This window comes from Oncorhynchus mykiss, chromosome 21, assembly GCF_013265735.2.
Source record: "Oncorhynchus mykiss isolate Arlee chromosome 21, USDA_OmykA_1.1, whole genome shotgun sequence".
Taxonomy (NCBI): Eukaryota; Metazoa; Chordata; class Actinopteri; order Salmoniformes; family Salmonidae; genus Oncorhynchus; species Oncorhynchus mykiss.
Genome location: NC_048585.1, coordinates 53,248,058 through 53,392,236, shown reverse-complemented (window position 1 = coordinate 53,392,236; position 144,179 = coordinate 53,248,058). Strand labels below are relative to the sequence as shown.

The 144,179-nt window shown below is 44.4% G+C and overlaps 5 protein-coding genes and 1 long non-coding RNA gene across 18 annotated transcripts in view; 1 reads left to right on the top strand and 5 right to left on the bottom strand.

The window, feature by feature from the left end:
- The window catches only part of LOC110500888 (E3 ubiquitin-protein ligase pellino homolog 1-like), a 35,619-nt gene extending 13,519 nt beyond the window's left edge, over positions 1-22,100 (top strand). The window contains exons 2-8 of one of the 8 annotated variants that reach the window (XM_036958176.1): positions 5,009-5,037; positions 7,895-8,083; positions 9,057-9,186; positions 9,390-9,500; positions 17,490-17,795; positions 20,694-20,903; positions 21,285-22,099. In XM_036958176.1, the coding sequence (XP_036814071.1) occupies positions 5,030-5,037; positions 7,895-8,083; positions 9,057-9,186; positions 9,390-9,500; positions 17,490-17,795; positions 20,694-20,903; positions 21,285-21,887 (1,557 nt within the window). In that variant the 5' untranslated portion in view covers positions 5,009-5,029 and the 3' untranslated portion in view covers positions 21,888-22,099. Of the gene's footprint in view, positions 1-5,008; positions 5,038-7,894; positions 8,084-9,056; positions 9,187-9,389; positions 9,501-17,489; positions 17,796-20,693; positions 20,904-21,284 lie in introns of all 8 variants that reach the window. The other 7 variants (XM_036958177.1, XM_036958179.1, XM_036958178.1 and 4 more) reach the window with 7 other exon arrangements.
- A 3,023-nt stretch (positions 22,101-25,123) lies between these two features.
- rab1ba (zRAB1B, member RAS oncogene family a) lies at positions 25,124-43,724 on the bottom strand. Its single transcript, XM_036958175.1, has 6 exons — positions 43,390-43,724; positions 38,115-38,187; positions 37,895-37,990; positions 30,820-30,915; positions 30,462-30,593; positions 25,124-29,046 (listed from the first exon to the last, which is right to left on the bottom strand). Exons 1-6 carry the CDS (start codon positions 43,401-43,403, stop codon positions 28,852-28,854), a joined length of 606 nt encoding a protein of 201 aa, XP_036814070.1. The 5' UTR covers positions 43,404-43,724; the 3' UTR covers positions 25,124-28,851.
- An 812-nt stretch (positions 43,725-44,536) lies between these two features.
- Positions 44,537-56,321, bottom strand: si:ch73-40a2.1 (tyrosine-protein kinase receptor TYRO3). 2 transcript variants are annotated; one of them, XM_036958173.1, is made up of 15 exons: positions 55,942-56,321; positions 55,468-55,532; positions 54,535-55,183; positions 54,182-54,337; positions 53,562-53,897; positions 52,919-53,090; positions 52,229-52,320; positions 51,946-52,065; positions 51,746-51,826; positions 51,071-51,163; positions 50,814-50,929; positions 50,590-50,699; positions 49,284-49,443; positions 48,932-49,065; positions 44,537-45,350 (listed from the first exon to the last, which is right to left on the bottom strand). In XM_036958173.1, the coding sequence occupies exons 1-15, from the start codon at positions 56,021-56,023 to the stop codon at positions 45,026-45,028; spliced, it is 2,691 nt and encodes an 896-aa protein (XP_036814068.1). In that variant the 5' UTR covers positions 56,024-56,321; the 3' UTR covers positions 44,537-45,025. The 2 variants fall into 2 exon arrangements, with proteins under 2 accessions (XP_036814068.1, XP_036814069.1); XM_036958174.1 differs by lacking the exon at positions 55,468-55,532 and having other exon boundaries at positions 55,942-56,314.
- A 5,261-nt stretch (positions 56,322-61,582) lies between these two features.
- LOC110500887 (EH domain-binding protein 1-like protein 1) lies at positions 61,583-123,724 on the bottom strand. 5 transcript variants are annotated; one of them, XM_036958168.1, is made up of 26 exons: positions 123,168-123,724; positions 103,471-103,528; positions 102,589-102,684; positions 102,419-102,472; positions 101,973-102,154; positions 100,509-100,657; positions 99,630-99,689; positions 89,098-89,157; positions 86,795-86,951; positions 82,020-82,277; positions 78,889-81,317; positions 78,728-78,794; positions 78,219-78,407; positions 77,333-77,842; positions 74,267-76,786; positions 73,916-74,006; positions 73,526-73,692; positions 73,321-73,369; positions 72,667-73,188; positions 72,437-72,494; positions 71,264-71,301; positions 71,021-71,132; positions 70,813-70,912; positions 70,391-70,464; positions 64,708-64,822; positions 61,583-64,373 (listed from the first exon to the last, which is right to left on the bottom strand). In XM_036958168.1, the coding sequence occupies exons 1-26, from the start codon at positions 123,269-123,271 to the stop codon at positions 64,277-64,279; spliced, it is 8,316 nt and encodes a 2,771-aa protein (XP_036814063.1). In that variant the 5' UTR covers positions 123,272-123,724; the 3' UTR covers positions 61,583-64,276. The 5 variants fall into 5 exon arrangements, with proteins under 5 accessions (XP_036814063.1, XP_036814064.1, XP_036814065.1 ...); XM_036958169.1 differs by having other exon boundaries at positions 64,177-64,373; positions 72,437-72,488; XM_036958170.1 differs by having other exon boundaries at positions 64,177-64,373; positions 78,219-78,395.
- An 11,852-nt stretch (positions 123,725-135,576) lies between these two features.
- LOC110500722 lies at positions 135,577-140,824 on the bottom strand. The gene is made up of 5 exons (XR_002470151.2): positions 139,995-140,824; positions 139,734-139,861; positions 137,625-137,699; positions 136,469-136,576; positions 135,577-136,261 (listed from the first exon to the last, which is right to left on the bottom strand). It is a non-coding gene; the product is annotated as an uncharacterized LOC110500722 (long non-coding RNA).
- Positions 140,825-141,578: 754 nt separating this feature from the next.
- Positions 141,579-143,563, bottom strand: cth1 (cysteine three histidine 1). Its single transcript, XM_021578245.2, has 2 exons — positions 143,268-143,563; positions 141,579-142,868 (listed from the first exon to the last, which is right to left on the bottom strand). The coding sequence occupies exons 1-2, from the start codon at positions 143,274-143,276 to the stop codon at positions 141,936-141,938; spliced, it is 942 nt and encodes a 313-aa protein (XP_021433920.1). The 5' UTR covers positions 143,277-143,563; the 3' UTR covers positions 141,579-141,935.
- Positions 143,564-144,179: the final 616 nt, after the last annotated feature.

Genomic DNA, 144,179 nt, shown 5'->3' with positions numbered 1-144,179 from the left:
TCAGAACCTGTTCTTGCATTGAAATCTCCACAAAGAAGCACTTTACCCTGCGCCTGAAATGTAATGATTTCTGTCTGGAGATTGTCAAAAAACTGATCATCATAATATGATGAATCTGAAGGAGGAGCATAAGCTGCACATATGTATACATCATTGTCACAATAGATTGTACCTTTGTTAAGTTTTAGCCAAATGTGAGTGGTACCTTTTTTCATTTCATTCAGTGCTAAGTCCTGCTTATGCCAAATGATGATTCCACCTGAGTCTCGGCCCCGTTTAACATTTTTATGTTTGATTGATGGTAGTAAACTTTCTCTATAGCCTGAGGGACACTGAGTATCTATGTCTCCACGACACCATGTTTCCAGTAGGATTATGATGTCCTGTCCCTTGATGTTTTTAATCAATTCTGGATTAGTTGTTTTATAACCAAAATGTGAAGAGTATAGGCCCTGGATATTCCAAGAGCTGATAGTTAATGATCTCATTTATAATAAGTGATATTCACTGGTTTGAGTAAAGTACATCGAAAAAAACAAAAAAAATAAAATACTATATATACATATATATATATACATACATATATATATACATATATACATATATATATATACATACATATACATATACATATATACATACACATACACATACACATACACATACATATATATACATACACACACACACACACACACACACACACACACACACACACATACACACACACACACATACATATATGCATATATATATATACATACACATACACATATATATATATATACATATATATATATATATATACACATATATATATATATATATATATATATATATACACACACACATGCACATACACATATACACACATACATACATACATACACACACACGAGCACACACACACACACACACACACACACACCATTACATATAATAATTATTATAATACCGGTGTCAATACATTTAGGAATATTTGTAAACAAATTAATAAGAATGGAATAAGATTGCACTGTACTTATTTTATGTGCAATCTGCAACCCTGTGTGTTTGTGTGTGTGTGTGTGTGTGTGTGCGTGCCCGTGTGTGAATTAAAGGGACTGTCTAGCTCAGTAGTCTGCATATTAGTTGCAGTAGTTGGCGCACCTCTCCTATCTCTGATTGTTCTAGGGGTCTTCTGCCAGAGGTTACCTCAGCATATGTAGGCTGACGATCTAATTGATACATGGTGTGGACTGCATCATGTGGTCTACTTCCCTGAAGGGCAGTGTTCTGACCGACCCTGGAGTAGTGGTCAGAGCTGTGTTGTGATGGGCTGGGTCTAGTAGAGCTGTGTTGTGATGGGACAGGTCTAGTAGAGCTGTGTTGTGATGGGCCGGGTCTAGTAGAGCTGTGTTGTGATGGGCCGGGTCTAGTAGAGCTGTGTTGTGATGGGCCGGGTCTAGTAGAGCTGTGTTGTGATGGGCCGGGTCTAATAGAGCTTTGTTGTGATGGGCCAGGTCTAGTAGAGCTGTGTTGTGATGGGCCAGGTCTAGTAGAGCTGTGTTGGGATGGGCCGGGTCTAGTAGAGCTGTGTTGTGAAGGGCCGGGTCTAGTAGAGCTGTGTTGTGATGGGCCAGGTCTAGTAGAGCTGTGCTGTGTTGGGCCTGGTCTAGTAGAGCTGTGCTGTAATAAGCCATGTCTGGCTCTTTTCTCCTCGGGATGGTGGAGGTACTGTTGTTTCAGAAGGTGGGGCGGGGGACCTTTGTTGCTGGGGTGATGGGTGTGTGGGTCCCTGCCAAGTGTTGCATCTTTTAGGTCCTTGGCAAAGGTTCTGATACTGTCCTGATCAAGATGTATATTATCATATAAGTGTTGACATGTCAGAGTGGGGTGGTGAGCCGTTCTGACGTTGAGCAGTGAGGCACAGTCCACAGTGATCTGTTGATTTATTTTGTCGATCAACTTTTCTGGGAAGTCTTTTCTTGGTAGGAGGGTGGACACAACTATATTGGTTGTTGGGAACATAGCCTGTGCCCGTTCTGCCACTCTTCTCACTGCCCCAGATACATTTTCACCTTTGGCATGAAGGTCGTTTGTGCCAGTGTGGATGATGATGTTGTCAGGGGTGTCAATCCTGGTCTGACTGAGTAGCTGCATTGCACTCTCAGTTGTAGGACACCAGAATTTATACACCTGGTGTCTAGGGAATAATCTTTCCTGGACTAAGAACTTCCCATTTGAATCAATTAGAATTGCAGTTGTGGGTGATTGTCTGGGTGGAGCAGACTGGGAGGCTGGTATTCTGACCTGGGCTGGAGTAGACTGGGAGGCTGGTAGGTTAACCTGGGCTGGAGCAGACTGGGAGGCTGGTATTCTGACCTGGGCTGGAGCAGACTGGGAGGCTGGTAGGTTGACCTGGGCTGGAGCAGACTGGGAGGCTGGTAGGTTAACCTGGGCTGGAGCAGACTGGGAGGCTGGTATTCTGACCTGGGCTGGAGCAGACTGGGAGGCTGGTAGGTTGATCTGGGCTGGAGCAGACTGAGAGGCTGTTAGGTTGACCTGGGCTGGAGCAGACTGGTAGGCTGGTGCAGTGTCATCCGGCTGTCTAGTGGAGGCCATGCTGGTCTCAGGTTCTGCTTGTGTTGTACCAAGCTGGTGGACATGTTCTCTAGATGCAGAGGACACAATGACTCTCTGCCGGTTGAGGGTGTCAATGTACCTCTCTTTTTGTTCGAGCTCCTTTCTTGTTGTGCTCAGATGGTCTCTGAGGTCATCATTTGTCTGACTCAGCTTGTCCATTCTGCTTTCTAATTTAGCTATGGATGCTCTGCTCTCCTCCCTGAACTGTTTCATCTCTTCTTTGAGTTTCTGGACAGTGTCCTCCTCTTGAAGCTTGTTCTCTCTGAGTTCTATGACCTCTGCTTCGACTAGAGAGAGGGTGTTGTGGAAACGTTGCGTAGCAGGTGTTCTTATTGAAATTGTCATGTCCTTGACTCTGTCTGCTGCAGGTGAGGTAGGTAAAGGGACGTTGAGGGCTTCCTGCTGGGTCACAGAGACCATTGGGGTCTGCTTTTCTCCATCTCCCTCCTTGACTTTTTCCTCATTTTCTGAGATGATGTCAGCGTCTTCTTTTAGGGTAGCAAACCTATTCTCAAAAGCCTGGAGGCTTGAATCATTGCCTTGTATCAATACAGTTCCATTATTATATAAGTTTACTGTTTGATATGTGTTGCTCTGGTCAGCTTCTTCAAAAATGCTGATCTGACATCCTTGGCTGATGCCCCTCTTTTTTGAGAAAGGGAAATGGTTGCAAATAACCTTTTTCCATATGTTCCCTCGATTGGTATTAAAAATTAAATTTGCTCTTGTTTTGTAACTGGTAAGATCTGCAAACAGGCATTCATGGTTCTGTCCCATCAACAAACCTTTGAAACTTTTCTTAGCTTTCTCTGTTTGGATGTCTGGTGGGTAAACAATTTCCATAGCAACGCTGGTGATGTTGGCTACAATGTTGCAATAGAAGTGCTGTTTCTTGTATAATGCTCTCTTGTTTCTTCAGAGGACTGTTTCACTTTGTTGTCCTTTTTTCTTTTCCTTTTTCTTCTGTCCTTATTTTGTCCTTATTTTGTCTTCCTTTCTTCTGTTAACTAGATATTTTTTTGTTATTCTTTGTAAGCTAGCTAGCTTCTTCCAGGAGAGTCCTTAGCAACTGCTTAGCAACATGTAAACAATTCAGCTAACAATTCAGCTAGCTAAGATAACTGTATAATTTTATGAAAAATAGTTACTTTTTTCAAAATCCTGTCTTTTTGGTTTGTTGCTTCTATTGTCTTCTATTGAGTCTTGCAGTTTTCTTTTGATTTTTTCGATGTACTTCACTCTAAAAAACCATTTAAATCTCAATATATACAGGAGCTCATTTTTCAGCAGCTGCTCAATTTGGAACTCCGGAACTTTTTCTCTCTCTGACATTTCTCTCTCTCTCTCTCTCTCCACCCCCAGGTTGTGGCGTTGGCTTGATTAGAAAGTGCATGGCAGAGAACAAGCAATCCATCACCCTGCCAAACCCCTGCACCCGCATGCATGCATACACATACACTCTCTTCCTCACACACACACACGCACGCACGCACATACACACACACACACACACACACACACACACACACACACACACACACACACACACACACACACACACACACACACACACACACACACACACACACACACACACACACACACACACACACACACACACACACACACACACTGTAAGCCATAGCCCCTCCCTCAATCCCACCCTCTGTCGGCCTGTCTAGTACCTGTCTAGTACACATCAGGACAAGGCTTTATGTCTGTCTGTCTGTCTGTCTGTCTGTCTGTCTGTCTGTCTAGTACACATCAGGACAAGGATGTATGTCTGTCTGTCTGTCTGTCTTGTACACATCAGGACAAGGATTTATGTCTGTCTGTCTTGTAAACATCAGGACAAGGATGTATGTCTGTCTGTCTGTCTGTCTTGTACACATCAGGACAAGGATTTATGTCTGTCTGTCTTGTAAAAATCAGGACAAGGATGTATGTCTGTCTGTCTTGTACACATCAGGACAAGGATTTATGTCTGTCTGTCTTGTACACATCAGGACAAGGATGTATGTCTGTCTGTCTTGTACACATTAGGACAAGGATTTATGTCTGTCTGTCTTGTACACATTAGGACAAGGATTTATGTCTGTCTGTCTTGTAAACATCAGGACAAGGATGTATGTCTGTCTGTCTGTCTTGTACACATCAGGACAAGGATTTATGTCTGTCTGTCTTGTAAAAATCAGGACAAGGATGTATGTCTGTCTGTCTGTCTGCCACCATGCTTTTTCCTTTTCTGTCTTGTCACACTGCTTTTCTTTGTTTCTCTCCCCTCTTTCTCTCTATAACCCCTAACCCTCTTTCTCTGTCTCTCTCTCTCTCTCTCTCTCTACTTCTACCTCCCCCTTGTCCATTCTACCATTCCATCTCCCAGCCATAGCAATAGAGAGCCGTAATGAAATGGTGACCGGCTGACTAAATCTGCGTCATCCTGTCATCTGATTACGAGGGGATATTCTCCCCGCTGGCTTCCGATTAGACGTGTTTATACTGAATAAAGTCTGATGTTCACATCATGACGCAATTGACAACTCGTCGGTATAGCTGTAGCTCCCATGCTCTTTGTCTGGTCTGGCCATTCATTTAGAGGGATGAAAGCACAAACTCAAGGTTATCTAGGATATCAGTCACATAGAAATAGAATAGAAATGGACAGTTCTAGTAAATCGAATTCTATGATCAGACGTGTGCTGCTGGGAGAAGATAACATATTGGAGAGTTGGAATTCCAGTATGTTTATAACCCCCAACTCTATGTTCATTTGATTGTGGACATATACCATCTACATGGTCCATAAATAGGGAACAAGGCATTAGTCTATAAGGCTGGCTGTATGATGTCACTGGCTTCATTGGGTTTGTGGTTAAGGTGGTCTCGCCCACTGCTGATGAATAATAGAGTTGTTATATTAAACATTGGCATGGAATTTGTGTTTGTCTCATTGCCAACACAGATAGCAATGGAGAGGTTTGTTTTTACTTGTGTAGCGACATTTGCACATGTCAAAGGATCTACATGTAAATGAATATTGTGAGTCGTTTACTAAACACATGCACACCCACTGTTTAGGATATCATTTCTTCCCCTCTGTTCATGATTCATAAAATATGATGCTTGTTACTGTAAAGCGCCACAAACATTTTTGACCCTGTGGTATTATACAATTGCATTAGGCTATCATAAAAATATATTTTTAGTCCAATTCATTTAATGCCAAGTGCTTGTTTTAATTTGACAGGGCCCCCAATCGAACCGTTGAAGTGCCACGGGCAGCCAGACACCCATAAACCTTTAGTAAGAAATGAAAACCAATAATGTTGAACCGGGTTCACCCTTGGATGGGACCCGGTGCCCAGGGATAGGTTGAAACTCTCACAGGGCTCGTTAAAAATCTCGGACATGACAGAACATTGATTGATGGTTATCTGGTTGCTAACTTTAAAAGCTCTAGGAAACACAAGTTTATTTAGAACAATGGTAAGGATATGTCAGACAGATACACAATGCGGTACAAACTGAGGCTGTTGATTTAGTCGTTTGTTTAGCTGCCTGTGTGGAAATGCTAGGCCCAAATCCAGTCCCATTAGTTTTGCCTGTCGTGGACTCACACAATTAAACTGTAATGTAAATGCATCAAGTCAGCAAAGAAGAGACAGTACTTCTGTTCAGTCACATAATGCAGAATTACAATTCAGGCGACCTAGTATAGCAACAACATCAGGATGACTGTCTGAGTCTGATCACAAATGCAGCATCTACGATGAGGGCCGCATAACATAGATTAAGCCTATTGGTTAGCTTTTAGGTGCAGGGGGCTTGAGCCAGTAATTAACCAACACAAAAGGATGCCAAGAGGAAGTGAGTTGTTTTCCTGACTTAACAAGCTGTCATGCTGAGAGGCTCCTTTGCATTAGGACTAACTGACATCCCCCCTCATGCCAGTAATTTGAAATTATTAGAGACCTTTCATGACATTGTCCCATTCAAAGGACACCTGACAGGTGGATGAGGGAGGGAGGGAAGACCCTGTTTGATACTGTGATGATACATCAGTGATGGTCTACAGTTGTATCATTCTCACTTCACTGATTGTCTTGCTTCTCTCTCTCTCTCTCCACTTCTCTCTCTCTTCCCCCTTCTCTCTTCCCCTTCTCTCTCTCTCCATTTCTCTCTCTCTCCCCCCTTCTCTCTCTCTTCCCCCTTCTCTCTCTCCCCATCTCTCTCTCCCCCTTCTCTCTCCCCTTCTCTCTCTCCCCCTTCTCTCTCTCTCCCTTCTCTCTCTCCCTCTTCTCTCTCTCTCCCCTTCACTCTCCACTTCTCTCTCTCCCCCTTCTCTCTCTTCCACCTTCTCTCTCCCCCTTCTCTCTCTCCACTTTTCTCTCTCTCCCCCTTCTCTCTCTCCACCTTCTCTCTCTGTCCCTTCCCTCTCTCTCCACTTCTCTCTCTCTCCCCCTTCTCTCTCGCTCCCCCTTCTCTCTCTCCCCCTTCTCTCTCTCCCTCTTCTCTCTCTCTCCCCTTCTCTCTCCACTTCTCTCTCTCCCCCTTCTCTTTCTGACCCTTCCCTCTCTCTCCACTTCTCTCTCTCTCCCCCTTCTCTCTCTCCCCCTTCTCTCTCTGCCCCTTCCCTCTCTCTCCACTTCTCTCTCTCTCCCCCTTCTCTCTCTCTCCCTTCTCTCTCTCCACTTCTCTCTCTTCCCCCTTCTCTCTCCCCCTTCTCTCTCTCTCCCTTCTCTCTCTCCCCCTTCTCTCTTTCCCCCCTTTCTCTCTCTCCCCCTTCTCTGTCTCCCCCTTCTCTCTCGCTCCCACTTCTCTCTCTCCCCCTTCTCTCTCTGCCCCTTTCCTCTCTCTCCACTTCTCTCTCTCTCCCCCTTCTCTCCCTGCCCCTTCCCTCTCTCTCCACTTCTCTCTCTCTCCCCCTTCTCTCTCTCTCCCCTTCTCTCTCTACACTTCTCTATCTCTTCCCCCTCTCTCTCCCCCTTCTCTCTCTCTCCCTTCTCTCTCTCCCCTTTCTCTCTTTCCCCCTTCTCTCTCTCCCCCTTCTCTCTCTCCCCCTTCTCTCTATGCCCCTTCCCTCTCTCTCCACTTCTCTCTCTCCCCCTTCTCTCTCTCCCCCTTCTCTCTCTTCCCCCTTCTCTCTCCCCCTTCTATTTCTCTCCCCTTCTCTCTCTCCTCCTTCTCTCTCCCCTTCTCTCTCCCCGTTCTCTCTCTCCCCCCTTCTCTCTCGCCTCACTTCTCTCTCTCCCCCTTCTCCCTCTCCCAGCTGTGAGCCCACGTTGTGGCCGGTGGGCATGGTTTTGGAGGGTAGCTCAGAGGCCCTGTGTCCCCCACCCTCTCTGGAGCTGCGCCCGTCCTGCAACAAGAGCCCCCCGGGTTCATGTTCCACGCCCCACGACGGACTCTTCACCGGGGATAAGGAGCCCATCAAGTATGGGGAGCTCATGGTTCTAGGGTGGGTTATCTACCTGTCCCTCTGATGTGTGTGGTGGAGATGTGTGGTGGTGAAGGTTGTGATTGTGACTGCATGTGTGTACGTGTGTGGCTGTGACGTTGTGTGTGTGTGTGTGTGTATGTGTGTGTGTTTGCTCATGTGTCTTCATTAGTGGTTGATATGTACAACAGTTGGTCCATTTGCCATACCATTCATCCCATTCCAGACTGTTTGACAAACAGCATGCCCTAAGAAAGCGTATTTTATATGGCGTTTCAAGTCTGAGTGGTTGTGTGTACAATAGACTTGTGTGTACCTTAAAACATGGTTTGAAAACACTATTCATCCTACCTACTTTACAAAGATGTCAATAAAATACGGAGCCATGGGGCAGAATAGGAAAATGAAGACATTTTGTGATCCCTATCCAATCATGACATAGACAGCTAATAGAATTTACCCAGACTAACCTAAATTAGGAATATTCCCTTTAGAACCCAAGGATTATGGATTGGGGATTCAGTACATTTGGTCCAGGTTTAAAGGGATAATTCGCGCCAAAACTAAACCCACTGGCCAAAAACTGGTTGAATCAACATTGTTTTCACGTCAATTCAACAACCCAAAAATCTATGTGATGATGTTCACCCAATTTTTAAACTAAATCCAATGACGTGGTCGTTGTTTTGGTTGATTTCACGTATAATTCACATTAGTTGACAACTCAACCAGATGTAAATCAACACTAAAAGTTGAAAATGACGTCTGTGCCCAGTGAGAAGACTGTCACATGTTTTAATACCTCAGCAGTAGTCTAGAGTCTACTTCTCATTTCACATCACTTGTTGTGTAGATCCCATTATATCTAACAGGATAGAACTGCAAGCCTCAATCTCAACTGAATGGAATATAGGCACCATCTCATCAAAGTGTATATTTTGTCCATGTTGAATATTGGATACGTGTTTTCTATAATGACCCATACTGTACTCAGGCACAATGGTTCCTTGGCCAATGGGGACAAGGGACGGAGGAGAAGTCGCCTGGCCCTCTACAAGAGACCCAAAGCCAACGGGGTCAAACCTGATGTCATCCACAATGTCTCTACCCCTCTGGTGTCAAAGGTGAGAGGTCACATTATAATTATACAGTCTTCCACGGTATTAAACACTGTCTATAAAATGTTTACTGCAGGAATGAGTTGTACATATAAAGGACTATGTTTATTAACTCTTACCATGTGTGGTACTAAAACATTTCCAAACAGGAATGCCCTTTCCTAAGTAGCTGGCTATATGACCTGGTTCCTGTGTATGTGTGTGTTCTGCATCGACAGGCTCTCAGCAACAAAAGCCAGCACAGCATCTCCTACACCTTGTCCAGGAGTCACTCGGTCATTGTAGAATACACCCATGACAGCAACACAGATATGTTTCAGGTGAGTCATCTTTAACATGACATGCCAACTCAGCCAGAGCCCCAACGCTTCCGCAAAACAAGGACCTAGAAACTCACAACAGAGTATGAGACACCCTATTCCCTATGTGTTGCCATTTGGGATCAACACAGTCACAGCCTTTATTGCATACTCCCCTGTTCTTGCCTTCAAGCTAGCCTGGTCCTAGTTCAGTTTGTACTTTATAGCATAACAACGGCCGTAGGAGTTGGCTGTACGGCACAAACTGATCTGGGACCAGTCTACCTACACACTCACTGTGAGCAGATGTCACAGTTCATGGAAAATGCCATTTGTTGGCAGATGCCATAGGGATTGTTAGAAATGCAGAGTCAGGAGAAGACTGTGGTGGTGTCTGCTCCTCTCCTGTCCTCCCCTCCTTTCTCTCCCCTCTCCTCTCCTGTCCTCCCCTCCTTTCTCTCCCCTCTCCTCTCCTGTCCTCCCCTCCTTTCTCTCTCCTCTCCTCCCATCCGCTATCTATCTCTCATCCCTGTGATGAATGTGGAGTCCCAACTCCTGCAGACTGAATTGATTCGAGAGGCTGCAGGCTGCAGGGCTGGAATGCTCCAAGGCTGCAGTGAGCCCATCTGTTCCTCTGTCAGCTCTCTCTCCAACCAGGGGCTGTGATGAGGCTGACATTTTATCTCCTGGCAGGGCTGGAATGCTCCAAGGCTGCAGTGAGCCCATCTGTTCCTCTGTCAGCTATCTCTCCAACCAGGGGCTGTGATGAGGCTGACATATTATCTCCTGGCAGGGCTGGAATGCCCCAAGGCTGCAGTGAGCCCATCTGTTCCTCTGTCAGCTCTCTCTCCAACCAGGGGCTGTGATAAGGCTGACATTTTATCTCCTGGCAGGGCTGGAATGCTCCAAGGCTGCAGTGAGCCCATCTGTTCCTCTGTCAGCTATCTCTCCAACCAGGGGCTGTGATGAGGCTGACATATTATCTCCTGGCAGGGCTGGAATGCCCCAAGGCTGCAGTGAGCCCATCTGTTCCTCTGTCAGCTCTCTCTCCAACCAGGGGCTGTGATGAGGCTGACATTTTATCTCCTGGCAGGGCTGGAATGCTCCAAGGCTGCAGTGAGCCCATCTGTTCTTCTGTCAGCTCTCTCTCCAACCAGGGGCTGTGATGAGGCTGACATTTTATCTCCTGGCAGGGCTGGAATGCTCCAAGGCTGCAGTGAGCCCATCTGTTCCTCTGTCAGCTCTCTCTCCAACCAGGGGCTGTGATGAGGCTGACATTTTATCTCCTGGCAGCCTGGCAGGGAGCTGATAGGAAATTGAACTTTTTGAAGAGAAATTGGGCTTGGGACAGGCTTGTTTAATGAAATGTTGTGGGCATTTGTCCACTGTGCCCCAGACAATATGTGGGATTGAAATGGAATTGGGTCTTTGTACCTCCCTCCTCCCTAATGACATATTTCCACTCATATACATTTTATTCTATTCATGACCCTACTCCTCCCTACACCTCCCTACACCTCCCTACACCACCCTACTCCTCCCTACTCCTCCCTACACCTCCCTACTCCTCCCTAATCACCCTACTCCACCCTACTCCTCCATACACCACCCTACTCCTCCCTACTCCTCCCTACTCCTCCCTACACCACCCTACTCCTCCCTACTCCACCCTACTCCTCCCTACTCCTCCCTAACCACCCTACTCCTCCCTACACCTCCCTACTCCTGTCTACTCCACCCTACTCCTCCCTACACCTCCCTACTCCACCCTACTCCACCCTACTCCTCCCTACACCACCCTACTCCTCCCTACTCCTCCCTACACCACCCTACTCCTCCCTACGCCTCCCTAATCACCCTGCTCCACCCTACACCTCCCTACTCCTCTCTACTCCTCCCTAACCACCCTACTCCTCCCTACACCTCCCTACTCCTGTCTACTCCACCCTACTCCTCCCTACACCTCCCTACTCCACCCTACTCCACCCTACTCCTCCCTACACCACCCTACTCCTCCCTACTCCTCCCTACACCACCCTACTCCTCCCTACGCCTCCCTACACCACCCTACTCCTCCCTACACCTCCCTACTCCACCCTACTCCTCCCTACACCACCCTACTCCTCCCTACTCCTCCCTACACCACCCTACTCCTCCCTACACCTCCCTACTCCTCCCTACACCACCCTACTCCTCCCTACACCACCCTACTCCTCCCTACGCCTCCCTACACCACCCTACTCCTCCCTACACCTCCCTACTCCTCCCTACACCACCCTACTCCTCCCTACACCACCCTAACCACCCTACTCCTCCCTACTCCACCCTACTCCTCCCTACTCCTCCCTACTCCTCCCTACTCCACCCTACTCCACCCTACTCCTCCCTACACCACCCTACTCCTCCCTACTCCTCCCTACTCCTCCCTACACCACCCTACTCCTCCCTACTCCACCCTACTCCTCCCTACTCCTCCCTACACCACCCTACTCCTCCCTACTCCTCCCTACACCACCCTACTCCTCCCTACGCCTCCCTAATCACCCTGCTCCACCCTACACCTCCCTACTCCTCTCTACTCCTCCCTAACCACCCTATTCCTCCCTACACCTCCCTACTCCTGTCTACTCCACCCTACTCCTCCCTACACCTCCCTACTCCACCCTACTCCACCCTACTCCTCCCTACACCACCCTACTCCTCCCTACTCCTCCCTACACCACCCTACTCCTCCCTACGCCTCCCTACACCACCCTACTCCTCCCTACACCTCCCTACTCCACCCTACTCCTCCCTACACCACCCTACTCCTCCCTACTCCTCTCTACTCCTCCCTAACCACCCTACTCCTCCCTACACCTCCCTACTCCTGTCTACTCCACCCTACTCCTGTCTACTCCACCCTACTCCACCCTACTCCACCCTACTCCACCCTACTCCTCCCTACACCACCCTAACCACCCTACTCCTCCCTACTCCACCCTACTCCTCCCTACTCCTCCCTACTCCTCCCTACTCCACCCTACTCCACCCTACTCCTCCCTACACCACCCTACTCCTCCCTACTCCTCCCTACTCCTCCCTACACCACCCTACTCCTCCCTACTCCACCCTACGCCTCCCTACACCACCCTACTCCTCCCTACACCTCCCTACTCCTCCCTACTCCACCCTACTCCTCCCTACTCCTCCCTACTCCACCCTACTCCTCCCTACACCACCCTACTCCTCCCTACTCCTCCCTACACCACCCTACTCCTCCCTACTCCACCCTACTCCTCCCTACTCCTCCCTACACCACCCTACTCCTCCCTACTCCTCCCTACACCACCCTACTCCTCCCTACACCACCCTACTCCTCCCTACTCCTCCCTACTCCACCCTACTCCTCCCTACACCACCCTACTCCTCCCTACTCCTCCCTACTCCTCCCTACACCACCCTACTCCTCCCTACTCCACCCTACGCCTCCCTACACCACCCTACTCCTCCCTACACCTCCCTACTCCTCCCTACTCCACCCTACTCCACCCTACTCCTCCCTACACCACCCTACTCCTCCCTACTCCTCCCTACTCCTCCCTACACCACCCTACTCCTCCCTACTCCACCCTACTCCTCCCTACTCCTCCCTACACCACCCTACTCCTCCCTACTCCTCCCTACACCACCCTACTCCTCCCTACGCCTCCCTACACCACCCTACTCCTCCCTACACCACCCTACTCCTCCCTACGCCTCCCTACACCACCCTACTCCTCCCTACACCTCCCTACTCCTCCCTACACCACCCTACTCCTCCCTACACCACCCTACTCCTCCCTACTCCTCCCTACACCACCCTACTCCTCCCTACACCTCCCTACTCCTCCCTACTCCTCCCTATACCACCCTACTCCTCCCTACTCCTCCCTACACCTCCCTACTCCTCCCTACTCCTCCCTATACCACCCTACTCCTCCCTACTCCTCCCTACACCTCCCTACTCCTCCCTACTCCTCCCTATACCACCCTACTCCACCCTACTCCTCCCTACTCCTCCCTAACCACCCTACTCCTCCCTACTCCACCCTACTCCTCCCTACTCCTCCCTACTCCTCCCTACTCCACCCTACTCCTCCATACACCACCCTACTCCTCCCTACTCCTCCCTACTCCTCCCTACACCACCCTACTCCTCCCTACTCCACCCTACTCCTCCCTACTCCTCCCTACACCACCCTACTCCTCCCTACTCCACCCTACTCCTCCCTACTCCTCCCTACTCCTCCCTAACCACCCTACTCCTCCCTACTCCACCCTACTCCACCCTACTCCTCCCTACTCCTCCCTACACCACCCTACTCCTCCCTACTCCACCCTACTCCTCCCTACTCCTCCCTAACCACCCTACTCCTCCCTACTCCACCCTACTCCACCCTACTCCACCCTACTCCTCCCTACTCCTCCCTGCACCACCCTACTCCTCCCTACTCCTCCCTACTCCTCCCTACTCCTCCCTACACCACCCTACTCCTCCCTACTCCTCCCTACTCCTCCCTACTCCTCCCTAACCACCCTACTCCTCCCTACTCCTCCCTACTCCTCCCTAACCACCCTACTCCTCCCTACTCCACCCTACTCCTCCCTACTCCACCCTACTCCACACTACTCCAACCTATTCCACCCTACTCCACACTACTCCAACCTATTCCACCCTACTCCTCCCTACTCCATCTTACTCCACCCTGCTACACCCTACTCCACACTTCTCCACCCTACTCCACTCTACTCCACCCTACTCCAACCTATTCCACCCTACTCCACACTACTCCACCCTGCTACATCCTGCTACACACTACTGTCACACTACTCCACACTACTACACACTACTCCACTCTACTCCACTCTACTCCACACTGCTCCACACTGCTCCACTCTGCTCCACACTGCTCCACTCTGCTGCACCCTACTCCACTCCACCCTACTCCACACTGCTCCACCCTACTCCACCCTACTCCACTCCACCCTACTCCACAATACTCCACACTACTACACACTGCTCCACTCTGCTGCACCCTACTCCACTCCACCCTACTCCTCCCTACTCCTCCCTACTCCACCCTACTCCACCCTACTCCTCCCTACACCACCCTACTCCTCCCTACTCCTCCCTACTCCTCCCTACACCACCCTACTCCTCCCTACTCCACCCTACTCCTCCCTACTCCTCCCTACACCACCCTACTCCTCCCTACTCCTCCCTACACCACCCTACTCCTCCCTACGCCTCCCTACACCACCCTACTCCTCCCTACACCACCCTACACCACCCTACTCCTCCCTACACCTCCCTACTCCTCCCTACTCCTCCCTACACCACCCTACTCCTCCCTACTCCTCCCTACACCACCCTACTCCTCCCTACACCTCCCTACTCCTCCCTACTCCTCCCTATACCACCCTACTCCTCCCTACTCCTCCCTACACCTCCCTACTCCTCCCTACTCCTCCCTATACCACCCTACTCCTCCCTACTCCTCCCTACACCTCCCTACTCCTCCCTACTCCTCCCTATACCACCCTACTCCACCCTACTCCTCCCTACTCCTCCCTAACCACCCTACTCCTCCCTACTCCACCCTACTCCTCCCTACTCCTCCCTACTCCTCCCTACTCCACCCTACTCCACCCTACTCCTCCATACACCACCCTACTCCTCCCTACTCCTCCCTACTCCTCCCTACACCACCCTACTCCTCCCTACTCCACCCTACTCCTCCCTACTCCTCCCTACACCACCCTACTCCTCCCTACTCCACCCTACTCCTCCCTACTCCTCCCTACTCCTCCCTAACCACCCTACTCCTCCCTACTCCACCCTACTCCACCCTACTCCTCCCTACTCCTCCCTACACCACCCTACTCCTCCCTACTCCACCCTACTCCTCCCTACTCCTCCCTAACCACCCTACTCCTCCCTACTCCACCCTACTCCACCCTACTCCACCCTACTCCTCCCTACTCCTCCCTACACCACCCTACTCCTCCCTACTCCTCCCTACTCCTCCCTACTCCTCCCTACACCACCCTACTCCTCCCTACTCCTCCCTACTCCTCCCTACTCCTCCCTAACCACCCTACTCCTCCCTACTCCTCCCTACTCCTCCCTAACCACCCTACTCCTCCCTACTCCACCCTACTCCTCCCTACTCCACCCTACTCCACACTACTCCAACCTATTCCACCCTACTCCACACTACTCCAACCTATTCCACCCTACTCCTCCCTACTCCATCTTACTCCACCCTGCTACACCCTACTCCACACTTCTCCACCCTACTCCACTCTACTCCACCCTACTCCAACCTATTCCACCCTACTCCACACTACTCCACCCTGCTACATCCTGCTACACACTACTGTCACACTACTCCACACTACTACACACTACTCCACTCTACTCCACTCTACTCCACACTGCTCCACACTGCTCCACTCTGCTCCACACTGCTCCACTCTGCTGCACCCTACTCCACTCCACCCTACTCCACACTGCTCCACCCTACTCCACCCTACTCCACTCCACCCTACTCCACAATACTCCACACTACTACACACTGCTCCACTCTGCTGCACCCTACTCCACTCCACCCTACTCCACACTACTCCACACTACTACACACTACTCCACTCTACTCCACTCTACTCAACACTGCTCCACTCTACTCAACACTGCTCCACTCTACTCCACACTGCTCCACACTGCTCCACTCTGCTCCACACTGCTCCACTCTGCTCCACCCTACTCCACCCTACTCCAACATACTCCACACTACTTCACACTACTCCACCCTACTCCACCCTACTCCACACTACTCCACCCTGCCCCACCCTGCTACATCCTGCTACACACTACTCCACCCTACTCCACCCTACTCCAACATACTCCACACTACTCCACACTACTCCACCCTACTCCACCCTACTCCACACCACTCCACCCTGCTCCACCCTGTACATTCCTGCTACACACTACTCCACCCTACTCCACACTGCTCCACACTGCTCCACTCTGCTCCACACTGCTCCACTCTACTCCACACTACTCCACACTACTCCACTCTGCTCCACACTGCTCCACTCTACTCCACACTACTCCACTCTACTCCTCACTACTCCACACTACTCCACACTACTCCACCCTACTCCACACCACTCCACCCTGCTCCACCCTGTACATTCCTGCTACACACTACTCCACTCTACTCCACCCTACTCCACTCTACTCCACTCTACTCCACACTGCTCCACTCTACTCCACACTACTCCACTCTACTCCTCACTTCTCCACTCTACTCCACACTACTCCACTCTACTCCTCACTTCTCCACTCTACTCCACCCTACTCTACACTGCTCCACTCTACTCCACTCTGCTCCACACTACTCCACTCTACTCCACCCTACTCCACTCTACTCCACTCTACTCCACTCTACTCCACACTACTCCACTCTACTCCACCCTACTCCACTCTACTCCACTCTACTCCACACTGCTCCACTCTACTCCACCCTACTCCACTCTACTCCACACTCCTCCACTCTACTCCACTCTACTCCACACTGCTCTACACCACTCCACTCTACTCCACTCTACTACACACTACTCCACCCTGCTCCACTCTACTCAACACTGCTCCACTCTACTCCACACTACTCCACTCTACTTCACTCTACTCCACACTGCTCTACACTACTCCACTCTACTTCACTCTACTCCACTCTGCTCTACACTACTCCACTCTATTCTGCTGTACTTTATTGTATAATTCTATCTCCTATGTTTTATCTCCTATGTTCTATCACTTATGTTCTATCACTTATGTTCTATCGCCTATGTTCTATCACTTATGTTCTATCATTTATGTTCTATTGCCTATGTTCTATCACTTATGTTCTATCACTTATGTTCTATCTCCTATGTTCTATCACTTATGTTCTATCTCCTATGTTCTATCTCCCTCGACAGATCGGGCGTTCTACAGAGAACATGATTGACTTTGTGGTGACGGACACGGCAGGCAGCAGCACCAGTGGTGGTGGGGGGCAGGGCCAGGGGGCGGGGCCAGGGTGCTTGGCCAGGGGGCAGGGCCAGGGTGCGGTGGGCGAGGGGGGCGGAGGAGGAGGGCAGTCGGTCCAGAGCACAATATCCCGCTATGCGTGCCGTATCATGTGCGAACGCAGCGCCCCGTACACGGCCCGCATCTACGCCGCCGGCTTCGACTCCTCCAAAAATATCTTCCTGGGGGTGAGTCATCGCGGTGACGACTACAGTGTGAGTGACAGCATGGGCGACATCACACCCCGTTGATGTCATCGTTATGTGTGATATACTGTGGAGACGAATCAGGGCGGAAGTGGTGGTGTGGTGTGGAGGAGTTGTAAGTGGCGGTGTGAATCGTCACCCTGTGATCTGCTTCTTGGGAATGTTTTGTCGAGGTATACATTCATACACAGCCTTCTGTACTGGACAAACCCATTAGCACTCTGTTGTCCCCATCCTAAACACAAACACCTCTGGTCTCCACAGGAGGTTGGTGGCACCTTAATTGGGGAGTATGGGAACGTGGTAATGGTTGAAGTGGAATTGTATCAAATGCACCATTCCATTCACTCCGTTCCAGTCATTATTATGAGCTGTTCTCACAGCAGCCTCCACTGACATTGTAACGATGTGCGCTGAGAGTCGGGAAGCAAGTACAGGGAGTGAGTATTTTAAATGCAACATAATACAAAACAGGAAACACTAACAGCACACAGACATGAAACAGAAACAATAAGGCCTGGGGAAGGAACCAAAGGGAGTGACATATATAGGGAACCAATCAGGGAAGTGATGGAGTCCAGGTGAGTCTGATGACGCACAGGTGCGCGTAACAATGGTGATTGGCGTGCGCCATAACGAGCGGCCTGGTGACCTAGAGACCGGAGAGGGAGCACACGTAGCAAACACACATACACACTCCTCTGGTGTTGGGCATATTTTTCGCCTTAGTGCTTAGGGCTTCTCACGGTTGGCCCAGCTCCCAGCCACAGAAACAGCCCGCGCCTGCACTTTGTTTAAAGATCAACAGTACTATCAACGGTAATTATCAATAAACACACGTCCCGGGATGGCCAAGCCGCATTTGTTTTGTCAGGCTCTAAGGGCCACAACTCTTTTAATGGATTGGATTTATGACAGCATTGTTGGATGCTATACACACACACACACACACACACACACACACACACACACACACACACACACACACACACACACACACACACACACACACACACACACACACACAAACTGCAGGGAAATGGGAATTGTGGGAATCAATTAGCTGTGATTAAATTGATATGAATGCATGTTATGTGTGTGTGCAAACACTTGTGTCTGTCTATGTGTGTGTGTGAGTGTGAGTTTGCTGAAAACCGCTCCAATCAGCAAACACAACAATCGACTGGCACAAAATCACAGTGCAGTGGTCCAGTGTCATGAAGTGGGGGTTGCTTGCTTACTCATTGACAAAATAAGCTTTTGATCCATTCCTGGCAGAGACACTCAGTTCTCCCCCTCCCCTCTCCTCTCGCCCATACCATGGAATGAGCTATTGAAGGGGTTCTGCAAGATTAATTTGTAAACGGAGAGACAGAGAGTTGGCAAGGGGAGAGACAGGGAGGCCAGTGGGGGGAGGGAGGAAAAGAGAGAGGGAGGGAAGGAGGGCATTGTCATTGTGGAAGACATTGGAGGCAGGAGTCCAGCAGTACTCATCAGTACTCCCCAGCCCCAGAGTCATAGTCAGACACACTGTACTGCCACTGACCTCCACTAGCACTTGATTATGAGGGGCAGGAAGGGCGGCCATATTGGATTGGATTAAGGAAGGAGGTAATGTTTTTTTAAAAGTTTGTCCTGGGGATGAATACTGCATCCTGTGCCAACAGTGACCAATGACAGGATAGTTAATACACCAAATGCAGTTATTAATTATGATACATGCAGTTGTGATACATTATATGTGTTTTAGTGAATATAACACAAGAAGGTATTGTTTATTCTGAAAATGGTTTAACTGACTACAGCCAGAGAAGCGAGAGGGAAAGCTGAGTCCAAAATCTTTTTATTTTTTTAAATATATTTTTTGCTCACCAAGCGAGGAATTTGAGAGCGTGTCGAATTTGGTTGAGAAAAAATATATGGCATATTTGCTACTTGTGGCTTATTTGATCAAATGTAAGTTTCATAGTGGTTAGGTTTGTGCCCATTGTGCCTGTTGTTCACACCCGTATCTGCCCTTTCATTGGCTAGAATGGTCCCACCTGATCTTGCCTCCTGCCCTGCCTTCCAGCTAACACAAAATGATGACGTTGATGACAATTATAGTGTGACGTCACACTTTGTGACACTAAAAAGTCAACCCACAAGGACAATGTTACCAAGTCATGACATAATTGTGACATAACATCCAGATGACTAACCTAACCCAACTATAGAGACTATAATAACTCATCTCAGCTTCGTAGCATGTCGTCGGTGCACGGCTATGCTAAACATACAGCTAGAGAACTGGATAATAGCTGAAGAGCTGCTAGCTGCTGTCAATGAAACGCAGGCTGAATAACCTCCTCTATACTATAACTGGCACACACAATGTCCTTGGCAGAAAGCGGGGTCAGGCAGGCGGCTTGGCACACTGCTAGTGTGGAGGTGGAGAGAGAGGGATGGAAAGAGAGAGGGGGGATTTGTAAAGAAATATAAGGACGATTTACTGTAAAGCTTATACAATATTACTGGTTGAATGGCTTGCAGTCGTGACTGCTTTGAATTATATGTTCACTGACAGAATATCAGAGAACACAGAGAATATCAGAGAACACAGAGAATATCAGAGAACACAGCCGCTGGAAGGATTGAATGCCCTGCAATGTTTGTGTGTGTGTGCATCTCAGTATAGCAGTCTTACTCTGTGCTAAATATAGAAGTACAAAAAAGCAATGTTAGCTGTTTTTTTCTCCCCCTCTTTCTCTATTTGCCCCAGCCCCTCTCTCTCTTTCTTTTTTCCTCTTCCACTCTCTTTCTCGCTCTACCTCCCTCCCCTCTTGATCTCTCTATCTGCCTCTATCATCACTATCCCTTACCTTGGCTCTTTGTCTGTCTCTTTGTGTGCGGGGGTGGGTCTCTCAGGAGCGGGCTGCCAAGTGGCGGACGTCGGATGGCTTGATGGACGGCCTGACCACCAATGGCGTGCTGGTGATGCACCCGGCGGGGGAGTTTGTGTCTGAGCCGGCGCCGGGCGTGTGGCGGGAGATCTCGGTGTGTGGGAACGTCTTTGCCCTGCGGGAGACACGCTCGGCCCAGCAGAGGGGAACATTGGTGAGAGGGGGGTCATCAGTGGTAAGGGGGGGGGGAATAAAGCCTCAAACCTGTCTGATTATCGGGACTACTGGAATCAATTGATTAGACTCTTGATGTTATGTGAATCATTTGATTAGATTTTTGATAGTATGTGAATCATTTGATTAGACTGTTGATGGTATGTGAATCATTTGATTAGACTGTTGATGGTATGTGAATCATGGCTTTAATGTCTATGGGATGATCACAGTGCCATCAAGTGGTTGTTGGGAAGAGAAATACAATTCCAAACACCGAAAAAGGAAACAACATATGCAAATAGTTATGGGTTTGTCAGTTACAGTATTTTCTGGGCTTGTTTACTAATCCTACCCCTATCCCTCCTCACTCTCCCTTCCTCCCCCCTCCCCTCCTCCCCAGGTGGAGAACGAGTCCAACACCCTGCAGGACGGCTCTCTGATCGACCTGTGCGGCGCCACCCTTCTGTGGCGCACCCCGTCGGGCCTGCGCCGCACCCCCACCCTCAAGCAGCTGGAGACCCTCCGCCAGGAGCTGAATGCCGCACGGCCCCAGTGCCCCGTGGGTTTCAACACCCTTGCCTTCCCAAGCCTGGCCCGGCGAGAGATTGTGGACAAGAAGCAGCCCTGGGTCTATGTCAACTGTGGTCACGTCCACGGCTACCACAACTGGGGCTACCGGAAAGACAAGGGCCATAACGTGGGCCCTGGAGGGACGGCTCCGGCGAGCACCGGGGAAAGGGAGTGCCCCATGTGCCGGCGCGTGGGCCCCTACGTGCCCCTGTGGTTGGGCTGTGAGGGCGGGCTGTACCTGGACGCGGGCCCCCCGACCCACGCCTTCTGCCCCTGTGGCCACGTGTGTTCGGAAAAGACAGTGGCGGGCTGGAGCCAGATCCCGCTGCCGCACGGCACACACGCCTTCCACGCCGCATGCCCCTTCTGTGGCACCTGGCTGACAGGCGAGCACGGGCACATCAAACTCATCTTTCAGGGGCCCGTCGACTAAGCCTGCCCCTGGGGGGTGAGATAGAGGGCAGGGTGGAGGGAGGGTGGACTATGGAAAAGTCTAAAAGGAAACATGAAGGGATAATCATTGGAAAGACTGTTGAAATGAAGATGAACTGAACTGAAGAGGTAAACGTGATGGAAGCAGATGAAGCATAAATGGTATTTAAGTTGTATTTGGGGAATATGTAAATAAAATGTGTTGAAATGAAAACGTGACAAGTGTTTGGTGATTTTTGGATTACTTATTGTAGATAAAAGGCGTGAATAGGTTCATCATCAGATTAATTTAACTGGTGAACTGGCTATGGTTTCATTGCCTGACCACTCATCCTGAATCGTGTGGAAAATAAACACTAGCGGGTATGGGAATTGGCAGGAGCGGTGTGGATGGGTCGTCGGACTACTAGTTTTAGTCAATCCAGATGAATCAGATCTAATGATGAAACCATCCATTGTGTATGATGGTGTTTACAGGTCTATAAACAAGAGTTTTTTGAGCACTTGGTTCCTCATTGACTCAATGTTAGAGCTAGATCTGCTACATGTTTCTATCCTGGTGATTGACTCATTAAATCGGATTCATCAGGATGGGTCTGAAGCACCATGAGGGCTGACTTCCTACCAGGCCATTAGCCAATCAACAGCATCCTAAACAGCTAATTGATGACACAAGTGGTTATCATCCTCCACTTGAGGAAACCCATTCAGTGAGGTTTGATTTCAACCTACAGAACCTCCCTCTCTCTCTGTCTGTTCGGTCTCCCACTGAGTAGTGTCTGGTACCCTGCCCCCTGTCTGCGGCGTCACCACACTATAAATAACTCACTCAAGGTCAGCAGCGCCCTGCCACAACGACAGGAGGGAGGGAGGGAGAGATGAAGGAAGGACAATGGGTCAGTTTAGTCATGAGAGATTCCACATAGGTCAGGGTCCTGGAGAGCTGATCTTGGTTCAGATCCCCCCCCCCCCTGCCCATGTAATCTTATTTACTGTGATCTAAAATGCACTCAGCAGTCCAGACACTTTATGAATACAGGCCCTGTTCAATGACCGTATCACACTCTCAGATCAGTGCATATATAGCCTGACCGCTACTTAAGGATACGTGTCTATACCATTGTCTGGCAGATGACTGAAAATAATGATGTATTTGGCATGTATCACAAAACCTCATTGAATTCAAAATCCAAATATGAATTTCAGTACACACATGACTGCAATTCTTCATTGTGGTGACTTTCAGATTGCCATGCTAAAAGTAGCTTCATTGTTTAATATGTAATCCAAAAAGTGCTAGAATGGAATTAGCTGGTATGTTTTTTTGCTGAGAGGGTCTTCCTACAGCAATGAGCAGTCTGCAGCAGCAGTCCTAAGACTATATTAGAGTACTTTATATTAGAGCTGTCATTTCCCTGCCCACAGCATACTCTTTCTCCCAAGCAATACTCATTGTGAATGATTCTATTTGAAGCAGCTCCATACTGAACACATTACTTCCCTCTCATGCAGAGTAAAAGAGTACACCATTAGATGAGCAGCTGTCTGGGCCTTCTTCACTCTCAACATTTGTTTATGTGTGTGTGTGTGTGTGTCAAATCAAGGACAAAGTAGAGCTGATAGGCAGGCTGCCAGGCAGATACAGGATCTGTTCCTGCCCTCCGGTGGTGATTCAGGGAAGAAAGTGACCTCTTGCGGCACCTCCAGCAGAGTACCCTCCTGCAGACACACACACGGTTGACATTGACTTGTACGTATAAACACAGACCTTCATATAGCTGACAACACTGGTGTACTGATACACATTACATGGGAGGAGGGGAATGAGGGACAGTTTACCCATGTTGACATTGATCTTTTGTATTCATTTTATTATATATATTTATATTTATAATATGTACATAAAAAAAACATCATGATCAAACTCAGCAGTGAGACAGAGAGCACCAAAGTAGACAAGCGAAAAAGTGAAAAAAAGTGAGGATCAGGAGGGGACCTGCATGGCGCTCGTTATTAAAGAACCCGTGTTCCATTATTAAGCCATGGGAGAGCCACAAAGAAGTGTGCAAATTACACAGAAAAAACAAAAACAAATAAAAGATTTGAGCAGTTCCATCATTATCATATTCATGAGTACGAGCCCAAACAAAGCCAGCCGCTAACTCCACCCCCACGTGTTGTCCCACCCTCATTTCCCAAACCCCTCCCTCATATCCATCGATGGACCGAACACAATATTACCACAGTATATTTTCAATTAATATATTAAAATCAGTAGAATATCAAGAATTCTTGGTAGGAAAAGCACATTCAGAACCAATCAAAAAGGGCTGTTATAGCATGAAATGTCCAATTTAGCAAGTCTGTGTGACCGAGTCTCTCTGTGGAGAGTTGCAAACAATCGTTTCATTCACAGAAGGACTTGTGAGATTTGAGAGAAAAGCCTACCTGTGCTCAGGGAGCAGGAATGTCACGCACACAGACCTTCCCGTCCCCGTCCCCGTCCCCGACCCTGACCCCACACACTACTGTTCCCTCCCTTGCTACCAGCGATTACTTAGGCCTACCAGATCCTCAAATTCATCATACCAAACTGAATGAGCATGAAATGAGAGCTGGCACACAATCCAGTCTGGTTGAGTCTTGCATCGCAGGCTTGGCCAAACCACATCTGTAAAAGGCTCTACCAAAAAGACAACACCTTAACGTTAGTGCTAAGACGACTGCTGTATCTACTACCCTAAAGAATCACATCTACAAACAGATACTTTCTGTTAAACCTGCTCTCAGCCCTCGCATCGCTCTTCTAGACATTAATGCTATAGACTGGTTGGTAGCCGTGTTCTGCAGACAGTAAGCGTTCACTAACTCGTCAGTACACATTGGACATCAGTTTTTAGAGGCTGCAACTTTACGTTACTACATGGAGCTCTGAGCCGGGAGGCCGAGGCTGTGGGAGGCCGAGGCTGTGCCACCTTAACTCCAACTACCTGTCGAAGACCGACCGGGAAAGTCCAAGCCAGTTTCCGTTTTATCGATGAGTCGTAGGAGCAATTCAGAGAACATTGTTGTAATATATTGATTGGCTTAAAGAGGCCGATGGGAGTTCATATCCGGTCTGCATGCCAAAACCAGTCAGTCCATGCTACCCCTGAATGTTCAAGCACAGTCAAACTCACTCCGACCCAATGAACCAGAATCTAGGACTTATTCAAAGACCGTAACGTGACCATGATGACCGTAACGTGACCATGACATAACATGCTCAAACCCAATGGAATGCTCAACGCCAAACTGAACCAGGCTCAATGACCATATAACATGACCGTACAACACGCTTACATAGTTGTCGTTAAGAGTACGACCATTCTAGTCTGCTCTTCTCATAGTAATAAAGACATACAGGTCGAAGGTTAGAACAGTTACACTGCCTACTGCACCATGTCAGACTGGCAACACCAAGGGCTAACCAAGAGGACAAGATGGACGTGTCAAGGGCTAACCAAGAGGACAAGATGGACGTGTCAAGGGCTAACCAAGAGGACAAAATGGACGTGTCAAGGGCTAACCAAGAGGACGTGTCAAGGGCTAACCAAGAGGACAAGATGGACGTGTCAAGGGCTAACCAAGAGGACAAAATGGACGTGTCAAGGGCTAACCAAGAGGACGTGTCAAGGGCTAACCAAGAGGACAAGATGGACGTGTCAAGGGCTAACCAAGAGGACAAGATGGACGTGTCAAGGGCTAACCAAGAGGACGTGTCAAGGGCTAACCAAGAGGACGTGTCAAGGGCTAACCAAGAGGACAAGATGGACGTGTCAAGGGCTAACCAAGAGGACAAGATGGACGTGTCAAGGGCTAACCAAGAGGACGTGTCAAGGGCTAACCAAGAGGACGTGTCAAGGGCTAACCAAGAGGACGTGTCAAGGGCTAACCAAGAGGACGTGTCAAGGGCTAACCAAGAGGACAAGATGGACGTGTCAAGGGCTAACCAAGAGGACAAGATGGACGTGTCAAGGGCTAACCAAGAGGACGTGTCAAGGGCTAACCAAGAGGACGTGTCAAGGGCTAACCAAGAGGACGTGTCAAGGGCTAACCAAGAGGACGTGTCAAGGGCTAACCAAGAGGACGTGTCAAGGGCTAACCAAGAGGACGTGTCAAGGGCTAACCAAGAGGACGTGTCAAGGGCTAACCAAGAGGACAAGATGGACGTGTCAAGGGCTAACCAAGAGGACAAGATGGACGTGTCAAGGGCTAACCAAGAGGACGTGTCAAGGGCTAACCAAGAGGACAAGATGGACGTGTCAAGGGCTAACCAAGAGGACAAGATGGACGTGTCAAGGGCTAACCAAGAGGACGTGTCAAGGGCTAACCAAGAGGACGTGTCAAGGGCTAACCAAGAGGACGTGTCAAGGGCTAACCAAGAGGACAAGATGGACGTGTCCATTCCACAACAGGCTCACTGTAGTGCTGTAACGAGTCTGTGGGTCCAGTCCTGGCTAACAGTACGTCACTGCAATTTCAACCATTTTCCTAAAGTCCCGTTGTAAACCATGACTACTTCTACAGAAAAATGGATTGAAAACTGAGGTTGTAATAACGAACAAAAGGCCAATATTCTCTGTTGTCAAGAACACAAACGCTTAGAGGCCATATTAGTAGTATTAGCCGTACTGTAGTGCATTACATTAATCCAAAACTAGCGCTGGTTAAGGTCAGGGGTTGGTTAAGGTCAGGGGTTGGAGGGTTTTCTCCACTTTCCTGCTAGGTTCCATAGTTCCATAGGAATGCCTGAGAAATCACACACAGCCATGAGAACCATGAGGACAGACTGGGAAGGGAACGGCGCAGGGCAGGTTCCTGTAGAAGGGGGACTCAGTCAGGGCAGGTTCCTGTAGAAGGGGAACTCAGTCAGGACAGCCAGGCCCATTAACACACATTCTGATCAGCCAAACACACGCCATGTCTTAAGCTATATAGAGGCTACTGGAACTAGCTAGCAGTTGACAATGATGAAGATTGAAGAACACCATTCACGCACTGATCTAAAGAGAGGGGTAATGAGTTGGCTACGCTTCATAATGACCACACTAACTGACATGAAACCATGACAACCATAAAATAAATGCACTGTGGGACACGTGATGACAAATGGTGGATGGCAACACGGTCTGAGAAGTGGGCCATGGCCAAGGCATAAAGAACCTGTGGGGTGACATATTACAGAGGTTATGCACGCGGTCCGTATCCTTCAGTCCAGTGAGGCACAGGAGGGAACAGTAGCTTTCAGAGACAACTCCCCAACTCCCCCGACCAAACATCCCAACCCCCCGACCAAACAACATCCCAACCCACCCGACCAAACATCCCAACCCACCCGATAAAGAAAGTTGGACAACATTTCAAGCAATTTTTACAAGCTTTTTCGATTAGAAAAAAACTACAGAAAATACAAATATCAAATAATAAAATCATTGTAATAACAATAAAATAATATGAACCAATAATCTATGAATATGAAGAGAGAATATTGCAAATTTCTTGTTTCATATGTCCTGTTAATTAGTTGAATATCGCTTGCCCAAGCCCCGACATACTAATCTAGTACTACGTCATGCCCCGTTCTGTGTGTGTGTGTACACTGTCTGTTTATGTTGAAGAACCACCTTGGGCATACTGTAATATAGAGTCCTGACAACTTAAAAGACATACAAACATGACTTAAGCAGATCTCTAATATTTCTGTGTTTTTTTTGTTTGGTCTTTTTTTACATGTGAAATCCTAACAAGGAGTGATGTGAGCTAACTAACACCATACAGTATATTAAAGCACTCGAAAAAAACAAGAGTCTCTCTCACTCCATCCTCCCGTCTGCATGTAGAGGGATGAAGGGAAGGAGTGATTCCAAGTTCAACCAAAAGTTCTCCTGTTCTGTGTCGAATCAACCTAAAGCTCAGGCTCTACGTGGAGTCAGAGCGATCCTTCCCAGCACCCTCTTCTCCACACAGACAAAGTGTATGTCTCTCCCCTCTCTGCTGATGCCTTCCTTCAGAGTCCGGTCTATTCATTATATTTCTAAGATACCCGTATCCTAGATACCCGTATCCTCATCGATTAATATATTGGATGACTCAGTTGTTAGGACGCTGGTAGTGGTGCAGTCTGCCCCAACGCCAATTCAGTTCATACAATGGATGATGGATGGATGGATACATGGGTATAAATAGTGCATTAGTGTTACTATTGCATGTGGAACGTAGACCGTAGGCTAGATTGAAAACGTCACTCACTTGACACCTATAAACAGACTTAAGATGGTGACACGTAGTCATGACTACAAGGCACCCCAGCAGTCTGAGATAAAACAGGTCCAATACATAAATTACAGATTACTGTAGCACTCTAAACTGAATTTGCTATAGGACTTCCATTGGATAGCAATGACAGACATAGCCTAAAGGAAAGAGAACCTCACCTGTGACGACTTCCTGTGGGAGAATCACTCCGCCCCCTGTTGTCTGTCTGTCTGTGTGTGTGCGTGTGTGTGCGTGTGTGTATGTGTGTGTGTGTGTATGTGTGTGTGTAAACAGGAGAGGGAGAGAGATAAGCGCTCGCCGGAATCTAAAACCTAATCTTCTATCACCCAGTACTCCTCTAAGTCAATACCAATCTTTTCGCATATCTGTTTACGTTCCTGACTCATCGCTTGGAAAAAAAGAAAAAAAAGTTCTCAACCTAAACCCCACCTAACTTTTCTCTTTACTTTTTTGTGGGGAGATATGGTCTTAAAGTCAGTCCCCAGTTCTCACCCCTCAACTCCTCCCCTCCCTATCCAACCACCCATCCCGCGGCAAGAGTAAGAGAACGGGAGATGGGAGGGAGGCTGAGGGATTAAGAGGTGGAGGAAGTGAAGCCCAGAGCAGGGAGGGTGAAGAAGAGGAAAGCATCCAGAACAGAGTCCAGTTTAACAGCACCCCCCTCCAGACTGCCTGACAGGGGTGCTGTCGATCTTCAGGTTGGGCTTGTCCCCTCCAGCTGTGGCCCCGGGGCCCATCCTCTTCTTGATCTCAGCAGCCATGGTCATGAAGGCCTGCTCCACGTTGGTGGCGTTCTTGGCACTTGTTTCCAGGAAGGGGATGGCCAGGGAGTCAGCAAATTCCTGCAGGCGGCAAATAGGGACAGAATAGATAGGGGTCAAACGTAGGTATTTTATGTATGTGTGTGTGTGCGTGTGTGTGTGCGTACGTAACCTCTGCAAAAAAATAAACGTCCTCGCACAATCAACTGCGTTTATTTCCAGCAAACTTAACATGTGTAAATATGTGTATGAACATAACAAGATTCAACAACTGAGACATAAACTGAACAAGTTCCATAGACATGTGACTAACAGAAATTGAATAATGTGTCCCTGAACAAGGGGGGGGGGGGGGGGGGGGGGGTCAAAATGAAAAGTAACAGTGTGGCCACCAGCTGCATTAAGTACTGCAGTACATCTCCTCCTCATGGACTGCACCAGATGTGCCAGTTCTTGCTGTGAGATGTTACCCCACTCTTCCACCAAGGCACCTGCAAGTTCCCAACATTTCTGGGGGGAATGGTCCTTTCCCTCACCCTCCGATCCAACAGGTCCCAGACGTGCTCAATGGGATTGAGATCCGGGCTCTTCACTGGCCATGACAGAACAGTGACATTCCTGTCTTGCGGGAAATCACTCACAGAACGAGCAGTATGGCTGGTGGCATTGTCATGCTGGAGGGTCATGTCAGGATGAGCCTGCAGGAAGGGTACCACATGAGGGAGGAGGATGTCTTCCCTGTAACGCACAGCATTGAGATTGCCTGCAATGACAACAAGCTTAGTCCGATGATGCTGTGACACACCTCCCCAGACCATGACGGACCCTCCACCTCCAAACCGATCCCGCTCCTGAGTACAGGCCTCAGTGTAACGCTCATTCCTTCGACGATAAATGCGAATCCGACCATCACCCCCGGTGAGACAAAACCGCGACTCGTCAGTGAAGAGCACTTTTTGCCAGTCCTGTCTGGTCCAGCGACGGTGGGTTTGTGCCCATAGGCAACGTTGTTGTCGGTGATGTCTGGTGAGGACCTGCCTTACAGCAGGCCTACAAGCCCTCAGTCCAGCCTCTCTCAGCCTGTTGTATTGTTCATTAAAAAGCTGTATAACGGTTCAAAAATGTTGGTATTGTACACGTTAAATTGTCAAAAAGTACTGGCAGTATGGTGCGTAATTTTGTCTGTGAGTTTAATATGCACTAGTGGTGGGGAAATTATTTATACAGTTGCATATCACAATATTATATCTATGCTTTTGACTCAAAGTATCTTTAAAAAAAATCTGACCAATGAAAAAAAAAAGTTAAATGATCTAATATTATGCATTCGATCCCCTCAGGTATTACCACATTAAGGATGATATAGATTTAGAGAGATATTGAGCGCTCAAAACAAAGAAATTCAATAATTGATTTGTGTAGCCTGAAATCTCCTAAACACTATACATAGGGAGTGCATTTCATCTGGGATTGTAGGTGTTGTATGGTAGCTGTACCTTGGCTGTTGTGTAGTCCACTACTTTCTTGGTGGTGAGGTCACACTTGTTCCCCACCAGCAGCTTGTTGACGTTCTCGCTGGCGTAGCGATCGATCTCCTGCAGCCACTGCTTCACATTGTTGTACGACTCCTACAGAGCAGGACGGAGACACACAAGACAAAGCGTGAGATTAGTGACAGTGAATGGCTGCCTATCCTACAGGCATGTGAGAAACAGGTAGAGGGCTAATATGTCCATGCAAAAGACAACATTGTAGTATGTCAAAAGGACTTGGGAAGTACAGCATTTGATTAAGAATAGTTCAAACCCAGTAGGACTATGTCTAGCACAGATCGCCTCCGAACTAATGACCCACCTGATCTGTGACATCATAGACCACGATGATGCCGTGGGCGCCCCTGTAGTAACTGGAGGTGATGGTGCGGAACCTCTCCTGACCAGCAGTGTCCCACTGAGAGAGGGAGGGAGTGGAGAACGACAAAAGTGACATGGAGGGGAGAGAGAGGTGTTGAATGCCAACAAACAAAACAGACCAGGTTCATTTAAATGACTAAAAAACACACACTTGCCTGTCGTCACCCAAGTTCACATCATTCCTGTCCTGAAAGCATCTGGATTAGCACTAGGTATGTATGGTCAATAGAAAATCACACTAACATCTATAGTGCACCTCCTTGGATCTAAAGAGGCATGTTAGGAACAGAACGGGGTCCCTGTTGTTTAGCCTTAGGGTGAGTCGTTAAACTACAGAGCAAACACAGGAGGTAAAGCTAAGCAACATAACTAGGTTACTGAACCGTTTATCAAATCTAGTCAAGAAATGGTGTTGGAATAAAGGCGCGGGGAGTGGCGGTGGTGTTGGGAGTGGGCAGTGGTGGTGGGGGTGTTGGGAGTGGGCAGTGGTGGTGGGAGTGGGGAGTGGCGGTGGGAGTGGGGAGTGGCGGTGGTGTTGGGAGTGGGCAGTGGTGGTGGTGGTGTTGGGAGTGGGCAGTGGTGGTGGGAGTGGGGAGTGGCGGTGGGAGTGGGGAGTGGCGGTGGTGTTGGGAGTGGGCAGTGGTGGTGGGGGTGTTGGGAGTGGGCAGTGGTGGTGGGAGTGGGGAGTGGCGGTGGGAGTGGGGAGTGGCGGTGGTGTTGGGAGTGGGCAGTGGTGGTGGTGGTGTTGGGAGTGGGCAGTGGTGGTGGGGAGTGGTGGTGGTGTTGGGAGTGGGCAGTGGTGGTGGTGTTGGGAGTGGGCAGTGGTGGTGGTGTTGGGAGTAGGCAGTGGTGGTGGTGTTGGGAGTGGGCAGTGGTGGTGGTGTTGGGAGTGGGCAGTGGTGGTGGTGTTGGGAGTGGGCAGTGGTGGTGGTGTTGGGAGTGGGCAGTGGTGGTGGGAGTGGGGAGTGGGCAGTGGTGGTGGGAGTGGGGAGTGGGCAGTGGTGGTGGGAGTGGGCAGTGGTGGTGGTGTTGGGAGTGGGCAGTGGTGGTGGTGTTGGGAGTGGGCAGTGGTGGTGGTGTTGGGAGTGGGCAGTGGTGGTGGTGTTGGGAGTGGGCAGTGGTGGTGGTGTTGGGAGTAGGCAGTGGTGGTGGTGGTGGGAGTGGGGAGTGGTGGTGGTGGTGGGAGTGGGGAGTGGTGGTGGTGTTGGGAGTGGGCAGTGGTGGTGGTGTTGGGAGTGGGCAGTGGTGGTGGTGTTGGGAGTGGGCAGTGGTGGTGGTGGTGGGAGTGGGGAGTGGTGGTGGTGGGTGTGGGCAGTGGTGGTGGTGTTGGGAGTGGCAGTAATGGTGGTGTTGTTTTAATAAAATCAACGATACTTGTCTGATGCTTTAAGCTCACTGTTTGATGAAATACGACACAAATTACTCAAGAGGGAGCCAGAGATACAGATAACCAGAAGGAAAAAAAACCTAACCTGTCCCGACCATCCTCTTCCCGCTCCTACTGGCTTTCCCAGATTCTGTCATTACTCTCCGGAAGTTGCCGGTAAAAGGCTACACAAAGAGTCTGCAAACTGTCTCATGTGGAACGTCCATTTATCTTACCATTTCTACCAATCTGCACGCCCGTTATGGTTTTCATATGCATATAGTTTCATTTCATTTATAATAATGTCTTCATATCTCAAAATCATTGTCATGTGGTTAATCAAAATTATATCCAAACCTAAATGAAAATGATAAACATAAGTTACTTCTATTGCCAAATATGTAAAACTAGCCTATGAAGCAAACAAATAAACCCATTGCAGGTAGAAAATATCCTGATTAAAATAAATATGATATAAATCACATGGGCTAAAAATGGCCTGTCTGCAATGAACTTAAAACATTGTATCAACTATAAACTTGGGTCAGAACGGAAGCTCCTTGCAACATTGTCTAAAATATTCTGGGCCTTTACCGTGCCAGTGAGCTCGGGACAGACACACAGCTGTAGGCTACTTCGCACCTCTCTGATTCAGAGGGGTTAAATGTGGAAGACACATTTCAGTTGAACAACTGACTAGGTATCCCCCTTTCCCTTGTTTGCGCTTGGGATAAGAAGTAATCACGTAGGCCTATTGAATGAGGAACTATTGTAATTCTCAATGGATGTTAAAAACAGACTGTGTTTTGCTTGCTGTTAGAGGTGAAGAAAACATTACTTTGAGAAGCTCCACAGGTCATTAGCGGTGGTGCATTAAGCCAATCAGAAATACTATCAGATCCCCAAATGGGCACATTTATATGCCTACATTTGCGAGCATGCACGGTAGCCTATTGGCCAGCTTCTATGCGTAATCAGGAGCGCGTCCTTACTCAACATGGACAGGAGCGCTCCAAACAACAGACAATGACTAAATTGACAAAACTCGTAAATGGAATGAAATAATCCAAAAACAAGTTTCTCACAAATGTAGCATAGGTTGTGTGCTCTGTAAATAACATGTCCACTCCTCAATGAGAACGGTAAAAGACTAGAATAATAATATATTGAATGCATTAACAGACATTACCGTAACCAAACAAACATTGTAGATTAGAAATGAAAGGAATTAACAGTAAATGTACTACTGGTGATACTGTATGTAATGGGGAATTGATAGATACTAGCAATTAAACACAAACGATTCACACAATGAAGTTAAGAAACAATGAATGTGCACAAATTTGCGGGAGAGAGCGCATTCTGGAGAGATGTGCATAGCGCAGCCACACTCCCCTTCTTGAACTGTGCCTCCGCAGTGGATTAGTTCACTGAGATGGGTGCAAATAAGACAGGTGTGCCATAACAAATATATACAGTGGATTAGTTCACTGAGATGGGTGCAAATAAGACAGGTGTGCCATAACAAATATATACAGTGGATTAGTTCACTGAGATGGGTGCAAATAAGACAGGTGTGCCATAACAAAATATATACAGTGGATTAGTTCACTGAGATGGGTGCAAATAAGACAGGTGTGCCATAACAAAATATATACAGTGGATTAGTTCACTGAGATGGGTGCAAATAAGACAGGTGTGCCATAACAAAATATATACAGTGGATTAGTTCACTGAGATGGGTGCAAATAAGACAGGTGTGCCATAACAAAATATATACAGTGGATTAGTTCACTGAGATGGGTGCAAATAAGACAGGTGTGCCATAACAAATATATACAGTGGATTAGTTCACTGAGATGGGTGCAAATAAGACAGGTGTGCCATAACAAAATATATACAGTGGATTAGTTCACTGAGATGGGTGCAAATAAGACAGGTGTGCCATAACAAAATATATACAGTGGATTAGTTCACTGAGATGGGTGCAAATAAGACAGGTGTGCCATAACAAATATATACAGTGGATTAGTTCACTGAGATGGGTGCAAATAAGACAGGTGTGCCATAACAAAATATATACAGTGGATTAGTTCACTGAGATGGGTGCAAATAAGACAGGTGTGCCATAACAAAATATATACAGTGGATTAGTTCACTGAGATGGGTGCAAATAAGACAGGTGTGCCATAACAAATATATACAGTGGATTAGTTCACTGAGATGGGTGCAAATAAGACAGGTGTGCCATAACAAATATATACATTTGCAGCTGCTCGACACAACAAAAAATCTTGAACCAGACGAATAATTGGGGTCAGTGGTGGTAGTCACACTGTTGGTAGTGGTGGTGCGGTGATGTTGGTAGTAGAGGTCGACCGATTAATCGGAATGGCCGATTTAATTAGGGACGATTTCAAGTTTTCATAACAATCAGAAATCTGTATTTTTGGGTGCCGATTTTTTTTATACCTTTATTTAATTAGGCAAGTCAGTTAAGAACACATTCTTATTTTCAATGACGGCCTAGGAACGGTGGGTTAACAGCCTTTTTCAGGGGCAGAACGACAGATTTTCACCTTGTCAGCTCAGGGGATCTAATCTTGCAACCTTACAGTTAACTAGTCCAACGCTCTAACCACCTGCCTCTCATTGCACTCCACGAGGAGACTGCCTGTAACGAGAATGCAGTAAGAAGCCAAGGTAAGTTGCTAGCTAGCATTAAACTTATCTTATAAAAAACAATCAATCAATCATAATCACTAGTTGATGGTTGATGAGATTACTAGTTTATCTAGCGTGTCCTGTGTTGCATGTAATCGATGCAACGCTGGGGGATGATTTAACAAAAGCGCGTTTGCGAAAAAAGCACAATCGTTGGACGACTGTACCTAACCATAAATACCAATGCCTTTCTTAAAATCAATACACAGAAGTATATATTTTTAAACCTGCATATTTAGCTAAAAGAAATCCAGGTTAGCAGGCAATATTAACCAGGTGAAATTGTGTCATTTCTCTTGCGTTCATTGCACGCAGAGTCAGTGTATATGCAATAGTTTGGGCTGCCTGGCTCATTGCGAACTAATTTGCCAGAATTTTACATAATTATGACATAACATTGAAGGTTGTGCAATGTAACAAGAATATTTAGACTTAAGGATGCCACCCGTTAGATAAAATACCGAACGGTTCCGTATTTCACTGAAATAATAAAAGTTTGTTTTCGAAATGGTAGTTTCCGGATTCGACCATATTAATGACCAAAGGCTCGTATTTCTGTGTGTTATTATGTTATAATTAAGTCTGATTTGATAGAGCAGTCTGACTGAGCAGCAGCAGGCCCGTAATCATTCATTCAAACAGCACTTTTGTGCATTTTGCCAGCAGCTCCTCGCAAGCACAGCGCTGTTTATGACTTCAAGCCTTTCAGCCTAATGGCTGGTGTAACCAATGTGAAATGGCTAGCTAGTTAGCTGGGTACGCGCTAATAGCGTTTCAAACGTCACTCGCTCTGAGGAGTAGTTATTCCCCTTGCTCTGCAAGGGCCGCGACTTTTGTGGAGCGATGGGTAACGCTGCTTCGAGTGTGGCTGTTGTCGATGTGTTCCTGGTTTGAGGCGAGGAGAGGGACGGAAGCTATACTGTTACACTATACTGCAATACTATAGTGCCTATAGGAACATCCAATAGTCAAAGGTAAATGAAATACAAATGGTAGAGAGAGAAATAGTCCTATAAATACTATATTAACTACAACCTAAAAACCTCTTACCTTGGAATATTTAAGTCTCATGTTAAAAGGAAACACCAACTTTCATATGTTCTTATGTTCTGAGCAAGGAACTTAAGGAACGTTAGCTTTTTTACATGGCACACATTACTTTCTTCTCCAACACTTTGTTTTTGCATTATTCAAACCAAATTCAACATGTTTCATTATTTATTTGAGGCTAAATGGATTTTTAATGATGTATTATATTAAGTTAAAATAAGTGTTCATTTCGTATTGTTGTAATTGTCATTATTACAAATAAATAAATAAGTCAGATTAATCGGTATCTGCTTTTTTTGGTCCTCCAATAATAGGTATCGGCGTTGAAAAATCATAAATCGGTCGACTAGTTGGTAGTGGTAGAGGTGGTGGTGTTGGTAGAGGTGGTGGTAGTGGTGTTGGTAGAGGTGGTGGTAGTGGTAGTGGTGTTGGTAGAGGTGGTGGTAGTGGTGTTGGTAGAGGTGGTGGTAGTGGTAGAGGTGGTGGTAGTGGTAGAGGTGGTGGTAGTGGTAGAGGTGGTGGTAGTGGTAGAGGTGGTAGAGGTGTTGGTAGTGGTGATGGTGATGGTGTTGGTAGTGGTCTAGGTAGTGGTAGTGGTGTTGGTAGAGGTGGTGGTGGTGGTAGTGGTAGAGGTGGTGGTAGTGGTAGAGGTGGTGGTGTTGGTAGTGGTAGAGGTGTTGGTAGTGGTAGAGGTGTTGGTAGTGGTGTTGGTAGAGGTGTTGGTAGAGGTGGTGGTAGAGGTGGTGGTAGTGGTAGTGGTAGAGGTAGTGGTAGAGGTAATGGTAGTGGTAGAGGTGTTGGTAGTGGTAGAGGTGGTGGTAGTGGTAGAGGTGTTGGTAGTGGTGGTGGTAGAGGTGGTGGTAGTGGAGTTGGCAGTGGTGGTGGTAGTGGTAGAGGCGGTGGTGTGGTAGAGGTAGTGGTGTTGGTAGAGGTGGTGGTAGTGGTAGAGGTAGTGGTAGAGGTGGTGGTAGTGGAGTTGGCAGTGGTGGTGGTAGTGGTAGAGGCGGTGGTGTGGTAGAGGTAGTGGTGTTGGTAGAGGTGGTGGTAGAGGAGTTGGTAGTGGTGGTGGTAGAAGTAGTGGAGTTGGTAGTGGTGGTGGTAGAGGTGTTGGTTGTGGTGTTGGTAGTGGTAGAGGTGGTGGTAGGGGAGTTGGTAGTGGTGGAGGTAGAGGAGTTGGTAGTGGTGGTGATAGTGGTAGAGGTATTGGTTGTGGTGTTGGTAGTGGTAGAGGAGTTGGTAGTGGTGGTGGTAGAGGAGTTGGTAGTGGTGGTGGTAGAGGAGTTGGTCGTGGTGTTGGTGGTGGTAGAGGTGTTGGTGGTGGTAGAGGTGTTGGTAGAGGTAGAGGTGTTGGTAGAGGTGTTGGTCGTGTTGTTGATTGTGGTAGTGGTGTTGGTAGAGGAGTTGGTAGTGGTGGAGGTAGAGGTGTTGGTCGTGTTGTTGATCGTGGTAGTGGTGTTGGTAGAGGAGTTGGTAGTGGTGGTGGTAGAGGTAGAGGTGTTGATAGAGGTGTTGGTCGTGGTAGTGGTGTTGATAGTGGTAGAGGTGGTGGTAGAGGAGTTGGTAGTGGTGTTGGTCGTGGTAGTGGTGTTGGTGGTGGTAGAGGTGTTGGTGGTGGTAGAGGTGTTGGTGGTGGTAGAGGTAGAGGTGTTGGTAGAGGTGTTGGTAGAGGTGTTGGTCGTGTTGTTGATCGTGGTAGTGGTGTTGGTAGAGGAGTTGGTAGTGGTGGAGGTAGAGGTGTTGGTCGTGTTGTTGATCGTGGTAGTGGTGTTGGTAGAGGAGTTGGTAGTGGTGGTGGTAGAGGTAGAGGTGTTGGTCGTGGTGTTGGTCGTGGTAGTGGTGTTGATAGTGGTAGAGGTGGTCATTGTGTCAGACTCACAATCTGTAGTTTGATGGTCTTGCCGTCCAGCTCGATGGTGCGGATCTTGAAGTCTACACCGATGGTGCTGATGTAGCTCTCTGTGTAGGTGTCATCCTGGAGGCAGGGAAGAGAGAACAGTTAGACAGATCCAGGAAACTGCATTTTTGACAGAAGGCACCAGAACGCCACTTACTAAATAGCTGTGTACAGTAATAGTATATACAGTGAGTATACTTACAGCAAAGCGGAGCAGAAGACAGGACTTTCCCACACCGGAGTCACCAATAAGGAGGAGCTTGAACAGGTAGTCACTGAAATGAAAGCATCCAGCATTAGACCAAAGACTAGACATTATAAACACTGTTGCTACTTGACTCTAGTAATAAGCCCTACTACTGATGTCAAGTTGCATCAATTTATTCTATTTAGGATTAGTGTTGTCACGGTACCAAAGTGTTACTAACGATATGATAGAGTAGTATCGCAATACCACGGGAAGAAAAACATAATCAGTGGCCTAGTGTCCTGTTCGCCCCGTTCCCCGGACGGTTTTTTCCGTTTTCTAAATGGTTTACGCATGTGCTACGCAAAAACCTGTCACTGAAATTCACACTTCTCACTCAATACAAAACATTGAACCGTTCAGTGTATAATAATATATGGCATAGAATGGCTGATTTGCTCATATTTGCAAAGGCATATCTGTGATTTGGCTGGAGGAATGGGAGGAAGGATTATATCCTCAACAAAAATATAATCGCAACATGTAAAGTGTTTCATGTTTATCCATCTACCTGACCGGTGTGGCATATCAAGAAGCTGATTAAACAGCATGCTCATTACACAGATGCACCTTGTGCTGGATGCAATAAAAGGCAACTAGAATGTGCAGTTGTGTCACACAACACCACAGATGTCTCAAGTTGAGGGAGCGGAGCGTGCAATTGGCATGCTGACTGCAGGCATGTCCAACAGAGCTGTTGCCAGAGAATTGAATGCTCATTTCTCTACCATATTCCACCTCCAACGTCATTTTAGATAATTGGGCAGTACATCCAACTGGCCTCACAACCACAGCAACGTGATCACGGCAGACCAGGACCTCCACATCCGGCTTCTTCGCCTGTGGGATCGTCTGAGGAGGGGGGTTGCTGAGAAGTATTTTTTTCTGTAATAAAGCCCTTTTGTGGGGAAAAACTCATTCTGATTAGCTGGGCCTGGCTCCCAAATGGGTGGGCCTATGCACTCTCATGGCCACTGCCCAGCAAAGTGAAATGCATAGATTAGGGCCTAATTTATTTATTTCAATTGACTGATTTCCTTCTATGTACTATAACTAAGTAAAATCTTTGAAATTGTTGCGTTTATATTTTCATTCAGTATACATGCATAATGATCTACATGTTATTGTAGCAGTAAGGGGAAAACACAACATGAAACCTTCTTTACCCTTCAGTTAACAGACACACACACTTTCCCTCTGTTCCGCACACCCTCCCTGGTCTCCCTTTCTCATAAACACACACCACTCTCTCTCCAACAAATACACACACACTGCTACCAATTTTTAAGACGTTAGGAACCAAACAGAATTTAAAGAGCACTTGTAAGAAATAGATTTTTGAAATAGTTATTAGGCCTATATGAATCCTACTTTTTGAAATACATCTCAAGACAGCAGAGCCTTGTCCTTTTTTTCCTGGGCAAATCAAATGTGCCTAGACCTACTGTCAGCTAGCTAGGTAACATAACTGAACAACGTTGTTTGTGAAATTATATAAAATGTGTGCTAAATCCCAATAGGTAATATGAGTCTTATTTGAACCGTTTAGGCTAGAGACAAGACCTCTGGTAATATGGGTCATATTTGAACAGTTTAGGCTAGAGACAAGACCTCTGGTAATATGGGTCATATTTGAACTGTTTAGGCTAGAGACAAGACCTCTGGTAATATGGGTCATATTTGAACATTTTAGGCTAGAGACAAGACCTCTGGTAATATGGGTCATATTTGAACCGTTTAGGCTAGAGACAAGACCTCTGGTAATATGGGTCATATTTGAACAGTTTAGGCTAGAGACAAGACCTCTGGTAATATGGGTCATATTTGAACCGTTTAGGCTAGAGACAAGACCTCTGGTAATATGGGTCATATTTGAACCGTTTAGGCTAGAGACAAGACCTCTGGTAATATGGGTCATATTTGAACCGTTTAGGCTAGAGACAAGACCTCTGGTAATATGGGTCATATTTGAACAGTTTAGGCTAGAGACAAGACCTCTGGTAATATGGGTCATATTTGAACAGTTTAGGCTAGAGACAAGACCTCTGGTAATATGGGTCATATTTGAACCGTTTAGGCTAGAGACAAGACCTCTGGTAATATGGGTCATATTTGAACCGTTTAGGCTAGAGACAAGACCTCTGGTAATATGGGTCATATTTGAACAGTTTAGGCTAGAGACAAGACCTCTGGTAATATGGGTCATATTTGAACAGTTTAGGCTAGAGACAAGACCTCTGGTAATATGGGTCATATTTGAACCGTTTAGGCTAGAGACAAGACCTCTGGTAATATGGGTCATATTTGAACCGTTTAGGCTAGAGACAAGACCTCTGGTAATATGAGTCTTATTTGAACAGTTTAGGCTAGAGACAAGACCTCTGGTAATATGAGTCATATTTGAACAGTTTAGGCTAGAGACAAGACCTCTGGTAATATGAGTCATATTTGAACAGTTTAGGCTAGAGACAAGACCTCTGGTAATATGGGTCATATTTGAACAGTTTAGGCTAGAGACAAGACCTCTGGTAATATGGGTCATATTTGAACCGTTTAGGCTAGAGACAAGACCTCTGGTAATATGGGTCATATTTGAACAGTTTAGGCTAGAGACAAGACCTCTGGTAATATGGGTCATATTTGAACCGTTTAGGCTAGAGACAAGACCTCTGGTAATATGGGTAATATTTGAACAGTTTAGGCTAGAGACAATACCTCTGGTAATATGGGTCATATTTGAACAGTTTAGGCTAGAGACAAGACCTCTGGTAATATGGGTCATATTTGAACCGTTTAGGCTAGAGACAAGACCTCTGGTAATATGGGTCATATTTGAACCGTTTAGGCTAGAGACAAGACCTCTGGTAATATGGGTCATATTTGAACCGTTTAGGCTAGAGACAAGACCTCTGGTAATATGGGTCATATTTGAACAGTTTAGGCTAGAGACAAGACCTCTGGTAATATGGGTCATATTTGAACAGTTTAGGCTAGAGACAAGACCTCTGGTAATATGGGTCATATTTGAACCGTTTAGGCTAGAGACAAGACCTCTGGTAATATGGGTCATATTTGAACAGTTTAGGCTAGAGACAAGACCTCTGGTAATATGAGTCTTATTTGAACAGTTTAGGCTAGAGACAAGACCTCTGGTAATATGAGTCATATTTGAACAGTTTAGGCTAGAGACAAGCCGTTTTCTTTGCTGTAAAGGTGCATGCCTGTCGCGAACGGTGCTCCAGTTTCCCTCTCTGACACACAGAGGCGGCATGACAGTGAACTTGCAAAGTCTCCACAGGCTGGTGAGTGCTCTTGGTTATAACAGGCGATTAAATTATACAATGTATCAACATTGCACACTCTGCACGCTGCTCCAATGTAACAAATGTACAACTAACAGAAGACTCATCAGGGTCTGTATCCCTGCTAAATTATACTTAAAAAACTGATGGAAAAATAGATGCGCATGAAGAGAGGATGGAGAGAAGCAGGTGAGTGAGGGCTGGCAGAGGATGTAGCTCGATGATTACAGCTGCCACATGTGATATGCGCATGAAAGTGAAATGGATATTATTGGACCTGCGCATTCAAGGAGACTAATGGCTTTTTCTTAAATTCAACTGAATTTATCAACAAAAAGGACTTTATAAACATCTTATAACAGGCGCCAGCAGGTTCTTTCGGTCGGTAGTATCATATGAAACGGTATTCTAAAATGTTGGTATCATAAGTTGAATTATGTTTTGGTACCGTAATATTGCAGTGGTACTAAAGAAAGTGTGGAGAAAGACTGCCGAGGCAAGAAATGATCACATCATGGTGATACCAATATTAATTTGTGTTCAAGCAACTACTTTTACATAGGGCATTTAGCTGTGCCTCTGGCTGTACACAGAACTAAATGTTTAATATTATGCTGAGCAACTATCATCATGACTGCCATTACTGCCGTTACACACGGTATGTACTCCCAAATCCACCTTCGGCCAAGTATGGCTAGCTGCAGTCCAATATGGCGACCGGAGTATGGGCGAGTGGGTGTTTCGAAAGGAGTGGGTGTATGGAAAACGAATCAGCAGTCACTCAATTAGCCCGTGTCAGCTGACATTTTATAGATTGGTAAATTAGTCTAGCGGCCAACTATCTAAACCAATTGATCATCAGTTATATTAAAAACTGCAAACATCTGCCTCCACCCTATGGAAAAATGTGTAGAATTATGTTCTCTTCACTGTCAAGAGGGGGGCTGCTAAAATGTTTTGCCTTCAAGGTGGGGGGTATCAATGTGGGTATGCAGACCCATGAGCCACTGGCCCCTCATGATGAGTTCCGTTTTTTTGTGGCCCCCACCCCCATCAAAATTTCCCAACCCTGGTCTAATCTATGGCAGAGCGCTTTTGACACACCCACACTCTGGTCTCCTTACGAGGCTCCTTCTCCCTTCAGCACCTCCGATAAAAATCACTCATTACTGCCGCGCACAGGTCGACTGATCCAGCAGCACTACAGTATCGCGAAATAATATTATTTTTATTTAGACCTTTTTTTTTTAAAAAGTACATAACGTTGGCAACGGCAGTAATGACGATAGTTGTTCGGCGAAATTGCATATTCTGGTGAGTACCTAAAGGAATTGACATAACGTTTGCACAGCTGGTCAATGGGACTTTGAATTGAAGGATCCTGTGCGTCAGAGCAGATCTCGTCTCCTCAAGCCCATATACTCTGGCTCAGTAGCACCTAAGTTTTGGCCCGAACATTAACATAGTTATTATTAGCTAGTTAGCTACATTACATTACAAAGAACCTTCACAGAACTGTGAGTGTGTCTTTCTGACAAAGCGATCTCAGATCTCACCTGCTACTGTAACTACTGCACCGGGGTGACGTTTAAGCACAACGTCCTAATTCTCCGGTCACCACCGCACCAAGCATTTCAGGGCCACACACAAGTGACAGATGTTTAAGGGACAAGAAAGCTAGCTGTATTTGTTGACAATGCGTAACGTTATATCAATGACGTGATGCCTAGCTAGCTATGTGTATGTAAAACATTATGCTAGCTAGCGTTGGTTGGCACGGGAAAGAGATCAGCTGACGCTAGCTAGCTGAATAGCTACATACCGCTCGAAACTCATGTTATGGAACTGCCCGCACCAAACAATAGCTTGTTTGATAATTCATGTACCGTTACAGTAAAATATATTAGTGGGTCGGCGGGTCTACTCACTATTCTGGATTCATGATTTGACTGATGTTCGGGATGTGTTTTTCTTTCGGCGATTTGACTGTTCCTCCTCTCACTCACAAGCAAAATATGACTTGTAGGTCTGGATATCCGAAGCACTTGAATGTCTATTTCACCGTCTTTTTTTTAACCTAACCTTGTCCTTCTTGGGTGTCTAATCGTTATGAGGCTATATAACGTTTAAAGACATTCCTATTTTCTTCTGATTTGACAGGTTTATTTGATCCTTTTGATTTCTTTCTGTGTCCGCTCCTCGCTAGAAGTACAAGATGGCTGCGCAGGTGCGGCAGTGACATCAAATGATGTGGCACTACAGACAAATCTAGAACGGGTCTGATGATGGGAGTTGTAGTTTAAAGTCTACTTCCGCGTTCAAAACAACTAGGAACTCGGAAATCTCCGACTTTAGTGCGATTAAGACAACTAGGAACTCGGAAATCTCCGACTTTAGTGCAATCAAGACAACTGGGAACAACGGGGAACTCGAAACAATTTTTTTGCTCCAACTCAGTATTCCAAGTCGGGCACTCAGACCTTTTTTTTTTGCTCCGACTTTCCGACCTAAAGATCACTGACGTCATGATTTGACCTCGTTTCTATTCGAGTTCCCAGTTGTCATGAATACACCATACCTGGACATGGTGACACCGCAGACTTTCTAAGCCCAAAGGCGTAACATCGCGAGACTGCTGCGAACGCTAGCGAAACAGACCAAACAGACAGGCCGGGGTTTGAGAAGACAATGAGAAAATTGAAAAATTATTCCTTTGTTACTTTTTCGAAATCTAAAGGCACAACCTAGATCAGAGCCAATGTCTTAAGTAGTTGAACATGTTATTACTCCAAACTAGCGAAAGTGACAAACTGACACGTTTACATTTTCGTGAAAAACAACTTCATAACGGAGTGCCTTTGATTTGACGGCCTGCATATGCGCAGTTCCGCTCGAGACGACGGTTAGACCCGATGACGTGTATCTACGCATGAGCATTGCAAGCTAACGTCGCCATGAGCTCGCAAACAAGTGTGATCGGGGATTTCTTTTGGAGAAGCAGTTTTAGCTTATCTTCATACTGTACTGTCTTTGGTGACACATCACACTCTATTCTTGCACAATATCACTCTTTCTTCATGCAAATTTGAACTCTGGAAAAATGTAATGCTTTTATGTAGTTATGGGTTTGAAAGATCATCCCTAAAACAATGTTCATTATATAAAAAAAACATATTTGATTATCAAACATTATTTACAGAAGTTGGAGAAACATTGTGGCACACCAATCATCAGTAGAGAAGGTAATGTCCAGCAATCTGTCTGCCACACACACACACACACATAGGGAGAGCAAGATACTGTACTAATAAAAGTGTCAAGGTGATTTGAATTTATCGAAATTTGATATGTTGATTTGTGCCGAGGTATCTAACCACAGAGATGACGCATGGAATAAACACATTCATACACGCTTGGATTGTTGTAGGCTATAACCGTAGCTGACAGAACATAAAACACCAAACTGACTGAAACACAAAAACACCAGAGAACGTTTTTAAAAAGCAGAGTCTCTTTCACAAATATCATCTATAAACCACCCACAATGCCTTCCTAATCCACTGTCTACACAGCAGACTCAGTTTTCGTACACAACATATATCCTTCCTCATCTTTCTTTGGTGGAGGTTTAGCATTAGTCCCAGCCCCCACAGGGGTGGGCAGGTACACGTTCCCCACTGCGCCCTCCTCGAAACCGGGGTTGTCATATCCTTCGGCAACCCACGGACTGTAAGTGGCAGCCTCCAGGCCCTGGTTGATGTAGTGGGCCTCCTGGCTGGCCTCCAGCGGGGGCAGCTCAAACAGAAGGGCTTTGAGCGTCTCCCCCAGCTCCCTGAAATCAGGCCTGTGTCCTGGCTCCCTGTGCCAACAACTCAGCATCACCTCATAACTAGGGGGGAGATGAGAGGTGCAAGGATGAGATGAGTAGATATACAGTGCATATATACAGTATATATATATCTACTTTCTCTCCCTCATCTCGCGAGATGAGAGAGAGATGAGAGAGAGAGATATGATATGAGAGAGAGAGAGATGAGATGAGAGAGAGAGAGAGAGAGAGATATCAGACAGTGCAGAAAGGAAGAGAGAAGGGGAGAAGAAGATGGATTGAGATAGAACAAAGGAAAGAGACCGTATCAGAGAGAGAGGAAGGAAGATGGATTGAGAGAGAGGAAGGAAGATGGATTGAGAGGGAGAGGCATGGTGAACATATAATTCATTACACAGACAATATCACCTCTGTGGACATGCTCCATGTTGCCCAACTCTCAGTTACAGCCTGTCGTGCCAATAAGGCTCACGTTGATTCAATTAGTTAGAACTACAGGGGAGGTCCAGAAGCTAGCCAATAAATATTGTGGGAGAAACCAGGCGCACTTTATGTCCCACTGGGCACAGACGTCAGTTCAACATCTAGCTTTGATCAGTGGTGTAAAGTACTTAAGTAAAAATACTTTAAAGTACTACTTAAGTCGTTTTGGGGGGTATCTGGACATTACTTTGCTTTTACTCCACTACATTCCTGAAGAAAATATGTACTTTTTACTCCATACATTTTCCCTGATACCCAAAAGTACTCGTCACATTTTGAATGCTCAGCAGGACAGCAATATGTATATACAGTGCCTTGCGAAAGTATTCGGCCCCCTTGAACTTTGCGACCTTTTGCCACATTTCAGGCTTCAAACATAAAGATATAAAACTGTATTTTTTTGTGAAGAATCAACAACAAGTGGGACACAATCATGAAGTGGAACGACATTTATTGGATATTTCAAACTTTTTTAACAAATCAAAAACTGAGAAATTGGGCGTGCAAAATTATTCAGCCCCTTTCAGTGCAGCAAACTCTCTCCAGAAGTTCAGTGAGGATCTCTGAATGATCCAATGTTGACCTAAATGACTAATGATGATAAATACAATCCACCTGTGTGTAATCAAGTCTCCGTATAAATGCACCTGCACTGTGATAGTCTCAGAGGTCCATCAAAAGCGCAGAGAGCATCATGAAGAACAAGGAACACACCAGGCAGGTCCGAGATACTGTTGTGAAGACGTTTAAAGTCGGATTTGGATACAAAAAGATTTCCCAAGCTTTAAACATCCCAAGGAGCACTGTGCAAGCGATAATATTGAAATGGAAGGAGTATCAGACCACTGCAAATCTACCAAGACCTGGCCGTCCCTCTAAACTTTCAGTTCATACAAGGAGAAGACTGATCAGAGATGCAGCCAAGAGGCCCATGATCACTCTGGATGAACTGCAGAGATCTACAGCTGAGGTGGGAGACTCTGTCCATAGGACAACAATCAGTCGTATATTGCACAAATCTGGCCTTTATGGAAGAGTGGCAAGAAGAAAGCCATTTCTTAAAGATATCCATAAAAAGTGTCATTTAAAGTTTGCCACAAGCCACCTGGGAGACACACCAAACATGTGGAAGAAGGTGCTCTGGTCAGATGAAACCAAAATTGAACTTTTTGGCAACAATGCAAAACGTTATGTTTGGCGTAAAAGCAACACAGCTGAACACACCATCCCCACTGTCAAACATGGTGGTGGCAGCATCATGGTTTGGGCCTGCTTTTCTTCAGCAGGGACAGGGAAGATGGTTAAAATTGATGGGAAGATGGATGGAGCCAAATACAGGACCATTCTGGAAGAAAACCTGAAGGAGTCTGCAAAAGACCTGCGACTGGGACGGAGATTTGTCTTCCAACAAGACAATGATCCAAAACATAAAGCAAAATCTACAATGGAATGGTTCAAAAATAAACATATCCAGGTGTTAGAATGGCCAAGTCAAAGTCCAGACCTGAATCCAATCGAGAATCTGTGGAAAGAACTGAAAACTGCTGTTCACAAATGCTCTCCATCCAACCTCACTGAGCTCGAGCTGTTTTGCAAGGAGGAATGGGAAAAAATGTCAGTCTCTCGATGTGCAAAACTGATAGAGACATACCCCAAGCGACTTACAGCTGTAATCGCAGCAAAAGGTGGCGCTACAAAGTATTAACTTAAGGGGGCTGAATAATTTTGCACGCCCAATTTTTCAGTTTTTGATTTGTTAAAAAAGTTTTAAATATCCAATAAATGTCGTTCCACTTCATGATTGTGTCCCACTTGTTGTTGATTCTTCACAAAAAAATACAGTTTTATATCTTTATGTTTGAAGCCTGAAATGTGGCAAAAGGTCGCAAAGTTCAAGGGGGCCGAATACTTTCGCAAGGCACTGTATATAACACACGTCATCCCCCAAACTGGAAAAGACACACACACACTGAAGAAAATATGTACTTTTTACTCCATACATTTTCCCTGATACCCAAAAGTACTCGTCACATTTTGAATGCTCAGCAGGACAGCAATATGGTCCATTTCACATAAATATTAATATAACGTGTTGTCAACCCTACTGCCTCTGATCTGGAGGACTCACTAAACACAAATACTGCATTTGTAAATAATGTCTGAGTGTTGGAGTGTGTCCCTGGCTGTCCGTAGATGTAAAAAACAAGAACATCATGCCATCTGGTTTACTTAATAAAAGGAATTTGATGTACAGCATTTACTTTTACTTCATACTTTTACTCAAGTATGACAATTTAGTATTTCTTCCACATCTGTACTTAAGTACATTTAAAACCAGATACTTTTAGACTTTTACTCAAGTAGTATTTTACTGAGTGACTTTCACTTTCACTTGAGGTCTTTTTCTATTAAGGTATCTTTCTTTACTCAAGTATGACAATTGAGTACTTTTTTTCACCACTGGCTTTGATTTACATTTGGTTGAGTTGTCAAATAACGTGAATTCAACGTGAAATCGACCAAAAATGTCACCCTGTCATTGGATGAAGGTTAAAAGTTGGGTGAAAAAATGGATGACTTGTTGCTAATCCAATCAGTTTTCCACGTTGATTCAACGTCATCACATTACAGATTTTGGCTGAAATGACGTGGAAACAACATTGATTCAACGTCATCACATTACAGATTTTGGCTGAAATGACGTGGAAACAACATTGATTCAACGTCATCACATTACAGATTTTGGCTGAAATGACGTGGAAACAACATTGATTCAACGTCATCACATTACAGATTTTGGCTGAAATGACGTGGAAACAACATTGATTCAACGTCATCACATTACAGATTTTGGCTGAAATGACGTGGAAACAACATTGATTCAACCAGTTTTTGCCCAGTGGGATTCAAACATGGCCCAAGTTGTCAGCAACTCTGTGTGAATCTATAAACTGAAGTTTTCACTAAATACAGCTTCAAATTCAATTAATTATTGCACTCACACATTACATTGTAAACACAGGCTACTGGTAACCATATCTACGTTCACAAAACTAGCATCAGTTCTTGTGAACATGCATTGAGCTACATTCCCCCATTGACTCCATAACAAGTGAGGTCATGCTACTAAACTAGACAAGAATAAAGTGAGGACTCACAGTTTGTCATCACACTCAGGAAGCTTGAGTCTGTGTCCAGCGTTCAGCAGCTCCAGGAGCTCATGGTTGTGGACCCCAGGATACGGTGTCCTTCCCCTGGACACTATCTCCCACATGGTGACAGCAAATGACCACTGTAGTAAAGGGACACACACACACACACTTTCTTCAATTTAAACATGCATTGGCATAACAGCCAGTTATTTACAGCTATCTTTATGATCACCCTCTGCTAGCTTCAGTAATGAGTTTGCCCTGGTCAGGTCACAGGGTCAGCTCACACTGCTGGTCCAAGTGATGGGTCAGTCAGATGTCATGCAAGTAAGTCATCTCTTAGTCATGTGTGACTTACCACGTCACTCTTGCTAGTAAAGATGGACTCTGAAAGGCTCTCTATGGCCATCCACTTGACCGGCATTCGGATAGTCACTGTCTGTCTGTAGTAGTTGTTGCTGTATGTCTTCTTGGAGAGGCCAAAGTCAGCCACACACACGCGCAAGTCATCCCCCAACCTGGAAAAGACACACACACACACACATACACATCATCCCCCAACCTAGAAAAGATACACACACACACACACACACACACACACACACGTCATACCCCAACCTGGGAAAGACACACACATACACATATCATCCCCCAACCTGGGAAAGACACACACACACACACACATCATCCCCAACCTGGGAAAGACACACACGAGCGCAGACACACACAGATACAAACACAACAAGTCTGACTGGTAGTCAACTACGGTATACACTATTTAATAATATCTACTTACAGCTACGAAGAAAACATCTTTACTATTGCATGGTGATCTGTAGGCATATTCAATGTGACAAGGCTTGGTTTCAATTGATTTACCAACTGGTGCATCCATCCATCCCACTATCCTGATATCAGTCTGTGTTTCTTGGTACCATGTCCTCGAAGGCCTGGAAGAACCTTACCCATCGTCATTGAACATGTTGGTAGGTTTCATCGTATAGTATTCCCTTAGCTGAATACCAATGGTGTGGACATAGATCAGTGGAGGCTGCTGAGGACCATGCCCCAGGAATACCTGACATGATGACTCCTTGCTGTCCCCAGTCCACCTGACTGTGCTGCTGCTCCAGTTTCAACTATTCTGCCTTATTATTATTCGACCATGCTGGTCATTTATGAACATTTGAACATCTTGACCATGTTTTGTTATAATCTCCACCCGGCACAGCCAGAAGAGGACTGGCCACCCCACATAGCCTGGTTCCTCTCTAGGTTTCTTCCTAGGTTTTGGCCTTTCTAGGGAGTTTTTCCTAGCCACCGTGCTTCTACACCTGCATTGCTTGCTGTTTGGGGTTTTAGGCTGGGTTTCTGTACAGCACTTTGAGATATCAGCTGATGTACGAAGGGCTATATAAATACATTTGATTTGATTTGATTTGAGGGGAGGACGGCTCATAATAATGGCTAGAATGACGCAAATGGAATGGCATCAAACACATGCGTTGGATGTATTTGATACAATTCCACTCCATCCATTACCACCAGCCCGTCCTCCCCAATTAAGGTGCCACCGACCTCCTGTGACATAGATGCGGCCTTTCTTATCTGAGGCTTCCGTGTAAAGTACACTCTGACTGACTGGCACCCCCTGGTGGACTTACATGCAGTTGCGTGCAGCCAGGTCCCTGTGCAAAAAGCCATGTGAACTCAGATACTCCATCCCTGCTGCAATGTCAACCATGAAGCGCAGAAGACTCTGGTGAGGCACAAACTGTGAGGAGGGAAGAGGTATTCATTTAGATTATACATATTAGTCAGAGACTGTGCACGTGTGATGTGCGTCCTTGTGTCCATGCCTCTTTGTGTGTGGGTGTGTGTGTCTCACCATGGGAATATCCCCGTAGCGGGTAGCGATGAGGAACCGGCGCAGGTCTCCATGCTTCATGAAGGGTAGTATCACCAGAGGGACTGGCAAAGGAGAATCCTGCTCCAAGGTGACCCCTGCAGGACAAACACAGGTACTTTCAGAGGATACCAATACTGCAACAAGAATTTGAAGGATGAATGGAATGTTGATTGATAGCATTAAAGTCGGCATTAAAATACGTCACAGAGTAAGGTGAGCTAGTAGGGCAGAATTACCAAGAAGTTTGACAACGTTTTTATGGTCAAAGTGCTGCATGATCTCTGCTTCCTTCAGAAACGACTCTAAGTCCTCCTGCCTGTCGAGTCCAACTGAAGCCACATAGGGAGAAAACATACGGTATAAGCTATATAAACCACAGGTGAGGTCGGGCTCATTAATGGCTGGAATGGAACAAATAGAATGGTATCAAACATATTGGTTCCCATGTGTTTGAAAACATTCCATTCAGCCATTATTATGGGCTGTCCTCCCCTCAACAGCATCCTGTGCTACAGACATACAGTACTAAGGAATAGGCTGCATTCATGTTACATGGGGATATTTCAAGATATCCATTCATTTTACATGGGGATATTTCAAGATATCCATTCATGTTACATGGGGATATTTCAAGATATCCATTCATGTTACATGGGGATATTTCAAGATATCCATTCATTTTACATGGGGATATTTCAAGATATCCATTCATGTTACATGGGGATATTTCAAGATATCCATTCATGTTACATGGGGATATTTCAAGATATCCATTCATTTTACATGGGGATATTTCAAGATATCCATTCATTTTACATGGGGATATTTCAAGATATCCATTCATTTTACATGGGGATATTTCAAGATATCCATTCGTGTTACATGGGGATAATTCCCTGAATGATGCGTACCTCTCATAGTCTTGACAGCTACTTTGATGTCTATCCCTTCCTCTGGAGTAAAGATCCCCTCGTAGACAGAGCCAAACTCTCCTGGAGGTACAGTCAAAACCCATTATAATTCACCGGAACATGCTTCATTATCAGGATAGAATAGAAAAGCAGGCTGCAGACTAGAATAGAATGTTATATGATACGTCTCCTTGACTGACCAGCTCCCAGCTCCTTTCCCAGGGTCAGCTGGTTCCTGTCCACCAGGACATCCCTCAGACTGGTAAGTAGTTTGTCACCAACACTCTCCAGCAACTGAACCACACCAGGTACCAACACCACTATAGGAGACGAGAGAGAGGAGAGGGGGGCAAAAGAGAACGGAGGGGGAGTCAAATGGGGACACAACACTGTTATCTACATAGTTCATCTGACAGTCCTGTCTATCTGAGTCAAATGCTGTGTCTACTGTTTATAGTGAATTATTGGCCGTGTCAGACTCACTGTTGTCTTCCTGAGGGGCAGCGTGTGGGCCCTCATTACGACCATAGCTCACACCTGAGGGAGAAGGCAGCAGCTCCACCTCCTGGTCATGACTGGAAAATAAATAAATATATATATATATATATATATATATGAACCTCTACATCCAAGCTAGATCACAAAGGCTCTGTCCCCAGCAGAGGAGGCTGGTGGGAGGAGCTATAGGAGGACGGGCTCATTGTAATGGCTGGAATGTAATTTTTGGAACAGAGTCAAACGTGATTTCCATATGTTTGATACGGTTCCAATAATTCCATTTCAGACATGACAATGAGCCCCTCCTCCCACCAGCCTCCTCTGGTCCCCAGGTGGGCATTCTGGGTTTGCCTGAGCTTGGTGTATTTACCTGAGCTTGGTGTAATTTACCTGAGCTTGGTGTATTTACCTGAGCTTGGTGTATTTACCTGAGCTTGGTGTATTTACCTGAGCTTGGTGTAATTACCTGAGCTTGGTGTATTTACCTGACCTTGGTGTAATTACCTGAGCTTGGTGTAATTACCTGAGCTTGGTGTAATTACCTGAGCTTGGTGTAATTACCTGAGCTTGGTGTAATTACCTGAGCTTGGTGTATTTACCTGAGCTTGGTGTATTTACCTGAGCTTGGTGTATTTACCTGAACTTGGTGTATTTACCTGAGCTTGGTGTATTTACCTGAGCTTGGTGTATTTGCGTAGCAAAGAATAAACAGCAGCAGGGACCAGAATCAACAGCAGTAGGACTCCCAGTAGAGCTCCTATGATCAGCCAGGGAGAGGGACCTTCCACATGGGAGTGGTGGGGATCCAGGGGGATGGAACCAGGGGTGTTTATCACTAGAGATTTCCCTGTAGACAGACGGGTATCTTCACATCATTTGAAGTGGGTTGGATTCATATCTGTCCTGACATTCCATGTCCTTCTACATCAAAAGGAAATGAGCTGTATGTGTTACCCATAACCTTGCACATGTGTGCATCGGCACAGTGAGGCTTTTAACAGCCAAGGTTAGTGCTCTGAGTCATGATTATCTTTAAGCATCGTTGTTAGCATCTGCCATTTTGGTTTTGTTAATATACCGTAACAGCGATGCCAAATGTGATAACATCATCCAAACTCACTATGAAATGTTATGAAATGTGATATGATAAGGGCTCACAGTAGGATGGTACAATTCTTATCTTGATCATGACTCACACGTTCTTCCTTAGTTTTAACCAATCAGCATTCAGGATTAGACCCACCCGTTGTATCAGCAGCAGCAGTTACAGCTGTGTTAGAATGAAGTAGTAGTAATGACATCATCCAGACAGACTCACATCTATGAATGATTATGGATGCTGTTGATGACGCTGCTGCCCCCTGGTGGAATGACACATAATTTCTTGCCTGGACCGACAGCCGGTAGTCCGACCATGGGCTGACCCATGTGAGGTTGACTGCAGTGACGGTCAGTCCCGCTGAGGCAGGAAGAAAGATGACCGCCTCCCCACACACTGCCCACTGACCATCAGTCCCTCCCTCTCTCTCTGAGCATTCCACGTCATACATCACTTCCTGCCTCCCCCCCAGGTCAATGGGAGGGTCCCAAAGCAGAGTCAGTATTGAGTCATTGAGGCGCTGGACTGTTACATTTACAGGAGCAGAGGGTGGTCCTGTGGAAGAAAAATACTAAGTTCCAAACAGCTCGAGATATTGCAACATCAGAAAATTAGGAAATGAAAGAAACATGGTTGTCATCTACAAACCTGTTTCCCATTGTTATTAAGATTCATGAATGACCCTCTCTGACTCCTCTAATATGGCACATCCCTATTCAGTTGAAGCAAGTTGTTGAACTATTTACTACATTCTGCACAACTCATCCATAAATCTTGCTTGATACTTCTGCGAAATTACAAAAATAATGTGGTTTGAGGAACTCGTCGGAGTGTCTTACGTGTGCACCCCATGACATACGGGTCACCCGGGAGGCTGAAGTACCCCTGACGACAGTCACACCCTTCTGCACCCTCCCTGTCCGTCTTCCTGTTGGGTGGACACGAGCGACAACCCCCACTCTCATTGGCTGCCTTGTAGTATCCAACTCCACAGGCTGTTGGAAGAAACCCAAATAAATCTGTCAAGGCTACTATACAAATAGACGGCTAGCCCTTATAAGATGCATGGGGCCAGGAGCTTTTCCCGACTATGCGACCTAACCTGGAAAAACTCCTGTCCCAAAAAATATACTGTGTATCTACTAGAGTCAAACTCATCCTAGTGGTGTTTTTCGGGTTGGTCGTCACATACCTTCACAAGAGTCCACCTTTTCTTGGTGACCCGGGGCGCAGGTGCACCCCCCTTGCAGTGGACCCCACGCCCCATTCACCTGGCACTCCCTCTGAGGGGGCTCCACTTGCCCCTCTACCCCCACGGCGCCTTCAACACAGGACCCTGTCAATGGCCCCGCTCCTGCAGACGCTCCCTCAAACCCAACAAGGTGGCTGACCAAACGAGTACATCTCCTGTAGTACAGCCTGACAGAGGATAGGAAGATGCAGGGCCCTGAGTAGGTGAATCCAAGATGGAAGCCGTTGTGTGAGAGAGGCTCAGTGTTTAACACTAATTCCAGGCTGTTTTTAAGGTACTCCTTGATCTGATGCACTTCTGTTGTGGCGCTGAAAGTCTGAGAGGTTTTTAGATTGAGGGGATTCTGGGATTCACTAAATTTGGTGAGTGGAGAGTCTGATTCCAGAAGGTGGACCTGGAGTGGACTCAGCTGATTAGATGATGACTCCTCTTCCTGGGCGAATTGTAGGTCCAATAGCAGGTGCAGGGCATCCTTCCGTGCAATCCAATTAGTCAGTAGTGATCTTGAACTGGGTTTGTTATTGACAGCGCAGGCTTGATAGACTGGGACTTGGGTCTCTGAACCCATCTTCAGTAATTTCTCACTCCACTAGAGTGACAGGAGAGGAGGATACAACATGTTATTAGGCATACAGCCATAGGCCTACTGTAGGACAGGGCCAAAAACACCAGGGGGCAGTTTCCCTCATACAGATTTAACCAAGTAATGGACTAAAAGCCTCTTCAACAGAGATTCTCGTGCTTAAACTGTGTCAGGGAAACCGGACAAAAATGTATTTCATGAATGATCTATAAAGTAACTGGTCTAAACCTCCACAGCATCTAGTGTTTCTGCTAGACATAGAGAGCAGAATGGGTAGCTATCCTACGTACTGCTTTTGGGTCTGGATAAGATGTCCATTTCAGACTGGCCTGTTTGACTGAGTTGAAGAGCTCCACTGAAAGGAAGAGGAGAGAGGGGACAGAGGCGGGGAACGACGGGAGAGGATTGGAAGTAAAAGTGGTTTATTTGACCCATAATGTAAGCCTTTTGCAGCTCTCAAATAACATGGTGTTCTGGCATGAAATGTAAATACTGTAAAGTGCACAGACTGTGGCAGAAATTACATTATACAAAACTTTATATTCTATTTAAAAAATATATATAAATACAAGTATAATTTGATTCATTTTAGCAGTGTAATGTACAATACAGAGGCATATTACTACCAGGAGAATTGAAAAGAAAACTATTGTTAATCTGAAAATATGATCAAATTATACAGTATATACAGCGTGCTCGTCAACGTATACACAACAATGTATATCATTCGGACGTCATCTTGAACACGTGTATGAATGACTTACCTTCTCCGGAGGTTGTTTGCGCAAAGGTGCAGCCACAGTATATACATAACCAAAGTACAACATTCCACCTGACGACCGACATCGTCCGCACACTTCCCAGTCTTCTCAAGTGCTGTCAATATACATCAGAACACGCTGTCTTCAAGCGATGACGAAGTGCTATTATGAAGAAGTTTAAACAGGAACCACTTTTTTTCACAATGCATTTGGTCTGTAAGACGTCTATAGCTAAACTGGGCTACATGTCAAATATTTTGGTCATATTGCGATAGCGGGAAATTCTTTCAGCCTGGAATCCTCAGTTTGACCATAAGAATGTCGCTACGCCTGAAGGCTATTCCATTACTTTTTGTTCCCTCCTCCACTCACCCCTTGCTAGAATAACAATGGGACAGAAAGGAAGATTAGAGTGCTGAGGCGTGAAGTTAATTTGATAACCTCCATCCCGTCACTCAAATATCCTATAGTAGTAGCTCCATTAAAAATGCATAGATACCTAGTCCTACCTTCTTTATCAAAATAATGTAATTTTTCAGAATACTTTTTAGAATAATTTACATTAGAAGAATAGTATAATTCTGAAAGGGTCAGTGTGTGTGTGTGTGTGGGGGGGGGGGGGCTGCTGTCACTGTTTTTGTTCTCTCTGTTGTTGTTTTTTGTTGATGACGATGATGATGATCAACCAATAAAATATTATTTATGAAGATGATTTTTAGTTTGTTAACTTCATCAAGCTTAGAAAGGTGTAAAATCACTCATACAAAACTGCTCATTACAGGTCATATGAAGGCAGAGAAGACTTGAGAAGAGGCATATTATTCACTCCTTTCTGATGTCATCCTGTACAGACTTACTGTTATCCCATGAAGGATGCTTGTCCTCCCACTAATCAACACATGCCCAGTATTGGTCAATATCTCCCACTTCTTCTTTTTTTCAGATTTTAAATCACATGACATTGCCATTTCGGTCAATTTCTGCTTTCCACAGTACAAGTACAAAGAAAACAGATATTTGTGGCCTGCTTATGAGACTGAGGTGTCGCAACAATCATTGTGGAGTAATGGTAAACAGTAAAAGAAGTAGAAGTCTAATGAATAGCTTCTGAAAATGCACTCTAGGTTTTCATTTAGTTCAATTCAGTGGCGTAGGCAGAAATCTACTGATGGCAGGGCCAGCTAAAATGTGCAGTATGTGGGCCAATCGATGACAGTTATGTTGTACAAATGGTAATCTTGGCTGGTTTTGCTTGTAAATACTTTTTTAGTTGTATTACGTACTTTGAAATATTTTTCTGCTGTCATCTATCGCACACAACAAAAAAATCTGACTGTGATTTCACTTTTCAGACCAAGTAGTCTTGTAGGCACAGTTGCTACCTACCGGTCATTGTGAAAGACCCACAAAATGCAGATGTTTCAGCCTAGCTCAGTGCTTTCTGTGGTGGTGGGGCAGCCAGCGGAAAATACAGAGCGGACGCGTTGCTAATGTTCTCTAGCTGCGCAGTGATTGGATCAGTGTTATGTCATTCATGGGGACACTACGTCACCACAAAATCTACGGGGAGAACTCGAAAATTGGGTTCTGCCATAGATTTACATTAGAAGTGCCCATCCAATAAGGCTCAAGGTTATTGGGCACAGATAAAATTACGTCAAATCACATATCTACTACTACTACTACTACTGTAGCCTTGATTGGACTGATCATGTCAACATCATACTTTTTGTCAACATCATACTTTCAAAATGATTGTAGATAGAAAGCTAGACAAGCAGTCATCTTCAAGAATTGTGTTGACAATCTACTGGCAAATCCTTGTCATATGAAGATAAATTATAGATAAAACATATCGGTGCTCATCGGCCATTGGACATTAACATTACACAACAAGTTGGAAATCGCAAATTCAACAGAGTGGTTTGGAAGGAATCAGTGGCTAATTGCAAGCGTTAGCTAACTGCAAAGCAATCACTAGCCTGCTATTCAGTGGAGAGGTGGTCCAAGTCTGGTTTAAAGGCTCACTTTTCCAAGCTTAAAATGATAAACATTCACATTCACACCACTGGCCAGAAAATATTAAATACATTGGCCATGCTGTCAATCCAGCATGACTTCAGCTGCATTCAAAACAACTGGAAACACAGAACGGGGAAATCTCAGACACCAGTGAGTTCAAAACAACTGGGAACTAGGAAAAAAACAAGCTCCTTGTTCCGACTTGGAATTCCAAGTCGGAAACTCAGGCCTCTTCCTAGAGCTCTGACCTGAAGATCACTGATGTCATGATTTAACCTAGTTTTTTTCAGAGTTCCCAGTTGTCTTAAACTCCACAAATCCAGAGAATGCCAGACTTTGATGACAAAGTTTGCCCACAAGAAGGACCGCCATGCAACTTTGCTCTTCAAGTGAGCACAGCACAACAAGGTGAGTCCAACAACATATTGTATGCTGCTGCATAAATTATGTAATATTTCAGTGAGATATGTATACTGTAGCTACGACAATAATACTAAGTGTGTGTTGTGTAGTAAGCTGTTCGTAGCCCATGTGGCTCACCCTAATCATTTGGTCCCTTTCCCCCTCATAACTTAGCCTACTGTTCTAAATTGGTGGTGTACATGTAGCCTATAGACTGTTTTAGAGAAATGTCATCATCAAACACTGTAAGAGCTTTCATTGTCTGCTTATATGCCCCCTTTATTTATCCTACGGCTCTGACTTGGTGTACAGGGAGAATACTGTAAGAACGCTCCATGTTCTGAATTCTGTCACTGTAAATATCAAAAGTGCTGAAAAAATAGTTATATTGACTACATCCGTCTTAGCTCGCTCATTAATGTCAATCTAAATTACGGATTGCCTCTGATCCGCTCATTGTCCCCTTATGCCATAGTTTTTACATCTCAATTGTCAGAAGAAACTACATTTGTTTAAGCAAGTCAGCCATGTTTTTTTAAAGGCAGTAAATGAGGCTGCATGAACTGTTTCGCTGCCAGACAAGGCTCCACTGATAGCCAGGTGTAGCGGTGGCAAGGATTCACTCCACTGTGCTGAAAACAAATCTCGGCTGTTGGGACAGTTTTATGTAGGCTTTATGGGCACCATTTGTTACCGTTATAGTGCAGTTCATGTATTGTTTAGTGTTGTGTGGTGGCTTTGCTGGCTTGCATCAACAACAAAAATGTAAGTTTGCCCCACCAAGATTTACAGCTAAAATTGCCACTGTAGGCATACGTAAATTCGTTACTCTTGGTTATGTCTCAGTGGAGGGAGGGAGAGAGCGCGAGTCGAAGTGGAGAACTTTTGTTATTCACCATCATTTTCAAATAAATTCATTAAAAATCCTACAATGTGATTTTCTGAATTTTTTTTCTCATTTTGTCTGTCATAGTTGAAGTGTACCTATGATGAAAATTACAGGCCTCTCTCAACTTTTTAAGTGGGAGAACTTGCACAATTGGTGGCTGACTAAATACTTTTTTGCCCCACTGTAACTGTTTCTCATGCTGACAAAGCATTGTGGATATGGCCCATGGGGATGCATTGTGTAGCCAGACATGCTCCATGTGTGCGGTTCGAGCCTGTTTCCTGAATGATTACTTTTCACAGCACTTTCTCACTTTATAATTAAGTATAATATCCTTCTTAGTTTCAGGCCATACCAGTGGCATACAATGTATTACACACCAGCTCTCTGGAAATGTTATTTTTGATAGCTCACATACATACAATACATTTTTAAAAATGTATTGGAGAGGTCAGGGAAGTACATATTTCTCTATGGCCAGGAGCAATTTACATAATCATTTGACATGAGACAATAAGGGGTTAACAAGTCTTGCATCAGGAGTGGGCAGTCCTGTATTATTCCCAAGATTCAATCTCGTTTCCTTAATAACAGGAAAACGCATTACAACATGATCCAGCACCCAATCTAAACAACATACCTTTGATGGGATACTCCCGATTAACATTGTTTTTATTGTTGGGCAGGCCCCTATAGTTCCAGATCTAGAGCTCCGTGCCCTGGACTAACTAAATCATCATTGTGCCCATAGGCAATACACTGAGACTAACAATGAGGACCAACTCTCAGTGGAATGGAAATTAATGAGTAAAAACAACCTGAAGGGAAATAGCGGCTGTATTTCTCTATTTTGAAAGTTATATATCTTGACATCTTGATGGCTGACATGCAAAACATTTTGGGACTATACCAACAATGGACTAATGAAACAAATATCAAAAGATAGTTTGGGAGTAAAAACAACCCGAAGGGAAATAGCATCCACGCATTGGCACACTAATAATGGCTTTCAATGGTAGTAAGTCGATTTCTACGGTCAGCAGTGCTCGACTTGAACTCAAATATGTGCCGGTACTCATTTTGGTTGCTGAAACGTATTATATTTAGGAGCTGCACAATAATTTTGCGCTAATATTCTATTAGATGAACAGGAGCTCAAGCAGTAGAACATTTATCACTCCAGTGTTAATCTGCTAAAATTGTAATTATTCGCCTACCTCCTCATGCCTTTTGCACATAATGTATATAGACTCCTTTTTTTCTACTGTGTTATTGACTTGTTTATTGTTTACTCCATGTGTAACTCTGTGTTGTCTGTTCACACTGCTATGCTTTATCTTGGCCAGGTCGCAGTTGTAAATTAGATCTTGTTCTCAACTAGCCTGCTTGGTTAAATAAAGGTGAAATAAAAAATAAAAAAATAAATTTGAGGTGTTGAGGTCAGCTCCGGAAAGCTCCTCCCAAAGTCAAGCACTGACGTTCAGTTATGGATATGTTTCGGCTTTGAAGTGTAGCCAGGTATAATTGTTGGTTAATGAATCGATTGACGTCAATATAATTAACATAATACAAAAATCCCCACCAAAATCCCCAGTATTAATTTCCTGTTTTCAATGCTTCCTCTTCCTCCCCTAACGTCATTCTTGGGAACCGTCCTAGGGCTTCAGCGTCCCAAAAAGTTTGGAAGGCGATTTCTATATGTAACGGATGTGAAACGGCTAGCTTAGTTAGCGGTGCGTTATACTGTTACACATACCCAACTTTATACTCTATTATTGGGCATTTCAGCTGAGGTCACTGAGTATGGACTACATCTCAATCCACATCTGCCGTGGAAGACCTACAGTGCTGTTTGTCAGACCAGGAGACATCCCGAAAATCAGTCTTCTCATGAAAACATCTGTAGCGTCCTAACGGTTTGGGCTACAAACTAATATGACCCCACTATGATAAGGGGAGACTCTCGCAAAACACTCGTCTGAAGGTAACCCTGTTCTGGTTAAAACAATTCATGGAAGGAATTATGGAAGTAGTTTTGTGCCGACAAAAAAAAGGGGGTTAAATCCTGAACTTTCTTAAATCTCTTAGATATAGGACAGACACTTCTAAACCTTTTTCCTTATGATTTATTTTTTGACTGTTTCAACGTTTTTCTATCGGCTATAGCATTAAAGGACACATCAATATGGGGGTTAAGTGAGAATATAAATGTACTTTGTCTTATATAATGCACAACTGATAATCCTGATGGATTCATAATGTAAATGTATGATATCCATATGAATTAAAATAAACAAGGTGGATGTCGTTTACAAAAATACTGATCCAAAATAGTGATCCAAGATACCTTTTAATTCTCCGAACATCACAAATAGTGCAAATGTACATTAAAACAAACAAAACCTTCCCCAAAAGCTATTTCAGAAAACTGAAAGTAAAATCTCTCAAACTCACACAGTGGTAGGAACATTAACACAGTAACTAACAACAGTGGGGCAGAGGGGGAACAAGCTGGAACACAAATTCAAACACTTCTAAAATTAAAAAAAAAAAATTACTCTCCAGTGTCACCCAAAATAACTCCGGACAGAATCATGTTTTTACTCTGTTAAGTAGTTCCTCCCACTGAAATAGAAACGCCTGCGCTCATGATAACTTAACATTACACAAAGTGTAGAGGAGAAGATGTCAAGCAAATATCAAGCTCTGGTGCACTCCTGCCTGGCCAATAATATAGATGTAGGATCTTCATTTGATCACTCTTTTGTTGCAGAGAATTTTCCTGCACGGCAGGAAACGCAAACTTGTAGTGTATTTGAGTTTTAAAAATGCTTCTAAAGTTTGTAATTTCCACTTTGAAATTTCAAACTTGATTTGCCCTAATTATAAATGTATCAACCCCATACAAAATGTCCATTACTTATAATCCATGTAATAATTCACATTTCCTGTTGCTGCAAGATTATTTTCCTTGCTGTAGCAAACGGGCTCAAATTCAGATCCTACATCTGCAGTAATCCTGCTGTAGCGAAGTGCTGGAGTTTTAATACTAGAATATATTTTAGCTAAAGTAAAGTGTATATTTTGTCTCATGTATGAGGGTTTTTTGTTTAACACATACACTTTGCATGTTACAGATTTGCTAATAAGAATGTGCATAAGACTATAGCAATTGATAGTTGTACGGTTGAGATGGAACCACTAAGAAACATACATTTGCCTCATGTTTTCCGTTTGAATATTCCTGTTCTCTAGCATTTTAGAGCATCTTGAAATGTATCATTTTCAGGCTCCACCGCTTCCTTATTTACCTTTCGAAACAAAAAACAAAAAAAATGAATGGAAAACAAGGCATTACAAGACTAATGTCACAAACAGTAACTGAACTCGCTGCATAAACAAACAGTAACTGAACTCGCTGCATAAACATTTGAGAACTAGGAACACAAAGTTGAGTCCTACTTCTGAACATTAGTTTTTTTACTCTGGATCTGGTTAAAGGCACATATGACAGGCAGGATAGGTCGGATTATCTGTCGAATACATATTCAATTAATAAAAGCTTAAAATATTTCCAACACGTTTAAACTGCTTTGTTCTTTCAGACACCAAGCTGCAGTACACTGACTTCTGTCGTTTTCCTCTTTCATCCAAGATCTCCCACTCTGCTTGAGTGTTGGAGCATCCACATACATTCACATCAAAGAATCAGACAACAGGTGCTCGCTGTGTGCCGTCTGCACAGTCCAAGCCGACGTACTGCAATAAATGAGGAAGCTCGTTTTGGCATTCTTTGTTTGCACAAATTCAGCATTTCACTTCCATTTCGCCATTGTAATTTTCAATAATCAGACTGCTTATTTAACAATAGGTGAAAAGGGGTGAATCAATCCACCTGCTGCATGGGTCTAATGTAGGTATTTGATGTAGCTAAGTACAGGAGCCCTGCCCCTTCCCTAATATCCCATTCAGTAGAAAATACCTTTTTGAAGTAACCCATTGTACACTACTGTAACAGATTCTACAGTATCTTAGAAAGAAAGGTGCTAGCTAAAATCTAAAATGGTTAATTGGCTGTCCCCATAGGAGAACCCTTTGAATAACTATTTTTGGTTCCAGGTAGAACCCTTTTGATTCCATGTAGAACCCTTTTGATTCCATGTAAAATCCGAGAGGTTCTACCTGGAACCAAAAATCCTATGGGGACAGTTGAAGAACCATTTTGGAATGCTTTTTTCTAAAAGTGTAAGGCACTTAATCTGGTGATTAGTTAGTTATGTCTTTGTGACCTGAAGTTAATTTTTTTATTTTACCCTTATTTAACTAGGCAAGTCAGTTAAGAACAAATTCTTATTTTCAATGACCAGGAATAGTGGGTTAACTGCCTGTTCAGGGGCAGAACGACAGATTTGTACCTTGTCAGCTCGGGGATTCAAACTTGCAACCTTTCGGTTACTAGGCCAAACGCTCTAACCACTAGGCTACCCTGCCACTTACATGTAGCAAGAATGATGCAATGTTTAGAGATGAGGAGACTCCACCCAAAGTGGGGTATGACTACCACCACGGGGGAAGCTATGTCTTTGTCTGAATTACAGCTATATCGACCCTTTTGGAAGAATTCAACTTGGTTAAGCTTCTCTAGTGTCCTTGAGTTATTTACTCAAAATTAAAACCCAACAGTACACACACTATGCACAAAAAAACAAAACTTAAATCCAATCAAAACACAATCTGAAGAGCAGGGTGACTGTTGACAACCAGTCATAGGTTGCAATGAGGCTCAGTCATATCATAGAGGGGGGTGAGTGAACATTGTTTTATGTCCTCCTAGTGCAGTCCCATAACACAGTTCTCAGTCTCTTCCATGCAGTGTTGATGTCATGATCCACACACATACAACTTTAGTCCCAATGTGCATCCAGGTGACCTTCCACTGGGCGCCTGGTTCAGGTGTGACCTTCCATTGGGCTGCCTGGTTCGGGTGTGACCTTCCACTGGTTCGGGTGTGTCCAACGCCAGGCCTTACTGCAGTGCACACTTCTCCTGCTTGCTCTTCTTGCTGTACTTCCTTCGTCTCTGCTCCAGGCCTCTCTCCAGCCTCTCGTCCTCCTCCAGAGCCCTAGGCGCAGAGAACAGGTAGAACAGTAGTCTCATATCAAACAGTCACTCTCTCAGACTTACGTTCAACTGTGAGGCAGAGGAAGACAAAACTCACAAAGACACCTGACATCTCATTCACCCCATAGCATCCCGTCCACCCAGATGAGCTTCTGTGTTTGCTGTGTGTATTCAGCGTGTGTGACTCAGCTGGGCCATGGGATGCATCCCAAATGGCACCCGATTCCATATATCGTGCACTACTTTTTTACCAGGGGCCAATTAGACTTGAGTCAAAAGTAGTGCACTATATAGGGAATAGGGTACCATTTGGGATGCAGCCCTGGCTGTCTCACCCTTTCTCCTTGGCGTCCATGTCGTGGACCAGCTCGTCCCTCAGGTTGACCAGAGACACCAGCTCCTGCAGTAGCAGCTGCTCCCTGTGTTTATGGGCCACTGTCTTCTGCCACTCTGGAGGACAGGAAAAAGGGAGGGGAAGAGAGGATAGCGGGAGAGAGGGGAAGAGAGTGAGCAGAGGAAGAGTGAGCAGAGAGGAAGATAGGAGAGAGTGAGCAGAGAGGAAGAGGGAGAAAGGAAGATAGCAGAGAGGGAGAGAGTGAGTGGAAGAGAGGGAGAGAGTAAGAGTAGGAGAGGAAGAGAGAGAGGAAAAGAGGGGAGACAGTGAGCAGAGGAGAGGAAGAGAGTGAGAGGGAGAGAGCGGTAAGAGATTGAGGGTGGTACAGAGTAGAGAAGACAGTTGTTGCTTTGCCAACATGAAATTGAGTTCCATGACCAGGTTTTTATTGCAATGTGTTTCATTTTAAACTATACCCTCGTGATTCAACTGGAAGTAAACAAAGGATTACAATAAATTACGTAATTAAAGAAAGGGTCACTTCCTCAAACCAGCAGGTGGACAGATACCACGGCATAGTTGGGAAGTCTGACTTTACGAAACAGACATATTAATTGTGTGAGTCAATCATGTCCAAAATGTACTGCTGTTGGAGACTCTCTGACTTGAGCCCTTTTGAATAGGTTTCTAATTCTAAATAAGCCTAGCAGCAGTAAACATGGGTTAGATGGAATGATCTATGAGCATTGTATTTGGGCAGAGGGAAAGTGCCAGAATGAGTCCATTAGAGTTGAATAGGAGCCATGAGTTGGAGCTGATAGATCATAAATTACAGTTCTTATATATTGTCACTGTTTTATATCATTATATACTCTTAGAATGAATATACAGTTTAAACATATTCTTAGAGATTGGAAAGTAGTGTTAGGTTTAAGCTCTTTGTGTATTTGAAGGAAATTATCTAGCGGACGGCAGTAGACCATTTAGAATCTCACCGTACCTTCTCCGCTATGCAATCTGGTTTCAGAGCTGGTCATGGGTGCACCTCAGCCACGCTCAAAGGTCCTAAACGATATCATAACCATCATCGATAAAATACAATACTGTGCAGCTGTATTCATCGACCTGGCCAAGGCTTTCGACTCTGTCAATCACCGCATTCTTATCGGCAGACTCAACAGCTTTGGTTTCTCAAATGACTGCCTCGTCTGGTTCACCAACTACTTCTCAGACAGAGTTCAGTGTGTCAAATCGGAGGGCCTGTTGTCTGGACCTCTGGCAGTCTCTATGGGGGTGCCACAGGGTTCAATTCTCGGGCTGACTCTTTTCTCTGTATATATCAACGATGTCGCTCTTGCTGCTGGTGATTCCCTGATCCACCTCTACGCAGATGACACCATTCTGTATACATCTGGCCCTTCTTTGGACACTGACTGTTAACTAACCTCCAAGCAAGCTTCAATGCCATACAACACTCCTTCCGTGGCCTCCAACTGCTCTTAAACGCTAGCAAAACCAAATGCATTCTTTTCAACCTTTCGCTGCCCGCACCCGCCCGCCCGACAATCATCTCTACGCTGGACGGTTCTGACCTAGAATATGTGGACAACTACAAATACCTAGGTGTCTGGCTAGACTGTAAACTCTCCTTCCAGACTCATATCATCTCCAATCCAAAATCAAATCTATAAATCGGCTTTCTATTTTGCAACAAAGCCTCCTTCACTTACGCCGCCAAACTTACCCTAGTAAAACTGACTATCCTACAGATCCTCGACTTCGGCGATGTCATCTCCAAAATACCTTCCAATACTCTACTCAGCAAATTGGATGCAGTCTATCACAGTGCCATCCGTTTTGTTACCAAAGCGCCTTATACCACCCACCACTGCAACCTGTATGCTTTAGTCGGCTGGCCCTCGCTACATATTAGTCGCCAGACCCACTGGCTCCAGGTCATCTATAAGTCTATGCTAGGTAAAGCTCCACCTTATCTCAGCTCACTGGTCACGATAACAACACCCACCTGTAGCACGCGCTCCAGCAGGTATATCTCACTGGTCATCCCCAAAGCCAACACCTCCCGTGGCTGTCTTTCCTTCCAGTTCTCTGCTGCCAGTGATTGGAACGATTTGCAAAAATCGCTGAAGCTGGAGACTTACATTTTCCTCACTAACTTTAAACATCAGCTATCTGAGCAGCTAACCGATCGCTGCAGCTACATAGTCCATCTGTAAATAGCCCACCCAATCTACCTACCTCATCCCCATATTGTTTATATTTACTTTGCTGCTCTTTTGCACACCAGTATCGCTACTTACACACCATCATATGCTCATCTATCACTCCAGTGTTAATCTGCTAAATTGTAATTACTTTGCTACTATGGCCTATTTATTGCCATATCTCCTCATGCCATTTGCACACACTGTATATAGTAGAGGTCGACCGATTTATGATTTTTCAACGCCGATACCGATTATTGGAGGACCAAAAAAGCCGATACCGATTAATCTGCCATTTTTTAAATTTGTAATAATGACAATTACAACAATACTGAATTAACACTTATTTTAACTTAATATTATTTTAACTGAACATCAATAAAATCAATTTAGCCTCAAATAAATAATGAAACATGTTGAATTTGGTTTAAATAATGCAAAAACAAAGTGTTGGAGAAGAAAGTAATATGTGCCATGTAAAAATGTGTGCCATGTAAAATATGTGCCATGTAAGAAAGCTAACGTTTGAGTTCCTTGCTCAGAACATGAGAACATATGAAAGTTGGTGGTTCCTTTTAACATGAGACTTCAATATTCCAAGGTAAGAGGTTTTAGGTTGTAGTTAATATAGTATTTATAGGACTATTTCTCTCTATACCATTTGTATTTCATATACCTTTGACTATTGGATGTTCTTATAGGCACTATACTATTGCCAGTGTAACAGTATAGCTTCCGTCCCCCTCCTTGACCCTACCTGGGCTCGAACCAGGAACACATAGACAACAGCCACACTCGAAGCATCGTTACCCATCGCTCCACAAAAGCTACAATCTAAAAGCGAGTGACGTTTGAAACAGTATTAGCGCACACCCAGCTAACTAGCTAGCCATTTCACATTGGTTACACCAGCCATTAGGCTGAAAGGCTTGAAGTCATAAACAGCGCTGTGCTTGCGAGGAGCTGCTGGCAAAATGCACAAAAGTGCTGTTTGAATGAATGATTACGGGCCTGCTGCTGCTCAGTCAGACTGCTCTATCAAATCAGACTTAATTATAACATAATAACACACAGAAATACGAGCCTTTGGTCATTAATATGGTCGAATCCGGAAACTATAATTTCGAAAACAAAAAGTTTATTTCAGTGAAATACGGAACCGTTCGGTATATTATCTAACGAGTGGCATCCTTAAGTCTAAATATTCTTGTTACATTGCACAACCTTCAATGTTATGTCTTAATTACCTAAAATTCTGGCAAATTAGTTCGCAATGAGCCAGGCAGCCCAAACTGTTGCATATACACTGACTCTGCGTGCAATGAACGCAAGAGAAGTGACACAATTTCACCTGGTTAATATTGCCTGCTAAACTGGATTAGTAGTTATAACTAGTGATTATGATTGATTGTTTTTTTATAAGATAAGTTTAATGCTAGCTAGCAATTTACCCTGTCTTCTACTGCATTCGCGTAACAGGCAGGCTACTCGTGGAGTGCCATGGTTAGAGTGTTGGACTAGTTAACTGTACGGTTGCAAGATTGAAACCCCTGAGCTGACAAGGTGAAAATCTGTCGTTCTGCCCCTGAACAAGGCAGTTAACCCACAGTTCCTAGGCAGTCATTGAAAATAAGAATGTGTTCTTAACTGACTTGCCTAGTTAAATAAAAGCTATAAAAATAAATTAAAAAAGCGGAAATCGGCGCCCAAAAATACCTATTTCCGATTGTTATGAAAACTTGAAATCGTCCCCAATTAATCGGCCATTCCGATTAATTGGTCATCCTCTAGTGTATAGACTTTATTTTTTTCTACGGTGTTATTGACTGTACGCTTGTTTATTCCATGTGTAACTCTGTGTTGTTGTTTCTGTCGCACTGCTTTGCTTTATCTTGGCCAGGTCGCAGTTGTAAATGAGAACTTGTTCTCAACTAGCCTACCTGGTTAAATAAAGGTGAAAAAAAGACAAAACAATTCAACTGTGTGGATGTGTCCTCCCAATAACTCAAAGCCTCTCCTGACTGATAAGAAGACCTGTGAAAGGCACGGAGGAGCACCAAGGTTCTGGACTCAGGCTGGGCCACGACAATACCAATAGGAGGAACAGACTCAGTACAGACTCGGAGACTGATTGTTTATCCTAGAAATACACGGAGGGCACTCAGTCTAATCAGAAGGTATAAATATACAGTACCAGTCAAAAGTTTGGACACACCTACTCATTCAAGGGTTTTTCTTTATTTTTACTATTTTCTACATTGTAGAATAATAGTGAAGACATCACAACTATGAAATAACACATATGGAATCATGTAGTAACCAAAAAAAAAAAGTGTTAAACGAATCCAAATATATTTTATATTTGAGATTCTTCAAAGTAGCCACCCTTTGCCTTGATGACAGCTTTGCACATTCTTGGCATTCTCTCAACCAGCTTCATAAGGTAGTTAGTTACCTGGAATGCATTTCAATTAACAGGTGTGCCTTGTTAAATGTTAATTTGTCAAATTTCTTTCCTTCTTAATGCGTGTGAGCCAATCAGTTGTGTTGTGACAAGGTAGGGTGGTATACAGAAGATAGTCCTATTTGGTAAAAGACCATGTCTATATTATGGCATTAACAGCTCAAATAAGCAAAGAGAAATGACAGTCCATCATCACTTTATGACATCTGTCAATACGGAACATTTCAAGAACATTTAAAGTATCTTCAATAGCAGTCGCAAAAACCATCAACCTCTATGATGAAACTGGTTCTCATGAGGACCGCCACGGGAAAGGAAGACCCAGAGTTACCTCTGCTGCAGAGGAGAAGTTCATTAGAGTTAACTGCACCTCAGATTTCAGCCCCAAAAAATGCTACAGAGTTCAAGTAACAGACACATCTCAACATCAACTGTTCAGAAGAGACTGCATGAATCAAGCCTTCATGGTCGAATTGCTGCAAAGAAACCACTGCTAAAGAACACCAGTAAGAATAAGACTTGCTTGGGCCAAGAAACACAAGCAACGGACATTAAACCTGTGGAAATCTGTCCTTTGGTCTGATGAGTCCCAAATTTGAGATATTTGGTTCCAACCGCAGTCTCTGTGAGACAGAGTAAGTACGGATGATCTCTGCATGTGTGGTTCCCACCGTGAATCACGGAGGAGAAGGTGTGATGGTGTTTTGCAGATGACACTGTCAGTGTATGTTTGTGCTCTGCAACTGCAACACACAGTGTGTCGCATAAATCTAGTTAGAGTTTTTCCTCTGAGTCCGTCCATTGTACCAGAGATTAGAACCTAGCACTGCCATACGGAGCAGCACACTATTCTCATTTCCTTTGCTGAGATATTTTTGTTATTGTATGGTTTGTAGTGCCACTATGACCACATCTGGCCACATTAATGAGCTGTATCACAGAATAGAGTGGCATCATGGATCTTGTAGTTCAGCATATTGGTACTGTAGTCTTACCTTCAATAGCCATCATGTCTCTCAGCTCTCGGTTCAGCATCTCAAACCTCATTTCCAGGTCCTGCTCTTCTTGCCTGTGGAGCAGAATGCCTTGTGGTTAAGATCAATGTAATGTGTCTATAATATGTCAGTGTTTAGGGCTCCCGAGCGGCGCTGTGGTCTAAGGCACTGCCTCTCAGTGCTTGAGGTGTCACTACAAACACCCTGGTTCGATTCCAGGCTGTATCACAACCGGACATGATTGGGAGTCCCGTAGGGCGGCACACAATTGGCCCAGCGTCGTCCGAGTTTGCCGGTGTAGGTCATTATTGTAATTAAGAATTTGTTCTTAACTGACTTGCCAGGTTAAATAAAACAAATAAACAGTGTTGTTTAAAGCACTAGGTAACGGTGGAGAACACGGTGGGGATGGTGGATCTTACAGTAGCTGTAGTTGGTCTTGTCTCCTGATGAGGGCGTTCTTCTTGTTGACCAGAGTGAACCACTCCTGGATCAGCTTCTCCTCCTGCATCTTGTCACTACCTACATGTATGGAGAAAGAGAGAGAATCATTATAAGGAGACGATTTGAAAATAGTGAAAGCCTTTATTTAAGGGTATTTTTCTTTCTCTTTCTCCATCCCCCTCTCACCGGACTCCATCAGTCGCCGTAGACTACTTTCCACGATGTCTGCCCTGCTGTCAATGTGCTTCTGTTCAAACTCTAGGGCCTGCATCTCCCTCAGCACATACTGGCTGGTGTCCTGTACACACACACACACACACACACACACACACACACACACAAAGAGAATGATACTTCTTTCTGATACAGAACATTGGTATTTCCAGTGTTTATGACAGCTGCAGACAGTGACTTGTGAAAGTGACAGACCTCCTCAGCCGATCGTCCTTCTTCACCAGCTGTCCTTCCTATATGAAACACACACACACACACACACACACACACACAGTAACGACATGCAGTAGCTCCAATTACTGGAAGAGCATGAAAGTGGCAAACTAGACTGTGATGACGAGGTAATTAACATCATTTGATAGGCTAAGGACTCTAATCCTAACGACAGGAAGCCATCAAAGTAATTAGAATGAGTCAATGCTCAGGGGATGGATGAGCCAAGTACAACAGAGACAACTGTGATGACTTGTTTCTGTACTCCATCTCTCCTCTCTCTCTCTCTCTCTCCTCTCAGGGGATGGATGAGCCAAGTACAACAGAGACAACTGTGATGACTTGTGTCTGTACTTCAGCTCTCCTCTCTCTCTCCGCTCAGGGGATGGAGTACAGACACCCATCTCTCCTCCCCTCCATCTCTCCTCTCCATCTCTCCTATCCTCCTCTCAATCTCTCCTCTCCATCTCTCCTCCTCTCCCCTACATCTCTCCTCCTCTCCATCACCATCTCTCCTCTCCATCTATCTCTCCTCTCCATCTATCTCTCATCTCTCCTCTCCATCTATCTCTCCTCTCCATCTATCTCTCCTCTCCATCTCTCCTCCTCTCCATCTCTCCATCTCTCCTCCTCTCCATCTCTCCTCCATCTCTCCTCTCCATCTCTCCTCCTCTCCTATCCTCCTCTCAATCTCTCCTCTGAATCTCTCCTCCTCTCCCCTACATCTCTCCTCCTCTCCATCGCTATCTCTCCTCTCCATCTATCTCTCATCTCTCCTCTCCATCTATCTCTCATCTCCATCTATCTCTCCTCTCCATCTCTCTCCTCCTCTCCATCTCTCCTCCTCTCCATCTCTCCATCCCTCCTCTCCATCCCTCCTCTCCATCCCTCCTCTCCATCCCTCCTCTCCATCCCTCCTCTCCATCCCTCCTCTCCATCCCTCCTCTCCATCCCTCCTCTCCACTGCTCCTCTGAGGGGTGGTTCACAATCATAAAGTACCTGGGAAACTGGGGACTCAGTAAGTCTGTGCGTGTGTGTGTGTGTGTGTGTGTGTGTGTGTGTGTGTGTGTGTGTGTGTGTGTGTGTGTGTGTGTGTGTGTGTGTGTGTGTGTGAACTCAGAACACATCATACAAAATCAATATACTGTATGTACCTGTTTCTGATTTGATTCTGTCAGCTCCACTCTCTTCCTGTGCTGCAGCTACCTGTAACTACAACAAAGCAATCACTCACAGAGAGATTAAGTGGCAGAAAGTGGAGAGAGAGAGAGAGAGAGAGACAGAGGGGGGATGAGCGGGAGAGAAAGTGGAGAGAGAAAGAGAGACAAAAAGGGGGGGGTGAGAGGGAGAGAAAGTGAAGAGAGAGAGATCATAGGCCACTGACCTCGGTTGAGTCTGCCTCGTCTATTGACCTGCGTTGTGACCGTCGTTTCTTAACCAGATCTACATCCTTTAGGTGGGAGAACCCAGACTTGGCAGATAAAAAATGTGTCCTGGGGGGTACGACGGGGGCTTGGGCCCCTCCTGCTTCCCCTGCAGCCTGCAGCCGTTTGGTTCTAGGGGGTGGGACCACTTCCCTATTGGTGCCCTCCTTAGTGTCACTATCTGCCTTCTTCTCTGCAGCGCCCACATTGGTCTCCATTGTGAGGGCCTCATCTTGGATCCGTTGACAGTAGCGTGCGGCGGCCTCCGGGTCGGGGCCCTCCCGGCTCTCCCCGGCCATACCATAACTGGACTCACTGCTGTCCGCCTCGATGTGCAGCACGCTCAGCTCCTGGCCCGTGAAGTAGGTGCGGATCTGGTTGAGGTAGGTCATGACGATGAGGCGGTCAGGGACGGCCAGCAGGACCATGTCCGAGGGCTCTATCAGCCGAGAGATGCCCAACTCTGCGAAACCGTCGAAGGCCTTGGGGGAAATAAGAGAAGATGGGTTGGGTGGGGAAAACATTCAGCAGTTAACCAACTGATGGTCACATTTAAGGCCTGGTTGTTGATAGTGATTATGACATGTTGAGATAACGTAAAGAAAACAAACTACCTTCTTGTTGTTGCGCTTGATGTCATAAGGGTCCAGCATCTCAAAGTTTCTAAGCAGCGAAGAAATAGATAATCAATACACACTACAAGAACAGGAAACACGTTAACACAAAAATGATGATGTCATTTTTAAAGGTTAATAAACAAGCCATAACACAATGCCTGCTCACGTTTATGTCTAAACGCATCACAGAGGGGGTACCTACATCCTGTCCGGGTGGAAGTGGTGTAGCAGGGCACAGAAGGCCAGGCCGTTCCTCCAGGATGTGCTGAAGTTGGTGATCTTGACCCCCTTGTGTTCTTTGATGACTTCCTGACACCACTCCAGTAGGGACTGGCTGGAGGTAACAAGGCCAGGACTGGCCATCAGGCCTTAAGACAACAAATCACATCAGATATAATAGGTCAATTCAGAGTAAAATATAAGTGGCACTTCAGTTTATGGTGCAGAAATGACCAGGTATCACATTGTAATAACCTAAAAAAGTTGCTTTTGTCATTGACAAAATGGACAGTTATGAATCAGAATTTCATTTCAAAGGTCACTTATGCAAAATGATGGTGGAGGATTGGTCAACTGACTATAAATAACATACTTCTGGGGAACCAGCACTGCCTAGACACGTTTCCTGAGAGTTTACAGCTCTGCCTTTAGGCGTTGTTGGCTCGTCTGCTGCCCCCTGCTGTCTAAAAAGAGAAAGACAGGGATTTAATATGACTTGACTTCACAGCATATTCTGGATGTTTAGTTCTAACAGTTTAGAAGCAACACATTTCAAATAATGGTAAAGGATGAAATAGATGGCATTTTCTCAATCAGTTTCCTTTCATAAAAGCATTCTAGTCACACAGAATTATCAACAACTATTGGTAAATGCACTCAGAAAACTGCCACGCGTCAATCAACCACTGTATTGCACAGGCGTGTCCAACTCAACATAACGTACCTCTCCTCATCTAAGCCACCAGCAGATATGTCTACTGACTCAAAGCCAAAGTCCATCTCTTCAACCCACATGTCTTTGCTCTCTACCTCCATCTGAGCTGTCTTTTTGGCTCCCTCAACACGTAACCAGTCGTCCTCAGCTGGTGTACCGGTGGTTGGAGAGGTCGTGTCAAGCACTTCTGCCTCTGAACCTCTCTCAATATCCTTGATTACAGTGTCTTCAAAAAACTCAGTGACCATAGGGGTTTCTGTGAAGGCCTGAGTGACCATGGTAGTATCTGTAAAGGTCCAGCTTTCCATGCTCTCCTCCAGTCCCTTCTCAAAGACAGCCTCTACCTCTGAACCCCTCTCAATGTCCTCTCTCACAGTGTCTACGAAGAACTCACTGACCATAGCAGTTTCTGTGAAGGCCTCTGTGAACATAGTGGTTTCTGTGAAGATCCAGCTCTCCTCCAGTCCCTTCTCACAGAGTTGTACTTCTGGTGACATCTCCTCTGAGCGAGAAATTGTGACAAAGCTCCCATCGGAGGCCATGTTTGAGGCTAATGATATTGAACCCTCTGAGGCTTCCTGGCTGGTGTCTTGTTTGTCTTCCTGAGAGAGAGACAGCGAGCCCTCAAGGGAGTCTGCCTGGCTGGTGAATGAGGAGTCCATTGGAGGATTTCCATCAGAAAAAGATGAACTAAGGCATTTTTTAGAGCGGGGAACTGGAACAGGCATGCTCGATTGTTTTATGTTTAGCTTACTGCTCCTTTTACGCAGAGGAGCAACCACCACTTCCCCAGATGCTCCAAGCTGGCCACGAGGGGGTACGGGAGGAAGACTACTGCTCCTCTTGTTGCGTTGAGGTGGTACCAGCCCAGAGGCTGCAGGTGACTGTCCTCCATCTCTGGTAGACTGGGTGTTATCCCCAATAGAGGCATGCCAGGTCTTTGGTCGGGTAGCATCTATTTGGACAGGTGGGGTTGAGTCTCGTTTCCCACGAGGCTTTGGGACTGGAAAGATCTCTTGCTTGCCTTTCATCTTTACTCCTGGTGCAATGTCCTCTGTTGAGGCCTTCTGAGCTGGCTCATCTTCAAGTGAATCATTGGTTGTTTCAGTCACTTCCAAGGTCTGCTTCTCCGCCTCAACCTTTTCAAATCGGTCTGTAACTTCTGGTGAGGACTTCTGAGCTGGCTCATCTTCGAGTGACTCAGTGGCGGTTTCTGTCACTTCCGGAGACTGCGTCTCCACCTCAGACTCCTTTGAAAAGGTTATCATAAGATCCTGTATCTGGGCTGGAGCTGTAGACCCTTGGTAGGCAGCATTCAGGGCCTCTAAAGCCATAGCTTCATCTGCGCCATCCTCTGCTTTGCTTGATTCCACTGGGGGAGAATGAGTTTTTTTGCTGCTTTTTTTGCTGCGCCTGGGCGGGGCTATTTTTCTGATGATCGAGAGGGGAGCAGTCTCTCCCACACCAAACTCGGGGTATGACTCTGTAGGTACATGATATGAAGTTAGGGGAACAATTGTGGCCTTACCAGTAACAGTCTTTAAATCGTCAGCTTTCTGTCGCGGTTCGGGAGAGAGAGATGCTTTCCTGGTGCGTTGAGGTGGAATCAGCTTAGCGACCGCCTGGGCAATCAGATTCTCTGGCTCATCAGCTTTCTGAGATGGCTCTGGAGTGAAGCGGTTTTGTTTCTTCACAGGCCATGGTAGAATCAGTTCAGTGGCTCCCTGGCCAGGTTTCTGTGAACGTTCTGCACTGGAAGCACTATAGGTTCCCCTTGTGCGTGGAGCTGGGATAACGCCGGTTGCCTGTGGTGTCTCTTTAGTGAGGCTTGTCTTAGTACGGCGAGGAGGGACCAGTTCAGTGGGCACCTGGACAGGGGCATCAGTTTTTTGTTGAGGCTCTGTTGAAAGACAACAATCTATTTTCCTACCAGGATGTGATGGTACCATCTCCTCTGGTGCCTGGGCAGTAAAACCCTTCTGGACATCATCTTTCTTTAGAGGTTCTGTTGAAAGACTACGCTCTATTTTCCTACCAGGATGTGATGGTACCATCTCCTCTGGTGCCTGGGCAGTGAAACCCTTCTGGACATCATCTTTCTTTAGAGGTTCTGTTGAAAGACTACGGTCTCCTCTCACTTCAGTGGGCTTCTGTACAGTTACATTCTCAGATTTCTGTTTACGCTCTGAAGTGAGACAGTCTTTTCTCCTTGGAGGCCGTGAAGGGACTACCTTAGAAACAATCCCTTGATCATCAGCTTCCTGTTGAGTTTCTGGAGGAAGACTACCGTCTCGTTTCTTTGCATGATGAGGAGCGACCAGTTCAGTTGTTACCTGTGCAGGGACAGCCTGGCCAGCGACAACAGGGGCAACTTCCGATTGTGTTTCATCTGAGGCGAGTGTCTGATCATCAGAGGGTTTATCTGGGATGGGGACTATATGTTCTTGAGCCTTGTCCTCTAACAGCAACGTGTCTGTAGTAGGTTGTGAGGTAGGGGCAGAGGCTTCCTCTGTGCTTGCATGTTGGGCGCTTAAGGTTAAAAAAATAAAATAAAAGGTGAGAAAATATCATGGCTCAGATCTTGCTATATAATTACATTCTATTAAATGACTATTGAAATGGTAATATCAGTAAAGCAACCCCTCACATTCCACAAGCTGACACACCTCACTGAAGCGATTACATATCCCATTCCACTGAGCAGACACTGGAGAAGCGTTCCAGATGTAGAAAAACTCAACACATTGACTGATTATAACTAAGAAAAAGGTTTTTCTTTACGAGACAAACATGCATGACATAGGTAGCAGCATAAACAGTACACAGGAGACACTGAAGACCTTAGTTAACATTAGAACACCTGGGCCCACAAACAAGTGCCTTAAACATCAAGACGCAGCTTAAATTTGAGACATACTGTAGACTTGTCCATCACAGTTCACTGAGTAGCAAGCATGGCTGAGCCAAACATTATGCGAACGAAAGACAATGTTATGACATAATACCGCATTTGTATTTTCAAGCAGTGCAGCCATAGTAGTAGTTCAGACACCGGTTTGCTGCCAGGACACTCACCCCTTGTCCTGGTGTAATGAAGTGGATAATTCTGTCTCGACAGGTAACCCGGCTGAATAAATATCAACATAACCTGTTATCTGTCCAGAGTCCTGTGCTTTTAACGTTGATTTCTCCCCTATTTGCGCCCACAAGTCAAGGTAAATCTCTTCTTCTCCAGTTACCACAAATTTTCCTCTGGAGATCTCAGTAAGGTCAGCCTCCGTCAATGACGGCCATTTTCTCATACTGCTTAGATCTTGGACTTGAACAAACCCATCCTCAGTGTCTTGTCTCATTGCCTCACTCATTGACTGTTGGTCTTCCATATTCAACAAGCATGGCTCAGCGGTGGTTGGGAGTTCAATCGTTTTTTTGGTTTCACCCTCAAGGTGCGGTGCCTTTCCAGACACTACTTCCTGGACGAGGGTAGATGTATCTGGGACAGGTTCAGAGGAGCTCTCTGATGGGGCTGTACCTTCTGTTGGAGAGGAGCCAGACGGACCCAGCATGGCTGCTACGGTTTCATAACTGTGAGAGAGGGATTACTTACTGTAATTGAGGGACTGAGCTTTAAAACAGGCATGGTAAACATTGGGAGCATTCGAAACCATATAAAAAAGTGTCACATTTAAAAATCTGAGAGATTAAACACAGATCATTCAAACTTCAATACATTTATTTTATTAACTGTATGTGAGAGTTGCTAAAAGTACTTGAGTTGACCAAAATAGGATTTGTTAAATCAATGACGCAGATCAAAAATAGAAAATGCCATTGTATGCAAACATTAATATAAATAAACTAGTGAACATGAGGGTGACACTGGTGACAATTAGACTAAGAATCTACAGAACACACCATACACTTTGCCGTGCTACATAGGAGCCTACAATCTCCCACTTACCCCCTGGAGAAGACACCAAAAATGGTCTGTACTAGGCCAGAGGCCTCCTGCTGCTTCTCTGCCACAGACCCCTCAGCCTCCAACACCTCCCATCCTAAGACCAGCTCTGGTTCTAACACTGCAGAGGACTTCTGGATTTCCTCAGATTCCTCAGATGGGATTTTCTCTATTTGTGGGCTGTCGAGGACACTAACATGAGAGGTGAACATTGAAAAGAACATCCCTACAGAATCCATGCTACACACAGAAAAACACACATGCATTGGCAAGCACCAAAACAACTCCTCCGTCACAAATTTAGAAGGAATATCACCCTATAATATATTATCTCCATGTAACAGGTTCACAGACCCAAAACACATCTCAGATGCAGAGTAACACGCCATGTAGTCTTAAGAGGTTTGCCAAAGCTAAAATATCTGGCTTTACAGTGGTCGTTGCAGACCAAACAAAAAACTGTTTCACTGCCACTGCAATCCATGCAGAGAGCCATATGCTCAAACACTTACCCCTTATCTAGAACACACTCTGCTGGTTCTCCAGTAACCTCTTTCTTCTCTGTCTGCATACTTGTCTCTTAGAAACCAAAAAACAAAGTATGTTGCTTTCCACTTGCAATGCGAGACACTGGGAAAAAAATATATTGCATGCCTAACCACACACGCCTTACCATTTGCCTCTACAGACTCTAGACTGTGAGGAGGGGCAGACAGGAAACCAGGAATGCTTGCTGCCTCGAGGCAAGATGGTACCAGTGCAAGCAACGATTTTAGGTTTTCATCTCCAACTGCACTGCTTAGGTCAGGCTTGGAAAGCACCATATCCTCTGACCTATTATCCTGCATAGAACTCACAGATTCTTCTCCCTGGGTTCGAGCTAATTCAGATGGCTGTCTAGAAGGTAATCCTGGTTCTCTAGATTCACTTGGACAAGCTCGCATTAGGGAAAACACGGTTTGTTCTTCTATTGCTTTTAGTTGTGTAAAGAACGGGAACCCAGAAGTGAGACTCTCACATGGGCAAGATGGCGCCAGTGACACCCTATTTTCTCTGTCTTCTGGTGACCTATCTTTGATTATTACGGTCTTATCTTTCAGCTTCTTCTCAAACAAAGGCTTCTGTTCAACGTGCCAATCTCCTGTCTGGACGTTGGCTGTCGATGGGAAACCTGGGAGACTGGAGCTGTTGGGTTGTGGTGCAGAGCGGAAGCTAGGAATCCTGCCTTCTTCTGGGCAACATGGCACCAAAGCAACCATTGCTTTCGTTTTGCCGATGACTTTTGGGAGAATGTTTTCTTCCTCTTCCTTCTTCTTCTCCAAGTGCTCAAACATAGATTTTGGGTCAACAAGCCACTCTAATGCTGTAGCCCCATCAGTGGATGCAAAACCAGAGAGACTGGACATTTTGGGGCAAGCGAGCACAAGACTCAACATACTTAGCTCTACCTCAGCTTTGGGATGTGGTGCAGAGGGGAAGCCAGGAATACTTGCTGCAGTAGGACATGACGGTACCAGAGCCACCATTCCTTTCATTCCTTGTTTGTCTTTTTCTATTATTCCCATCAATAACTTCTGCTTCTTTTTCAGTTGCTTCTCCCATAATGGCCGATGATCTCTGGGTGGATCTGTGCGCCAATATTTTCTGTCAGTTTGCTGATGGGATGGGAAACCTGCAATACTGGTGACTTTTGGGCAAGATGGAAGAAGGTTGACTACAGTTTGCCCCAAGTAGACATCTTTGGGTTGTGGTACAGAGGGGAAGCAAGAGGGGAAGCCAGGAATTATGGGTGCTTCTGGGCAACATGGCACTAAAGCAACTAATGGTTTCATTTTGTCAATGTCTTCTTTTGACTTGTCTTTTGGAAAAAGATCTTCCTCCTTCTTCTTCAGAAAGTGCTCAGGCTTGGGGTCAACAAGCCACTTTAATGTTGTAGCCTCCTCACTGGAAGCTTTAGAGCAAGCAGGCAAAATAATCATCATATTGGGTTGTGGTACAGATGGGAAGCCAGGGATCCTTGCAGAGTGTGGACATGATATCCTCAAAGGAACATTGGTTTTCATTTCCTCTTGGTCTGCTTTTGAGCTGTCAATAATGACTTTCCTCTCCTTTAGTGGTCTCTTCAACAATGGCCTCTGGTCAACAACCCACCCTGCCCACCTATCCTTCTCAATGGATGGAAAACCAGGGAGACTAGAAACTTTAGTGCAGGAGGGAACAAGATTCACACTACTTGGCCCCACCTCAGTTTTTGGATGTGGAGCAGAGGGGAAGCCAGGAATCGTGGATACATCTGAGCCACATGACACCATAGCAACCATTGCTTTAACTTTCTCACTGTGTTCTTTCGATCTGTATTTTGGAGAAACGTTTTCTTCTTTATTCTCCTTATTTTTCTGCAAGTGCTCAAACATAGACTTTGGGTCAACAAGCCACTCTAATGTTGTAGCCCCCCCAGTGGATGCAAAACCCGGGGGACTGGACACTTTAGGGCACGCTGGCACATGACTCAACATACTTGGATATACCTCAGCTTTGGGATGTGGTGCAGAGGGGAAGCCAGGAATACTTGTTGTGGTAGGGCATGATGGTACCAGAGCCACCATGTGTTTCATTAGCTCCTTGTCTTCGTTTAATCTGTCCAAATGTGGAGTGGACATAAAGGCCATCCTTTTTTTCCCCTTCGGGGGCTTCTCCCAAATGGCCTCAATGTTGATTGTACACTCCTTTACTTGACTTTCAAGAGAAGGGAATCCGAGTGTGCCAGACAATCTTGGGCAGGATGGCATTAGATCTGTCATGCTAGGTTCCCTCTGTAACTTGGCTTCCTTGGACAGATGTGGAGACAGAAATCCCGGAATGCTGACAGTGCTTGGACAAGATGAGACCATTTCTGCCATTCCTCTCACCATGTCTCTCTTCTCTTTTGATCTTTCGATAGATAGCTCTGACCCATCCTTTCTTGGCGTCTCCCATAATATGCTATTGTCCACTGGACAGTATTCTAACTGAGCCTCTGAACAGGATGCTTGAGTGGATAGAAACCCTGGTGCACTGGCAACTCTTAGGCATGATGGCGGCAGAGAAACCATGTTTTCAGGTCTGAGGAGAGGGGAGACCATGGTCAGAGGTGATTATGAAAACCAAGAAAGCAGAGTTGTCCAGTAAGAACAAAGCAATCAAATGGAAAGTTCTACAACTATCACACACAAACCAAACCTCACGCTCAAAAATATTATCTGACTATTCATGAAAATGACAGTTAATAACGCAACTGTTTAAATCGAGATAAGAGCCGGCCAAGGTGCATAAATACCATACAACACAATCAAATGTAAATCCTTTTTCAAAGCCTTGTTATATTGACACTGTAGTCAATGTTATATATTCATCCAAATTAAAATGGAGAATGCAAAATATTGTAAAATATAATGTATAAGTCTAAAAGCACAAATCCTACAATGTGATTTTATTCCATTACTGCAGGGGGCTAAATGCTCTGTTTAAGTTGTTTTAAATCCCAACCGCAAAAACAGCAATAGAAATGCAACACCATGCAGATCAACACTCCTAAACCAGCACCATGCAGATCAACACTCCTAAACCAGCACCATGCAGATCAACACTCCTAAACCAGCACCATGCAGATCAACACTACTAAACCAGCACCATGCAGGTCAACACTACTAAACCAGCACCATGCAGGTCAACACTACTAAACCAGCACCATGCAGATCATCACTACTAAACCAGCACCATTATGGCAGGTAGTGAGGTTGAGCGCTGTGGCCCTTATACACTTACCGCATCTCATACACTTCCACCTGCCTAGCCACAGTAACCTCTTCCTTCCCAGAATGCTCTATTCCGGAGCCTGACTCTATGACTTCCTCTTCCATTTCTTCCTTACATATCATCTCCAAGTCCTCTACAACTTGACACTTTGCCAGGGCCACAACCTCACAAGTGGTCTGGCTGTGTGAAATTTCTTTTGGCTCAACAGTTGCTCCCATCCCATACCGCAATGTCTGTCCCACTTGGATGGGAGACTGACATGAAGGGCTGAAAGAGAGCGACACGAAGAGAGATACTAAATAAATGAGGGAAAAGAGCACAGGGCAGGTGCCTTGCAAGAATAGTGCAAAAAGCACAGTAATGTCAGTCAGATGTGGATGAGATGGTTCAAAAGCGGCCAAACAAGAACAGCTGCACTCCTGCAGCAAATCAACACAACCCACCTATCTCTGACAGTCAAGAATATTCTGCAGTGCAAGTGTCTGAAAACAGGGTTGAAATTCAACTGACAGGCATAGAAATGTACTTTAAAGTTTTAGAAAAACGTCATAATGCAGATTTGGAATTGTTTGCTCTACTACTCCCACTCACTCACCCTTTTTCTAGAACACCCACTTCCTATACCTCATATCTGGTCTCAATGCCCCCCTCCTCTTTGTGCCCCTCCAACACTGAGCCATGTTCAGATTCTTGTTTGTTCTCATTCAGCACTACTTTGGTTAGTTGAGGTTTGTAGCTAGGCTCTGTATGGCTCTCCTTCTTGCAGTCATAGATCTCCTCTGCCCACACAGATGGAGAGAAGAACCACTGTTGAGAGGCGTTTGAGAATGTGTCGATGGAAAACCAGGGGCAATGGCCTCACTTGGGAAAGATGGCAACATAGCCACCATTCCTGTCTTTAATTCATCATGCGCGGGAGCCAGACTTCACTGTTTCCTCTTTCAGTGTATTTTCCCAAAATGGCCTCTCCTCCACAGGCCACTGTTGAATCAGAGGATCCTCTTGACTTAGCGTTTTTGTAGATGGGATCCTTTAGACATGTTTAACCATTGGGCAAATTGGCAAAAGACTGAATCAATTAATCAAATCAATCAAATGTATTTATAAAGCCCTTTTAACATCAGTTGATGTCACAAAGTGCTGTACAGAAACCCAGCCTAAAACCCCAAACAGCAAGCAATGCAGATATAGAAGCATGATGGCTAGGAAAAACTCTCTAGAATGGCAGGAACCTATGAAGAGACCTAGAGAGGAACCAGGCTCTGAGGGGTGACCAGTCCTCTTCTGGCTGTGCCGGGTGGAGATTATAACAGAACATGGCCAAGATGTTCAAATTTTCATAGATGACCAGCAGGGTCAAATAATAATAATCACAGTGGTTGTAGAGGGTGCAACAGGTCAGCACCTCAGGGGTAAATGTCAGTTGGCTTTTCACAGCCAAGCATTCAGAGATAGAGACAGCAGGTGCGGTAGAGAGAGAGAGAGTCGAAAACAGCAAGTCCGGAACAAGGTAGCACGTCAAGTGAACAGGCCAGGGTTCCATTGTTTTCACTATATATTTTACCTCTTGGGGATGTCATTCGAAAACATAATGTTAACTTTCACTGCTATGCGGATGACACAGCTGTACACTTCAATGAAACATGGTGAAGCCCCAAAATTGCCCTTGCTAGAAGCATGTGTTTCAGACATAAGGAAGTGGATGGCTGCAAACGTTCTACTTTTAAACTTGGACAAAACAGAGATGCTTGTTCTAGGTCCCAAGAAACAAAGAGATCTTCTGTTGAATCTGAAAATTAATCTTAATGGTTGTACAGTCGTCTCAAATAAAACTGTGAAGGACCTCAGCGTTACTCTGGACCCTGATCTCTCTTTTGAAGAACATATCAAGGACAGCTTTTTTCCATCTACGTAACATTGCAAAAATCAGAAACTTTCTGTCCAAAAATGATGCAGAAAAATGTATCCATGCTTTTGTTACTTCTAGGTTAGACTACTGCAATGCTCTACTTTCCGGCTGCCCGGATAAAGCACTAAATAAACTCCAGTTAGTGCTAAATACGGCTGCTAGAATCCTGCCTAGAACCAAAAAAAATTGATCATATTACTCCAGCCTCCCTACACTGTCAAAGCAAGGGCTGATTTCAAGGTTTTACTGCTAACCTACAAAGCATTACATGGGCTTGCTCCTACCTATCTCTCTGATTTGGTCCTGCCGTACATACCTACACGTACGCTACAAACAGCTGGAGGCAGGGCTTTCTCCTATAGAGCTCCATTTTTATGGAACGGTCTGCCTACCCATGTCAGAGACGCAAACTTAGTCTCAACCTTTAAGTCTTTCTCTTCAGTGGGTCATATGATTGAGTGTAGTCTGGCCCAGGAGTGGGAAGGTGAACGGAAAGGCTCTGGCGCAACGAACCGCCCTTGCTGTCTCTGCCTGGCCGGTTCCCCTCTTTCCACTGGGATTCTCTGTCTCTAACCCTATTACAGGGGCTGAGTCACTGGCTTACTGGGGCTCTCTCATGCCGTCCCTGGAAGGGGTGCGTCACCTGAGTGGGTTGATTCACTGATGTGGTCATCCTGTCTGGGTTGGCGCCCCCCCTTGGGTTGTGCCATGGCGGAGATCTTTGTGGGCTATACTCAGCCTTGTCTCAGGATGGTAAATTGGTGGTTGAAGATATCCCTCTAGTGGTGTGGGGGCTGTGCTTTGGCAAAGTGGGTGGGGTTATATCCTTCCTGTTTGGCCCTGTCCGGGGGTGTCCTCGGATGGGGCCACAGTGTCTGCTGACCCCTCCTGTCTCAGCCTCCAGTATTTATGCTGCAGTAGTTTATGTGTCGGGGGGCTAGGGTCAGTTTGTTATATCTGGAGTACTTCTCCTGTCCTATTCGGTGTCCTGTGTGAATCTAAGTGTGCGTTCTCTAATTATTTCCTTCTCTCTTTCTTTCTCTCTCTCGGAGGACCTGAGTCCTAGGACCATGCCCCAGGACTACCTGACATGATGACTCCTTGCTGTCCCCAGTCCACCTGGCCGTGCTGCTGCTCCAGTTTCAACTGTTCTGCCTTATTATTATTATTCGACCATGCTGGTCATTTATGAACATTTGAACATCTTGGCCATGTTCTGTTATAATCTCCACCCGGCACAGCCAGAAGAGGACTGGCCACCCCACATAGCCTGGTTCCTCTCTAGGTTTCTTCCTAGGTTTTGGCCTTTCTAGGGAGTTTTTCCTAGCCACCGTGCTTCTACACCTGCATTGCTTGCTGTTTGGGGTTTTAGGCTGGGTTTCTGTACAGCACTTTGAGATATCAGCTGATGTATGAAGGGCTATATAAATACATTTGATTTGATTTGATTCCATAGCCGCAGGCAGAACAGTTGAAACTGGAGCAGCAGCACGACCAGGTGGACTGGAGACAGCAAGCAGTCATCAGGCCAGGTAGTCCTGAGGCATGGTCCCTGAACATGTTTGACACTTGTGGACTGACCATGTTTGACTCTTGTAGACTGACCATGTTTGGCTCTCGTGGTTCTATAATTGGATGCTGTGCTGAAGGGAAACCAAGAACATATAGCTGCCATACCCTTTGCATCGCCGGATCTACTGACTCCAAAAGCTGGAATCTCAATCTGTCTTTTTTTCCAGAATGGTCTTTGATCTACAGCCCACACTTCATGGGCATTAATATGGAGTTGGTCCCCCCTTTTGCTGCTATAAGGGCTTTTGCTTGTGGTGCAGAAGGGAAGCCAGGAATCCTGGCTTTCTTTGGGCAAGATGGTAACATATCTACTGTACCATGTTATTTGTAAGTTCTTTGTTCTCGCATGGCATTGCCTGTACCACAAACTGTTATTTTCTTCAATGGCCTCTCCAAAAGCGACATGCCAGTCAACATTATCTGACCTAATTGGCTGTTTAAGAGGGTAAACCAGAAACTCTAGCCATTAAAGGGCATGTAGAAGAAGGTTACAAAACACAGGGTAGAACCCCATACAAAAGTGCGAGGAGTACCTCAAATAAATACACGGGGCGAGCCCCGTAATCATCTGCGCAATACATGTGGCCCGAATGCCAAAACAACACAGCACAGGTACTCACACGACCAACGGACATAGGACCAATAAACGACAGCCCAATGGACACCAAAGGGCACATTTCTACAATTACAATCGGGGAAATGGGGACCAGGTGTGCGTAATGACACAGTTCCAGAGGGATCCGTGACAGCATGCTTCAATGGGGCAGAGGTTTGTGAGTTGTTGGGATTCTGGATGGCCAGACAGCTTGCAACAATGACACGAAGCTGCCATGTGGGGAATCGTCAGAGGCTCGTTTCAGCTACTTTCATCTTGTTCTTGATACCATGTCTTGTTTTGAGATGTTTTGATTAATTTAATTTCATTGCTAATATGGCTAAAATTCGCTAGCTAGCTAACCAACAACTGTAAATATGTATTTGAGAGACAACATGTGCTCATTGTGCAAATGTATTTATGTTTTCAATAAACATGGAGATTAAATATAGTTTACACGTTGTCAACATTCCAAGCCAACCCCGTCTGTTTTGCCCCATAGTTGCGCACAGGTTGGATTTGTTGCTAAACAACCACAGGTCGGTTTTGTTGCTAGACAACCACAGGTCGGTTTTGTTGCTAGACAACCACAGGTCGGTTTTGTTGCTAGACAACCACAGGTCGGTTTTGTTGCTAAACAACCACAGGTCGGTATTGTTGCTAAACAACCAAACAGTCTATATCTGTACAACCTTTGAATTTACTCACCCTGCCATTGCCTGGACAACCTCCACTCCAAACATTGAGAATGCCTCCTGCCTTCTCTCATGGACTGTTGTCCCAAAGGGCTTAGCCAATGGGTCAAGTGTGGATGTTGATGGGTCTGGCCTCTGACTGGCAATACTGATCATTCCAGCAGTGTGGTCTAGAGGGGATAACAGTGGAGGACATCATGAAGCTGAAGTCAACCCTGATGATACACCAGCTACAATTGAAGTCGGAAGTTTACATACACCTTAGCCAAGTACATTTAAACTCAGTTTTTCACAATTCCTTACATTTAATCCAAGTAAAAATTCCCTGTCTTAGGTCAGTTAGGATAATCACTTCATCTTAAGAATGTGAAATGTCAGAATAATAGTAAGAGAGAATGATATACTTCAGCTTTTATTTCTTTCATCACATTCCCAGTGGGTCAGAAGTTAACATTCACTCAATTAGTATTTGGTAGCATTGCCTTTAAATTGTTTAACTTGGATCAAACGTTTCGGGAAGCCTTCCACAAGCTTCCCACAATAAGTTGGGTGAATTTTGGCCCATTCCTCCTGACAGAGTTGGTGTAACTGAGTCAGATTTTTAGGCCTCCTTGCTCGCACACATTTTTTCAGTTCTGCCCACACATTTTCTATAGGGTTGAGGTCAGGGCTTTGTGATGGCCACTCCAATACCTTGACTTCATTGTCCTAAAGTCATTTTGCCACAACTTTGTAAGTATGCTTGGGGTCATTGTCCATTTGGAAGACCCATTTGCAACCAACCTTAGGATTCCTGACTGATGTCTTGAGATGTTGCTTCAATATATCCACATAATTTTCCTTCCTCATGATGCCATCTATTTGTGAAGTGCACCAGTCCCTCTTGCAGCAAAGCACGCACACAACATGATGCTGCACCCCCATGCTTCACGGGTGGGATAGTGTTTTTTCAGCCTCCCCCTTTTTCCTCCAAACATAACGATGGTCATTATGGCCAAACAGTTCTATTTTTGTCCTGAGGACATTTCTCCAAAAAGTATGATATTTGTCCCCATGTGCAGTTGCAAACCGTAGTCTTGCTTTTTCATTAGCGGTTTTGGAGCAGTGGCTTCTTCCCTGCTGAGCGGCCTTTCAGGTTATGTCGATATAGGACTTGTTTTACTGTGGTTTTTGATACTTTTGTACCTGTTTCCTCCAGCATCTTCACAAGGTCCTTTGGTGTTGTTCTGGGATTGATTTGCACTTTTCGGCACCAAAGTACGTTAATTTCCTGTGCGGTATGACGGCTGCGTGGTCCCGTAGTCTTTATACTTGCGTACTATTGTTCGTACAGATGAACGTGGTACCTTAAGGCGTTTGGAAATTGCTCCCAAGGATGAAAGACTTGTGGAGGTCTACAATTTTTTTTCTGAGGTCTTGGCTGATTTCTTTTGATTTTCCCATGATGTCAAGCAAAGAGGCACTGAGATTGAAGGTAGGCCTTGAAATACATCCACAGGTACACCTCCAATTGACTCAAATTATGTCAATTAGCCTATCAGAAGCTTCTAAAGCCATGAAATCATTTTCTGGAATTTTCCAAGCTGTTTAAAGGCACAGTCAACTTAGTGTATATAAACTTCTGGCCCACTGGAATTGTGATACAGTGAATTATAAGTGAAATAATCCGTCTGTAAACAATTGTTGGTCAAATTACTTGAGTCATGGACAAAGTAGATGTCCTAACCGACTTGCCAAAACTATAGTTTGATAACAAGAAATGTGTGGAGTGGTTGTAAAATGAGTTTTAATGACTCCAACCTAAGTGTATGTACACTTCTGACTTCAACTGTATTTTTTTAGGCAATATTGCCATCAATGGTTGCTGCAATATTTTTAGAAATCTTCCAATCAAAGCGCAGATATTGGTATAGAAGATGAGTAAATAAATGGGGAAATTAAGTTAAGTTGATCTATGTTTCATATGAAATATATTATTCATGTCCATGTTGCTCATTGCTCCAGTGTCTCATACCCCTATCCGTTGCCAAGCAACATTTCTTAGCAATATTGCCACAAAAAAATGCTAGTATATCATAGCCTTTTTAACACTGTGCCCTATAAATTTGAAGTTTTGAGCAAAGTTAAGCACACGGATCTCTTAGGATTTGGCCCTGTTGTATAGATTGGTGATGTTCCTAAAAGGCATTGTGTTTGCATTGGCCCTGTTGTATAGATTGGTGATGCTCCTAAAAGGCATTGTGTTTGCATTGGCCCTGTTGTATAGATTTGGGGATGTTCCTAAAAGGCATTGTGTTTGCATTAGGTCCTACTCACTGGGAGTTGTGGCAGTGGTGTATTCCTCCTCTGTCAGAGTGCTCAACTGCCTCTGAAACTCTAGAAGGGGACAGACAGGACCTGGTTAGACACGATTATCTGAACGAGAGAGTTGGCTTGGCAACTGGCTTGACATCTGTGAAGTGACCAATGAATGAAGGAAACATATAATGCTAACATACAATTCTTACATTAAACTAGAATTGGCAAGAGACTGTCACAACCAAAACAACTAGCCAGGTGCCAAGTGTTCTCATGTGAAGACTGAGAAGGGAATACATGTTTTCATCATAACATTCTGCCATTTATTTTCCCCATTATTAAATGTAAGGACTTTGTCAGTGATTGTCTTCTCTGTCTGTTGCCTCAGGTTGTACACCTGTCTCTTGGACAGACAGGGGAGTAGTGACTGGTACTGGGAGGGGGGAATTGGGGACTTGAGTCTGAGTGGGCTGGCCAGGAGAGCCCAGGAGGAGGAGCAGGATAGGGTGTGAGAGGAGAGGGTGAGGGGGGAGTGCCGGAGGAGGGCAGAGAAAAAAATAGTAGGGCACAGGGAAGACAAGGAAGGAAAGGACAAGGGAGAAAAGAGGGAGTAGAGGAAAGAATTTGATTCATAAACGTATCAACCAGTTGCGATCATAGTATAATTTTGTAGACTGGTTAGACAAGCATTTGTCCAATGTCAATGCTCGGGGCTGAGTCTATCTTTGAGATCTATACCTGACAGTGGCAGAAGCGGGATCTGCAGCACACGGAGAAGCACCAATAGCATCAGGGGAGGAACCAGGAGCGGGGTCACAACATGGGGCAACAGGTGAGGGGAGAGGAGAGGTGAGAGGAGAGGGAGGTGAGGAAAGAGAGAGGAGAGGGAGGTGAGGAGAGAGGGCGGTGAGGGGAGAAGGAAGTGAAGGAAGGGGAGAGGGTGGTGAAGGGAGAGGGAGGAGAGGGGATAGGGAAGTGAGAGGAGAGGAGAGGGGGGTGAGGGGAGAAAGAAGTGAAGGAAGGGGAGAGGGTGGTGAAGGGAGAGGGAGGAGAGGGGAGAAAGAAGTGAAGGAAGGGGAGAGGGTGGTGAAGGGAGAGGAGACTGCAACATGGGAGAAGGGGACACATCAAGGGAGAAGGACACGGAGGGACACAAAGCAGGATTACATGTTGCCATGCTCTGCTTTGTCTGCTCCAGGGGCACCAGCTCTACTGGCTCAGGGGGAGAGGGGTGCAGAAATTTGGCCTGGCTGGGCCAGAGGGGCCTGTGTTTTGGGCGGCCTCCATTCACTCTGCCAAGGAACTGTGAGGGAGGGATGAGCAGGGGTAGAACGGAGGGAGGGATGAGAAGGGGAAGAATGGGGGAGGGAAAGGTAACAAGGGATTAAAATAAGGCACAAGTTTGAGAAAAAGAGGGACAGGAGAGAGGATGTGAAGGAGAAATAGAAGGATGTGAGGGAGAAATAGAGGGATGTGAGGAAGAAATAGAGGGATGTGAGGAAGAAATAGAGGGATGTGAGGGGGAAAAAGAGACGTGAGGGAGAAATAGAGAAATAGAGGAAGAAGAGGGAGAAATAGAGGGATTGTATATGGGTGGTTAGAGAAGAAAAGGAATTAAGATTGGAATAAAGAGAGAGAAAGAGAGATAATATTGGAATAAAGAGAGAGAAAGAGAGATAAGATTGGAATAAAGACAGGGAAAGAGAGGTAAGATTGGAATAAAGAGAGAGAGAGAAAGAGATAAGATTGGAATAAAGAGAGGGAAAGAGAGAAGATTGGAATAAAGACAGGGAAAGAGAAAGAGAGAAGATTGGAATAGAGAGAGAAAGAGATAAAATTGGAATAAAGAGAAAGAAAGAGAGATGAGATTGGAATAAAGAAAATTACAACTACGGACAAATTCCTTGAAACTACCCCATAATTTCCCTACATGCAGTACCTGTCTGTGGAATATCAGAGAAAGAGGGACGTGGAAGAACGGATGGGTAAGAGGGGGAAGAGGAGAGAGGAGAGGTGGAGGAATGACTAGTGATGGAGGCTGAGAGGGGTCTTGATGGAGAGACGGTGGAGAGACCCGGAGCCATGTGGCCCTCAGAAAGACTGTCAGGGTCCAGACCCGGAGCCATGTGGCCCTCAGAAAGACTGTCAGGGTCCAGACCCGGAGCCATGTGGCCCTCAGAAAGACTGACATCCTTCCCTTTTGTTGTGGTTGGCGTCATTTCCGGTCACAACTTGCAGACTTGTTTTCGAGTTGCTGTGCGTTTTGTTGCCAACCTGTTTTGCTACCTGACAAATGTACGGTTTTTACTTTTTAATTACCGTTTATATATATATTTTTTTTTCCTCAACTTTTTCACTCCGGACCCTTTATCTGGACACGATTCGTCAGGACCTCCAACAGCCGAAGCTAAGTAGTAACATTAACATGATGCCTTCTAATTGCAGTCGCTGTACTCGCCTTACGGCGAGGATAGCTGTGCTGCAAGCCCAGCTTCAGACGCAATCGTTAGGCAAGGGTAATTTCAGTGTAGGAAAGGATGAAACAGCGTCTGTGCCACCAGTAAGTACAGATAGTAGTATAAATCCCCTGGCACAGTCCCCGCAGCCGGACAACTTTCTCATGGTTTTGGAGGGAAATGCTGTAGGAATGCTCAACCGGTGTCGCTCATTCAGCCGACAGAAACTTTCAACCGGTTTTCCCCATTAAGCAGCGGGTCGGAGTCAGAGGCCGAGTCTTCTCTGGTCTCTACTCCTCCCGTTACGGGGTCTGAGACGCCGAAGCTTCCCACCATTAGCTCTGACAAATTGAAAACTCTAGTCATTGGCGACTCCATTACCCGCAGTATTAGACTTAAAACGAATCATTCAGCGATCAAACACTGTTTACCCGGGGGCAGGGCTACTGACGTTAAGGCTAATCTGAAGATGGTGCTGGCTAAAGCTAAAACTGGCGAGTGTAGAGAGTATAGAGATATTGTTATCCACGTCGGCACCAACGATGTTAGGATGAAACAGTCAGAGATCACCAAGCTTCTGCGTGTAAATCAGCTAGAAAGATGTGTCGGCATCGATAAATTGTCTCTGGCCCCTTTCCAGTTAGGGGGAGTGATGAGCTCTACAGCAGAGTCTCACAACTCAATCGCTGGTTGAAAACTGTTTTCTGCCCCTCCCAAAAGATAGAATTTGTAGATAATTGGCCCTCTTTCTGGGACTCACCCACAAACAGGACCAAGCCTGACCTGCTGAGGAGTGACGGACTCCATCCTAGCTGGAGGGGTGCTCTCATTTTATCTACCAACATAGACAGGGCTCTAACTCCTCTAGCTCCACAATGAAATAGGGTGCAGGCCAGGCAGCAGGCTGTTAGCCAGCCTGCCAGCATAGTGGAGTCTGCCACTAGCACAGTCAGTGTAGTCAGCACAGCTATCGCCATTGAGACCGTGTCTGTGCCTCGACCTAGGTTGGGCAAAACTAAACATGGCGGTGTTCGCCTTAGCAATCTCACTAGGATAAAGACCACCTCCATTCCTGTCATTATTGAAAGAGATCATGATACCTCACATCTCAAAATAGGGCTACTTAATGTTAGATCCCTTACTTCAAAGGCAATTATAGTCAATGAACTAATCACTGATCATAATCTTGATGTGATTGGCCTGACTGAAACATGGCTTAAGCCTGATGAATTTACTGTGTTAAATGAGGCCTCACCTCCTGGCTACACTAGTGACCATATCCCCGCAAAGGCGGAGGTGTTGCTAACATTAACGATAGCAAATTTCAATTTACACAACAAAAAAAAAGACGTTTTCGTCTTTTGAGCTTCTAGTCATGAAATCTATGCAGCCTACTCAATCACTTTTTATAGCTACTGTTTACAGGCCTCCTGGGCCATATACAGCGTTCCTCACTGAGTTCCCTGAATTCCTATCGGACCTTGTAGTCATAGCAGATAATATTCTAATCTTTGGTGACTTTAATATTCACATGGAAAAGTCCACAGACCCACTCCAAAAGGCTTTCGGAGCCATCATCGACTCAGTGGGTTTTGTCCAACATGTCTCTGGACCCACTCACTGTCACAGTCATACGCTGGACCTAGTTTTGTCCCATGGAATAAATGTTGTGGATCTTAATGTTTTTCCTCATGATCCTGGACTATCGCACCACCATTTTATTACGTTTGCAATTGCAACAAATAATCTGCTCAGACCCCAACCAAGGAACATCAAAAGGCGTGCTATAAATTCACAGACAACACAAATATTCCTTGATGTCCTTCCAGATTCCTTCTGTCTACCCAAGGACGTCAGAGGACAAAAATCAGTTAACCACCTAACTGAGGAAATCAATTTAACCTTGCGCAATACCCTAGATGCAGTTGCACCCCTAAAAACTAAAAACATTTTTCATAAGAAACTAGCTCCCTGGTACACAGAAAATACCCGAGCTCTGAAGCAAGCTTCCAGAAAATTGGAATGGAAATGGCGCCACACCAAACTGGAAGTCTTCCGACTAGCTTGGAAAGACAGTACCGCGCAGTACCAAAGAGCCCTTACTGCTGCTCGATCATCCTATTTTTCTAACTTAATTGAGGAAAATAAGAACAATCCGAAATTCCTTTTTGATACTGTCGCAAAGCTAACTAAAAAGCAGCATTCCCCAAGAGAGGATGACTTTCACTTTAGCAGTGATAAATTCATGAACTTCTTTGAGGAAAAGATTATGATTATTAGAAAGCAAATTACGGACTCCTCTTTAAATCTGCGTATTCCTTCAAAGCTCAGTTGTCCTGAGTCTGCACAACTCTGCCAGGACCTAGGATCAAGAGAGACGCTCAAGTGTTTTAGTACTATATCTCTTGACACAATGATGAAAATAATCATGGCCTCTAAACCTTCAAGCTGCATACTGGACCCTATTCCAACTAAACTACTGAAAGAGCTGCTTCCTGTGCTTGGCCCTCCTATGTTGAACATAATAAACGGCTCTCTATCCACCGGATGTGTACCAAACTCTCTAAAAGTGGCAGTAATAAAGCCTCTCTTGAAAAAGCCAAGCCAATATAAAAAACTATCGGTCTATATCGAATCTTCCATTCCTCTCAAAAATTTTAGAAAAGGCTGTTGCGCAGCAACTCACTGCCTTCCTGAAGACAAACAATGTATACGAAATGCTTCAGTCTGGTTTTAGACCCCATCATAGCACTGAGACGGCACTTGTGAAGGTGGTAAATGACATTTTAATGGCATCGGACCGAGGCTCTGCATCTGTCCTCGTGCTCCTAGACCTTAGTGCTGCTTTTGATACCATCGATCACCACATTCTTTTGGAGAGATTGGAAACCCAAATTGGTCTACACGGACAAGTTCTGGCCTGGTTTAGATCTTATCTGTCGGAAAGATATCAGTTTGTCTCTGTGAATGGTTTGTCCTCTGACAAATCAACTGTAAATTTCGGTGTTCCTCAAGGTTCCGTTTTAGGACCACTATTGTTTTCACTATATATTTTACCTCTTGGGGATGTTATTCGAAAACATAATGTTAACTTTCACTGCTATGCAGATGACACACAGCTGTACACATGAAACATGGTGAAGACCCAAAATTGCCCTTGCTAGAAGCATGTGTTTCAGACATAAGGAAGTGGATGGCTGCAAACGTTCTACTTTTAAACTCGGACAAAACAGAGATGCTTGTTCTAGGTCCCAAGAAACAAAGAGATCTTCTGTTGAATCTGACAATTAATCTTAATGGTTGTACAGTCGTCTCAAATAAAACTGTGAAGGACCTCGGCGTTACTCTGGACCCTGATCTCTCTTTTGAAGAACATATCAAGACCATTTCAAGGACAGCTTTTTTCCATCTACGTAACATTGCAAAAATCAGAAACTTTCTGTCCAAAAATGATGCAGAAAAATGTATCCATGCTTTTGTCACTTCTAGGTTAGACTACTGCAATGCTCTACTTTCCGGCTACCCTGATAAAGCACTAAATAAACTTCAGTTAGTGCTAAATACGGCTGCTAGAATCCTGACTAGAACCAACATTTTTTATCATATTACTCCAGTGCTAGCCTCTCTACACTGGCTTCTTGTCAAAGCAAGGGCTGATTTCAAGGTTTTACTGCTAACCTACAAAGCATTACATGGGCTTGCTCCTACCTATCTCTCTGATTTGGTCCTGCCGTACATACCTACACGTACGCTACGGTCACAAGATGCAGGCCTGTGTGAATCTAAGTGTGCGTTCTCTAATTCTCTCCTTCTCTCTTTCTTTCTCTCTCTCGGAGGACCTGAGCCCTAGGACCATGCCCCAGGACTACCTGACATGATGACTCCTTGCTGTCCCCAGTCCACCTGGCCGTGCTGCTGCTCCAGTTTCAACTGACCTGAGCCCTAGGACCATGCCCCAGGACTACCTGACATGATGACTCCTTGCTGTCCCCAGTCCACCTGACCGTGCTGCTGCTCCAGTTTCAACTGTTCTGCCTTATTATTATTCGACCATGCTGGTCATTTATGAACATTTGAACATCTTGACCATGTTTTGTTATAATCTCCACCCGGCACAGCCAGAAGAGGACTGGCCACCCCACATAGCCTGGTTCCTCTCTAGGTTTCTTCCTAGGTTTTGGCCTTTCTAGGGAGTTTTTCCTAGCCACCGTGCTTCTACACCTGCATTGCTTGCTGTTTGGGGTTTTAGGCAGGGTTTCTGTACAGCACTTTGAGATATCAGCTGATGTACGAAGGGCTATATAAATACATTTGATTTGATTTGATTTTGATTTGACTGTCAGGGTCCAGACCCGGAGCCATGTGGCCCTCAGAAAGACAGTCAGGGTCCAGAGCTGGGTCACTCTGGAAGCCAGTAAAATTGCAAGCGTTAATTCAACTTCTAGGGAGTCAAATTGAACACTATTTTGGGGTTTATATGCTCCCAACCCTATTTTGTGTTAAAAGTACTCTGGTCATGGTGTTGATATTTTTGGAGTCAAAACGACAGTAAATGGAGTAAACATCCAACTCTCAGAGAGTTTCTTAAATGTAACTCCAATTGCCATGTTACTGTTTTCACTGTCGTTTTTTAACCAACTCCCTTGCCTTTTTACACTTTTCTGGGTTGTTTTTCATAAAAAATCAACTACAGGAAAGTACATTTCTGTTTCAGTTGACTTCCTTTGTGTTATAAGGGTGGTTTGCAATGTGATATCCAATCTGTGTTGGATATCCATCACTTTTCCATCACTCACAACTTGCATTTAAAATGCCGGAGAGTAGGTTAGAGTATATACTACAAGAAGACTACCTCCACCAACAACTAACTGATGCTATGAAGCCAACCACTTAGAGATTTGATTAGTTTAGAAAAATGTGCATTTCTTATCCTTGTGGAGCTCAAGATAAAAAACAATCAATGCACGTGCGAAAACAAAGATATTGCAACAGAGCATGCTGGGAAATATGCCAACATCTGTGGATAACGTCATAGATTTACTAGTACTCCGACCAGTACGGAGAAAATACAGAAAATACATTGTCATTAAGCTTGGCTAAATGTTCTCAAAAAAAGAACATGCTTTCTCTGAAAACTAGCCTAAATAAAGTAAAGCACTCAACAACTAAACTACTCCACATAGAAATCAGGCAAAGAAGCATTCCTCTAGTGTGTCCAAAAATCTCCCTGAACAGCCCTATTAACTGCGACCTCACTTCCCTAGCAACAGTCATGACAGGAAGTAAATGGACCAACGCCAGAAACCATAAAATATGTCACCGCTTTGATGAACAAATTCACTGCGAGTTAGGACAGTTGCTATGGAAATGAGGCAGTCGCCCCTGGCAACCTCGGCAATAAACTTTCAACGGCTAGCATTTCGGTCCGTGGAGAAAATAATTATTCCAGACCTGTGTATGTCTCAAGGTAATACAGCACATTTAGTTCATTCGTCCAGGAATCTGTCAACGTGTTTTTCTCAATCTTGCTGTGGCTAAACTGTTTTCAACAGCAGGGGGTGCCTCAGACCATAGACAGTTACATTATATAACAAGTCTGAGGCCCCTTTAATGTCTTCCCATGAGCCAGAATTCCCAAACAACAAATGCCGCTCTCAATTTCTCAGAACTCTCTCTCTTCTCTTTAAAGCAATCAACCTTTAATCATTTATCAAATGTCAAACAAATATTCTACCTGATGTACTAGTTAAAGCTATGCACAGAATCAAACATGCGGGCATTCACCTCCTTGAATAAAAGCTGCAACTTGACTATTTACTTATTACAATAGGTGTGGTCTATGATTCAAAATCACATTGATAAGACCGTGAGTCAGTCAGTCTGTTTGCCAGTACCTGAGCCAGCGGCGGGCTGGAAGATTTCTGGCAGTGCAGGTGGGTAGGAGCAGACAAAGGCTGGCACTTGGTAGACATAGGGGGAGGGTCGTGCCGGGTGAGTGGTGCCCTCGGGGTCGGTGTTGAGTCGGGAGGCAGGGGCGGGAGGCGGGGCTGAGGGGTCAAGGGGTACGGGCAGAGGGGGGTGTGACAGGAGTGAGACGGTAGAGACAGTGCCAAATGAGCTACTCCAATCTATCTCACTGGCAGCTGGGTGAAAGAGATGAGGGCGGGGTGGGAGGAGAGATGATGGGGAGAAAGAGGGAGGCAGGGTGGGGTCAGAGATGAGGGTGGGGTAAGAGGAGAGATGATGGGCAGAAAGAGGGAGGTGGGGTCAGAGATGAGGGCGGGGCGGAAGGGGAGGTGATGGGCAGAAAGAGGGCGGGGGGGTGGAGGTGATGGGGTGGGAGAAGAGGTGGAGCAGCAGATAGGAAGGAGGAGAGATGCAGGAGAGAACAGAAGAGAAAGTAGAGACAAAGTGTTGTAGAGATATACAGGTATCAGACATTAAAAGAGGTGAAATGCAGTTGAGGAAGAGGGTTCCAGAGAAAAGAGAGGAGGGAAAATGAGACCAGCAGGGAAGGGGAAGTGAGAAAAGGAAAGAGGGGAAGAATGAAAGTAGATAAGAAATGGATAGGGATAGTACTCAGATACTCATCCCAGACATTCAAACGGTACAGTTGCTCAAATAAATGTTTTCTCTCACTGTAACTCTTCATTATAAATGACTACATCCTAGTCCCATCCCAACAAACCAGGGACCAGAATTCCTGGTCAGGCCCCAGTATTCAGTTCCACAGTTTAATTATAGTACATTTGATACTTGATAGGAATTTAAAAGGAAAAGGTGAGCTCTTATGGGTGTAGGATACTTTGGGAATCCATATTGTGTAACTATAAAGATTAACACGTAAGAGATTCCATCACTTCAAACAGTTATTGAAACGACTACTAATTTGTTTACTTACACTACCGTTCAAAGGTTTGGGGTCACTTAGAAATGTCCTTGTTTTTGAAAGAAAAGCATGTTTTAGTCTGTTAAAATAACATCAAATTGATCAGAAATACAGTGTAGACATTGTTCATGTTGGAAATGACTATTGTAGCTGGAAACTGCTGATTTTTAATGGAATATCTACATAGGTGTACAGAGGCCCATTATCAGCAACCATCACTCCTGTGATCCAATGGCATGTTGTGTTAGCTAATCCAAGTTTATCATTTTAAAAGGCTAATTGATCATTAGAAAACCCTTTGGCCATTATGTTAACACAGCTGAAAACTGTTGTTCTGATTAAAGAAGCAATACAACTGGCCTTCTTTAGACTAGTTGAGTATCTGGAGCATCAGCATTTGTGGGTTTGATTACATGCTCAAAATTGCCAGAAACAAAGACCTTTCTTCTTAAACTCGTCAGTCTATTCTTGTTCTGAGAAATTAAGGCTATTCCATGCGAGAAATTTTCAAGAAACTGAAAATCTCATACAACGCTGTGTACTCCTCCCTTCACAGAACAGCATAAACTGGCTCTAACCAGAATAGAAAGAGGAGTGGGAGGCCCCGGTGCCCAACTGAGCAAGAGGACAATTATATTAGAGTGTCTAGTTTGAAAAACAGATGCCTCACAAGTCCTCAACTGGCAGCTTCATTAAATAGTACGCGCAAAACACCAGTCTCGACGTCAACAGTGAAGAGGCGACTCCGGGATGCTGGCCTTCTAGGCAGAGTTGCAAAGAAAAAGCCATATCCCAGACTGGCCAATAAAAATAAAAGATTAAGATGGGCAAATGAACACAGACACTGGACAGAGGAAGATTGGAAAAAGTGTTATGGACAGACAAGTTTGAGGTACATGTACTGCCTTGCAGAGAGTATCTGATTTAATGATTTAACATGAGAATGTAATGAGGTATACAACTTCATTTGACATCTCATTGGCTAATATCCATTGGGTTTAATAAATATGATTAATCAAACCATACAAATGATGTGAATAGTTTGATGATCAATATTTAGATAAATGCTTATAACACATAAATATTAACATTTCAAATGAGGGATGGGATGTTATATAGGAGGAGAGGGGATAGGACCAGAGCCAGGGAAAAGATCCAATCAGGATTCATAGGAGGCGGGAGCAGGGGCAGAAACAGGAAGTTACCTGTGGGCTCTGGGTCAATCACAGGCCTCCATGCCTGATCACGTATTCTTCTCGTGGGTGCTTTCAGAGTTGAAGGAAGGGAAGGAAGGAAGAGAAGGAAGGAAGGGAAGGAAAGGAAAGGAAAGGAAAGGAAGGAAAGGAAGGAAGGAAGGAAGGAAGGAAGGAAAGGAAGGAAGGAAGGAAGGAAGGAAGGAAGGAAGGAAGGAAAGGAAGGAAGGAAGGAAGGAAGGAAGGAAGGAAGGAAGGAAGGAAGGAAGGAAGGAAGGAAGGAAGGAAAGGAAGGAAGGAAGGAAGGAAAGAAGGGAGGGAAGGAAGGAAGGAAGGAAGGAAGGAAGGAAGGAAGGAAGGAAGGAAGGAAGGAAGGAAGGAAGGAAGGAAGGGGAAAATATTAGGAAGGAAAGGATATTGATTTATTACGGAAAGGGAAGAGATTTGGCGTGGAAAGAGATTTGACGTGGAAAGGTATTTGCTTGGCATTCATACATTCGAAAGGGAAAATGTATAGGAGGGCAATTGTGAGTTCCTACTGGGCAACCATAGTTGTGAGGCTGGAGAGTGGAGCAATATGCCATGCAGGTGTATTGAGCAATGTTTTCAAACATTAAACCCTTCAAATCTGTCACACTTCAGAAGGCTGGCAAACATATGCAAAGTAAGCATCTCCTATGGCAGTTTTGTTTACCTGTGAGATGGAGTGGATACGTGGGCTTTTGTTTTCCGGTGTGCATGCAGGGTTAGTACTGTACAAAGCTACTGTGTTTATCAGTGTCAAGACCAGAGCATTTTGAGTGTCTCGGTCTCATACACATTCTTCTCCGTCTTGACTCGATCCTGGAATGCGAGAGCTGAATGACTTGTCATTTGTGTCGAGACCCCTACCTGTGACGGGAGTGGCGGGGCCCATGCCGGCTCCGATGCTGACCCTCCTCTCGCCCTCCTCCTCGTCACTATCGTTGAAGTCGTCCAGGTTGCCGATGTCACTCTGCTTCAGGCTCATCAGACTGGCCAGACTCTGCATGTCCTCATCTCTGTTGGATTACAAAGGAAGAAGCCTTGTATTATAACTCATCCAGAAACAGTAATACTGTCTAATTGACTGTGTATGGCTAATCATTAAACACCATTAACTGACTATAACATTACAGGTCAGTAATAAACTCAAAAGGTTATACGCCATCACAAAGCTTTGTTTTTTTTAACGGTAAGATTTGTTTTTTTTAACGGTAAGCTTTGTTTTTTTAACGGTAAGCTTTGTTTTTTTAACGGTAAGCTTTGTTTTTTTAACGGTAAGCTTTGTCGAGAGACCGTTGACTCAAGGCCTTTTCTACTTCACATAATGTGGTAAACCATTTAGTATCTCAATCTCTGTCTACTCGACATAATACGGTAAGCATTTTAGTAGCCGAGGGACTCGACATAATACGGTAAGCATTTTAGTAGCCAAGGGACTCGACATAATACGGTAAGCATTTTAGTAGCCAAGGGACTCAACATAATACGGTAAGCATTTTAGTAGCCAAGGGACTCGACATAATACGGTAAGCATTTTAGTAGCCGAGGGACTCGACATAATACGGTAAGCATTTTAGTAGCCGAGGGACTCGACATAATACGGTAAGCATTTTAGTAGCCGAGGGACTCGACATAATACGGTAAGCATTTTAGTAGCCAAGGGACTCGACATAATACGGTAAGCATTTTAGTAGCCGAGGGACTCGACATAATACGGTAAGCATTTTAGTAGCCGAGGGACTCGACATAATACGGTAAGCATTTTAGTAGCCGAGGGACTCGACATAATACGGTAAGCATTTTAGTAGCCGAGGGACTCGACATAATACGGTAAGCATTTTAGTAGCCGAGGGACTCGACATAATACGGTAAGCATTTTAGTAGCCGAGGGACTCGACATAATACGGTAAGCATTTTAGTAGCCTAGGGACTCGACATAATACGGTAAGCATTTTAGTAGCCGAGGGACTCGACATAATACGGTAAGCATTTTAGTAGCCGAGGGACTCGACATAATACGGTAAGCATTTTAGTAGCCGAGGGACTCGACATAATACGGTAAGCATTTTAGTAGCCTAGGGACTCGACATAATACGGTAAGCATTTTAGTAGCCGAGGGACTCGACATAATACGGTAAGCATTTTAGTAGCCAAGGGACTCGACATAATACGGTAAGCATTTTAGTAGCCAAGGGACTCGACATAATACGGTAAGCATTTTAGTAGCCGAGGGACTCGACATAATACGGTAAGCATTTTAGTAGCCGAGGGACTCAACATAATACGGTAAGCCTGTGATAAGCATGACTGATTAGATAAATGGCAACTCACGTGGCCTTGCCCTCTTTGAGGAAGACGCAGGTCAAGGTCAGTTTGAGTGTGGCCTCCACCACCTTCACAGACAGGGGCTTGGGCTTCAGCGTCAGGTCGTACTGGGCAGGGGTGGCGCTGGCAAACTTCTTCATGTTGACGTCGACCGACGCCAGCACCTTCCTGTGGCCCTTGTTAGTCTCCTGGGAGAAAAAGGTCAGGGGTTAACTCAGGCTTTCCTACTGATGCTGTTTAAATCCAATACTTTGGTATATCCAAGAGGATTTTTTCCCCCTAAACTGTATTAAGGCTTAAACCCTGGAAATGTTTTTGGTAACATGCACTATGTCATCCGCAACAGCTCTGTCAAACTTGAAACACTCAATGTACTGTATGTGTGTTTTGACTCAAAATTCTAATTGATAGAAACATCTATTCATGCCACCACATCAGACAAAAAGACTCACATTCTCAATGACGAATGTCCAGTCCTTGTCTTCAAATTCATCTGCAGTCGGGTCCTAAAAGAAGAGCGATTCTGAGAATAAGGAAACATGTTTTGTCCTTCCAAACACAGATTCATCTAAATAATTTCCCAATCATTTGCACATATCTTTCCAGGGGTGAGTTTCCATACCTTGAAGAGTGTGACGGTAATGTCCAGGTTTTCGGGCACCTGCCACACCACCGTGCCCCTGTAGGGGTTCTTGATGCCAGGCTGCCACCCATGCAGCTGAGGAAATGGGGTAAATATCAAGCCAGGAAAAGGATCTGATAATACGCTGACTGGGGGAACCCAGTCATACCTATGAATTGTACTGTATACTGAATAAGTCACGTGTGGCTTGTAGAGTGTTGAACGTGATAAATAATGAACACATTGTGACTACAAGCAACTGAGCCTTAAAGCTTGCACTATGTCACTTTTTGGGCGACCTGACCAAATTCACATAGAAATGGGAGTTATAGATCTGTCATTCTCATTGAAAGCAAGTCTAAGAAACAGTAGATCTCTTCTATGTGCGATATTTCTATGCTTCCCGTCTTTTACTTTTGTTTTTGTACACCAGCTTCAAACAGCTGGAAATACAATATTTTTGGTTATGGAAAAGATATTTCACAGCGGTTTAGATGGTACAATGATTCTCTATACTATACTAGCTTATTTTGTCACATAAACTGAAATAAGGCCAACTATTAAGAGTTTTAGCAACCAGGAAATGGCGGAGTGATTTCTGCATAGTGCACCTTAAATGTGATGTGATTAATGAAGCAATTACTGTGATGAATAAAGCCAGAATTATTTATGTCTGAAAACATACCACACTTCTATGTATACATGGTTCCATTTCCTCAAACACCAGAAAATCTGACCTTTCACCTTATAGGCTACACACCCTCAGGTAGGCTACATACATTAGAGGCCTTATCACACTTTATCGTGATGACAAGTGCTAGACAAACAGGCCTACATATGTCACTAGTCTACTTGTTGAATGAAGTTCCTTCCCCATATTACCTTGGTGCAATTTCTCCGGTTTCTCCTGCTCCATACTACTCTCAGTTTGTCTGGCTGCCTGAAAGTAACAAAAACACAGAGAACAATGAAGTTCACATAATAAGCATTGTACATACATACACACTGTAACAGCACACACATACACACTGTATCAGCACACATACACACTGTATCAGCACACATACACACACTGTAACAGCACACACACACACTGTATCAGCACACATACACACTGTAACAGCATACATACACACTGTAACAGCACACATACACACTGTATAAGCACACATAAGCATTGTATAAGCATACATTAACAATGTTAAAGTAAGCCTCCCATCGCAGTGCTAGCTGTGCCACCAGAGATCCTGGGTTCGAGCCCAGGCTCTGTCGCAGCCGGCCGCAACCGGGAGGCCCACGGGGCGGCGCACAATTGGCCCAGCGTCGTCCGGGTTAGGGAGGGTTTGGCCGGCAGGGATATCCTTGTCTCATCGTGCACTAGCGACTCCTGTGGCGGGCCGGGCGCAGTGCACGCTGACCAGGTGCACGGTGTTTCCTCCGACACATTGGTGCGGCTGGCTTCCGGGTTGGATGGGCACTGTGTCAAGAAGTTGGGTTGTGTTTCGGAGTACGCATGGTTCTCGACCTTCGCCTCTCCCGAGTCCTCAAGGGAGTTGCAGCGATGAGACAAGTCTGTAACTACTAACAATTGGATACTACAAAATTGGGGAGAAAAAGGGGGTAAAAAAATACAATGTCTGAACATACATTAACATTGTTAACAAAAATACTCTGATTTTTCTGCCAATTCTCACTTAATTGAGAGGAAGTATGTTTGATATGCTTTTTACATGAGCATCTTTCAGAAAATCATGAGGCGATTTTAGGCCCTTTTTAGACATATACTGTTGACCTACAATACTCTACAAGTGCATCAAATGTCTAGTGGGCTCTCTGCTACATTTTATGACCACCACCAACACAGCTGAACGGGAAAATGGATTCAATGGGACCTCCCTCTGCTGGTGATTTGCTGAATGGAGGGCTGTGATGTCAATTTCTAATGTAGAAAAAAAGTAGCAGAAAGCACACTCTGTATATTTGATGTGTTTCAAGAGTATTCCAAACAATATGTCTCAAATTAACAACATAAAAAAAGAGTACTTTTGAGATATTAATATTTGTAATGTTGAATAAATTAATGTGTATATTTATTTTCTCACAGTATAGACATACTCCATATTTTAAAACACACTATTAGGAGTATAATGACAATGTGGTAGTATCATGTACGGTTCACAGATCATTGGGTCTTACAGGAAGCAGGGAGGGTATAGGTCTGAAAAAGAGCCTAAGTTGGCCATGATTTTCCCAAAAATGGTTTGTAAAAACGATGTTAAACATCCTTCCTCCCAATTAAGTTTCTATGTGAGAATTACCAGAACAATCTGAGATACCCCCCCAAAACAATTCCGGCCATGCTGGTGTGGAATCACCCTAACGTAAGCTGGGATATCCTACTGGGCACACACACACACAGGTTGAATCAATGTTGTTTCAACCAGTGACTTTGAACCAATATCATCTGTGCCCTGAGGGATCAGTGTTTCCTTTGAAAATGCAGTATTTGATTACCTAACCCACTTCAGGTAATAATATATATACATTTATTTAACTAGGCAAGTCAGTTAACAACAAATTCTTATTTTCAATGACAGTCTAGGAACAGTGGGTTAACTGCCTTGTTCTGGGGCAGAACGACAGATTTGTACCTTGTCAGCTCAGGGATTCAAACTTGCAACCTTTCGGTTACTAGTCCAACGCTCTAACCACTAGGCTACCTTGCATTCTTCATATATACCACATACTGGGGTATTTGGAAAAAGCCACAGGATGATTTTCAATACCGTCAAAACAATTTATTTGAAGTTGTTCAATAAATGTGAATATTTACCTGCAGTCAACTTGTGCAATACATTAGGAGATAAAGCAGATTGCGCTCTTCATTTCACCTGTCACATTATTTTACATTATGAAGCTTACCGTAGTTCCCCAGAACAGTTGAGCCAGTCACATTATTTTACATTATGAAGCTTACTGTAGTTCCCCAGAACAGTGGAGCCTGTCACATTATTTTACATTATGAAGCTTACCGTAGTTCCCCAGAACAGTTGAGCCAGTCACATTATTTTACATTATGAAGCTTACTGTAGTTCCCCAGAACAGCTGAGCCAGTCACATTATTTTACATTATGAAGCTTACCGTAGTTCCCCAGAACAGTTGAGCCTGTCACATTATTTTACATTATGAAGCTTACCGTAGTTCCCCAGAACAGTGGAGCCAGTCACATTATTTTACATTATGAAGCTTACTGTAGTTCCCCAGAACAGCTGAGCCAGTCACATTATTTTACATTATGAAGCTTACCGTAGTTCCCCAGAACAGTTGAGCCTGTCACATTATTTTACATTATGAAGCTTACCGTAGTTCCCCAGAACAGTGGAGCCTGTCACATTATTTTACATTATGAAGCTTACTGTAGTTCCCCAGAACAGTGGAGCCAGTCACATTATTTTACATTATGAAGCTTACCGTAGTTCCCCAGAACAGTGGAGCCTGTCACATTATTTTACATTATGAAGCTTACCGTAGCTCCCCAGAACAGTGGAGCCAGTCACATTATTTTACATTATGAAGCTTACTGTAGTTCCCCAGTACAGTGGAGCCTGTTACATTATTTTGCATTATGAAGCTTACCGTAGTTCCCCAGAACAGTTGAGCCAGTCACATTATTTTACATTATGAAGCTTACCGTAGTTCCCCAGAACAGTTGAGCCAGTCACATTATTTTACATTATGAAGCTTACCGTAGTTCCCCAGAAAAGTTGAGACAGTCACATTATTTTACATTATGAAGCTTACTGTAGTTCCCCAGAACAGTGGAGCCAGTCACATAATTTTACATTATGAAGCTTACCGTAGTTCCCCAGAACAGTTGGGACAGTCACATTATTTTACATTATGAAGCTTACTGTAGTTCCCCAGAACAGTGGAGCCAGTCACATTATTTTACATTATGAAGCTTACCGTAGTTCCCCAGAACAGTGGAGCCTGTCACATTATTTTACATTATGAAGCTTACCGTAGTTCCCCAGAACAGTTGAGCCAGTCACATTATTTTACATTATGAAGCTTACCGTAGTTCCCCAGAACAGTGGAGCCTGTCACATTATTTTACATTATGAAGCTTACTGTAGTTCCCCAGAACAGTGGAGCCTGTCACATTATTTTACATTATGAAGCTTACTGTAGTACCCCAGAACAGTGGAGCCAGTCACATTATTTTACATTATGAAGCTTACCGTAGTTCCCCAGAACAGTTGAGCCTGTCACATTATTTTACATTATGAAGCTTACTGTAGTTCCCCAGAACAGTTGAGCCAGTCACATTATTTTACATTATGAAGCTTACTGTAGTTCCCCAGAACAGTTGAGCCTGTCACATTATTTTACATTATGAAGCTTACCGTAGCTCCCCAGAACAGTGGAGCCAGTCACATTATTTTACATTATGAAGCTTACTGTAGTTCCCCAGAACAGTGGAGCCTGTCACATTATTTTGCATTATGAAGCTTACCGTAGTTCCCCAGAACAGTTGAGCCAGTCACATTATTTTACATTATGAAGCTTACCGTAGTTCCCCAGAACAGTTGAGCCAGTCACATTATTTTACATTATGAAGCTTACCGTAGTTCCCCAGAACAGTTGAGACAGTCACATTATTTTACATTATGAAGCTTACTGTAGTTCCCCAGAACAGTGGAGCCAGTCACATTATTTTACATTATGAAGCTTACCGTAGTTCCCCAGAACAGTTGAGACAGTCACATTATTTTACATTATGAAGCTTACTGTAGTTCCCCAGAACAGTGGAGCCAGTCACATTATTTTACATTATGAAGCTTACCGTAGTTCCCCAGAACAGTGGAGCCAGTCACATTATTTTACATTATGAAGCTTACCGTAGTTCCCCAGAACAGTGGAGCCAGTCACATTATTTTACATTATGAAGCTTACCGTAGTTCCCCAGAACAGTTGAGCCAGTCACATTATTTTACATTATGAAGCTTACTGTAGTTCCCCAGAACAGTGGAGCCTGTCACATTATTTTACATTATGAAGCTTACCGTAGTTCCCCAGAACAGTTGAGCCAGTCACATTATTTTACATTATGAAGCTTACTGTAGTTCCCCAGAACAGTTGAGCCAGTCACATTATTTTACATTATGAAGCTTACCGTAGTTCCCCAGAACAGTTGAGCCAGTCACATTATTTTACATTATGAAGCTTACCGTAGTTCCCCAGAACAGTGGAGCCTGTCACATTATTTTACATTATGAAGCTTACCGTAGTTCCCCAGAACAGTGGAGCCAGTCACATTATTTTACATTATGAAGCTTACCGTAGTTCCCCAGAACAGTTGAGCCAGTCACATTATTTACATTATGAAGCTTACCGTAGTTCCCCAGAACAGTTGAGCCTGTCACATTATTTTACATTATGAAGCTTACCGTAGTTCCCCAGAACAGTGGAGCCAGTCACATTATTTTACATTATGAAGCTTACCGTAGTTCCCCAGAACAGTTGAGCCTGTCACATTATTTTACATTATGAAGCTTACCGTAGTTCCCCAGAACAGTTGAGCCAGTCACATTATTTTACATTATGAAGCTCACCGTAGTTCCCCAGAACAGTGGAGCCTGTCACATTATTTTACATTATGAAGCTTACCGTAGTTCCCCAGAACAGTGGAGCCAGTCACATTATTTTACATTATGAAGCTTACCGTAGTTCCCCAGAACAGTGGAGCCAGTCACATTATTTTACATTATGAAGCTTACCGTAGTTCCCCAGAACAGTTGAGCCTGTCACATTATTTTACATTATGAAGCTTACCGTAGTTCCCCAGAACAGTGGAGCCTGTCACATTATTTTACATTATGAAGCTTACCGTAGTTCCCTAGAACAGTGGAGCCAGTCACTTTATTTTACATTATGAAGCTTACCGTAGTTCCCCAGAACAGTGGAGTCAGTCACATTATTTTACATTATGAAGCTTACCGTAGTTCCCCAGAACAGTGGAGCCTGTCACATTATCTTACCGTAGTTCCCCAGAACAGTGGAGCCAGTCACATTATTTTACATTATGAAGCTTACCGTAGTTCCCCAGAACAGTGGAGCCAGTCACATTATTTTACATTATGAAGCTTACCGTAGTTCCCCAGAACAGTGGAGCCAGTCACATTATTTTACATTATGAAGCTTACCGTAGTTCCCCAGAACAGTTGAGCCTGTCACATTATTTTACATTATGAAGCTTACCGTAGTTCCCCAGAACAGTGGAGCCTGTCACATTATTTTACATTATGAAGCTTACCGTAGTTCCCTAGAACAGTGGAGTCAGTCACATTATTTTACATTATGAAGCTTACCGTAGTTCCCCAGAACAGTGGAGCCTGTCACATTATCTTACCGTAGTTCCCCAGAACAGTGGAGCCAGTCACATTATTTTACATTATGAAGCTTACCGTAGTTCCCCAGAACAGTGGAGCCTGTCACATTATTTTACATTATGAAGCTTACCGTAGTTCCCCAGAACAGTGGAGCCAGTCACATAATTTTACATTATGAAGCTTACCGTAGTTCCCCAGAACAGTGGAGCCTGTCACATTATTTTACATTATCTTACCGTAGTTCCCCAGAACAGTGGAGCCAGTCACATTATTTTACATTATGAAGCTTACCGTAGTTCCCCAGAACAGTGGAGCCAGTCACATTATTTTACATTATGAAGCTTACCGTAGTTCCCCAGAACAGTGGAGCCTGTCACATTATTTTACATTATCTTACCGTAGTTCCCCAGAACAGTGGAGCCAGTCACATTATTTTACATTATGAAGCTTACCGTAGTTCCCCAGAACAGTTGAGCCTGTCACATTATTTTACATTATGAAGCTTACCGTAGTTCCCCAGAACAGTGGAGCCAGTCACATTATTTTACATTATGAAGCTTACCGTAGTTCCCCAGAACAGTTGAGCCTGTCACATTATTTTACATTATGAAGCTTACCGTAGTTCCCCAGAACAGTTGAGCCAGTCACATGTTTGTTTGTAAATAGCACAACGGGAGAAAGCCGGAGCTGCTGAGTTCATAAAGTTCTATATCTATCAGCGAGTCTGTTGTTCAGCGTACATGAGGTGATGAAGTTATTCAATTCACTACTAAATGTTTGCCATCAGATATCTTATAATGTCTTTCTGCCAGAAGTCAAAATAACTCTGCATGAGTAATCTGTACAGTTGCCATTTTTTCCCTTTCCCCAGTATTCACACCCCTTTATTTTTTCCACATTTTGTTGTGTTAAAGCCTGAATTTAAAAATTATTAAAAAAAAAAAAAATTGTGACTGGCCTACATACAATACCCCATATAATGTGAAAGTGGAATTACGTTTTGCAAATTCATAAAATATTTAAAGCTGAGTCAATAAGTATTCACAGATCAAACACAGATTCAACCACAAAGACCAGGGAGGTTATCTAATGACTCACAAAGAAGGGCACTTATTGGTAGATGGGTAAAAAAAAATAAAAAGCAGACATTGAATATCCCTTTGAGCATGGTGAAGTTATTAACTATGCTTTGGGTGGTGTATCAATAAACCTACTCACTACAAAGTTACAGGTGTCTTTCCTAACTCAGTTGCTGGAGAGGAAGGAAACCACTCCGGGATTTCACCATGAGGCCAATGTTGACTTTAAAATAATTACAGTTTAATGGTTGTGATAGGAGAAAACTGAGGATGGGTCAACAACATTGTAGTTACTCCACAATATTAACCTAATTGACAGAGTGAAAAAAGGAAGGAATACAAATATTTCTAAACATGCATCCTGTTTGCAACAAGGCACTAAAGTATTACTGCAAAAAATGTGGAAAAGCAATTCACTTTGGGGAAAATTCAATACAGCACATTACTGAGTACCACCCTCCATATTTGGAAGTATAGTGGTGGCTGCATCATCTTATGGTTATGCTTGTAATTGTTAAGGACTGGGGAGTTTTTCAGGATAAAACATTTACAGAATGGAGCTAAGCACAGGCATAATCCTAAAGGAAAACCTGGTTCAGTCTGCTTCCACCAGACACTGGGAGATTAATTCACCTTTCATCAGGACGATAACCTCAAGCACAAGGCCAAATCTACACTGGAGTTGCTTACCAAGAAGACAGTGAGTGGTCGAGTTACAGTTTTGACTTAAATCTGCTTGAAAATCTATGGCAAGATTTGAAAATGGTTGTCTAGCTATGATCAACCACCAATTTGACAGAGCTTGAAAATAACAATTGGCAAATATCTAGGTGTTCAAAGCTCTTACCAAGAATGGCTCACGGCTATTCATTTTGAATTCAGGCTGTAACACAACAAAATGTGGACTAAGTCGAGGGTTTATGAATCCCCCCCTCCCCCCATAAAGTTATTGGAATTAAGGGACAATAAGATAAAAGCTTAAGGAATGACCCGTTGGCCTTCTCTCAAATACAAACACACACACACACATCTGTCTGCTGCGTAAACACAAGAGAAGGAGGGGAAGCGTCAGCCATCTTGTGACTCTGTTCAGGGCTGTAACTCAGGGTTTCCCAAACTTGGTCCCGCCCCCGACGTTTTGGTTTTTGCCCTAGCACGACACATCTGATTGAAATAATCAAAGCTCTAACTAACAGACTGAGTATAGAATGAACTCCACAATGGGATCAACATCAACAAACTAACTATAGCCTGAGTGTCAGAGAGGATGCCTCCTCTGGTTGCTTCTGCTATGTTCAGCAGGTCCCACTGTAGCAAAAACTTTCTAAAACATCATCATTGGACACGTTTGGGGTAGGTAGAACCTCCATGTTTCACACCTTGCTCCCTACTGAACAAATCTCAGTTTGGGCATGTTTTTTTTCTTCACTTGTGCAATTACAGTCCTCAGGGCCCTATTACTGGAGGGTGTGGTCCCTAGCAACCGTCAGGCCACAATACTTCACCTTGTCTCCAGCAGCTGCGGCCAGCTACCTCCTACATGTACGTCACACAAAGATGGTTGTCTACCAACAGACCTATTCTAGACTAGATCAGCTATTATGTAATCCTAGAAGAGATTCGTTTTGAGGATGTGAAATAACCTAGTGCCATGTTGTTGACCTTTTTTCATCTCCCAATAACAAGAACCAATAGTGAGAGTCGGCAAGATAGTCAGTCCGGACGACTCCGACAGAAAACAAGCAGCAGGCTATTTGCAGGTGGAAATGTAACAGAATGCACTCTTATGTCTTCTTAGTACGCTAGAATGAACATAGGTTCTTAAAAGTTGAACTGCCTGTGAGTAACTAACTACTTGTTTGCTGGCTGAGGATGAGAGAAGTAGGGAGGTAGAGAGTAAGGGTAGAGTAAACAGTATGACTGGACGGGATGGGCCTCTCTCATGTTGCAGGCCAGTTATAGAAGCTGGGAGGATCGGAGAGTAAGGGCAAAGTGGAGGAGGCTGGGGGAAAGGTGAGGTGGTGGGGGGGCCACAGAAATAGACCCGTGGAATGGTGGGGCTTAACCATTAGGTTAACTGCTAACTCACCCACCAGCCAGCCAAATATCAGCCTTCCCCATACACCTGCCAGCCCAATATCAGCCTGCCCAATATCAGCCTTCCCCATACACCTGCCAGCCCAATATCAGCCTGCCCAATATCAGCCTGCCCCACACACCTGCCAGCCAAATATCAGCCTGCCTCACACAACGCCAGCCAAATATCAGCCTTCCCCACACAACGCCAGACAAATATCAGCCTGCCTCACACAACGCCAGACAAATATCAGCCTTCCCCATACACCTGCCAGCCAAATATCAGCCTGCCTCACACAACGCCAGCCAAATATCAGCCTTCCCCACACAACGCCAGACAAATATCAGCCTGCCCCACACAACGCCCAGCCAAATATCAGCCTGCCTCACACAACGCCAGCCAAATATCAGCCTTCCCCACACAGCGCTCTAGAGTTGTCTACCTTTGGGGATGTATTGTACGCTTTCTGAACTTTTCTAGAGACAATATTATATAAGAGGTGCCGGTAATCAAGCAGTAGAACATTTTAGGACCAGCCCAACATAAGCACTGATGTGTTGCACAATGAAGTTACCTAATTGGGAAATACATGAGACGTAATGGTCGGTAAGTAACCCGAGCTTGCCACTGACTGACCTGTCACCTAATTGGGTCACTCAACATGCTGATGCCACTGAAACAAGTGTTTACAGGGGTAGTTATACCAAGTAGCCTAAGGGAAATAACCATAGTTGTGTGAATGGGACCACATCGTCTTATAGGTCACGGTGTTATAAGAGATAATCTGTACCATAACACTTTCATATTACATCCTGTCACATGAGTGTATGTTTTTGTTCCCACTCCCAGCATGCATTCTTGAGGAAAAACACTTGACAGACTAATGCGCTGTATTTGGAGAGAATGTGCAGAACGAACCAGGACATACGGTGCATTCTACAAGCTTGGCACACCAGTAATTGGGGAGATTCTCCCATTCTTCTCTGCAGATCCTCTCAAGCTCTGTCAGGTTGGATGGGGAGCGTCACTGCTCAGCTACTTTCAGGTCTCTCCAGAGATGTTTGATCGGGTTCAAGTCTGGGCTCTGACTGGGCCACTCAAGGACATTCAGAGACTTGTCCCGAAGTCACTCCTGTGTTGTATTGGCTGTGTGCTCAGGGTTGTTGTCCTGTTGGAAGGTGAACCTTCGCCACAGTCTGAGGTCCTGAGTGCTCTGGAGCAGGTTTTCATCAAGGATCTCTCTGTACTTTGCTCGCTTGGCATTCAGGCCAAAGTGTTCAATCTTGGTTTCATCAGACCAGAAAATCGGGCTGTCTTGTGCCTTTTACTGAGGAGTGGCTTCATCTGGCCTTTCGAAAGTTCTACCATCTCCACAGAGGAACTCTGGAGTTCTGTCAGAGTGACTATCGAGTTCTTGGTCACCTCCTTGAACAAGACTAATCCTATTTGGCAATAAAGCCTCCTCTCATGCTGCCAAACATACCCTCGTAAAACTGACTGTTCATAACCTGCCGATTCTTGACTTCGGCGATGTCATTTACAAAATAGACTCCAACACTCTACTCAGCAAATTGGATGCAGTCTATCACAGTGCCATCCGTTTTGTCATCAAAGCCCCATATACTACCCACCACTGCGACCTGTATGCTCTCGTTGGCTGGCCCTCACTACATATTCGTCGCCAAAGCCACTGGCTCCAGGTCATCTATAAGTCTTTGCTAGGTAAAGCTCTGCCTTATCTCAACTCACTGGTCACCATAGCAACACCCTCCCGTAGCATGAGCTCCAGCAGGTATATTTCACTGGTCATCTCCAAAGCCAACAACTCCTTTGGCCGCCTTTTCTTCCAGTTCTCTGCTGCCAGTGACTGGAACGAATTGCAAAAATCACTGAAGTTGGAGACTTATATCTCCCTCACTAGCTTTAAGCATCAGCTGTCAGAGCAGCTTACAGGTTGCTGCAGCTGTACACAGCCCATCTAGCTACCTACCTCATCCCTATATTTGTTTTTCTGCTCTGTTGCACACCAGTATTTCTACTTGCACATCCTCATCTGCACATCTATCACTCCAGTGTTAATTGCTAAATTGTAATTACTTAGCCACTATGGCATATTTATTGCCTTACCTCCTTACTTAATTTGCACACACGGTATACAGGTTTTTCTATTGTGCTGTTGACTGTACGTTTGTTTATTCCATGTGTAACTCTGTGTTGTTTTTGTCGCACTGCTTTGCTTTATCTTGGCCAGGTCGCAGTTGTAAATGAGAACTTGTTCTCAACTGGCCTACCTAGTTAAATAAACATGAAAAAAATAATAGGTCACCTAACAGTATGAACTCTGAAGATAGATGAGGGGCAATCAATTCACATATGGTGTCCAGGGCACAGCTGGGAGCTGAGGGGGGTCTATAACAAGCAGCAACAGTGAGAGACTTATTTCTGGAGAGATTCATTTTTAAAATTAGAAGCTCGAACTGTTTGGGCATAGACCTGGATAGTATGACAGAACTCTGCAGGCTATCTTTGCAGTAGATTGCAACTCCGCCCCCTTTAGCAGTTATATCTTGACGGGAAATGTTGCAGTTGGGGATGGAAATTTCAGAATTTTTAGTGGCCTTCCTAAGCCAGGATTCAGACACGGCAAGGACATCAGGGTTGGTGGAGTGTGCTAAAGCAGTGAATAAAGCAAACTTAGGGAGGAGGCTTCTGATGTTAACATGCATGAACCCAAGGCTTTTATGGTTACAGAAGTCAACAAATGAGAGCGCCTGGGGACACACAGGGCCTGGGTTAACCTCTACATCACCAGAGGAACAGAGGAGGAGTAGGATGAGGGTACGACTAAAGGCTACAAGAACTGGTCGTCTAGTGCGTTGGAAACAGAGAATAAAAGGAGCATATTTCTGGGCGTGGTAGGATAGATTCAGGGCATAATTTACAGAGAAGGGTATGGTAGGGTGCGAGTACAGTGGAGGTAAACCTAGGCATTGAGTGACGATGAGAAAGGTTGCATCTCTGGAGGCACCAGTTAAGCTATCTAAGGCATGTTGAGTGGGACTAGGGGCTCCGCAGTAAAATAAAACAATGAGAGCTACCCTCAACAACAGTATACAAGGCATACTGACATTAGAGAGGCATAAAGCAATCACATGTGTTGATTGGGAGAGCTAAGACAACAACGGGTAAAGAGCTAAGACAACAACAACAGGTAAATGGCGATGAATGAGCAGAGAGGGTCAGTTAGCTACACTCAGGGCCTGAGTTCGAGGCTGGGGCCGACAGATAAACCAAATGAAGTACCGTGTTAATGAACAGTCCAGCAGGCATCAGCTGTGTAGCCGAGTGATCATAGGGTTCAATGAGCAGCAATAGATGAAACAGGGAGCCGTTCGGTAGTCGTTACTATGCTAGGTGAGTGGGAGACACGGCGTTCAGAAAGATAGCGGGCCGGGGCTAGCAGACATACACAACGCAGAGGCCGGTTGAGAGCACATCGGCCGAATTAGCAGACCAGTAGTGATGGATCGGCGGGGCTCCATGTCGACAAAGGGTCCAGGCCAAATGGCAAGAGAGGTACTGTAGTTGGTGTACTTCGTTGTCTAGCCGGGAGATGGGCCTAGCTCGAGACTAGCTCGAGGCTAACTGGTGCTTGCTTCTGGACAAGGGCGTTAGCCACATTAGCCACTCGGTAGCAGCTAGCTAGCTGCGATGATCCAGTGTAATGGTCCAGAGCTTGCTGTAGGAAGCCGGTGATGTAGTGGAGAAAAGCAGTCCGATATGCTCATGGCTGATATCACCCTGTGCAGACTGGCGGGTATTATCCAGGCTAAAGCGTCTAGTGTCTGAGCTAAAGGTAAAGACTGCTAGCAGTGGCTAACAATGACTAAATAGCTAGTAGCTAATTAGCTGGCTAGTCTCTGACGGCTAGCTTCTGATAGGGCTTCCAGTTATAAGGTCTAAAAAATAGATTTGTACAACATTGGGTGAGGCGGGATGGAGGAAGGTATATTTAATTCGAAACTGGAAAAAATAAATTGAAATAACTCACTGTATCACAATTCCAGAGGGTCAAAAGTTTACATACACTAAGTTGACTGTGCCTTTAAAAAGCTTGGAAAATTCCATTAAAGTATGTCATGGCTTTAGAAGCGTATTATAAGATAATTGACATGAGTCAATTTGAGGTGTGTGGATGTATTTCAAGGCCTACCTTCAATCGGGCGGCAGGGTAGCCTAGTGGTTAGAGCGTTGGACTAGTAACCGAAAGGTTGCAAGTTCAAACCCCCGAGCTGACAAGGTACAAATCTGTCGTTCTGCCCATAAACAGGCAGTTAACCCACTGTTCATAGGCCGTCATTGAAAATAAGAATTTGTTCTTAACTGACTTGCCTGGTTAAATAAAGGTTTAAAAAAAATATTACAAAAACAAAAATCTCAGTGCCTCTAACAGCTTGGAAAATTCCAGAAAATGATGCCATGGCTTTAGAAGCTTCTGATAGGCTAATTGACATCATTTGAGTCACGTGGAGGTGTACCTGTGGATGTATTTCAAGGCCTACCTTCAAACTCAGTGCCTCTTTGCTTGACATCATGGGAAAATCAAAAGAAATCAGCCAAGACCTCAGAAATTATTTTGTAGAACTCCACAAGTCTGGTTCATCCTTGGGAGCGATTTCCAAATGCCTGAAAGTACCACGTTTATCTGTACAAACAATAGTATGCAAGTACCACATGCGTGGTCCCACACCATGGGACCACGCAGCCGCCATACCGCTCAGGAAGGAGACGCGTTCTGTCTCCTAGAAATGAACGTACTTTTGGTGCGAAAAGTGGAACTCAATCCCAGAACAACAGCAAAGGACCTTGTGAAGATTGCTGGAGGAAACAGGTACTAAAGTATTTAGTACGGTTTGCAACTGCACATGGGGACAAAAATCGTACTTTTTGGACAAATGTCCTCTGGTCTGATGATACAAAAATAGAACTGTTCGGCCATAATGACCATCGTTAGAGGGAAAAGGGGGAGGCTTGCTAGCCGAAGAACACCATCCCAACAGTGAAGCAAGGGGGTGGCAGCATCATGTTATGGGGGTGCTTTGAAGCATGAGGGACTGGTGCACTTCACAAAATAGATAGCATCATGAGGAGAGACAATTATGTGGATATATTGAGGCAACCAGTCAGGAACAGTCAGGAAGTTAAAGCTTGGTCGCAAATGGGTCTTCCAAATAGACAATGACTCCAGGCATACTTCCAAAGTTGCGGCAAAATGGCTTAAGGACAACAAAGTCAACAAAGTCAAGGTATTGGAGTGGCCATCACAAAGCTCTGACCTCAAATCATATAAAAAATGTGTGGGCATAACTGAAAAAAACATGCGCGAGCAATGAGGCCTACAAACCTGACTCAGTTACACCAGCTCTGTCAGGAGGAATGGGCCAATGTTTACCCAACTTATTGTGGGAAGCTTGTGGAAGGACTACTGAAGCGTTTGACCCAAGTTAAACCATTTTAAGGCAATGCTACCAAATACTAATTGAGTGTATGACCCACTGGGAATGTGATGAAAGAAATAAAAGCTGAAATAAATCACTCTCTACTATTATTATTCTGACATTTCACATTCTTAAAATAAAGTGGTGATCCTAACTGACCTAAAAGAGGGGATTTTTACTAGGATCAAATGTCAGGAATTGTGAAAAACATACACTTCCGTTTAAAAGTTTGGGGTCACTTAGAAATGTCCTTGTTTTCCATGAAAACATACATGAAATTAGTTGCAAAATTAATAGGAAATATAGTCAAAACGTTGACAAGGTTATAAATAATGATTTTTTATTAAAATAACAATTGTGTCCTTCAAACTTTGCTTTCGTCAAAGAATCCTCCACCTGCAGCAATTACAGCCTTGCAGACCTTTGTCATTCTAGTTGTCAATTTGTTGAGGTAATATTAAGAGATTTCACCCCATGCTTCCTGAAGCACCTCCCACAAGTTGGATTGGCTTGACGGTCAAGCTGATCCCACAATAGCTCAATAGGGTTGAGATCCGGTGACTGTGCTGGCCACTCCATTATAGACAATATACCAGCTGACTGCTTCTTCCCTAAATAGTTCTTGCATAGTTTGGAGCTGTGTCATTGTCCTGTTGTAGGAGGAAATTGGCTCCAATTAAGTGCCGTCCACAGGGTATATGGCATGGCGTTGCAAAATGGAGTGATAGCCTTCTTTCTTCAAGATCCCTTTTATCCTGTACAAATCTCCCACTTTACCACCACCAAAGCACCCCCAGACCATCACATTACCTCCACCATGCTTAACAGATGGCATCAAGCACTACTCCAGCATCTTTTCATTTTTTTCTGCATCTCACAAATGTTATTCTTTGTGATCTGAACACCTCAAACTTAGATTTGTCTGTCCATAACACTTTTCCAATCTTCCTCTGTCCAGTGTCTGTGCTCATTTGCCCATCTTAATCTTTTATTTTTATTGGCCAGTCTGAGATATGGCTTTTTCTTTGCAACTCTGCCTAGAAGACCAGCATCCCGGAGTCGCCTCTTCACTGTTGACGTTGAGACTGGTGTTTTGCGCGTACTATTTAATGAAGCTGCCAGTTGAGGACTTGTGAGGCATCTGTTTCTCAAACTAGACACTCTAATGTACTTGTCCTCTTGCTCAGTTGTGCACCGGGGCCTCCCACTCCTCTTTCTATTCTGGTTTGAGCCAGTTTATGCTGTTCTGGAAGGGAGTAGTAGTACACAGCGTTGTATGAGATTTTCAGCTTCTTGGCAATTCCTCACATGGAATAGCCTTCATTTCTCAGTACAAGATTAGACTGACGAGTTTAAGAAGAAAGTTATTTGTTTCTGGCCATTTTGATCCTGCAATCGAACCCACAAATGCTGATGCTCCAGATACTCAACTAGTCTAAAGAAGGCCAGTTGTATTGCTTCTTTAATCAGGACAACAGTTGTCAGCTGTGCTAACATAATGGCCAAATGGTTTTCTAATGATCAATTAGTATTTTAAAATGATAAACTTAGATTAGCTAACACAACATGCCATTGGATCACAGGAGTGATGGTTGCTGATAATGGGCCTCTGTACACCTATGTAGATATTCCATAAGAAAATCTGCCGTTTCCAGCTAGAATAGTCATTTACGACATTAACAATGTCTACACTATATTTCTGATCCATTTGATGTTATTTTAATGGACAAAATTTGTTGTTTTTCTTTCAAAAACAAGGACATTTCTAAGTGACCAAACTAAACTTTTGAACACTAGTGTACATATACACACACATACCTTATTTAAAATATATTTACTTTATTATTTTCCACTAACCCTACCACCCCTCCCCTAATTGGTGTAAACTAATGAACAACAACACTTATAAACACTATATACCTTTTACGGACACAATTTATTTGACAATAGTTATACTTTGTTTGTTTTGAGTCCTGTCCTTCCTCTACCCTCAACCTCTCCCATCTATTTCTGATTTTCCATCCAGTCTGATTTCTATTTGCCATATATTTTTAACTGTGTTGTTTCACAAAAAGTTGTGAACGTATATACATTTTATAGACACAGTATATTTTACATTTGTTATGTTGTTGTTATTAGTCCCACCCTTCAGCTCCTTTCAACCCCTCCCATCTATCTCTTAACATCCTCCATTTTGGATTTCTATTTGACATATATTTTTTAACTGTGCTGTGATGCTTCACAAACGTTCTGAACTTTTCTATTCTCATAGTATCTACAGATTGTAAATTACATTTAATTTTTTTTACTAAAAGTGTTATTATATTATTGACCGATTGACTATGACTTTTCAAATCACCCAGTATTGCTATATGCAGCGTTAGCGCCAGGAAAATGTTGCCAGGTAAATGTATAATTATTTAAATTGAAAAATGTGAAGTTTTGAATCCGGTGTCGTTTTGCATATCAGTTCATAAACTATGTGCCATGGAATCGGTACATCGAACATTTCTTCACAACTATTTTGAAATCTATATGACACAGCTGTCAATTTTTTGGTCCTTAAATGAAAATGGTATATATTTTTTTTATCACAATTTTCTTGAAATAACTTTGGTCTCTAATGCAGGGCCGACTTACAAGATCCTTACTTTTCCCCCCTTTGCGGTAATGCTGCAATTAGTTGGTTGTAAGGGTCTGAATACTTATATAAATAAGTTATTTCAGTTATTTTATTTGTATACATTTTCACAAATGTCTAAACACCTGTTTTCGCTTTGTCCTTATGAGGTATTGTGTGTGTAGATTGATGAGGATTATTAAAAATGTATATATTTTAGAATAAGGCTGTAACGTAACAAAATTATGGAAAAAGTCAAGGGGTCTGAATACTTTCCAAATGCACTGTACGCACACACACCTCTATTGTTGCAAACTGAACAGTCGTTTTGCTAATCAGTTAAGCAGGACGACCTGTCTAGCTGATCCACATTGTTCACATTCTTCTTGCGAACTGGAAACGTGGAAACGTACACCGTTGGTAACATTACTGCTATTATCTGTAGAGTCGGACCAATATATAATTTCATTAATATTAACTGCCGATATTGGCCTTTTAATGCTGTGCTGCTGGGGCTTGTTGAGTGACTGATGTGACGTTGCGTGGTCTGTGGTTTCACAGCGTCACATGATATTACTGCTAAACAGTGAACAAGCAGAGGCCCATACAGAACCCACAGTTTGCTGCCAAGAGTCAGATCACCAAAACATACTGACTCCATCACCAGCCGACAAAACACCACTTGTGTTAATCTCACACATCAAACGGTCATAAAAGCCATGCAATTGATGACCTCGTTTTCAAACTGGTCAAACTTGACTCTTACCACATTAAAATGACACTGTACTGAATGATGTTATCATCAAGTTGAATATGCATACACTAGGTATAGGAGAATGGTTCGATAGACAGCAATACCAAGAACATGCTAATACTACTAAGGTGGTGTATAATAGAACAATGAAGGTAGAGAGACAGGGAGGTCGTCTGCCAGCTAGGGCTGGGCGGTTGGAGGAAGCACATTCTAGGTACAATGTGAGTAATGCTAATGGAATTCATGCAGAGCCAGGGCCCTGACAGGAACCACAGCACCACTGGCTGTACGCGCATTCCATACATACATAAGAACTGACTTAAGTTAAAACCCTGCCGCGTGTGTGTGCAGCATCTGGCTGCACAGCAGTCATAGGCAGCAGTGCATTGGGTTGTCAGAGGGGCTGCATAGCACTCTGCCTCACCAGCCTGACAGTCTTTATTCCACATGAGCGATTGATTACATGATTATATTAGGTTAGGTTAGACTAAAAGATACAGTATCAGCTTAAAATGCTGAAATAACATCCCACTGGGCAAAAACTGGCTGAATCAACGTTGTTTCCACATCATTTCCACAACAAAAATGTTATATGATGACGTTGAATCAACATGGATAACTGATTGGATTTGCAAAAAGTCATCAAGGTAAGGGAATTAATTTTTTTCCCCACCTAACTTTTAAGCTAAATCCTATGATAAGGTGAACACTCTTGGTTGATTTCACTTTGAATTCACGTTAGTTGACAACTCAACCAAATGTAAATCAAACTAGATGTTGGAGAAAACCTGGCCCCATTCCTACGGTGAAGCATGGTGGTGGTGGTAGCATCATACTGTGGGGATGTTATTCAGCGGCAGGGACTAGGAGACTAGTCAGGATCGAGGGAAAGATGAACGGAGCGAAGTACAGAGAGATCCTTGATGAAAACCTGCTCCATAGCACTCAGGACCTCAGACTGGGTCGAAGGTTCACCTTCCAACAGGACAACGACACTAAGCACACAGCCATGACAACGCAGGAGTGGCTTCGGGACAAGTCTCTGAATGTTCCTGAGTGGCCCAGCCAGAGCCCAGACTTGAAAGCTCCCCATCCAACCTGACAGAGGTGTGAGAATCTGCAGAGAAGAATTGGAGAAACTCCACAACTACAGGTGTGCCAAGCTTGTAGCGACATACACAAGAAGACACGGGGCTGTAATCGCTACCAAAGGTGCTTCAACAAAGTACTGAGTAAAGGGTCTGAATACTTATGTAAATGTGATATTTCAGTTTTACATTTGTAATACATTTGCAAACATTTCTAAAAAACTGTTTTTACTTTGTCATTATGGGGTATTGTGTATAGATTAATGAGGGGGGAAAACAATTTAATCAATTTTAGAATAAGGCTGTAACGTAACAAAATTTGGAAAATTTCAAGGGGTCTGAATACTTTCTGAATGCTCTGTATGGTCGAAAAATAATAACTCCTGCTTGGAACAAGGGGAAATGATATGCACTACAGGTGATGATGATGATGGATGATGATGACCATCATCATCATCATGACAACGATGATGACAACAATGATGAACCATGAATAAATGACATCATCATCATCATCATCATCATCGTACAGCATCACCTGTAGTTCACTCACCTGTTATAGACCTGTGACACTTCATAGTTTAGGCTTACACATTTTTATATTTGAATTTGGACACATCTATTGCTTACCCTCAAAACAACCAGTTTTAATGTTTCCCCTCTGAATAACTGAATGTCAATTAGGATGCTTGTCGCATGACGATGATTAGAATAGGAAAAGGGCAAATGCGGAAGTGCATTGGCTGTCAAAGGCGTACGCTCACCCAAAGCTGTACAGTACAGTGTAATGCACGATGCACTGATGGTATAAACGTGTACAATTAACAACAAAAAGTAATGGGGAAGACAATGTGATAGCAGTACGCAACTGACAACATTAAACCATCATTTAGCCTATAACTGACAACATAGCTTTGCACCAACCAAATGTGAATCTAAAAGTATGACCTTAAAACATCACAGCTCGAGCTGGGGACAGAGTCAGTGACAAAGGTCCCACGAGGTTGCGTTTTATCGGTTCAGACATGACCATTTTTATCAAGGCAACAAAAAAAAGCATGTTTACTTACCATTTCTTCGTGCATTCTACTGTCAGTTCTTGAAAAGTCACCGCAAACTGGAACTTCGACGCTTTCTTGCCGACACGCTGAAGTCTCTTCCACACCGAAGTCATATTTAGAGACCCTATAATGTTATTTCTCAAGAGACATTACTAAAATCGTCGTCACAGTACCCCTCTGCCCTCCTCGCGTTCTGCCAAGGAGTCTGTTGATGCAGCACTTGCGTTTGCTGCGCAAGAAAGACAGTCGATGTTCACTCAATGGTCAACAGTCTTACTGACGTGTTCACAACTTCACGTCTAGAATGTCACAACACACAGAACTGAGGCAAAACAAATGCACGCTGCGACAGGAACGAGCGGTGACACCCCAAACACAAAACTTAATAGCTAATCATAACACTTGTAATTCAAAATTATTAGAGTGAATGCATTGTCCCTAGTAGCCTATGACTTTATTAAAAATAATTACAATTTTACATTTGACCTGTATGTTGTTTAAATCATATTTTACTGATATATATATATATATTTTTTAAGTCTGAAAAAACAGAAAGCATTGCCTGGTTTAGACCATTGTTTGAGATGAAGGTGGGAAAGCAATGTACCTTTATAGAGTAAAGGGTTGGGAGGGGAATATGCAAATTATGTTGGTTGAATATGAAAATGATGTTTGTCAATTATTCAAAGTATAATGTCATCCCATGGTAATAAACACACTCACTAGGTTTCTTGCTTTTGCTTAGGTGTGGTAAGTGATATTCAACAGGTACCAATAGCCTACAAAAATAACTGGGGAACACGCGAGACCTGGATTTCTTGTGGGGTCAGGAAACATGTCAGGCCAATATGCTGGAGTTTAGCCCCTTCACACAGCAAACCATAGGCTACAGTACACTGTCCCCAATAACAGATCCTGTTTAATCTGCCGTTTATTTATAAACAGTGGCTCAACGCCGACAGACACAGGCAGCTGGGGATTTTCTTACTGGCCCTAAGAAGAAAAAAAATAAGAAGCAATACAACCATATATCTTCCCATGGCTGTCCAATACATTATATGATGTAACAGTTTATATACGATTATTCTATGACTGAATATGAATCAATAATATTCCGTTTTTTTTCTTATTTTCTACGAGTCTAAATCCTAATATGTTGCGGTAGGGTTACTTTATCTAGTCATATTGGTGGAGCAATGCCATTGGTCAGTTCCTAGACTCTTTTTTTGTGAGGTCATAAATCTGTCGCGAAATGTAGGCTATGGTGTGAGTCCTTGACAGACGTTGAATGACGGATTCTGTTCCCAGCCCATTCCTATGAGCTGCTTCCATGTGTGCTCAACCTCGCCTGTCTGCACACACACATCCTCCTTCTCAGCAGGGTTTGAGTTGGGAAGCAGCTGGATTCGGGTTGGAAAAGTCCAGCCAGCTAAAGGCAGAAATAAGGAAGAAACCAGCGCGGGTTCAGCACACATGGGAATACTAGTCTTTTTCTAGTTGGTCCTTTGCCAAAGGTCCATTATGGTGAGGTTATGTTTATCTGATAAACTATTCTTGGAATTGTATTTCCTGGTCCCAAATAGCTATAATTACAGAGCTTTAAATTCTGGAAACGGACAACAGTTCATCAAACCCAAGCAGTAATATTACAGTAGTAGTGTTATAACTATTTAATACACTAGTGTAGACATTTAGGAACGGATTTTGTTATTTGAAGCTACATTAAGACCCTGATACATATACTAACTTGTTGAAATATTCCCTGCAAAGCATCATCCCAGGACATCCCACAACGTAATACGTTACCTCTACTAACCAATACTTTAACTATATTAACCAATACAGTAACTATAACCCATATGTTAACTATATTAACCAATACATTAACTAAAACCAAAATGTTAACTATACTAACCAATATGTTAACTATAACCCTATGTTAACTATAACGAATACATTAACCAAGTTAATCAATATATTAACTATATATTTGGAAATGTGAGGACTCTGATACCAGTACCAGTACAAATATCTGCTCTGGGATGTAAAACTGCAGGTCTTCCCAGGACCTAATCCCATTCCAATATGTTAACAATATTTTTGGTAATGTGGGTCAGGGAGTTCATAGATTTTAATGATATTGTTCCTGTACGCTGAGCTGCTCATATATCAAATGAGGACAAATATGTACCTTTTGGCCAGTGGTGTAGTGGTGCCTGGAAGGGTTAGGTAAGGTTTATGGTTAGGGTAAGAGTTAAGAGTTAAGGTTAGTGTTTAGGGTAGGGACGTCCCAAGGAAATCCGAATAGCACTGAACAATTCAATTGACACATGCACATTCACGCTGAGCTGAGCAACACAAATGAGGGGGGGTATCACAATTTTTTTTAGATCGATGGTTGTATTCGATAAAAGTTTTTATTAAAAATATGAATTTCAGAACCCGGCGAAAGGACCTTGGTTGTACAGGACAAACATACTGTAGGTACAGGTGGGGCGGCAGGGTAGCCTAGTGGTTAGAGTGGACTAGTAACTGGAAGGTTGCAAACATACTGTAGGTACAGGTGGGGCGGCAGGGTAGCCTAGTGGTTAGAGTGGACTAGTAACTGGAAGGTTGCAAACATACTGTAGGTACAGGTAAGAGTTTTCAGAATTGACATTTTTTACAAGAATCAACTAATGGTGACCAGTGGTGTATATTCATGGATGGCCAGGGCCAAAATTTGACCAGTAAAACTATTATATCAATTAAATTAAATGAATCTTTAGTCTCTGTCTGTGTTTTCATAATTTCTCTGTCAATTCGCAAGTAGCTGAATCTCACCGGAGAAATCATTGGAGGTAGGGAAACCAAGCCCCTCTGTCTCAGTGTAGCCCATGTATCTGTTTGGACCAAAAGAGTATGACATGTTTTACCATAGCATTTGTTTGATTGATTGATGCCAGCAAGCATTTAGTCTCCCTTGATGCTTTTTTAAAATGAAAGGATTAGCTAAATCAGCTTTGAGCTGACCTCACCTGTGGGTAGTGCTGGTGCAACAAAACGCCCTCCGAGGGAGGCCAGTTTGGATTTCGCTTCACACCAATCAAATCACTTCCTAAGCAAAATGTCATTTTCAGAAAAAGGTGTCTGTTTTTGGTCTGCTTGTGTTGATGTCCTGCAGTAGCTAGCTTTCTAAATCAGTCCTTTCCTAAACCATGGATAGAGATGGTGATTTGGACTTGTGGTTTTGACTTAATTCTCTGTATAGGCCAATGATTATGATGGCAATTCTGAGCTAAACATAGATTCATAAGTTGTGCCACTAGATGTAGCCTAGCAGGCTGACGTTAACTAGCTAGCTAACTTAGCTAATTCATTATTGCCAATGCAAGGAAGCTAGGCAAGCAAGCATGTTAGCTAGGTAGCCTATGACAACAAAAACTACAAGAGTACTGAATGATAGAGCCATAGATCGTTTCGCCAAAGACAGAAGGATGGCATTGGCGTTCAACTAGTCTACAAGTAGTGTGAGTCCAAACATTTTTGTTGTACTTGCACAAACATACACACACAGAGAGAGTGACAGAAATCAGTACAATGGACAGCCATGTGATATTTAGCTAAATTGATGATTGGACTAAATTGTTTTTGGTATTTTTTAAGTTTGTTTTCCGTGTGTTAAACTAAACATATATAGCCTTGTTGATTTGATGATGTTTAAATGTTTAAGTTAAAATGGTGCTGGAATAGCAGAGGCAGTGCTCCTGTTGTCTTTGTGCTGACTTGCGGTAACTCTGTAGTTGTTAAGTAAACTGTCAAAAACATTAACTTTCTTGACCATGCTGCAGGTCATATGAATGTTTGTACTATATTTATTTATTTATTTATATATATATACTATATTTGCTTTGTTGCTCTCCGGTTTTGTGATGAAACAAACGTATGTGTAGTTAAATTTATTCTGCCACTGTGTGACTGTTGCCTTTTTGTTGTCACGGCCTTGTAAATTGTATATCACGGTGGCGAAATGTGTTATAGAGAAAACAACGCAATTATCACAACATAGGTTGTAATATGGCCTTTTTACTGGCTTGGCTTTGCATCCTCAGGGATTTTACCGATGCACTGCTACTGACTCAATGTTGTTGCTAGCAAATCCCGCGACCAGTTACCAAACTCAACTCCGCCTCAATATAAGAGAACAGAGTTGAGCTTTCCTCAGCTAGGAAAAAATGTAATGCATTTTGATTTGAGTGTAGTTACCCAGTTTGCAAGACAAATGGCCACTGGATTGATAGAAATAATCATAGAATTCTGCCAGGTAGGCATTGGCTTCTTTGTAGCTAATTAACATTTAATAGAGAAGGTTTTTGGGAAGCCTTTCCATCTACCAGAAGACAGTCTGTCATTACCATCTCTATATTTTTCCTGTTCCTTAATAGTTTGAAACTTTGACGTTTTACTTCATATTATGAGGCATGGCTTTCCTTGCTTCAAAGTAGTCTATAGCCAAAATCCCACCATAGAAACAGATGCAATTGTTTTGTAAAGACTTCCTCATATGTGTTATCCTGTTCTACTGGATTTCTTTCAACTTTCTTTCATTGTCGAGCAGCCAAAGGCATTATCCTAGTCATATTAGCAACCTCTGATAGTTGTTGCATCTTAAGATCTCCCCTCTTTCTACATTTCTAACGAATGTTTCCATCTCTGTTTCCAATTTGTTCTTAACTGGCTTGCCTAGTTAAATAAAGGTTAAATTAAAAAATATAAAAAATTAAATAAAGTCCATAAATCATGCAATATTGACATAGAGTAATGTAGGTAAAGTCACCAAAATTACAAACATATAGTGTGCATGGAAAGGGTACACCTTGTAAAGCAATGCATTTCTTTCTCCGTCCACATTACCTTGAATGTATCCTCCACATGCGGCGTTTAGCTAGGTCATCGCGGAAGCAAGCAGAGAGACAGGTTAGCACAGTTGTTCCTAAACTTGTACCAATCTTATCAAACAAGTTAGGAACTTAAAAAAATAAGATATTGAAACATATATATGAATATATCCACATTGCCCATCTTCCCTATAGGTCGATATTAAAATGCTAACAAAATTCAAACGATACAGTTTCAAAATGTCATACGTTTTTGTTTTGTCACTGTTGCTACGTGTCAGTGTGAATCATTTATCATACTTCCCAACTTTCAGGGGTATAGCATTACCATTGCATAGCTAAATATAGCTGAACGTACCTACAGAAGTTAATGTGGTAATGCAAAGGGTCCTTTTTGCTTGTTTTTGCTGTTCTCCAAATAGCATTTATGTTATATATAAATGCAGTAAACAAGCTTCAACTGTCAAAAAATATCCTGGGGAGAATTCCCTCCTTCCGAACCTAACGACTCAAACCCTAGTTATGGCCCTGCCGCCCTGTGCACATTGCTGCACCTAAAGTGTGAATGAATAATATTTTAACATTTTCAGGTAAGCATAATGATCTGTTCCATCAGCCTTATTAATTGAAATGGCGTGTACTTCCACTACACCACTGCTGTTGTCTGACAAGCTTTTCATACAATGGCCATTCACTTTGTCCCAAGAATTGACTTGACTTACTTTACTTAGCACAAACTATCACACTCTCTGCCCCAAGAGATGAGAATAACTCCCTTATTAACTAATGTAGACAGGTTCTAGGGTGTTATTTAGAGGTCATATGTTTCCACATCAATATATTTCCTGTTGGTGGGCCACCCATTGGTCGCTCCACTTCCTGTTTTCCAGCTGCACTGTTATTCAGTGCCACCTGGGTCCACAAATGTGCTGGGGGAAATGGCACTTCAGAGCAACTGTATGCAAACAGCTGACTTCAAATGGAGGGTTTAGAAACCAAATGGGGCACAACATGTCACGCCTCTAATGAGAGCACCGTTTGAGATAAGGATCCTGTCCAGGTTTGTTTACAATATCGGTAGAGGATGAATGGGTGGGAAGTCTCAGCCACAGGAGGTCATCATAGTATCCATTAAGTCTGTGTTAATTAGGCTAGTTTATTTTCTGTCACAAGCTTTTTCTGTGACACAAAGTTGAATCGTCAGTTCACATTGGAATTTAGGGGAATTCCAATAGTTGCCAACTAAATAGTTGACTGAGAAAAGGCCATAATGTCCCTCTCTTTCTAAGAGTGAAAAAATAACATGGTGTTAATGGAGAGAGATCAGAGCCACAGAAGCGTGCACCAGGAGTTCAACACGGTCCGCGTGTGCTGTGTTTGCCTGACAACTTTGTACAAGCTAGCTACGTTAGCTGACATAAATAAAAACAAACGTTGCTGGAGAGCTTCTTCGGAAGGGGTAAGGGAGGTAAAAGGTCCAACAACGATGTCGATAATGCAGAGACAGCAGAGCCCGAGACTGCCAAAAAAAAAGCAAGCTTCATTCAATATAAAATATGATCAGTCCTACCTAAAATATGGCTTTATTGCGACAGGTGACTCACATGCTCCAAGCCCCGTGTGTAGTATGTGGAGATCTAACGAGGCAATGAAGAACTCAAAACTGCTTCGGCACATCGAATCCAAGCACCCTACACTTAAAAGACAAAACTGTTGAATACTTTGAGCGAAGAAAACGTGAACAAGAAGGACAGAAGCAAGTTTTGAAAGTCACCGCATCAACAAACGTACAGAGCGTACGTACGTACAGAGCGTCATACTTAGTGGCTAGCTGTATTGCTAAGGCCAAGAAGCCTTTCACTATTGACGAGGAGTTGATTCTACCTGCTGCTAAGGACATTTGCCGTGAACTCTTAGAAGAGGCTGCAGCTAAAAAGATAGCACAGCTTCCTCTTTCGGTTACCAACCTTCACTAAGATATTTGATGAAGTAGCGGAGGACGTTGAGGCACAATTGTTAGAAAGGCTTAACGAGTCACCGTGGTATGCAATCTAGGTTGACGAATCTACCGATATCAAGGCAATACTGATTGTTTATGTGTGATATATATTTCAGGATGATGTGCATGAGGATTTGTTGTGTGCGCTGTCCCTGCTGACTAACACAGCGGCCGCAGAGCTAGTCAAGTCTTTGGATGATTACATGTGAGGAAAATTGGATTGGTCATTCTGTATTGGCGTTCATTCTGTATTGGCGTATGCACGGATGGGGCTGCTGCCATGACTGGACGGCTGTCTGGTTCCACTACCCGGGTTAAAGATGTTGCGCCTGAATGTGAGTCTACGAACTGTCATTCACATAGAAATGCTGGCTAGCCGAAAGATGTCACCTGAATTTAACGTCGTATTGAATGATGTTATTAAAGTTATGAATCACATCAAAGCACACGCCCTTAACTCGCGTCTGTTTGGGCAGCTTTGTGAGGAAATGGACGCAGAGCACAAACGCCTTCTCTTATACACAGAAGTCAGATGGCTATTGTTGGGGAATAATCAGAATTGGTTGGTAACATAGGTAAGATGAAGTTTTATATTCATCATATGTTTGTAAGTTACTTCTCATCAGAATGTTATTTTTGTATAATAATGTGGCGGGGTTGCAGTATCTGTTCTATGTCAAGACTAAGTTGCTTGTGCCGGAGAGAGGGGAGAGGTCAAGCGTGTATCTCTTGGCTCCACAATGTCTGTGTGCCAGTCAGTGTGTCTCTGATCATGTCAAGATAGGATGGATTTGATATATGCCTGTTGATATGGAGGATTGGTTTATGGTTCTGAGTTTGAGAAAGGACATAGTTTAGGAGACAAAGCTGAACGATAAATTATGCCTATGCTGTCTGGATATGTGTGTCTTTGCTATAAAGGATCTCAGTAACAATGTGTGAGGGACTCTCAGAGAATTCATTGATAGACACTGAATTGATCTGAGAGTCACAGGGTTGTGATAGAGCTCATATAATTAAAGATGGACTTTGTGATAACTAACTCTGACTTGTGTGTGGTTTGCTCTCATGATTTGGTAAATAGAGGAAATTTCCACGACACTATCCAGGGGTAGATCGCTTGCCAGAGTATTTGAGTTACAAGAGCCACTGCAGAGATTTCTTTCAGAAAAAAAGTCACCACTGCCAGCACATTTCAATGACGAGGAATGGGTCGCAAAACTCGCTTACCTGTGCGACATATTCAACCTGCTCAACGAACTCAATCTGTCACTTCAGGGAAGAATGACATCTGTCTTGAAATTGGCAGATAAAGTGGTTGTATTCAAAGCCAAACTAGAACTGTGGGGACAGTGAGTGGACAGGGACATATTTGACATGTTCCAAACATTAGTGGAGATTTTGGGAGAGACTGAGACCAGGCCGTCTTTCTTCCAGCTGGTGCGCGATCACCTAGCTTCGCTGTCAGCGAAGTTCGAGCATAACTTCCCAACCGCCAAAGACCCACAAAATGCGCAGGAATGGATCCGCGACCCAATTGTGAACCGTCCATGTCCGTGCAGGAAGAAGATCAACTCCTTGAGGTTGCAAATGACGGTGGCCTTAAAAGTATGTTTGAGGTAACTTCATCTCTGCCGACCTTCTAGATTAAAATCAAGGCTGAATATCCTGAGAGAGCCACAAAAGCACTGAAAACGTTGCTTCCATTTCCAACATCCTATTTCTGCGAAGCAGGGTTTTCCGCAATGACGCCAAAAAAAAATAATAATTACGGATTAGACTAGACATAAGGAACATGTCACTGTCTCCCATCACCCCTAGATGGGACCATCTTGTTGCCGGGAAACAAGCTCAGGGCTCCCACTGATTCAGCAACATGGTGAGTTGTAATGTTTTTATTAAATGGTCATTACAGAAAAATATGCACTTTATGTTTTTATAATATCATCACATTGGACCTAATTAAACTAAAATATATGAAGAAAAAAAAAACGTAGACTTATAGGCCTTATCGATATTCCGGTCGTGTCGTCATCTTAAAATCTGTATATCATTCATATAGACAGTACTGAAAAGACCGAACACAATCTCACACCCATATTACAAATCTCAGCAACAGGGAGATTACACCAAAAACATATTCCTATATCCAATGATAACTAGGAAGATACCACCTCAATGCTTTCCCACATCCAGTTTAACACCCTCACAATGACCTAATTCAAGAGAATGACCTAAGAAGCACTGCTGTGGATGATGTGTTTAGAGAGGCAATGTGGGTGCCTAGGAGGCTGGGCAGCTGGCTGGTTTGGTGCCAGGGCAGGGTTGCCAGTACTGGGCACAGGCTCTGAGTCATGGTCCACGGGCCCTCACTCTTTCACACAGAAACAGAGTCTAAGCAGGGCAGAACTACCACTAACTGGGCTGCTGTCAATGACAAAGGGTCATCGGAGAGCTCCTCTCACAAGATAGGGTACAGTTCCCATTTGATTTGGTAAAATAAAGGTACATTATGAAACTGCAAGAAAAACATGTCCAGAATAAAAATCAGCTTCAATTATGGATAAGGAAAACTTATACCACAACTGTTTAGTGCATTCGTGATCATGACAGTCCTAAGCCATTGCATTCATTAGGGACGGACTGTATTGTCAGTCATTTAGATGACTACCACTTGTAATAGCAAAGTGTAGGACTTCGATTCTAACCACAATTGTTTCTGGAGTACCTATAGGCATGCCATTCTTGTTAGTTTTGAGTCATAGTATGGAGTGGGAGAAATGAAAATGCTTTGTTTCTCATGACACAAAGCATTCTTAGGAAACGATGCAGTATTTTGTTTTTTTTATGTATTATTTCTTACACTGTTACCCCAGGAAATCTTAAGTCTTATTACTTACAGCCTGGGGGAACTATTGGATAAGAGCAATGTCAACTTACCAACATTACGACCATGTCACATTCTGACCTTAGTTCCTTTGTTTTGTCTTTTGTTTTAGTATGGTCAGGGTGTGAGTTGGGTGGGTTGTCTATGTTAGTTTTTCTATGATTTTCTATTTCTGTGTTTGGCCTGGTATGGTTCTCAGAGGCAGCTGTCAATCGTTGTCCCTGATTGAGAACCATATTTAGGTAGCCTGTTTTCGATTGTGTTTTGTGGGTGGTTGTTTTCAGTCTTTGTGTGTCTACACCAGACAGAACTGTTCCGGTTGTTTCTTTGTTGTTTGCTATTCAGTGTTCAGTTTTCATTAAATAAGATGAACACTCACCACACTGCGCTTTGGTCCTCACCTTCTTCCCACGACAGCCGTTACATCGGGTGGTGTAGGTGTCCTGGAGGGCAGGTAGTTGGCGGGAACTGGAACACGCTGTCGTACACCTTGATCCAGAGCATCCCAAACATGCTCAATGGGTGACATGTCTGGTGAGTATGGTGAGCTTCCAGGAGTTGTGTACAGATCTTTGCAACAAGGTGTTTGTGCATTATCATGCTGAAACATGAGGTAATGGCAGCGGATGAATGGCACGACAATGGGCCTCAGGATCTCGTTATGGTATCTCTGTGCATTACAATTGCCATCTATAAAATGCAATTGCCATCTATAAAATGCAGTTGCCTATAGCTTATGCTTGCCCATACCATAACCCCACCACCACCGGGCACTTTTCACAATGTTGACACCAGCAAACCACTCGCTCACACGACGCCATCTGCCCGGGAAGGTTGAACCCGGGATTCATCCCTGAAGAGCACACTTCTCCAGCGGCTATCGAAGGTGAGCATTTGCACACGGAAGTCAGTTAAGACGCCGAACTGCAGTCAGGTCAAGACCCTGGTGAGGACAACGAGCACACGGAGGAGCTTCCTTGAGATGTTTTCTGACAGTTTTTACAGAAATTCCTTGGTTGTACAAACCCAGTTTCATCAGCTGTCCGGGTGGCTGGTCTCAGACGATCCCGCAGGTGAAGAAGCCGGATGTGGAGGTCCAGGGCTTGCGTGGTTACACGTGGTCTGCGGTTGTGAGACTGGTTGGAGATGCTGTCAAATTCTCTAAAATGACAATGGAGGTTATGGTAGAGAAATTAACATACAATTATCTGGCAACAGCTCCAGTGGAAATTCCCACAGTCAGCATGCCAGTTGCATGCTCCCTCAAAACTCTGTGGCATTGTGTTGTGTGACAAAACCGCACATTTTAGATTGGCCTTTTACTGTCCCCAGCACAAGGTGCACCTGTGTGCAAGCTGCATAATTAGCTTGTTGATATGCTTGGCAAAGGATAAAAAGTCACTAAACAGGGATGTAAACACATTTTCTTTTGTTTCAGCTCATGAAACATGGGACCAACACTACATGTTGCTGTTATAGATCGTTATATATAGTCGGATCCGTTTTATTTTCTTCAAAATCTTAAGCTAACAAGAGGTTGGCCTGTGCTTTTTGCCATTTTCTTTAATAAAAAGGCATATGGCATACCCTCTCCTACTTCCTGAATTCAAGTTGTGGTTTTCACTTAACAGCGCTTCACTGCCATTGTGATCAGTCGTTCGCGAAGGAACTTCTTCTTTTTGGTGAACGCATCGAAGAAAAGAGCTGTTCACTTGGCTCCCTGATTTGCATACTGATGCTACTATGCTATTTTTCTGCAGATACAAAATAATTGTGAATCTTAACTGAAGAAACAAAAAATAGTGGGGAGAACAGTCAATCTGGTCCAAGCAAATTTTCAGTGTTAAAAAAAAAAGTAGTATTTAAAAATAAAAAAAATTAAGACAGGTCAAAATGTATTTGAAAACACATTTCACGATCTGACATAACAGTAGCCTACCTTTTGGGCTTTACATTTGCTATATCTAGGATTCTAGGTAGACTTTTTTTTTCTTCACGTTTTAAGGTTTGACCCATGTGTAGACAGTGTTGAAGAAACAAAAGTTTATTCCTTAAACAGGGGCAGGCAAACGACAGGTCAAGGCAGGCAGGGGTCAATAATCCAGAGAGGGTGGAAGGTACAGAACAGCAGGCGGGCTCAGTGTCAGGTCAGGCAGAACTGTCAGAACCGGGAAACTAGAAAACAGGTGCAAGGAATAGGGAAACAACGCTGCTCGTGTCTACGAACAAAACGAACTGGCAACAGACAAACAGAGAACTAAGGTATAAATACACAGGGGATAATGGGGAAGATGGGGCGACACTTGGAGGGGGGTGGAGACAAGCACAAAGACAGGTGAAACAGATCAGGGCTTGTCACTTTTAAGCATTTTGAACTAAGAGCGGTGTGGAGCCAAATTAGTAGGCTCACCTAAAATACTCGGAAAGCCCGTCACTTCACTGACACGGAGATAGGCTATTTAAAGAGTGCATTGTGGGTGGAGGAATTGACTGACAAATCTATGGATATAGCAGCCTACCTGTTATTTCTTAAATAGGAAGAAATAAACTCCAACACAATCAAATGTATTTATAAAGCCTTTTTTTACATGAGCAGATGTCACAAAGTGCTGTTCAGAAACCCAGCCTGAAACCCCAAACAGCAAGCAACGCAGATGTGTATATATAGCCTAATAAACAACTGAGAAATATTGACATTTCATAAATGACATGACCCTCCCCTGGACTAGATTTTTTTTTAAATGAAACCCCTCGACTGAAATATTAAAACATTTTCCATCAGGTACCCATTATGTAAATGTCGATCCATCCCTAAGCAATAGAAGTTGCTTCCTTTCAGTTTGACTGTCCACCAATCCCAAGGACAATGTGTAAGATGATAGAAAGTAATTACCTGTTTGCACAGAGAAGTGCATTGTAAATTGTACAGTTATTGTTTGCAACTTAATAATATATGCAACTAAATTAAATATTTATAAATAATATAAAATAGCGACAGCTGTGCTTTACAGGTGCAATTAGACTTGAGTGTCTTGCTCAAAGGCACAGACAGAAAATTTCACCTTGTCGGCTCGGTGATTCGAACCAACAACCTTTTGGTTACTAGCCCAACCCTCTTAACCACCTGCTCACAGTACATGACGGGCAGGGGGATGTGGTCCAGTCATTCCAGGGGGTTCCAGCTCCCCCAGGTCCCTGCAGGGGACTGGCGATGCCCAGGGTGGCCTCGGAGAGAGGCTGAGCCCGGCGGAAATCACACTCCTGAAGTGTGGCTGGGTGCCCCCTCTGCTGGCAGGGACAGAGACAGGGCTCTAATCTTTAGCAGGTGCTCCACTGCCACCTGCAGGACAGAGAGGGCATTGGTACTTGGTGGTTGACAGGGAGTTTAACCAACATAAAATGCAAAGGGCTTTGAGATTGGGTGAAAGGTCATACATAAATGCAATTTGTAACAATTCATTATTGGGATTCTCTTGTATTACTTTGGACAGCTCTGTTTGCATCACAGAAAACATTTCAGATTCAGTGACTGGTCTGCTGTACTCACCAGGATTGCTCCATAGACCTTGTGTCTGTCTGCTTTCACCTGGGCATTGGAGACAGAGTAGTCATCCAGGACAGCTTGCAGGTAAGGGTATATGACTCGCTCAATAGCCTACAAAGACAAACAACACACACAGTGATCAACAAAGCCAAGGATCTCTAAATGAAAGAAATTCTATTTTCATACATAGATAATCAAGATGGATGGGAGGTGGATACATTTCCTCTAAGTGCATGTAGCCCCCTACAACTCCATAGTGAGAACACAGCGGGCGGACCGGGTCTGACAGAACCTTCTGCAGAGACAACAGACCAGGTCTCCATGGGTCCTGGCAAAGACACGGGTTTAGCAGGGAAATAGATCAATGGTTCAAGCATGGCCATGTTTCTATTAGGAGGGAATTAGATCAATGGTTGAAATATGGCCATGTTTCTATTCCACCATCTTGTGTAGAGGAAATGACAAGACATTTAACAGGATGGATCGGTGTGGTGTCTGACTTCCGAGTGGAGAGAGGAGTGGATGAGAGGAGAACAGACTTCACCTGGGGGGGAGGGGGGTGAATGAGAGGGGAACATACTTCACCTGGGGGGGAGGGGTGAATGAGAGGAGAACAGACTTCACCTGGGGGGGAGAGTGGAGAGAGGGGTGAATGAGAGGAGAACAGACTTCACCTGGGGGGGGGGGGGGGGGGGGGGGAGTGGAGAGAGGGGTGAATGAGAGGAGAACAGACTTCACCTGGGGGGGAGAGTGGAGAGAGGGGTGAATGAGAGGAGAACTGACTTCACCTGGGAGGGGGGGAGTGGAGAGAGGGGTGAATGAGAGGAGAACAGACTTCACCTGGGGGGGGGGGGGGGGGGGGGTGGAGGGAGGGGTGAATGAGAGGGGATATATGAAGTACAGTATTAGCTACATTTAGTATAGAAAAGGAAGTATGGATTTAGTACAGAAAGGGGGAAAGATGCTACTCAATCAGTTATGGTGACTGTGGTCATTTGGCTGGCCAATTACTGTCATCCAAAATTATCAGCCCTGGTCAGGTCATGTGGTCAAGATAAACTCTGTGCCCTATAGGTACTAAATGACTGGACAATTGAATGTATGAAGTGACATTAATGAAGTTAGATTTTTTTAAATGTTTGAAATAAGTATAACATACCCCACTGATGACATGTACAAACTATTGCAGGAGGGAAGCAATCTTACAGTTGGACTGGAGACCCAGCAAAGCCACCTGTAGAATACATAGTTAATCCTCCATGGATTACATGTTTGAGCAATTTCAACAGTTTCTCCATTCAATTGAGTTGTATTCCATGGAGAGCTCAGGGGAAAACTGTAGTGTGCCTTCATAAGGGGTGGGTACTCTCCTAGTATGAGCCAGGTGATAGGCTGATTGTACTTAAGTAGATGCTCAGAGAGAGATTGTACAGCACCGGATCGTTTGAAGGAGAGCAAAGAGAGGGCTCAACAACTCTGCAAAAGCTATGGGAGTAAATCTCACTCAATGTTCACATTTACTCAGAGCCCTTACCTGTATCTTAAACTTCCAGGTTCCCTTTCCTATCCAGATACAGTAAGACATGTTCACAAGTAGGAGAACAAATCATAGTCACTATAAATGTTACTACATCTCATAAACACAGAATGTGCATTGATTTGACTTTAATATGGTGGCTTTGGAAGTATGCTTGGGGTCATTGTCCATTTGGAAGACCCATTTGCGATCAAGCTTGAACTTCCTGACTGATGTCTTAAGATGTTTCTTCAATATATCCACATAATTTTCCTCCCTCATGATGCCATCTATTTTGTGATGTGCACCAGTCCCTCCTACAGCAAAGCACCCCCACAACATGATGCTGCCACCCCCGTGCTTCACGGTTGGGGTGGTGTTCTTCGGCTTGCAAGCCTCCGCCTTTTCCTCCAAACATAACGATGGTCGTTATGGCCAAACAGTTCTATTTTTGTTTCATCAGACCAGAGTACATTTCTCCAAAAAGTACAATCTTTATCCCCGTGTGCAGTTGCAAACCGTAGTCTGGCTTTTTTATGGCGGTTTTGGAGCAGTGGCTTCTTCCCTGCTGAGCGGCTTTTCAGGATATGTCGATATAGGACTGATTTTACTGTGGATATAGATACTTTTGTACCAGATTCCTCCAGCATCTTCACAAGGTCCTTTGCTGTTGTTCTGGGATTGATTTGCACTTTCCGCACCAAAGTGTGTTCATCTCTAGGAGACAGAACGCGTCTCCTTCCTGAGCGGTATGACTGCTGCGTGGTCCCATAGTGTTTATACTTGCGTACTATTGTTTGTACAGATGAACGTGGTACCTTCAGGCATTTGGAAATGACTCCCAAGGATGAACCAGACTTGTGGAGGTCTACACATATTTTCTGAGGTCTTCGCTTCTTTTGATTTCCCCATGATGTCAAGCAAAAAGGCACTGAGTTTGAAGGTAGGCCTTGAAATACATCCACAAGTACACCTCCAATTGACTTCAATTAGCCTATCAGAAGCTTCTAAAGTTATGACATCATTTTCTGGAATTTTCCAAGCTGTTTAAAGGCACAGTCAATTTAGTGTATGTGAACTTCTGACCCACTGGAATTGTGATACAGTGAATTATAAGTGAAAAAATCTGTCTGTAAACAATTGTTGGAAAAATTACTTGTGTCACGCACAAAGTAGATGTCCTAACCGACTTGCCAAAACTATAGTTTGATAACAAGACATTTGTGGAGTGGTTGAAAAACGAGTTTTAATGACTCCAACTTAAGTGTAAACTTCTGATATGTATTTAAGGAGTGCATGGGACAGTATTGGAGGATTTGGCTATACAGACATCTATGGATAGCATAATAGTGTTTGTCAAACAGGTAGGCCTACCACGTTTTTGAATAGGACGAAATAGGCTCCAATTCTACATGTAATTATATGATTTGGCCTATAAAAATAGTTGGTGCGCGCGTGCACATATAGGAAGTCCCTTACCGGGCAAAAATGAATTTTACTTTATCCCCTGCATCAGAGTTACAATGTTGCAATCATGTGCCATGTGTGATATTACAATAAAAATGACACTTTTATTTAACATATCTAACATATCATTTAACATTCCTTTAGAACAGTAAAAGGAGTGAGATCATTTGAGCTTTGGAAACAAGTGCTTTCATAAATGCATGGCGGGCCTCGTTTTGCTGGAGCAGTGTAAAATACGCTTTCTGTCAATGACCCAGTCTTACCAGATATGGTTTATTTACATACCGAATTTGATTGTCCAACATACATTTCAGCATTTCTTCAATTCGTGGCCCGCCTAGAGTGGTCTCTTCCCTCTGCTGTGATGCTGCATTGCAGTCAGCGATGTTTTCTCTCGGTAGCTGTCCATGGTCCTGAAATCAAATCAAAGAAATCCAGAACTTCAGAAAGTTCACATTATTTGGCTCGTTCAGCCTGGTCATACGTAGCGCAATGTTTTGGGTGGCCATTACACATATCAGGGCTATGAGCCTCTGCAGCACATACTTCCAATGGAGAGTCTCTCTGTCAATAGCCCGTTGGGCTTGGGCATCGATAGCTTGCTTGGACACCAGCCTGATCTCCAGCTCCTTCCACCTCTGGATACTATCAAAGCGGTCATGCGACTTCTCATGCGAGCTGAGGAGGTGGCACAGATTCTTCCCAGTCCCTGGTTCCATCCATGACCAGCGCAGATTTGCCCTCGTGAAAAACAGCAAAAATAGAAGGCCGCATCATTTTGCTTGGAATTAACGAGCCATGGTCTCTCCACTCTCTCCCCGTTCGCCATCCTCATTTGTAGTTGGCCACCGAACATTTTCGTTGCATCTCATCTCTTGGGAAATTCCCTACCGTATCCTGATATGGCCCAGCCTGCACTAACATATCCCGTAAAGATCCATTCATATCGCGACGAAACTGAGTCCGGGTCGCAGATAGTAGGGTCTCTGCCAGCATTGTTTGGAGGTGTGGCTAAACCTGGTGCGACCACCTGTTCTTGTCCACCCAGGGAGCTGTCATCATCGGTAGAAGTGGATGGCTCGGACTCATCCGGTTCGCCCTCTTCACAGCTAGAACCAGCGAGCGGGGGTTCGTCCGTATCTGCGAATGAACGTCCTTGGAGGCTTGTTCTCCACATCGGTTGGACATTTCAGCAGCGAATCTCTTTGGCTTAGAGATTGTGCCTCTTAGTTTAAAAATATAGATACGCTTCTGGCCACACTAACGACATCGAACAATCTCAATTGATTTAACTGCTTCATTGTGTACCTGTGTGGCTTCCCTAAACCGGGAGCAGACATCTTCAGCCACATAGTCACTAAGTTTAACTCGCGCACTTTCGGCCATGACTCATGAGTTTGACTCGTACGCTTCAGTGACGCGCCTCTGCTCCCTGTCCGCCATGCTTACAGCGCCGCCTCGTGGACATAGCTGCAAAATTAACCACAGGTGCAACTTGTGTAAGCTATTGTTTGTTAATTCGTAAATTAGCCACTTTGCGTGCACCAATGCCAACCGGTTTGTGCAAAGCGACGCATTACACAATTCCAGACTTGCTCACTTAGCAGATCAGGAATTGTCCATCACGCCGACCACCAAGCCCCCGCCCTTTAATTTGAAACAAAGACCCTGACGGTGTAAATGAGTAGTGCAGCAATGTTGCCACACAGCTGTCATCAAGTTGATGACCAAGCTCTGCAAAATGCTTCCGTTTGAATTGATTATTTTGAGCTTAAGACAGTATTAAGATACAATGGGACTTGTACAATGAGCCAAGTCTTCAGTCAGTGCAATCAAGCACGTTCAAGGACTAAAGTGATTGCAAGTAGTCCCTTTAAAATTAAGGCCAGTAGCAGTCATGAAGGGAAGAAGCTCATGCCCTTTTAGTGCAGTCTAAGTCAAATGGGGCTTGCATCCGAAATGTCAAGTACACAGTTAGGGAAGTCTCCATTAAGAGCATAATTTAGGTAATTAAAGCCTACCCAGACAAGGTAAAAGGAGTTGCCCATTGGCCAAAAATAGAACAGATTACTAAAATGGAATGCATGATAGCAGTGAAAAGTTCTGGCTAGTTCAGTAATGAAGGGCAAGTCATTAAAAATTGTGGTTTATTCAAGGCAGAAGTATCACAATAAATAAAAACTTAAGTTAAAACTCATAAATAAACATGTATAACCTCATTAAAATGTACAGTTACAAGGCCTAATCTATATAAACAAAATGAGTGGATCAGTCAGAACACCAATGAGGCCATACAAATTGTAATGCAGGACAGTAATCAGTCTCTCCAAACTAACATTGAAGATCGTCACATGGAACATCCCAAAAGACACTTACACCACCCCCCTATTAAAATACATATGGCTTCCAAGACCATAGCAAACCATCACAATATACAGTAGGCTGGCTATACATCACATTAGTTACAATACCATTCTTGCCAAGTGACTAAAGCTTGTCCCCCCAGACACTCTGCATGTTGCAGGCAGCCTCCATGGCCTGGCTGTTGTCCAGCTGCTGGAGCCTGAGGGCCAGAGGCAGCAGCACATCATTCAGCTGGATGGAGAAGGTGAAGGCATTGTGGGCCACGGGGTTGTTCAGCGGGGTGGATGAATCCTCAGGCCAGACTGGGGAGGGCAGTCCAGATGGTGGAGAGGAGGAGGATGAGGAGCAGGGAGAAGAGAACCTGTCTGAAGCTAGGGACAGCAGATGGGTGCGGGCACCCCCCTGGATGCTGCTCGGCAGGCCATGTTGGAAGCAGCAGCGGGTGCCGTAGAGGCAGAAGCCAAAGGAGCTAAAGGTGCGGCACAGGGCCCCGCGGGGCTTCCAGTCCTGGGATTGTGGCTGGGGCCTGGCAATGGGGGCCTTCTCAGGAGCGCTGTTTGGGGAATCCAGGCCGCCACTACTGTCACCCTCAATGTGCAGGAAGTTGCAGCGTGTGCCAAAGGGGCACACACCAAATGAGCGGAAGGTGCGGCAGGGGATGTTGCGGCGCCGGCGGTGTGGGGGGCGCTGTTCCTTGGCAGTGTGGGCGAACAAGCAGCGGGTGCCATAGACGCAGTAGCCTGCCGTGTGGAAGGTGCGGCACAGTTCCGTCTTGTACTTGGGATGGCGGGACTGCACGTGGAGGTCGTGGAGGCCATGGGCAAACTGGCAGCGCTCAGCATACTTGCAGAAGCCCGTGTCGGCATAGCGACTGCACAGCTCCGTCTTATAGCGGGTGGAGCACAACCAGGGGATCTGGGAGGGAGACTCCACTAGGGGAAGGAGGGCCTCAGCCAGGGACATGCCTCCCCCACCTCTAGCTGAGCAGTGCTCCCTAGGGAACAGGTCATCTCGTCCCTCATGGTAGGGGAACATGGGCAGGTCATCACTGCTTCTCTGAGGAGTAGAGAACCATTTTAAATATCAGGTTTGAAAGGATTTATTTGGATGGTAAACCACTGAAACTAAGTCAGGAGACAGTCAAAATGCAACAGTACACAAGCAAGTAGCTCTGTGTACATACCACAATGACTGCAATTATGCAGTCAAAAAAAAAAGACTTCACTCATCACATGACAGAATATTGTCTCAAACATTGGTCCTTTGAAGTAGAGATTATATTAGACTAACCTGGATAAAGATGTTAATTAAAAAAAAAAATGCAATCAACTGCCACATCTAATTTGGATAGCAATTTCTTAATACCGAAAATTCAATACAAGCATGGTAAACTACTGAAGAAGAATCACAATGAAGTAGTATCCGAAACGAAGTATAAAACAAGCTTCACTATACCTCAAACATTGTTACGAATTGAAGATATTGCCCAACGACTGTGCCCCAGACGCTCTCCACCTGTTGTTCGACTGTAACCTCAATGTCCAAGGAAATTCTAAAGAACTTTTCCGCATGAAATTCGTAGAAATAAAAGAAGCGTTAAAACCTATTCTAGCCTACTGCCCGTTAATGAAGTGAACTACCGGCCACCCTACTTGCTTTGTTATGAAGTAGCACGTATCTTGCGCCTGTGTCCTCTGTATTTTTAACTTGACCCAGTTCCCACTCCCGCCTTCCCTTTAAAACGAGGATCAGCTGTGCAACATTAAACGCCAGTAGGGCGTTCGAATCCACCAATCAGATGCAATGTAGCTGGTATTCGATTAGCAACGACCAATGGCGTTGAGTCTCTGCGACAACGTTGCAGTTTTAGCGCCGGATGAACTGGTCCTTAGCACTGGCGCAATAAACATATGCCAATTAATGCCCTGATTACTAACGTCAAGCCCATTGGGTACATAAACAATTATTCTGTTCTGTGTCAATTCACACCACAGTTGGAGGTCAACCTCACACCTGAGTAATTTGTTAATTAAATGCTGTCTGTTAGGGGGGAAATATAAACCTTTGTGTGGCATTTTGGCTGCTTACACAGGCAGCCTAATTCTGATATTTTTCCACTAATTGGTCTCTTGACCAATCAGATAAGATAGTTCGCCTATAATTATGGGAAAGATCAGAATTGGGCTGCCTGTGTGTATGCAGCCAATTCATGATTGATCTGTTTAAAAATAATACAATAAATTGTTCTTGTTTGGCGGAACTTAGTCTAAGGTTACAACATTTATTTTCTACAGAATCCAAGACCATCGTGTGGCTCATATGTATTCCTCAAAATGTTCAATTGATAAAGGACATCATTAAATTATT

Bases quoted from the DNA above. Each gene is read 5' to 3' on its own strand.
- rab1ba (XM_036958175.1), bottom strand. The intron at 37,991-38,114 runs GTAAGTATACTC...CCCTGCCTCCAG, and splicing joins GTCTTCTGCTCCGCTTTGCT to GATGACACCTACACAGAGAG. The intron at 29,047-30,461 runs GTACAGCTACCA...TGCCGCCTGCAG, and splicing joins TGGACTACACAACAGCCAAG to GAATTTGCTGACTCCCTGGC.
- si:ch73-40a2.1 (XM_036958173.1), bottom strand. From the start codon at position 56,023: ATGTCGGTCGTCAGGTGGAATGTTGTACTTTGGTTATGTATATACTGT. The intron at 55,533-55,941 runs GTAAGTCATTCA...TCTTCCTTTCAG, and splicing joins GCAAACAACCTCCGGAGAAG to TGGAGCTCTTCAACTCAGTC. The intron at 53,898-54,181 runs GTAAGACACTCC...TTTCTTCCACAG, and splicing joins GTATGTCATGGGGTGCACAC to GACCACCCTCTGCTCCTGTA.
- LOC110500887 (XM_036958168.1), bottom strand. From the start codon at position 123,271: ATGACTTCGGTGTGGAAGAGACTTCAGCGTGTCGGCAAGAAAGCGTCG. The intron at 102,473-102,588 runs GTATGGAAACTC...CTCTTCTTTTAG, and splicing joins TTACCGTCACACTCTTCAAG to GACCCGACTGCAGATGAATT. The intron at 71,133-71,263 runs GTCTGTCACTTT...GTGTGTGTACAG, and splicing joins AAGGACGATCGGCTGAGGAG to GACACCAGCCAGTATGTGCT.